The sequence below is a fragment of the Lithobates pipiens genome, unplaced genomic scaffold, assembly GCF_037356315.1.
Source record: "Lithobates pipiens isolate NorthernLeopardFrog02 unplaced genomic scaffold, aLitPip1_a1.2 Scaffold_1, whole genome shotgun sequence".
Classification (NCBI taxonomy): Eukaryota; Metazoa; Chordata; class Amphibia; order Anura; family Ranidae; genus Lithobates; species Lithobates pipiens.
Window position 1 is genome coordinate 102,375,621 of NW_027507685.1, and position 144,179 is coordinate 102,519,799.

Consider the following 144,179-nt stretch of genomic DNA (forward strand, 5'->3'; position numbering starts at 1 on the left):
ACACAGTATATATACTGGTTTCCAGGAAGGTGACTCCTTTCTAATCCACAGAGGATCTCCATGATCTCCTTGGTTGTAATGTAACAAACCAATGTTTACACACCAGAGGAACTCCACAATCTCTTTGGCTTGAAATGTAACAAGCCAATGTTTACACCCCAGAGGCTCCATGATCTCCTTGGCTTGTATTGTAACAAGCCAATGCCTACCCCCCAGAGGAGCTACACAATCTCCTTGGCTTGTAATGTAAGTAGCCAATGTCTTCCCCCCAGAGGATCTCCATCATCTTCTAGGCTTGCAATGTAACAAGCCAATGTCTACCCCCAGGGGATCTCCACATTCTCCCTGGTGTGTAATGTAGCAAGCCAAAGTCTACCCCTCAGGAGATTTCCCTAATTTCCTTTGCTTGTAATGTAACAAGCCAATGTCTACACCCCAGTGGATCTCTATGGTCTCCTTGATTTGTATTGTAGCAAGCCAATGTCTACCCCACTCAGAGGATCTCCACCATTTCCTTGGCCTCAAATGTAACACACCAATGTCTATCCCCTAGAGGATCTCCAGTGTCTCCTTGGCTTGTAATGTAACAAGCGAATGTCTAACCCTCAGCCCTTGTACACACGGTCGGAGATTCCGACAACCAAATCCGTCTGAGTTATTCCGACTGATTAATTCCGGAAGAGGTCTGGAAGTGATGTTGCATACACACGGTCAGACTCAGTTGTCGGAATTTCCGGTTGCCAAGAACGCGGTGACGTAAGCCATGTACGGCGGCACTAGAAAAAGGAAGTTCAGCACCACGTCCGGCACCCTTTGGACTCCTTCTGCTGATCTCGTGTCTATCGCGTGTTAGTAGAAGTTTGGTGAGAGACGATTCGCGCTTTTCAGATTTGTGATTCAGTTCGCTACTGCTCTTTAGTTTCTGCTTGTCTTTGCGTATCTGATAATCAGTGCATGTAGTCAGTAAGCATTAGTTTCTCATTGTGGACTATATCTTGGTATAGTACGCTTTGATTTGCATTGCTTATTGTCTGCTTGTTTCTGCTATTCAGGTTGTTCATTCAGGCATTGCTGTTTATCAGTGCTTTCTGTTGTCCGTTCTGACCAGCCAACCGTTTTCAAACCATGTTTCGTCTACGTACTCGTTGTAGAGTTTGTGCTGTGCAGGGGCTTTGTGTTGGGGTTCTTACTTTGACACAAGCCCGGTCCATGAACAGGGAGGAGAGGCGTTTGTGGACCAAGAATTGGTTGCACCAGCGTGACCAGTTCTCGCACATGCCTTTGCTCCGTGAGATCCGGGAGAATAATCCTGATGATTTTAGGAATTATCTCCAGATGACGGACCCCGTTTTTCACCATCTGCTGGCTTTGCTGTCCCCTTATATCAGCAGGCAGGATACCTGCATGCGGCAAGCCATCACTCTGGAGCAGAGGCTCATCGCCACGTTGCGCTACTTGGCGACAGGGAGAAGCCTTCAGGACCTCAAGTTCTCTACAGGCATCTCCCCCCAGGCTCTGGGGATCATTATTCCAGAGACCTGTTCTGCCATCATTCAGGTCCTGCAGAAGGACTATATGAAGGTAAGTTTTATCCTTTAACATCACATTCTATGTATTTAATGATTGCTAATGTCTTGCATTTCTTTCCTCATTCCCTAATTACCATGATTGCAATATGCTCTAATTCATATGCTCTGCCCCTTTGTCCTCATGCATATTTGCCTCACTAACTTCCCCACCATGCTCTTCTTGGCCCATAAAACTATAGTCTAGTCATTTACCAATGTCTTTTGTCAGCTCCATAGTATTGCTTTCCCCTAAACACCCCCTAAAATGTCTACAAATGTTATGTGTGTGCTTCAATTCATGCAGAGTGACTTTTTTTTTGGGTTATGCCAAACTCATTAGGAACCCCCCCTCCCCCAACTGCTAGGTCAGCTGATAGCAATCCTCTATCTGCTGACTTTACCAAACCCAATACACACTGTACCTACCTTTTTGATGGTCACATTTATGGAGGAGTTCACCAAAACATGTAGTGCAAGGGCCTGCCTCAATACTTTCAAATGCTATAATTTTTTTATTTTTTACCCTATTATTATCTTGATATGTAATAGCAGAATGTCAAAATGTGCTTCCATTTTTTTTAATTTTTGGTATTATGACACTTTTTACCTGTCCGGTGGGCTGCCAATAGTGTAAGTAAGGAGGGGCTTCCCAAAATATCACACATTATTTATGCATTCAGCTTCTCAATCAAGTGGAGAGGGTTACCTGTCCAAAACATCCCCCCCCCCCCCTCATTTTTTGCAAGTGCCCATCAGATGGGGGGATGGGGGGCTGATGACTCTGATAAGGGGACCTTATACTTTAGGCTTTAAATACTAATTTCCCAAAATGTTATAATGATCTTGGCCAAAAATGTTGGTGTCTAATCTGCTTGCAATGTTGATGTGCAAAATTAGAATTTTTTTGTCTTGTTTCACTCCACAGTTTCCTTCAACGCCACAGGAATTGCAGACTGTGGCCTCCCACTTTGCCAGTCGTTGGGACTTTCCCAATTGTGGAGGTGCAATTGATGGGAAGCACGTCCGCATCGTCCCACCCCCTAGCTCGGGTTCGTACTATTATAATTACAAGGGGTTTAATAGTATCGTGATGTTGGCGGTGGTGTCTGCGACCTATGACTTCTTGTATGTGGACGTGGGGCAAAATGGCCGGATGTTGGATGGTGGAGTGTTCGCACGGACGGAATTCTACTGGCATCAGGAAGGACTCCCGTTTGTCTTTGTCGTGGATGAGGCGTTTGCCCTGGCAAACCATCTGATGCGGCCTTTCCCGATGAGGACCCTCACCCCGGACTAGAGGATTTTTAATTTCCGGCTGCCCAGAGCCAGAAGAGTGGTGGAGAACACTTTTGGAATACTGGCCAGCCGGTTCCGCCTTTTTTTAACGCCTATCCACATGGCGGAATATAAAATCAATCACATAGTGCTTGCCTGCTGTGTTCTGCAAAATTTCTTAAAAAGACATTCAGCAAACTATGTGGTCTCAGTTGGCCAAGATGCAGACTTACTTGAAAATGAGAACCTCCCGTCCCTTGAAACTGCTCGTCCTGGCTTGCCCCCCCAAAGTGCCTGTGAGGTCCGAAACCCAATACATGGAGTACTTTGTGGGTAGGGGGGCCATTGATATGCCAGACAATATCTGAGAGGCATTTTTTTAATAAATTTTTCTTTGAAACTACAATAATCTTTGTTTTCATTTACTGATTGGCTTGGTTTTAGGTGTCTCCTAGGTAAATGTAAGATTTTTGTTGTGCCTTTTTCTAAAACAGTGCAAACCCAAGTTCTGACGGGATGAGGTGACAGTCTCTTCTTCAGATAATCTTATTATGTTGTGGGTCTGCTACACACACACCTTGTTTTTGTTAACTAATGTATGTAGTGCATTACTGACCAAAATCTTGCTCATTTTCAGCACCATGACAGAAATATGTGGGGTCATGAAAATGGCATGATTTTGAAAATTAACACATCACTGTGGGTGTTATTTACTAAAGGCACATCCACTATGCACTACAACTGCACTGCAAAAGTGTACCTGAAACTGCACTTGGAGTGCAAAGTGGAGTTGCCTTTAGTAAATAACAACCATTGTCACCGAAAACAACAATTGTACTCCAAATACTGCTTTTGCGCATTGAAAAAGGAAGCCACACATTGTTGATAATTTCACTTTTTAATCAAAGCACATTCACATGTGCATTTAGAAAAGGGATTTACAACAAACCAACTTATTGGGTGTATCAAAAACATTATTTAAGGTCATTTTTGGGTAACTTGGTGTAAACAGGCATGTATCAAAGCGTAACATTCAGAACACAGGAACTTACAAAGTTCAACTTTGAAAAGTGAAGACAATATCAGACATGAGTATGTACAAACTGGGCTGATATTGCATTCATTACATGGGGTGTCACCCCTGGAAAAGCCAAATTTGGAAGATGCACACAGTGTGTCAACATGTGCTATCTCCCATCATGGGGGATCAATGTACATGTTTTGGGGCTGCAACCCCTTCAACTCAGCCACTTTCCACAAAACACGTACATTGATCCCCCATGATGGGAGATTGCGCATGTTGACACACTCTGTGCATCTTCCAAATTTGGCTTTTTGTAAAATACAAAAGTTGTTGTTTCAAAACAAAAAAAGAAAACACTAGCTAGTTTGGGGTGTTTCACACTCTCCCCAAAACATCAATGATGTTCTTCATTTTATTTTGAACATCATTGATGTTTTGCTGTATATTTTCTAAATCCCAATTGCACCCCATTATCTCCCCAATCAGGATCTGGGCACTTTCACTGGTAAAATGTGATTCTTCTTCCACATTACCTACGAAAAAAAAGCAAAAAAACACACCATGTATTATAAATATGCCGACATTCATTGATGAGCTTACCGGAAGCTGTGGTCTCCGACACTCACCTGTTATGGTTACAATTTGTCCAACTTCAACGATCTCTCCTTCCTCCTCCTCCTGCTCCTCTGCTTCTGGTGTTGGAATTTCGCCTTCTTTGGGAGGGGTGGGGTCCCTGGTGTCCTCAGACTTCCCGAGTCTTCTCTCCCCTATCAGAATGTAAAAAAGGAATGCTTAGCACACAGAGGGCAGAAATAGGAATATGAAACATTGCTTGGAAGTGTGGTACAATTGTGTAGTTTGCCAAGTTCCAAGGTGAGAACATTATTGTAGACACTTTGTTAAGCTGGAATACTTACCTGCAGAACGATGTTTCTTACGAACGATTGAACCCATGAACTTGAAAGTGGCCATTTTAAACTGTACAACATGAAATCAAAGCACATGGAGCAGTATGCAAGCAAGAATAATCATATGAACACACGACAACTACTTACTTTTTTGAAGAACATGCTTGATCCTTCTGTACTGATCGTGCTCCCTCAGTTTCAGGTCTGACCAGCGTTTTCTCAGTTGATCCTTGGATCGGCGTACCCCAAAATTCTTCAGAAGACTCTTAACAACTTTAGTCATGATCTTGGCCTTTCTGATATTTGGGTTTGGGTAAGGTCCATACTTCCCATCATAGTCGGTCCTCTTCATTATGTCCACCATCTCCAACATCTCTCCAAAAGACATATTTGAAGCCTTAAATCTTCTCTTCCTGGATCGGGACGTTTCAGGCTCCAGGCTTTCCTCGCCCTCCTCCTCGTTAGTGGAACTTTGATTGCGCACCTGCGTTCTTTCCGCCATGTACTCTCCCCACTACGCCGAAAGCGAAGGGGCGGGGAATAGTCTAGAAAGAATGTCAGGGGCGGGCGGAGTTTCACTCATGCGCACTGTATATAAAACGCAACACTCCGATCGTTCAAACAAAGGTACAATTTTAACTTGGTACATCACTAAATAATACAAAAGGTGCAGCGCAAAATGTAAAAAAATTATGTGTAGCCCCCCAGATGCACACTGTGTTCTGGGCCATGTGCCAGTCTCTGCACACCTACCAATTTCAGATATGTGGTTTCTCCTGGATTTTTCATGTGTACCTACATCTGCCCATCTATACCTGGAGTGAAGTTGCTGGGCTTGTATTTGGAGTCGGCTGCACCTGACCAAGCGACCTAGAAAATTGCCTGGTAACAAAGCAATAAGGCTCCTGCACACCCTGAGTGTGAATATGCACATTTGACCATCTGAGATATCCGAGGTCCATCAGAGCTGGTAAGAATTTATTCCTACTAGTGGAAGGAGGGTCACATACAAGCAATACAGCTGTCTTCCCACGTGGTGTCTCCTCTCTACAGGCTCTCCTGCTGTCATATTTGACCAATCCGTGTGGACTTTTTTATATATTTTTTTATAATTTTTTTTACATTTTGCGCTGCACCTTTTGTATTATTTAGTGTGTTATTAAGGTGTTTGTGTATTGCCCTTTTTGGTGTTCAGCTTGCAATAATTTGTTTGATATATGTGAGCGCTGATTGTCTTTTTCTTGATTTAAATATTTGGTACATCACTAGCCTATACTGCTGCTAGATTGAGGCCTATATTGGCACAAGATTATAGAGAGTTTAGCCTGAAATTATTAGGTTTTGTCTTGTGTTGTGTCTTGCAGACAAGATGGATCCCTTCAAGGAACCTCATTTTCTAGAAATGATCATTGACATGCTCAGGGAGCTGCCCTGCCTGTGGCAAATGAAAAACCCCCTTTCTAAGGACCTAAGAAAGAGGAAGGCAGAGCTGGAGAAAGTGCTTGGTTTGGTTAAGATCATGGTCCCCACGGCAGACATGACCTATGTGATGGCCAAAATTGGTGCCCTGAGGTGTACTTATCTCAGGGAGCGCAAGAAGTTCCAGGATTCCCTGAGATCAGGAGATCCAGATGCCATTTATATCCCCAGGATGATGTACTTCCTTCGAGGCTTCCTTCACCCCCAGCTGAGGCTTCCGATGTCCAACCTGGGCCTTCCAGGCAACAACATGTGGAGGGGCCCAGTTTGAGACAGGTATAGTGATGTTAACTAGATGTTATTATTGATTAGTAAGTTGTGATTTAACAAAGTGGTTTACATCTCAATAGACAGTAGTGACCAAAAAGGATTGGTACAAGAATGAAAAATGCTGGGCTCAGAATGATAGTCTGTTCTATTTATAACATTCAATTTGCAACAGTCATGAGCACAAAATGGTGTGATTGATGAGCAAAAAACTAAAACTATGTCCCATTTTCATACACAGGAAGACCTCAGCCGGGGGGAGGCTGTGGCAAGTGGCAGCCAGGAGGTCGACCATCGCCCTCCTCCTCCTCTTGCCACAACTACAGGAGCCCAGCCACAGCCTGGAAGGAAGCCTGGCAGGAAGTGCCTAAGGAAGACGAGGGAGTGATGGCCTGGGTTCAGTCTGGTCTGACAGAAGATGCAGCCTCTTGAAGAACCACATCCTGGGGACCAGTGGCATAACTAGAACCTTCAGAGCCCCAGTGCCAGAAACCATGGAGGGCCCCCCTGACCTCCAGCCAGGGCTCTTCCCACTGATCCCGGGGGCAGCAGGACCTGGATAGGAGGGGGAACAAATCCCCTCCATTTTCCTCCTGCAGTCACTTAATGCCTATCAGAGGGACAGGAGGAGAAGCAGACTTTTAGTGGCTACAGAAGAAAAATTGAGGGGATTTGTTCCTCTAAATGCACCCCTCCCCCATCCAGGTGTTCAGGGGCAATTGTGACCCCTGTAGTTACGCCCCTGGGATGAGTGCCAGTGGTGGTGGTGGAGGATGGAATTATTGGCAGCAGTGGTGGTTGAGGAGGGATAGGATCAGTGGCATCCATGGTGGGGGATGGGATGAGTGGCAGTGGTGAGGGAGAGATGGGATGAGTGGCAGCAGTGGTGGTTGGGTAGGGATGGGATCAGTAGTAGCGGTGGTGGTGGGGGAATGGGATGAGTGGCAGTGGTGAGGGGGGATGGGATCAGTGGCAAGGGTTGTGGTTGAGGGGTGGGATCAGTGATAGAGGGGGTTGAATGGGATGAGTGGCATATGTGGTGGTGGGAATGGGATCAGTGGAAAGGGTGATGGTTGGAGGGGGAGGGAATGGGATGAGTGGCAGTGGTGGTGGGAGGATGGGATCTGTGGTGAGGGTGGTGGTTGGGGGGGTGGGAGGGGATGAGTGGTGGGGAGGGGAATGGTATCAGTGGCAAGGATGGTGGTTGCATGATGGGATCAGTGACAGCAGCGGTCATGGTGGGGTGGATAAGTGGCAGTAGTGGTCACCGTGGGGTGGATCAGTGGTTGTGGTGGTGTGGGGGGTATTAGTGGTGGTGGTGTGGGGGAGGGGGAATCAGTGGCAGTAGTGGTGGTGTGTGGGGGGTATCAGTGGCAGTAGCGGTGGTGTGGGGGTATCAGTGGCAGTAGTGGTGGTGTGTGGGGGATATCAGTGGCAGTAGCGGTGGTGTGGGGGGTATCAGTGGCAGTAGCGGTGGTGTGGGAGGTATCAGTGGCAGTTGTGGTGGTGTGGGGGTATCAGTGGCAGTTGTGGTGGTGTGGTGGTATCAGTGGCCGTAGTGGTGGTGTGTGGGGGGTATCAGTGACAGTAGCGGTGGTGTGGGGGTATCAGTGGCAGTTTTTGTGGTGTGGAGGTATCAGTGGCAGTTGTAGTGGTGTGGGGGGTATCAGTGGTGGTGTGGGGGGTATCAGTGGGGGGTATCAGTGGCAGCAGTGGAGGGGGTAACAGTGGCAGTGTTGTTATTAGGCGATAGGTGCCACTCACTTGCAGATCACTTTGTTCCTCCTCCGTGCTTGGTCTTGTTTGGGCGAGCAGAGAGGCTGGGCAGAGCCTGTGAGTGAAGGTGTGGCCTGAGAAGATGGGCGGAGCGGGTGGTGGTGTGGGGGGTGTCAGTGGCAGTTATGGTGGTGTGGGGGTATCAGTGGCAGTAGTGGTGGTGTGTGGGGGGGTATCAGTGGCAGTAGTGGTGGTGTGTGGGGGGTATCAGTGGCAGTAGTGGTGGTGTGTGGGGGGTATCAGTGGCAGTAGTGGTGGTGTGTGGGGGTATCAGTGGCAGTAGTGGTGGTGGTGTGGGGGGAGGGGTAATCAGTGGCAGTAGTGGTGGTGTGTGGGAGGGTATCAGTGGCAGTAGTGGTGGTGTGTGGGGGGGGTATCAGTGGCAGTAATGGTGATGTGGGGGGTATCAGTGGCAGTAGAGGTGGTGTGTGGGGGTACCAATGGCAGTAGCCGGGGCATTTAGGGGTATCAGTGGCAGTAGTGGTGGTGTGTGTGGGGTATCAGTGGCAGTAGTGGTGGTGTGGGGGGTGTCAGTGGCAGTTGTGGTTGTGTGGGGGTGTCAATGGCAGTTGTGGTGGTGTGGGGGGTATCAGTGGCAGTTGTGGTGGTGTGGGGGGTATCAGTGGCAGTAATGGTGGTGTGTGTGGGGGTATCCGTGGCAGTTGTGGTGGTGTGTGGGGGTATCAGTGGCAGTTGTGTTGGTGTGGGGGGTATCAGTGGCAGTAATGGTGGTGTGTGGGGGGGTATCAGTGGCAGTTGTGGTGGTGTGTGGGGGTATCAGTGGCAGTTGTGGTGGTGTGGGGTATCAGTGGCAGTTGTGGTGGTGTGGGGGGTATCAGTGGCAGTAGTGGTGGTGTGTGGGGGTATCAGTGGCAGTAGTGGTGGTGTGTGGGGGGGTATCAGTGGCAGTTGGGGTGGTGTGTTGGGGGTATCAGTGGCCGTAGCGGTGGTGTGGGGGGTATCAGTGGCAGTAGCGGTGGTGTGGGGGGTATCAGTGACAGTAGCGGTGGTGTGGGGGTATCAGTGGCAGTTTTGGTGGTGTGGAGGTATCAGTGGCAGTTGTGGTGTGTGGGGGGTATCAGTGGCAGTAGCGGTTGTGTGGGGGTATCAGTGGCAGTTTTGGTGGTGTGGAGGTATCAGTGGCAGTTGTGGTGGTGTGTGGGGGTATCAGTGGCAGTAGTGGTGGTGTGTGGGGGGGTATCAGTGGCAGTTGGGGTGGTGTGTTGGGGGTATCAGTGGCAGTAGCGGTGGTGTGGGGGGTATCAGTGGCAGTAGCGGTGGTGTGGGGGGGTATGAGTGACAGTAGTGGTGGTGTGTGGGGGTATCAGTGGCAGTAGTGGTGGTGTGTGGGGGGGGTATCAGTGGCAGTTGGGGTGGTGTGTTGGGGGAATCAGTGGCAGTAGCGGTGGTGTGGGGGGTATAAGTGGCAGTAGCGGTGGTGTGGGGGGTATCAGTGACAGTAGCGGTGGTGTGGGGGTATCAGTGGCAGTTTTGGTGGTGTGGAGGTATCAGTGACAGTTGTGGTGTGTGGGGGGTATCAGTGGCAGTAGCGGTGGTGTGGGGGTATCAGTGGCAGTTTTAGTGGTGTGGAAGTATCAGTGGCAGTAGCGGTGGTGTGGGGGGTATCAGTGGCAGTAGCGGTGGTGTGGGGGGTATCAGTGACAGTAGCGGTGGTGTGGGGGTATCAGTGGCAGTTTTGGTGGTGTGGAGGTATCAGTGGCAGTTGTGGTGTGTGGGGGGTATCAGTGGCAGTAGCGGTGGTGTGGGGGTATCAGTGGCAGTTTTGGTGGTGTGGAGGTATCATTGACAGTTGTGGTGTGTGGGGGGTATCAGTGGCAGTAGCGGTGGTGTGCGGGTATCAGTGGCAGTTTTGGTGGTGTGGAGGTATCATTGGCAGTTGTGGTGGTGTGGGGGGTATCAGTGGCAGTTGTGGTGGTGTGGGGGGTATCAGTGGTGGTGTGGGGGGTATCAGTGGCAGCAGTGGAGGTGCCACTCACTTGCAGATCACTTTGTTCCTCCTCCGTGTTTGGTCTTGTTTGGGCGAGCAGAGAGGCTGGGCAGAGCCTGTGAGTGAAGGTGTGGCCTGAGAAGATGGGCGGAGCGGGTGGGGACAGAGAAGATGGGCGGAGACTGTGAGGGCAGAGGAGATGGGCGAAGCGGGCGGGGACTGTCCCCGTAAATGCAGGAGCAGAGGATGGGTGGAGAGGATGGGCGGGGAGGATGGGCGGTGCAGCCGGAAAGGATGGGCGGAGCTTACAGGACTCTCCGTGTAAATGACTATATCCCGGGCGGCGGCAGGCCACCCTACAGTGGCGGAACTCAAGGGCCCAGTCGCAAATGCGACTGGTGCGACCCTGATAATTCCGCCACTGCTGGGGACATAGATGGCATCTGCTCTTCATGATCTCTAGGACTTCTGGACCAGACTTCTCTCCCTGAGATATGTACTCCTCAGGCCACCAATTTAGCATTTTCGAATTAGTTCATGTCTGCCCTGGGGGCCAAAGGCTTTGCCAAATTGACAAGTTTCTCCAGCGCTGCCTTCCTCTTTTTAGTTATTTGACACCTAAATAAAGTTTTTTTTTGTTTGAAGAAATACTTGCATATGTGTTTTACTTCAAAAGGGAGAGGTTATTTGTAAGCAGGCAGGTATATTTCAAAAATACAAAGTGAAATGAATAACAAGGGGCACCGACACTAAACAACCCCCTGTAGATTAAAAAAGAAAGAGAAAATACACAAAAGATAATAATGGTGTTGTGGTAAGTTGACACACAAAACACACCCCAAAAAATGCAAAGATGAGCAAACTGTCAAAAAAAGGAGATGTTGATGAAAAAACAAAACACAAAATCCCCCCCCCCCCCAAAAAAATAAAATAAAAAAACACTATGTGTAGATGTGACGATTTAAAATATTGTATTGCTGAAATGAGTAAAAAAGACTGAAGAAATCCGTTCGGGAGAAGTGTGTGTGACTATGAGCATCAAAAGAAGTTCCTTCTTGCAGCATTGTAAAGAACAAGAGAATGCGCTTGATGAGTGAATTTTTAACATTACAGCTTGACGAATGTGCTATATCGATTACGAGCAGTAGTTTTACCTGAACGAGCGCTTCCGTGTCCGAATTGGATTGTGAGCATGCGAGGGAACAGCAGATTTACACTGTTATACAAGCTGTACACTCACTACTTTACATTGTGGACAGGTGTCATTTCTTCAGTGTTGTCACATGAAAAGATAGAAGAAAATATTTACAAAAATGTGAGGGGTGTACTGACTTTTGTGAGATACTGTATGACCAGAGCTGTGTGCCCCCAAAAGTAAGGCAAAATACTAGGACACTATGCATGTGGGCCGTGAAGAAACCAAAAATCTCTTTGAAAACAGGTCTAATATCATTCAGCATCTTGGGCGATCTCTTGCAGTCCTCCTGTCTGGAGTCTTGCAGTTAACCACATGTGGGAATGATATGAAAGTTTTTGTATATTGTGCAACTGGGCTATGTCATTCTAAAATCGGTCTCCTTATAAAGTAGATCATTGGTCTAAGAAATGCGTAAAGCAGGGGTCTCTGAACTTTAAAAAAAAAGGGCCAGTATACTGTCCTTCAGACTCTGTGGGGGCCGGATTGAGACCAGTGGAAGTAGAAAATGTCCTGGCATCATAGTAAACTATGCCTCATCGTTGGTGTCAGTGGGAGGAATAGTGCCCCATCATTGGTGTCATTAGGATGCCCCTTCATATCAGAGGGAGGACATATGCCCAGGGGCGGGCTGGGCCGGGGGGCAGGGTGGAAATTTCCCCCCAGGCCGGCACCTACATTATGTTTAAAACGGCCGCTGGCCGTTTGTTAATTTCTTTTTTTTTTTTTACGCTGTGACGGGCAGCCGGGACCCGGTTCAATAACCCTCTTCTCTCTGTGGTCACGTCGCACCATTCTGATCAGTCCCGGCAGCGGCTGTCACTTACAGCCAAGCAGAGTGAAGCCGCCTCCCCCTCCTCCATGCACAGCACTGTGTAGACATGAAGGAGGAGGGGGAGGCGGCTTCACTCTGCTCGGCTGTGAGTGACAGCCGCTGCCGGGACTGATCAGAATGGCGCGACGTGAGTCACGTGACCACAGAGAAGGGGATTATTGCGCCGGGTCCCGGATCACTGAGCCGACAGATGTCACTCCACTCGGGTGCTGCCCACACCTCCCCCCTGCAATGCCACTGCCTTGGGCTCGAGGTACATTATGGGTCCTTAGGGGGGTTCTTTACTGTGGGGGGTCCTGTACTGTAGAGGGGGTCCTGCACTGTAGAGGGGGTCTGCACTGTAGAAGGGGTCCTGCACTGTAGAGGGTGTCTGCACTGTAGGGGGGGGGTCCTGCACTGTAGAGGGGTCCTGCACTGTAGAGGGGGTCTGCACTGTAGAGGGGGTCCTGCACTGTAGAGGGGGTCTGCACTGTAGAGGGGGTCTGCACTGTAGAGGGGGGGTCCTGCACTGTAGGGGGTCCTGCACTGTAGAGGGGGTCCTGCACTGTAGAAGGGGTCCTGCACTGTAGGAGGGGTCCTGCACTGTAGGGGGGTCTGCACTGTAGGGGGAGGGGTCTGTACTGTAGGGGAAGATTCGGCACTGTAGGGGGGTCTGTACTGTAGGGGAGTCTGTACTGTAGGGGGGTCTGCGCTGTAGGGTGGAGGGGTCTGTACTGTAGGAGGGTCTGCACTGTAGATGGGGGTCTGTATGGTAGGGAGGGGGGTCTGCACTGTAGGGGGTCTGTGTAACATGCAGGGGGTCCAGAGCTGTGAGGGGCTGTGTAATGTAAAGGGGTCCAGAGGTTCAGGGTGCTGTGTAATGTAAAGGGGTCCAGAGGTACAAGGACTGTGTAATGTAAAGGGGTCAGGAGGTAAGGGGTCCAGAGGTACAAGAGCTGTGTAATGTAAAGGGGTCCAGGGGTGCAGGCTGCTGTGTAATGTAAAGGGGTCCAGAGGTGCAGGCTGCTGTGTAATGTAAAGGGGTCCTTAGGTGCAAGGTCCTGTGTAATGTAAAGGGGTCCTTAGGTGCAAGGTCCTGTGTAATGTAAAGGGGTCCAGAGGTGCAGGGTCCTGTGTAATGTAAAGGGGTCCTTAGGTGCAAGGTTCTGTGTAATGTAAAGGGGTCCAGAGGTGCAGGCTGCTGTGTAATGTAAAGAGGTCCTTAGGTGCAAGGTCCTGTGTAATGTAAAGGGGTCCGGAGGTGCAGGGTGCTGTGTAATGTAAAGGGGTCCAGAGATGCAGGGTGCAGTGTAATTTAAAGGGGTCCAGAGGTGCAGTTGTGGAGAGGGGGGTACACAGTAGTGACAAAAAGATATTGAAGGATGCAGAGGTATGCAGGGGACACAGTGGGTGTTTTTACATTTTATGGTGGGGGGGGGGGTGCCAGATATAGGATCCGCCCCAGGTGCCAAATGCTCTAGGTACGCCCCTGGTGTGAGCACAGCAGACTACAACTCCTACCTCCCAGGAGTCTCAGAGGCAGGCCAGGTGTGTGGCACGTCAGGGGAGGGGACGCCCGGCTTCAAGAACGTCACGTCGCACGTGACCTGCTGGGCTTATGGGGAGCAGTGGCTAGCTGCAGTCTGCAGAGAAGATGAGACCTGCTTCAGGATCATCACCCCACCCCCCCCCCCCCGAAGAGTGGCAAGGACCTGGCTCAGTGTCTTCAGTCCTCACTGAATCAACACTCCCCAGCCTGAAGTAAGGCATCTGTGATAACCTTCACAAATTGGAATAGAATGGGAAAACCCGCTTCAGTTGTAAATTTAATTAATAATGCATAGTCATCAAGACAATTTAAAATTTTGGCAGTGGCAGCGTGTTTTTTTTCTAGCACCCCCCCCCCCCACCAGCGGACTTAACACCCTCCCCCCCACCAGCGGACTTATCACCCTCCCCCCCACCAGCAGACTTATCTAACACCCTCCCCCCCAACCAGCGGACTTATCTAACACCCTCCCCCCAACCAGCAGACTTATCTAACACCCTCCCCCCCAACCAGTGGACTTATCTAACATGCTCCCCCCACCCACCAGTGGACTTATCTAACACCGTCCCCCCACCCACCAGCGGACTTACCTGACACCCTCCCCCCACCAGCGGACTTATCTAACACCCTCCCCCACCAGCGGACTTATCTAACACCCTCCCCCCACCAGTGGACTTATCTAACATGCTCCCCCCACCCACCAGCGGACTTATCTAACACCCTCCCCCCACCAGCGGACTTATCTAACACCCTCCCCCCACCAGTGGACTTATCTAACACCCCCCCAACCAGTGGACTCACCTAGCTGATTAAGTGGTTCAATGGGCCACTTGACTGGACTTGCCCCCCAGGCCTAAGGCTGCCAGCCCTCCCCTGCATATGCCCCACTGTTGGTGTCAATAGCTGGTGTCAATAGGAGGACACGTGCCCAATTTTTGGTGTCAGTGGGAGAAATAGTGCCCCAAGGGCTGGACAAAATCAAGTAAAGGGCCACATTCTGCCCCCCAGGCCGCAGTTAGGAGACCTCTTCCTATCAAGGATCTTCCAACTGATGTTGTGATAACAGGAAGGATAAATATGACGGTGTGGGTGGGATAGTGTATATTTACGGTGTATGAGCCCACCTGTCCTGCTGCCACATATCTGAGTATAGCTGTTGAAGGGGTTAAAATCTTAGTTTACTGTGTGAATTTTTAAAAGGTAAATTAAAAACATATGCCATTTATGAAATCTTTTTTTCATAAAAACGCACATATGCTAAACTTGTTGATCTATCCTGCCTCCAAATCAGCCCATTCATACTGTATACAGTACCCCACCCACACCATCATTTTTAACCTTGTTGTCATCACAACATCAATTGGGAGGTCCCTGATGGAAAGACATTCCTCTACGCATTTCTTAGACCAAAGGTCTATTTTATCTGGACTCTCTGGAGGAGTAGAAGGACGTAGATATTAAAAAAAAATGTATAATACTGTTGCATAATACACATAAATCTTTGATATTGTTCCCATGTGGAGTTAACTCCAAGACTCTAGACAGGAAGACTGCAAGGGGTCATGCAACATTCTGAATGATATTAGACCTGTTTTCCAAAAAGAATGTGAATTTCTTTGTCGCCCACTTGTACAGTGTGCTAGTATTTGCTTTTCCCTTTGGGGCCCCACACAGCTCTGGTCTCATATATGGTCTCTGCATTTAAAGCTCAACCCATGCGATGGAGGTGTCATGTATTCTGCTTGTCCCACCACTAATATTCAGGTCTATCTGTTAAATGATCAAGGGCCCAAGGAAGCCTCATCAAATAAATGCATAGAGAAGCCTTTCTCAACCTTTTGAACACAAAAGAACCTTTGAAATAACTTTTTGGCCTCAGGGAACCTCTGCTAAAATTTACTATATGTACATTGCCTTGCAAAAGTATTCACCCCCTTTGCTTTTTACCTATTTTGTTACAATACAGCCTTTATTTCAGTGTTTTTTTTTTTATACGTGATGGGTCAGAACACAATAGTCTAAGTTGGCGAAGTAAAATTAGAAAAATATATACATAAAACTATTTTTCAGAAATAAAAAACTGATAGTTGGCATGTGCGTATTTTTTCACCCCCTTTGTTATTAAGCCCATAAAAAGCTCTGGTGGAACCAATTACCTTCAGAAGTCACATAATTAGTGAAATTATGTCCACCTGTATGCAATCTAAGTGTCACATGATCTGTCATTACATATACACACCTTTTTGAAACGCCCCAGAGGCTGCAACACCTAAGCAAGAGGCACCACTAACCAAACACTGCCATGAAGACCAAGGAATTCTCCAAACAAGTAAGGGACAATGTTTTTGAGAAGTACAAGTCAGGGTTAGGTTATAAAAAAGTATCCAAATCTTTGATGATCCCTAGGAGCGCCATCAAATCTATCATAACCAAATGGAAAGAACATGGCCCAACAGAGACAGCCGCACACCAAAACTCACGGACCGGGCAAGGAGGGCATTAATCAGAGAGGCAGCACAGAGACCTAAGGTAACCCTTGGAGGAGCTGCAGAGTTCCACTGCAGAGACTGGAGTATCTGTACATAGGACGACAATAAGCCATACGCTCCACAGAGTTGGGTTTTATGGCAAAGTGGCCAGAAGAATTACTGGAATTAAGGATTACCTTCAGCAAAAAACAAAATGGCACGTTTTGAGTTTGCGAAAAGGCATGTGGGAGACTCCCAAAATGTATGGAGGAAGGTGCTCTGGTCTGATGAGACTAAAATTGAACTTTTTGGCCATCAAAGAAAACACTATGGAGGGGCGTGGCCGGCTATCCTCCGCTGTGGATCATCCTGCTCAGATAAAAAGTGGTTAGACCTGTTCCTCGGGCTCTCGTCTACAGCCCCATACTGTTTTGGCTGCACGTTGATATCCGCGGGCCGCACAATCCGGCCCGTTCGCGGTCCCTATTAGACGCTCATTGGCCACCATCTTGCGGCCTACTAGGCCTCCAGGAACACCGCGCTCGCCTGCGGAGCCCGCCGGGAGCCGATCCGACGGTGGAGGGAGGACATCAAGAGTGGATCTGACCGATTACAAGGCCCCTGTGGCCGAGGACTGCCTCATTGATCCCGCACGGACATCCGGCCTGGTGAGTCCCATCAGGGGTTATTCCTGGAACCCCCTCTCAGTCTCCCCCCGCCGGACGGGCACCCCCCCTGGGATTTCTAGGGGGGCAGAATCCTGTACAGGCCTGGATAATCCGACCTGAAATTGATCCTGGTGTCCTCTGGCTGCAGCTTCAACTAGGCAAGGTCCTGGCTCTGGCCTACTCTGGAAGTAGTCGGCCATCTTGTTACACCCAGCATTTTACAACTCCTGATTTCACAGGCTGCTAGTGTGAGGGAGGAGTGGATTCTCCTGAAACCATCATCAGCTATTGATATGTTTCTCACTACCACTTGCCAACATGACTTTTAAATGAGTTAAAGGGCCTGTCTGCTCCCCGTGACCCCCACATCGCCACATTAGCTACTAATAGCTCCGGGGGTAAGCATTCCTCTTCATTGCAGTGCTAAAGCGCCCCATGGGAAAAATTGGTCAGCAACAGGAATATTACAAACACATCCCTGATCAGCAGTCGGGGCCTATTATGGACCGCTTTGTTACCAGATCTCAGCCGCCCCCCTCACATTCCCCGCCGGACCCCTTCTCCAATATAGACCTGCCCCTGGGAATGGAGGGCCCTGGCACCCCCCCAGTTATTGCCCCCCAAGCCTCTGACTCGGGTCTGGCAACCCCGCAGGGGATCCTTACCCCCGATATACTGGATGCCAAGCTGGATGCCAAATTACATCTCCTGCTTCAACAGATCACAATGTCTCGGCCGAGGTAAATAAACTTGCGGTGGAACTGCAAAAGGAAATTAACCAGATTGGTGATCGCACGGACACGCTTGAAAACAAGTTTGATGAGATGGTCAGCTACGTTCAGGCTGTTGAGGAGGACAACCACAATCTACACCTCTCAGTGTCTCAACTACAGCTCCAACAGGAGGATCTTGAAAATAGAGAGAGAGACACCAGAATCTGCGCTTTAGAGGTATCCCGGAGACTGTGGAAGATTCTTACTTACGTGCTTATCTGCTAGGCCTCTTTAACACCCTGGCCCTCACAGCAGTGGACATAGACTGGCACCTGGACAGGGCTCATCGTTCTCTGGCCCCCAAGCCTCCTGCAGGGGCTAGACCCAGAGATGTTATCGTCAGGTTCCACTTCTATGAAAGCAAAGAGGCACTGATCCAATCCACGCGCAACAAACCTCAAATTCTCTACAAGGGAGTGAAGTTGCAGATCTTCAGTGACCTCTCCCCCATCACCCTGGCTAAACGCAGGAACCTTCGGCCAATTACCTCTTACTTGCAGCATCACAAGGTCCCATATTATTGGGGCTTTCCCTTTTGCCTGCTTGTGTCCAAAAATGGAACCCAGTACACCCTTTGTGATCTTCCAGAGAGTGAATCTTTTCTAAAGAGCCTCGGACTCCCTCCCCTGCCTGAGGAAGACATGCATCCAGCTGATGTCCAGACTCGCCCACTTCCCAACACACCAAGCCGCATCTGGACACCCGTGAGGAGCAAGTCCAGGAGGCATCTCTCTACACCTCAACGCCCACAGTTCTCCAAACAACCCCCCTAACTCCCCCCCTGCCATACCCCACATGGGTCAGTTATGTATGTTGCTCATACCCCCCCATCTTTTCCTGTCCTCTGTGAATTGAAAGGAAAAGATCCTGTTGCAATGCTCATTTCATGTTTGTCCTTTGCCTTGAATGTTCAAGCTGGGACTATTTTTCCCCCTCCCATGGGGTTTTGTTCTTATAAAATGACTTTATGTTGTTAATGCACTTTGTTAATTTTCCAAATTCATAAGGAGAGTAGATGGCCCTCCCATTTTTACGTAAGTCCTCCTCCGGTGGTCGTCCGGCCAAGACCCTCTTGGCCCAGGTTGCTGCCCTGGGTCCCCTGCGGAACATGTTTTCCCCAGGCTCTCAAGATGTTTTGTTCTTTTTTGTTTTTGTTCTCTTTTTTATTTTTCTGACGCTTCTGTTAATGTTTTCTTTTAATGTTTTTTGTTCTACGATGTCCATTCCTATAGATCAGTTTAGTTGTTTACCTACGCACTGCATAGGCTGGTTTGGCCTCAGGTTATCCTGGCTTTGGGTGTACCTAATCTATTCCCATCGCCTAGGCATAACTGACGCTAACGATACCTTATATCAACTAGAGTTCTGGCTCATTGTTACTTATTGTCAGCTGTATTATAACTTCCAGATACTTACATATGCTTTCTTACCTAGATTGCCCTTATGGCTTTAAAGCTCATGTTATATAATGTAAAGGGCTTTGGCTCTATACTTAAGCGCTGGGTGGCCCTGAAGGAATTCAGGTCCTCTGGTGCAGACGTGATTATGTTACAAGAAACTAATTTTAAAGCAGGTGGCTCCCTTAAGTTTGCCTCCAAACATTTCCCCTCCTCCTTCCTAGCCTCTCACCCCACAGGCAGGGCAGGTGTTGCGATTTTGATCAAGAAATCTTGCCCCATTAAGGTTAAAAACTCCCATGTAGACCCCCATGGTAGATACCTGATCCTAGACTGCCAATACTTTAACACCTCTCTGACCCTCGTTAACCTGTATGCCCCTAATGTTGGTCAGATTGACTTCCTTAATGTCCTGTTTGATTCTCCCGATTATCCTTCACAGCCCTTTATGATTGTTGGCGGGGACTTTAATTTGGTTATGTCTCCCACTAGAGATAGACAAACACTGTTCTCTTCAACACCCTCCAAGAAGCTAGCCTCTCAAGCTACCTCCTTTCGACAACTTATTAGATCCCACCGCCTTTTCGACTCATGGAGGATTAAACACCCCTTAGATCAGCAATTTACCTTCTATTCCCCAGCTCATAAAATGTATTCACGGCTCGATCACTTCTTTATATCTGCCCCTCTCATCCCACATGTGGTTGACTCTGAGGTGATGCCGATTACCTGGTCTGATCATGCCCCTATCACACTAGATCTCCTGCTCACCCAGGCCTACCCCAGAGCTTGTCACTGGCGACTTAATAATCATCTCTTACAATCTGAAAGTTACCGCTCTGTCCTTGCGCAGAACCTTGTAGAATTCTTCCAACTAAACAGTGGGTCGGTTTCTGATTCTTCCACCCTGTGGGAGGCCCATAAGGCTGTTTTTAGAGGTGCTTGCATTGCAGAGAGCTCCAGACTGAAGAGAGACAGAACCGAATATATTCGTTCTCTAACTTCTGCTCTTCTCTCGGCGGAGCAGAGGCTTTTGGGCTCCCCCACGGTGGAGAGATTGCGGAAAGTTACCCTACTCAGGGAACAGATTAAAACAGCCCAACTCGATCGGGCAGCTAAATCACTGCTCTGGATGAAACAGAAATTTCAATTTCAATTCCTTCCCTGAGTTTCTCTCCCATCCAGACGGAACTAAGACTCACTGCCCTCGTGAAATCTCCAACATCTTTGGCGAATTTTACCGCAAACTGTATAATTGCTTATCCCCAGAAAACCATTTTCACTTTACAGAAGAGAAATTTAAATCCTTTTTCTCCGACTTGAAACTTCCCAAGTTGTCGTCTACTGATTTAGAGGCCCTAAATAAAGCAGTAAGGGCAGATGAGCTCTCGGCTATTATACAGGAGCTCCCTTCGCATAAATCACCTGGCCCTGATGGCCTCCCCTACTTCTACTATAAAACCTATCTGGATATCTTGGGACCGCACATGCTCACTTTATTCGATTCTTTACTAGAGGGCACACCCCCCACCCCCAATTTTCACACTCTTACATCTCAGTGATCCCTAAACCGGGTAAGGACCCCTCCATCCCAGATAATTATAGGCCCATAGCCCTTTTAAATTCGGATTACAAGATATTTACGAAAATTCTTGCTTCTAGATTGTCAGTTCTTGCCCCCAAACTTATTCACAGAGACCAGGTGGGGTTTGTCCCTGGCAGACACGCCAAAGACAATACCCGACGCACTATTAACCTAGTGGACCTTCTGGATAGGACCAGCAAAACAGCACTGCTACTTAGTTTAGATGCACAGAAGGCCTTTGATAGGCTATGCTGGCCTTATATGTTTGCCACGCTTAAAGTCTATGGTCTCACGGGCCCCTTTTTAAAAGCACTTGAGGCTCTATACTCAACTGTTACTGCTCAGGTACAGATGTCGTCCTTCATGTCGCCTTGCTTCCCCTTGATGAATGGAACTCGGCAGGGGTGCCCTTTATCACCGTTGCTATTTATTTTATGTCTTGAACCCCTAGCCGAATCCATACGCTCTCATCCAGACATAGGTGGGGTGGTGATGTGAAAGGGGGAGTATAAATTATCACTCTTCGCGGACGACATCTTGCTTACTATTACCAACCCACTGGTCTCTCTCCCTTCACTGCACAAACTACTCTCATCCTTTGGGGGGATCTCTGGTTACAAAGTTAACACCTCAAAGACTGAGGCTCTACCCATACACATACCCGCTACTCAACTCTCTAGTCTTAAAGAAACTTATCCTTATAGATGGTGCGCTGACTCACTCAAATAACTGGGTATTTTTTTGACTCCGTCGTATTCCCATCTGTTCCATGCAAGCTTTCCTCCCCTATTCCAAGACATTAATAACTCCCTATTGACCTGGTCCAAATATCCTCTGTCACTCTTGGGCAGGATCAACGTTCCCAAAATGTCAGTTTTGCCCAGACTGCTCTATCATTTTGAGACACTACCAGTAGCCATTCCAATTCCGCAGCTCAAACTTCTCCAAAGACGGTTTTTAAAATTCATATGGGCTGATAGATCTCACCGCCTTGCCAGTTCAGTGGTGTTTGCGCCCCGGGGTCGGGGTGGTCTGGGTGCTCCGGATGTTGTGAAATATTACCATGCTTCTCATTTACAAATTGTTACCTCTTGGTCCTCTCTCTACGCCACGAGTCAGTGGGCTGCTATTGAGAAGGGGGTCCTATATCCGGTGCACCCATGCTCCTTGATCTGGGGTGCCTCGTCCCCTCTTCACCCTAATCTTAGGTGTCAATGTACAGCCCCAATGTCCTTTACCCTGGACTTATGGCAAAAGTGCAATAAAAAGTACTCATTCTCCTCGCCCTGCCCCCCCCCCCCCCCCCTTACGAATGTGTTGTTTAACCCTAGTATCCCTGATGGTTTGTCTTTGGGTAGGGCCTTCATGTGGCTAGACCCCCCCTTTCCCAACTTAGAAATCTGGTGCACCCCATCTCGCATAGGCTTCATGCTTTCGAAACCTTATGTGACAAAAATAATATCCCTAAGCATTCGTTTTACTTCTACCTACAGGTTAGACACCTTTTCAGCTCCAAGTCTCCGACCCTAACCCTTGATAATCCCACGGCCTTTGAACACCTATGCACTCAGGGTCCCCACCAATTACATCTAATCTCCTCTATCCACCGAATCCTCCATGAGTCGACCCCCTTAAATGAATCTACACATCTATATATGAGCAAATGGTCCCAGTTGCTGGATAAACCTATCCCCCTACAGACTTGGGATAAGATTTGGGCTTCTACTTTTAAATCCTCTAAGTGTGTTACGCAAAGGGAAACAGCAATAAAAATTCTCATGTTCTGGTATAGGACCCCCGATGTCATCCACAAATTCGATCCCTTAGTTTTGCCGCGCTGCTGGCGTTGTGGGCTTGACGTTGGGTCACTGTTCCACATCTTCTGGAAGTGCACCCTGATACGTCCTTTTTGGTTGGAGGTGGGATCGTTGGGGATGGAGGTGACGATCGATCCCCTACATTGCTTATTAGGTCTCCCTATCTCGGGCCTACCCAGAAATACAAACCGTCTGATCTCCTATATTCTATTAGCTGCTAAGAGGCTTATCCCGCTATGCTGGTTGTCTGGCGCAACTCCCCCCTGGCCTAGATTTCTCCAACTGGTGTCCAAGATACGGAGAATGGAGTACCTGATGGCCTCGGTTCATGACTTGGTTTCCCAGTTTGATAAAGTCTGGGAACCCTGGGAGCGGTCGGAATACGGGGATCCCCCGCCTGTACACCCTTAACGGCCGCTGCTGCTGGTAGGCGCTCCTTCTTTCTGGCCTCTGCTCCCGTCCTTCCCTCTCTCATTAAACCTCGGTATGTGTTTATGCGGGTGACCCACTCCCCTCCTCTGAGATTCACCATTACGATCCTATGGAGGTTTTAGTGCTTTGTCTTTCTCTGGCCTCCGGCCTATTGTCCTTCGAATTCTTTTTTTGTCATTCATAAACTGTTTGTTATTTATTTTAATTGTTATAGTTATGCAGTTCACTTTTGTGCCTGCATTTGTGGACATTAATATCTAACTTCTCTAGTTAACATCTATGTTGTACGTTATGTTTATTTCTGCTTTTCGAGTATGTCATTGCTCGATTATATTGTACTTGCTTTGAAATTTAATAAAAATACAATTATAAAAAAAAAAAAGAAAGCACTATGTCTGGCGCAAACCCAACACATCACATAGTTACATAGTTAGTCAGGTTGAAAAAAGACACATGTCCATCAAGTTCAACCACAAAAAAAAAAAAATTAATAATAATATCATACAATTCCATATACCCAATTCTATACCCACAGTTGATCCAGAGGAAGGCAAAAAACCCCAGCAGAGCATGATCCAATTTGCTAAAGCAGGGGAAAAAATTCCTTCCTGATCCCCCGAGAGGCAATCGGATTTTCCCCAGATCAACTTTACCTATAAATGTTAGAACCCAGTTATATTATGTACACTTAGGAAATAATCCAGGCCCTTCTTAAAGCAATCCACTGAGCTGGCCAGAACCACCTCTGCAGGGAGTCTATTCCACATTTTCACAGCTCTTACTGTGAAGAAACCTTTCTGTATTTGGAGATGAAATCTCTTTTCCTCTAGACGTAAAGAGTGCCCCCTTGTCCTCTTTGTTGACTGTAAAGTGAATAACTCAACACCAAGTTCACTATATGGACCCCTTATATATTTGTACATGTTGATCATATCCCCCCTTAATCTCCTCTTATCAAGAGTGAATAAATTCAGTTCCTCTAATCGTTCCTCCATGCCTCTTATCAGTTTGGTTGCCCTTCTCTGCACTTTCTCGAGTATCTCCGATATCCTTTTTGAGAACTGGTGCCCAAAACTGAACTGCATATTCCAGATGAGGTCTTATTAATGATTTGAACAGGGGCAAAATGATATCTCTCTCTCTGGAGTCCATACCTCTCTTAATACAGGAAAGGACTTTGCTTGCTTTGGAAACCGCAGCTTGGCATTGCATGCTATTATTGAGCTTATGATCTACCAAAACCCCCAGATCCTTCTCCACTATGGATTCCCCCAGTTGTACCCCCCCTAGCATGTATGATGCATGCATAGTCTTAGCCCCCAAGTGCATAACTTTACATTTCTCAACATAAAACCTCATCTGCCACATAGTCGCCCAATTAGACAGAGCATTGAGGTCGGCTTGTAAATTGGAGACATCCTGTAAGGACGTTATTCCACTGCATAGCTTGGTGTCATCTGCAAACACGTAAATGTTACTTTTGATCCCAGACCCTATATAATTTATAAAGATATTAAAAAGTAAGGGTCCCAGCACTGAACCTTGGGGTACACCACTGATAACCTTAGACCATTCAGAGTAAGAATCATTAACCATTACTCTCTGAATTCTGTCTTTTAGCCAGTTTTCTATCCATTTACAAATTGATAATTCCAAACCTGTAGACTTTACCTTACACATGAGCCGTGTGTGCGGAACTGTATCGAACGCTTTCGCAAAATCCAAGTATACCACGTCCACCGCCACCCCTCTGTCCAAGGTTTTACTTGCCACCTCAGCAAAAGAAATCAGGTTTGTCTGACAACTTCTGTCTTTCATGAATCCATGCTGTCTGTTGCTTAAAATATTTTTTTCCTGCAAGAACTCGTCTATGTGGTCTTTTATTAATCCCTCCAGTATCTTCCCAACTATAGAAGTTAAGCTAACAGGTCTATAGTTACTTGGTAAAGACTTTGTTCCCTTTTTAAATATAGGTACCACATTGGCCCTGCGCCAATCTAGTGGTACTATTCCTGTCATTAATGAGTCCCTAAAAATTAGATACAATGGCTTTGAAATTACAGAGCTCAATTCTTTTAGGATCCGTGGGTGGATGCCATCAGGTCCAGGTGCTTTATCCACCTTTATTCTGCCCAAATATTTCTGGACCATATCACTTTTGAGCCATTGTGGATTTGGGGCTGCATCACTACCACCCCCATTATAGACATGAGCTCCCCCGTGCTCCTTTGTATACACAGAGCTGAAGAAAGTATTTAATAAGTCAGCCTTCTCTTTGTCCCCAGTCACCCACTCCAGATTATTTTGTAAAGGGCCTACATGCTCGGACTTGACCTTTTTACTATTAATATATTTGAAGAATTTTTTGGGGTTTGTCCTACTGACTTTTGCTCTTTTTTTATAGCTTATAGCTTTTTTAACTTTGGCCGTGAGCCACATCGGCTTTATTTTTTGCCTTTTAAGCTTATTGCCCCTGGGAATATACTTTGCCGTGAGATCACAAACAGTCTTTTTGAAGATTTCCCATTTCTGTTCTGTGTCCATTGATGCCAGTATTCCCTCCCAGTCTAAGTCCTGGAGAGCAGCCCTCATCCTTGTCAAATTTGCTCTCTTGAAATTAAGTGTTTTTATCTTCCCCGTATGTGATTTTTGCTTACAGCTAACATCAAATGAAATCATGTTATAGTCACTGCTACCCAGGTGTTCCTTTATCTGAACATGACCCAAAGAACACCATCCTCACTGTGAAACATGGTGGTGGCAGCAAACACACTGCTAAAGCAACAAGTGGTCTAAGGGGAAACATATAAATGTGTTGGAATGGCCTAGTCAAAGCCCAGACCTCAATCCAATAGAAAATCTGTGGTCAGGCTTAAAAATTGTCGTTCACAAGCACAAATCATCCAACTTGAAGGAGCTGGAGCAGTTTTGCAAGGAGGAATGGACAAAAATCCCAGTGGTAAGATGTGGCAAGTTCATAGACTTATCCAAAGCGACTTGAAGTTGTGATAGGCGCAAAAGGTGGCTCTACAAAGTATTGACTTTAGAGGGTGAATAGTTATGCACATTGACTTTTTTGTTTGCTTCACAATAATAATAAAAAAAAATCTTCAAAGTTGTGGGCATGTTCTGTAAATTAAATGATGCAAATCCTCAAACTATCCATGTTAATTCCAGGTTGCAAGGCACTGTACTACTCATGACACATTAGTGTGGTGGTCAGTGGGAAGAATGCTCCTTACTCTTACCTCTTAGCCCTTGTACACACGGTTAGATATTCCGATGGTAAATGTCCGATCGGATCGTGTTTTAGGATAATCCGACAGTGTGTGGGCTCCATCGGACTGTTTCCATCGGAATATCCGACAGACCAAGTTTGAGAGCTGGGCTATAAAACTTTAAGACAACATGATCCGATCACGTCAGTTCCGATTGTGTGTATCCTAGTCCGACAGACAAGGTGCCATGCATGCTCACAGTAAAATTCTGAGACGGAAGCGCTCGGTCAGGTCAAACTACCGCTCGTAATCGATATAGCACATTCATCACGCTGCAATGTCAAAAATTCTTTAATGCAGCGCATTCCCTTTTTCTTTATAATGCTACAAGAATGAAGTTGTTTTGCTGCTCATATTCACACACACTTCTCCCAAACGTATTTCTTTATTCTTTTTCCTTGTTTCATGAATGCAATATTTTAATTTGTCACATCTCAACAATCATTTTTTTGTTTTCTGTTTTTAAATTTTGTGGTTGTTTTTTTTAATCAAGATCTCCTTTTTTGACCGTTTGCTTATCTTTGTAATTTTTTTGGTGTGATTTGTGTGTCAACTTACCACAACATTATTATCTTTTTATTTTATTGTTTTGTTGCCCCTTGTTATTAATTTGACTTTGTATTTTTGAAATGTACCTGCCTACTCACAAATAAACTGTCCTTTTTGAAGTAAAACACATAGGCAAGTATTTCTTCAACCAAAAAAAAAACGTTATTTAGGTGTCAGTAACAAATAAAGAGGGAGACAGCGCTGGAGAAACTGGGGGAGATTAGCAAAGCCTTTAGCCCCCAGGACACACATCAACTATGTAAATGCAAAAATCGGTGGCCTGAGGAGCACATATTTGAGGTAGAGCAGTCTGGTCCTGAAGTCCAAGAAACCCGGAACAGCAGCAGATGACATCTATGTTCCCAGGCTGTGGTCCTACAAGAGGCTGCATCTTCTGTCAGACCAGACTGAACCCAGGTTATCACACTTGGGTCTTCCTTCCACGCTTCCTTCCAGGCTGTGGCTGTGGTGCTGGAGGTGTGTCAGAAGGAGGAGGAGGAGCATGGTCCAAATCACACAAGTGTGTTGCTTGTGTGATTTGACCCAACAACCCCTTGTTGAGGGTGTGGATGATGAGCTCCTCACACAAGATCTGTTGCCTCTCCTCCATTTGCTGGAGTTTGCAGGCAGCCAAGGCGGAAAACGCCTCTTGATATGTGGGGGTGGCTTTGAGGGCCGCTGAAGCATCCCTGATGAGCTTCAGAGCCGACTCCTCCACATTCCTCCCCTTTCTGGCCCTTTTGTGTTGAAGGCGGAGGGGAGGGACCTGGGATTCAGTCAGGCTCCACCGCCCACTCACCGCTTGGCTGCCGCTTACCCCTGCCTCCTCCTGGCTCCCACTTTCCACAGCCACCTCCTGGCTGCTGCATTCCACACCCACCTCCTGGCTGAGGTCTTCCTGTGTATGAAAAAGGGACATAGTTTTAGTTTTTGGTTCATCAAACACACACACAATTTTCAGCTCAAGGCTGTTGCAAATTGTTAACAAAAAGAAAACACTTTCATTCTGAGCCCAGCATTTTTCATTCTTGGCCCAAAGGTTTTGGCCACTACTGTCTATTGATATGTGAAACACTTTCTAATATCAGCAATTAGTGAGCAAAAATCAAGTTAACATCATTAATTTTTACTCCCAAAATATGTAGAACAATACTATACCTGGCTCAAGCTGGGCTTACCCCCAGTTCTTCCTGAGTGGAAGGCCCAGGTTGGGCGTCGGAAGACTCAGCAGGGGTGGAATGTAGCATAGAAGGATGTGTGGAAGGAAGGGTAGAGACGGATTCCCTGACATCAGCCTGGTCTGACAAAAAATGCATCCTCTTGTAGTACCACAGCCTGGGGACATAAACGTCATTTGCTGCAGCTCCAGTTTGCATGGACTTAAGCACCTTCTTTCGCTCCCTCAAATATGTACTCCTCAGGCCACCAATTTTATTTTTTAAATAGGTGATGTCTGCCCTGGGGACCACCGGCTTCACAAACTCCAGCAGTTTCTCAATCGCTGCCTGCCTCTTTAATTTGTTACTGTAGTGTGGATGCGTAGCTTGCAACAGACAGGGCAGCTCCCTGTACTTATCGATGAACAGAGGGAGGAAACTATGGTCATTAAACCCATCCACATTCTCTGTAAGACACAACACAAGACAAACCCTAATGTCAGGCTAAACTCGACTAAATCTTGTCCCAATGCAAGCTAGACATGTGCGATTCGTTTCATACGAATCTCAAATTCGTACGAATTTTGAGAAATTCGTATGTTCGGGAGGATCCGAAATACGAATTGCCGTGCGTCTGAATTCTGTACGGAATACGAACTTTTGTTTACGAATTCCGGATCTCAGTCATTATGCTTATTATGACTTGCAGAAGACTTCTGTAATAGAAGTCAATGTAAATTGCCTGAAGACATCAGTGAAGGACTTTCATCCTCTCTGGGCAGGCTGCCAAGAAAAGAACAAAATGATACAATGTTTCTTCTTCAATGAGCTGAACTCCATGTGTAGAAGTTTTCAGTTTAACCATTTCAAGACTAAATCTTTTCTGACACTTGTTGCTTACAAGTAAAAATCCAGTATTTTTTGCTAGAAAATCACTCAGAAGCCACAAAAATTATATATATTTTTTTAGCAGAGACCCTAGGGAATAAAATAGCGGTTGTTGCAATATTCTATGTGACGCGGTATTTGCGCAGAGGTCTTTCAAACGCAAGTTTTGCACATCAATATTGCAAGCAGATTAGATACAAACATTCTTGGACAATATCAGTATAACATTTTGGGAAATTAGTATTTAAAGCCTAAAGGTCCCCTTATCAGATTCATCACCCCCCCATCTGATGGGCCATTGCAAAAAATGAGGGGGGGGGATGTTTTGGACAGGTAACCCTCTCCACTTCATTGAGCTGAATGCATAAATAATATGTGATACTTTAGCCAGCCCCTCCTTACTTTTCCAGGAGTAGGAGGAACGTCCCTCCCTCCCGCCCTGGTGAAGGTGTCTGGTTAAAGTTCAAAAAGAAGATGGTCACTGGCGGTTTAGGTCCTTGATGAGGGTATAAAACATTAGGTATATTGTCGAAACGGTGGGATCCATCTCAGGTATGGAGTCCTCCGGTTGGTCTGGTTTAGTCTCGACCAGGGGTAGGCAACCTTGGCCCTCCAGCTGTGGTGAAACTGCAAGTCCCATGAGACATTCCAAGACCCTGACAATCACAGGCATGACTCCTAGAGGCAGAGGCATGATGGGATTTGTATTTTCACCACAGCTGGAGGGCCAAGGTTACCTAACCCTGGTCTACTGGGTAGTTAAGGTTTTAAGGGTCTGTGGTCAGTTATCGTAGTCCCTCAAGGCGGTGTTCGGTGGCTGGGGACAGAACCCAACTTAATGGTATCACAGATTCCAAAGTTGCAGGAGATGGTGTCGTCAAGGATCTGCAATAATTTTTTTGTCTTTGAGCTGGAGTATTTATAAATGTTTTATGTTCAATTATGTTTTTTGGTTTAATAAAAAGCTGAACCGGCCTTTAATCTCCAACGCAGTTTCGGTGTCATTATTGAAGATAAAGGGGGTGGTAGGGTAGAGGTTTGAGTAATAGGGTAGCAAGTGTTAGCTGAACTACCCTAGCCATGTACACGTACAGGTTGATATGAAGTCAGGATAGAACAACAGTCATCAACAAATGCAGCATATGTACGGTTTTATGTAGAATGGGATTTTATGAGTGGCATATGTTTGCACTTTACCTTTTAAAAATCCAACCAATAAACAAAAAATTTTAATATGTACCTGGATTCCAAGAATATATGGTTGGGTAAGATTTCCAAAAGAATAGAGTCATTTGCTAATCATAGCTAAACACGTTGCACCTCCAAAATGGAGAAGAACCACATGAGATTGCATCACATGAAGACAGTTTAGATATACTGTATAAACATTTGTTAAGCGCAATGGAACGGGTATAGTTGTAAGAGGGAAAATGACAATTTTCAAAAGTCACCCAAAATGAATTGTACTTTCAATCAATTTTTTCAGACGAAAAATCACAAGGGACAACAATACAGTAACTTCCACCAGTTCAGCAAGAATTGAATTACAAATAGTGTTGAGCGAACCCGAACTGTAAAGTTCGGGTTCGTACCAAACTTTTGGCTTTTTGGGTCCCGAACCCAAACCCAAACAATTGACTGTATGTTCGGGTTTGGGTCCGGTGTTCGGCAACGTAATGGCGCATTTTAAAAAGCCCTGCAGCAGCCAATCAACATTCGTTTAACTGGTGTGCCCTTAGAAGCCATCACAGGCATGCCTACTAATGGCATGGCTGTGATTGGCCAGTGCAGCATGTGACTCAGCCTCTATTTAAGCTAAAGACACACAGCATAACACATCACTCTGCTTTAGACAGTGTAGGGAAAGGTTCCTGGCTGCTGCTACTGTTAGGGAGAGAATAACATAAGAGTCCTGATTCTGAAATCTATTCTAATTAGTCAGCGATTTTACACTGCACTGAGAGAAAAGATAGACAGTGTAGGACAAGGTTCCTGTTGCTGCTTTGAGGGAGAGAGAATTATGTAGGACTCCAGATTCAGAAATCTATTCTAATAACTCAGCGATCTACACGATCTACATAGATTTACCTGGTTGGGTTGCAGTGCAGTCTTTTTACACTGCCATGAGCCCAGTGCCAGAGAAAATATAACTTTTATCTGCAAGCTCAGTGCCTATGTTACTGTGAGATACACCTTGTACATACTGTGGGTATATTCTGCTCTTCCAAAAACACCCATTTAGTGCAAAAAAACACTTTGCAGTGTTTTCTGCATATGTGGAGGTGTGCGTTACACAATTTATATATTTTTCTTATATTGTGCCATTCAAAAAATTTTTTTTAGGGCAAAAACATTTTTTTTGAATAGCATTTTCGCCATTTCTGCAGCTCTAAGATATACATTTACATACTCTGGGTGTATGCTGCTAATGCAAAAAAAAAAAAAAAAACTTTGCAGTGTTTTCTGCATATGTGGAGGTGTATGTTACACAATTTATATATTTTTCTTCTATTGTGCTATTCCAAATTTTTTTTAGGGCAAAGACATTTTTTTTTTATTGCATTTTCGCCACTTCTGCAGCTCTAAGATACACGTTTACATACTATGTCTGTATTCTGCTATTGCAAAAACAGCCATTTAGGGCAAGATCCTAAATTTGGAAAATATGAGGAGAATGTCAAAGAAGGGACGTGGCTCCGGTCGTGGTGCTGCTGGTGGAGCTCCTGTTGCAGGGAGAGTATTTGTTTGGGCCTAATGCAGCTGTACGAATGTTGAGGCCAGGACAAGTACAGGCAATGGTAGATTGGATTGCTGACAGTGCCTCCGGTTCCTGGACATTGTCTCCCATCCAGTCTCCTGATGAAAGATCAGAGTTGGCACCTGCAGCCGATGTCCATCAGTCTTTCACATCACCCCCTTGCAAATCAGCCAAGCAGTCTGAGCCCCAAATCATGCAGCAGTCTCTTCTGCTTTTTGATGACTCTGTTAGCAGGGTTTCCCAGGGCCATCCACCTAGCCCTGCCACAGAAGTGGAAGAGATTGTGTGCACCGATGCCCAACCACTTCTGTTTCATAATGAGTACATGGGAGGACCATCGCAGCACGTCTCGGATGATGACGAAACACAGGTGCCAACTGCTGCTGCTTTCGCAATTGTGCAGACCGACAAGGAGAGCAGGGGTGAAGACTGGGTGGAAGATGATGTGGAGGACGATGAGGTCCTGGACCCCACGTGGAATCAACGTCATGCAGGTGACCAGCACAGCAGAAGAGGGAGCAGGGTGCAAAAGCAGAGCGTCCGTCCCCTAGACAGTATGCCTGCTACTGCCCAACACAACAAGGGACCGAGCAGACCAAAGCCAAGTCCAAAGAGTTCCCTAGCATGGCAGTTCTTCAGACAATGTGCTGTTGACAAGACACGAATGGTTTGCACACTGTGCAATCAGAGCCTGAAGCGAGGCATAAACGTTCTCAACCTGAGCACAACCTGCATGACCAGGCATCTAAGTGCAAAGCAGAAGCTGCAGTGGAGTAGACACCTCAAAAACCAAGAAAGGTCTCTAGCTCCTCCTGCTTCCTCTTCTGCTGCAGTCTTGGCCTCTTCATCCACCTCTGTAGTGACAGTGGTACCTGCCAACCCGCAAACAGAGGATCTGCCAGCAACACTACCACCTGGGTCACCAAACATCTCCACAATGTCCCATGGAAGCGTTCAGCTCTCTATCTCCCAAACACTGGAGCGGAAGAGGAAGTACCCCACTAGCTACCCGCGATCCTTGGCCCTGAATGCCAGCATTTCAAAATTTCTTGCTTTCGAAATGCTGTCATTCCGTCTGGTAGAGACGCAGAGTTTTAAAAGCCTGATGGCATTGGCTGTCCCACAGTACATCATACCCAGCCGCCAATACTTTTCCAGTTGAGCCATCCCTTCCCTGCAGTGGGGGACAAAATCAGGTGTGCACTGCGCAACTCCATCTGTGGCAAGGTCCACCTAACTACAGATGCGTGGACCAGTAAGCACGGTCAGGGCCATTATATATCTCCCTAACAGCACACTGGGTAAATGCAGTGGTGGCTGGGCCTGAGGCGGATACCAGTTTGGCGCATGTCCTTCCACTACCGAGGATTGCAGGGCGCTTCAGTATGCCTCCTGTTGCTAACTCCTCCTACTCCGCTTCCTCATCCTGTACCATCTCCTCATCCAGTCAGCGTAACACCTTCACCACCAACTTCAGCACAGCCAGGGATAAAAACAACAGCAGGCAGTTTTAAAACTTTCCTGTTTGGGGGAAAAACCCCACACTGCGCAGGAGTTGTGGAGGGACATGGAACAACAGACCAAAGAGTGGTTAGTGGCAGTGAGCCTTAAGCCTGGCCTGGTGGTGTGCGATAATGGGCGAAATATCATAGCAGCTCTGGGCCTAGCCGGTTTGATGCACATCCCTTGCCTGGCGCTGAACTTGGTGGTCCAGAGGTTCCTTAAAAATTACCCCCATATGCCAGAGCTGCTGCAGAAAGTGTGGGCCGTCTGTGCACACTTTCGGCGTTCTCACCCTGCTGCTGCTCGCCTGTCAGCGCTGCAGTGCAACTTCAGCCTTCCTGCTCACCGCCTCATACGTGCCCACAAGGTGGAACTCCACCTTGCACATGCGAGTCACTCTGCGGAACAGCACCACTTCACCACCAATAACTGGGCCTCCATGCGAGACCTGTGTACCTTGTTGCGCTGTTTCGAAGTACTCCACCAACATGGCCAGTGCCAATGACGCCGTTCTCATCGTTACTATTAGGGATGAGCCGAACACCCCCCGGTTCGGTTCGCACCAGAACATTTGAACGGACCCCAAATTCGTACGAACGCTAGAACCCCATTGAAGTCTATGGGACTCGAACGTTCGAAATTAAAAGTGCTAATTTTAACGGCTAATATGCAAGATACTGTCCTAAAAAGGGTTTGGGGACATGGCTTCTGCCCCAGGGGACATGGGTCAATGCAAAAAAAAAGTTTTAAAAATGTCCGTTTTGGCGGGAGCACTGATTTTAATGACGATTAAAGTGAAAAAAAAGAAATATTCCTTTAAACATCGTGCCTGGGGGTTGTCTATAGTATGCCTGTGAAGTGCCACGTGCTTCCCGTGTTTAGAACAGTCCCTGCACAAAATGACATTTAACGGAAATAACGTCATTTCAAACTGCTTGCGGTTTTAATGTTATATCTGGTTCCTGCAATATGGTTGAAAATCATTGAGAAAAATGGCATGGGTAGCCCTCCCTGCCCATTACCAGCCCCTTTGGGTCTTGTACGGATATTAAGGGGAACCCCGTACCCATATTAAAAAAAGGAAATACGTGTGGCCCCCAGGCCCTATATACTCAGAACAGCAGTATACAGGCGGTGCAAACAAGACAGGGACTGTGTAGATTTGTTGTGTTAAGTTGAATCTGTTTGTAATTTTCAACTGGTACATTTTTAACCACTTGCTTACTGGGCACTTAAACCCCCCTCAGTCCCAGACCAATTTTCAGCTTTCAGCGCTGATGCACTTTGAATGACAATTGCGCGGGCATACAACACTGTACCCAAATGAAATTTTTATCATTTTTTTCCCACAAATAGAGCTTTCTTTTGGTGGTATTTAGTTACAGCTCGGAGTTTTATTTTTTGCTAAACAAACAAAAAAAGATGCAAAAAAAAAAAAAAAAAAAATCATGTTTTAATAGTTTGTTATAAAATTTTGCAAACGGGTCATTTTTCTCCTTCATTGAAGTGCGCTGATTAGGCGGCACTGATGGCTGCATTGGTGGGCACTGATGGGCTGCATTGGTGGGCACTGATGGGCTGCATTGGTGGGCACTGATAGGCTGCACTGGTGGGCACTGATAGGCATAGTTAAGGCGGCACTAATAGGCACAGATAAGGCGGCACCGATGGGCACAGATAAGACGGCACTGATGGGCAAAGGTGGGCACAGATAAGATGGCACGGATGGGTGGCACGGATAAGTGGCACGGATGGGTGGCACGGATGGGCACTGATAGGTACCACAGATAGATGGGACTGATGGGCACTGATAGGTGGCACTGATAGGTGGCTCTGATAGGTGGCACTGCTGGGCACTGATGGGCGGCACTGCTGGGCACTGATGGGCGGCACTGCTGGGCACTGATGGGCGGCACTGGGGTGCAGCACCTTTGAGGCAGATTTTGGGTGGCACTGTGGGTGGCACTGTGGGTGGCACTGTGGGCACTGCTGGGTGGCACTGTGGGCACTGCTGGGTGGCACTGTGGGCACTATGGGCACTGCTGGGTGGCACTGACAGGGGGGCACTTACTTTATTTCAGGAATGCACTGCGGGTGGCAGGTGGGCACTGGCAGGGGGCAGGTGTCCGCTTGAATTGTTGGCCGTGATCGGGACTGATGTCCCGAACACGGCCGCCGGCGATCGGCTTTTTTTTTTTCTCCTCGCGCTGTCAGCGCGAGGAGGAATACTAGCCGATTACCGGCTCCGTTTTATCACATGATCAGCTGTCATTGGCTGACAGCTGATCACGTGATAAGGGGTCGGGATCGACCCCTTACACGGATCGGTGATCAGGCGAGTCTCACGGACTCGCCGATCACAGAGCGCGCCACGCGCGCCCCTCAGGGGGCGCGCAAGCCGCTCGTAACCGGGACGACGTCAATAGACGTAGTCCCGGCAATCTAGGTCCGCGCTAATGCCGTCATTCGGCAATAGCGCGGTACCCAAGTGGTTAAAGTGTAGCTCCAGTCAAAAGAAATATTTTTAAGCTTTTTGGAAAACATAGGGAAGGGTTATCACCCCTGTATAATTTGTTTTGCCGTCCGTCTTTTTTCATCTCACTTGCTGTTGTCTCCTTCCGTTTGCAGTAGGAGATGTTTGTAAGTTGGATGTTTGAAAGTAGGGGCCTGCCCTATATGCTCTGCAGAAATGGCGGAACAAGGTGTTGGTTTTGCCACAACATTGTAAGCCCTCAAAGTGACTCTTGGTGGGCGCTGGAGCGCCCTGCTGTGAACGATTATCAAGAATTGTAATTACATGCCATTGTTGAACAGTGGTAGAAAAATTGACCTTTGGTGGTTGTGGTGCTGGTGCCACAACACTATAAGTCCTCACAGTTACTCTGGGTGGGCACAGGAACAGGCCCTCCTGTGAAATATTATATCAAGAATTGTAATTACATGTCCCTGTTAAACAGGGGCAGAAAAATTGGGCCTTAGGCACTGGTGCTGGTGCCATGACACTGCAACCTCTCCCATATACTTTAGTTTTAGTGCAGGAATTAGCCCTGCCACAAAGCATTGCATCAAAAATTGTAATTAAACGCCCTGTTAAACAGGGGTAGAAAAATTGGGCCTTAGGCACTGGTGCTGCTGCCATGACACTGCAACCTCTCCCATATACTCTAGTTTTAGTGCAGGAATTAGCCCTGCTGCAAAGCATTGCATCAAAAATTTTGTTAAACAGGGGCAGAAAAATTGGGCTGGTGGCATCACCCAGAACCAAAAATGTTCTTCCAACATATCAGCGGAGGAGGAAGAGGATAGACAATCAACATAACAGAACAGTCACACAGCATCAGCATAGGCAGTCTTGAAGGGATGTGATATTTCTAAAAAAATATATTCGGTTACATCAGCTTCAGGTGCTTGGTAGCTGTGGGTGATCCAAGACTGATTCATCTTGATGAAGGTCAGTCGATCAACTGATTCAGTGGACAGGCGCACCCTGTGATCGGTAACAAAGCCACCAGCAGCACTGAAGCTGCGTTCCGAAAGAACGCTGGATGCAGGACAGGCCAGTAGCTCAATTGCGTACTGTGCAAGCTCTGGCCAGTGATACATCCTCAAGACCCAGTAAGCCAGAGGATTTTCGGTGGGAAAGGTGTCCAAGTCTGACCTTGCCCCTAGGTATTACTGCACCATGTAAATCAGACGCTGGCGATGGTTGCTGGAACCGATCATACCTTGGGGCTGCGGACTAAAAAATTGCCTGAAAGCATCGGTCAGATGGCCACCTTCTCCACCGCTCCTTCTGACCGATGCCTCAGCAACACGTTGTCCAGGACCAGGAGTTTGTAACCTCCCAGTCTCTGGAAACGCGTTGCACAGACCTTTCTGCAAGGCCTCCTGGAGATGTCTCATCCTCTGCTCCCTCTGCGACGGCAAGATAAGGTCAGCAACCTTACCCTTGGATAAAGGAGAGTGGCCAGCCAGTAATGGTCCCTCTCCTTGATCCGAAGAATACGAGGATCCTTCCGCAGGCTTTGCAGGATCAGGGAGGCCATGCTGCGTAGGTTAGCTGAGGCATTCGGTCCGGAGTCCTCTGGGTCACTAAGGACAACATGATCCGCAGCTACCTCCTCCCAGCCACGTACAAGTCCACGGGTTTCTTGGGACTGTAAATCATCCCTACAAGACTGCTGCTGCTGCTGATGCTAAGTGCCAGACTCCACCTCCATGCTGACACAATCATCCTCCTCCTCCTCCTCCTCCTCCTCATCCTCTTCCTGTGTGATGGGTGGCACAGCAGGAACATTGTCTGGATAAAGGGGGCCTTGAGAGGCAAGGAAGTCCTCCTCTTCCTGCCTCTGTTCTGCCTCAAGTGCCCTGTCCATTATTCCACGCAGCGTTTGCTCCAAGAGGTGGACAAGAGGTACAGTGTCACTGATGCATGCACTGACACTGCTCACCATCCTTGTGGCCTCCTCAAACGGTGACAGGACAGTGCATGCATCCCTGATCATGCCCCACTGGCGTGGTGAGAAAAAACCGAGCTCCCCTGACCCTGTCCTGGTGCTGTAGTCGCACAGGTACTCATTGATGTGTGTGCAGCCGCTGCAGCATGGTCAACGTTGAGTTCCACCTGGTGGACATGTCACATATAAGGCGGTTCTTGGGCAGGTTCAACTCCTTTTGGAGCTCAGCCAGCCGAGCACAGGCATTAAATGATCGGCGGAAATGCACACAGACTTTCCTGGCCTGCTTCAGGACATCCTGTAAGCCGGGGTACCTGCCCAAGAACCGCTGCACCACCAGGTTAAGGACGTGAGCTACACAGGGCACATGGGTCAGTTGTCCCTGTCGGAGGGCGGAGAGGAGGTTGGTGCCATTGTCGCAAACCACCATTTTCTGGCTTGAGCTGGCGTGGCGTCAACCACCTCTCGGCCTGCCCCTGCAGAGCTGACAAAACATCCGCCCCAGTGTGGCTCCTGTCCCCCAAACAAACCAGCGCAAGCACGGCATGGCATCGTTTTGCCTGCGTACTTGCGTAGCCCCTGGAATGCCTACGGAGCACCGCTGGTTCTGAGGACAGAGCACTGGAAGAGGCCATGGAGGAAGAAGAAGAGGAGGGGGTGGAGGAGAGAGGTGTGTCACAACCAATAGTAGCATTTTGGAGGCATGGTGGCGGAACAACCTCCAACACTACTGCACCTTGTCCTGCATCCTTCCCAGCTGCCAGGAGAGTGACCCAATGGGCCGTGAAAGACAGGCAACATCCCTGTCCATGCCTGCTGGACCATGAGTCAGCGATAATATGCACCTTAACGCTGACCGCCCTGTCCAGCAAGGCAAGGACATTGCCTTCCACATGCCGGTAGAGAGCCGGAATCACCTTCCGTGAGAAAAAGTGGCGTTTGGGGACCTGCCACTGAGGAACCGCACATTGTACAAACTCACGGAAAGGGGCCGAGTCTACCAACTGAAAAGGCAGCAGTTGAAGTGCTAGCAATTTAGCCAATCTAGCATTCAACCGCTGGGCATGTGGATGGCTGGGAGTTAACTTCTGTTGCCGGTCCAGCAGCTGGGGCAGGGACATTTGCCTGCTATAATCGGACGTGGGTGTACTGCTAGCAGAGTGCCCGGAAGCACTTGGCTGTGACACACCTAATTGTACACCTTCATTCCTCTCAGAGCAGGTTTCAGAGAGGACTGAAGGTCTAGTGGGGTTGGAGATCCCAGCTGATGAGGAGCAAGGAGAGGTACGCTTGCCAACGAGCTGCATGGCAGGTCAACATATGTCTGGTCAAGCATGTGGTGCTCAAGCGGCTGATGTTTTGGCCACGCGAGATACGCTTGAGACATATGTTGCAAATAGCAGCAGTGCGATCTGATGCACTGGTCTCAAAAAAGGCACACACCAAAGAACTTTTAGAATAACACGCAGAGGCAGCGCCCTGCACAGGCGGAGCTCTGCGGTGTGATTCAGTCGGTGTGCTGCCCCTAAGCTGGCCCCCGGAGGGCATCCTGCCTCATTGGACATGTGCCTCCTCCTCCTCCTCCTCTCTCCTACCAGGCACCCACGTGGAGTCAGTGCCCTCATCATCCCCTCCCTCTTCATCGCTGGAGCAAACCTGGCAGTATGCTGCAGCTTGTGGAAAATGACTGACAGATTGCTGTCCTTCTTGAGCATCCCCTCTCTCTGCATTCACGCTACTGCCTTCCTCTAGCTGAGTATCATCATCAGAGCCTACAAAACACTGGGCATCCTCCTGGAGCATGTACCCAACACTGTGCTCAAAGAATTCAGGAGACTCCTCAGGAGGACGTGGTGGGTCTAGGGAAGGAGTCACTGATGATGACATTGAGAGGAGGGAAGACGATGTGTTGGCAGCTGCTTTTCTAGTACCCTGAGCCTGGGTGAGAGACGATGAGGAGGATGAAGAGGGCTTGGTCATCCACTCTACCAAGTCATTGGCATGTTGCGGCTCAACATGTCCAGCTGCCGAAAAGAAGGACAAGCGTGTCCCATGGCCACGTGCTGATGATGACGATGCACCGCGTCCAATGACCAGCACTGTTGTCTCTAGACACAGAGCCTGCTTGCCCTCTTTTATCGGCTCGTGCCTGTCTGCCTCTCCTTGCTGGCCTTCCAGACATGGTAATGGCCTGAAGGGAGTTGGGAAAACCAGCAATTGGGTAGTGTATATTGTGCTGGAGGCACACACAACTTCCACTAACTCCTGCAGATGGCAGATGGCTCAAATAGAGAAGAGCTATGTAGGTGGATATAGCGGTGTATACTGGGTTCAGAGCACACAGACAGCACGCACAATCTCCTACCACTGACTGCAAGCTCTATTTAAAACGAGCAAGATAGTTAGCTATATAAGTGGATATAGCGGTGTATACTGGGTTCAGAGCACGCAGACAGCACGCACAATCTCCTACCACTGACTGCAAGCTCTATTTAAAACGAGCAAGATAGTTAGCTATATAGGTGGATATAGCGGTGTATACTGGGTTCAGAGTACGCAAACAGCACGCACAATCTCCTACCACTGACTGCAAGCTCTATTTAAAACGAGCAAGATAGTTAGCTATATAGGTGGATATAGCGGTGTATACTGGGTTCAGAGCACGCAGACAGCACGCACAATCTCCTACCACTGACTGCAAGCTCTATTTAAAACGAGTAAGATAGTTAGCTATATAGGTGGATATAGCGGTGTATACTGGGTTCAGAGAACGCAGACAGCACGCACAATCTCCTACCACTGACTGCAAGCTCTATTTAAAACGAGCAAGATAGTTAGCTATATAGGTGGATATAGCGGTGTATACTGGGTCCAGAGCACGCAGACAGCACGCACAATCTCCTACCACTGACTGCAAGCTCTATTTAAAACGAGCAAGATAGTTAGCTATATAGGTGGATATAGCGGTGTATACTGGGTTCAGAGCACGCAGACAGCACGCACAATCTCCTACCACGTACTGCAAGCTCTATTTAAAACAATCAAGATAGTTAGCTATATAGGTGGATATAGCGGTGTATACTGGGTTCAGAGCACGCAGACAGCACGCACAATCTCCTACCACTGACTGTAAGCTCTATTTAAAACAAGCAATATAGTTAGCTATATAGGTGGATATAGCGGTGTATACTGGGTAGAGAGCACGCAGAATCTCCTAACACTGACTGCAAGCTCTATTAAAAAAGAGAAATATAGCTAGCTATATAGGTGAATATAGCGGTGTATACTGCGGTCAGGGCACGCAGACAACAACCACTACAGAAGAGCAAGAACGAAAAATCGTCCGATAACGATCGGTGTATACTGTGTTGAAGGTACACAGAACACCCACTAACTATTACAGACGCCAACACACTACACAAGGGCGCCGCGCTGGCGGCCTTATATAGTGTGGGGCCTGTACTACACAGCTTGAGCTATGATTGGCCACAGGCATCCTGCCTGTGGCCAATCATGGCTCTCCTCGCTGCCGGCGCTGTGATTGGCCAAGCATGCGGGGTCACAGTGCATGCTTGGCCAATCATGAGCCAGCAATGCACTGCGCCATCGCAGTGCATTGTGGGCCGTGAGCGCCACACGAATTTGGCGCGAACGGCCCATAACGTCCGGAATTCGCCAAACGGGCGAACAGCCGATGTTCGAGTCGAACGTATGTTCGACTCGAACATGAAGCTCATCCCTATTTACTATCCCAGTTCTGTGCCTCCTTGAAAAAACGCTTCGGGCGATGATGGAAGAGGATGTGGTACAGGAGGAGGAGGATGAGGAGGAAGAGGGATCATTTGCAAGGCTTTCAGGGCAGTCATTCACAAGTGGCTATGAGGGTGGGTTCCTGCACCAACAAACGCCAGGAACACAATTGTCCGGCAGCAAGGGCACAGTTCTGGAGGATGACGAGGTGGAGAATGAGGAGGAGGAGATGGAGGAGGAGGAACCATGTTCATAGCAGGGTGGCACCTAGACCAGCTCATGACCATCACTAGTGCGTGGCTGGGGGGATACAGAGGACACAGACAATACACCTCCCACAGAGGACAGCTTTTCGTTGCCTCTGGGCAGCCTGGCACACATGAGCGATTACATGCTGCAGTGTCTCCGCAACGACCGCCGAGTTGCCCACATTCTAACTGGTGCTGATTACTGATTACTGGGTGGCCACCCTGCTGTATCCCTGTTACAAGGACAACATACCGTCCTTAATTCCCTCACTGGAGCGTGATCGTAAGATACGCGAGTACAAGCGCACACTGGTAGACGCGCTGCTGGTGGCATTCCCACCTGACAGCGGGGGTATGGTAGAAGCACAAGGCAAAGGCAGAGGAGGAGGAAGAGGTCGCCAACGCAGCCGGGGCACCACCAGAACCTCAGAAGGCTGGGTTAGCATGGCCGAAATGTGGAAAAGCTTTGTCAGCATGCCACAAGAACCAGCACCACCAGCTGAGATGGAACGTCTTTGCAGGAAGCAGCATTTCACCAACATGGTGGAGCAGTATGTGTGCACAACCTGTGTGCACCATTTTTCATACGGCGTGACCTTCCGGATGCAAAAAGTGGCCAATTTGTAAAAAGCAAAACTGTTCTGAAGGGGCCATTTCAAGGGATTCTTCACAATATCATAGAGTACAAAGGACCCTATATGTGTGAAGAAGTGACCGATTCTATACAACTCCTTGTCAAACCACCACCATCGAGACCTGGCGGAAAAGAGTGGTTTGATTAAAAATATGAGCCACAGGGCAAAAGGAGGATACTAGATTGCAATCATATCTGAGTTTTTCTCACAATGCAAATGAGTGCCACAGAGAAGGAACAAGTATCAGGGGGTGTTGTTGGGGGACATTTACTGATGGTAATTTGGTGAGTTTAGTCCCTGTGTAATATTTGTAAAAATATTAATGGTCGAGAGCCCCACCATCTTTATCTTTAGAGAAGTAAGGTCTTTAGAACTTCTAGATAAAGTCAAATATAGCATGTTGAAGAGCTTGCGTCTCCTCCTTGGTGTCTACTGGTCGGCGTCTCTTCCTTGGTGTCTCCTGCTCGGTGTCTCCTCCTTGGCGGCTTCCCCTGTGTATAAATGGGCCACCACTGAGCCTTACTCAAATTTATCATTTATAAAACAAAAATTTTAAAAATGAAATATTAATTAAATTTTAAATATTAACCACATGCCGACCAGCGCATATATGCCAGCACAATGGCATGGCTGGACAAATGGGCGTACAGGTATGTCCCCTTTAAATTGCTGCATTGTGGGCACGCGCCCGCTTGACGCGTACTCCGTGACCGCACACGTGGGTCCCGTGGACTCAATGTCCGCCAGGGACCCACGATCGTGTCACGGAGCCGCAGAATGGGAGGTGCCTATGTAAACAAGGCATTTCCCTGTTCTGCCTAGCAACATGTAAGAGCTCTACTGCTCCTTGTCATCGGGAGCAGTGATCTCTGTCATGTTGTAGTGAGCCCATCCCCCCTACAGTTAGAATCACTCCCTAGGACACACTTAACCCCTTGATCATCCCCTAGTGTTTAATCCCTTCCCTGCCAGTGTCATTTACACAGTAATCAGTATTTTTATAGCCCTAACCGCTGTATAAATGACAATGGTCCCAAAATAGTGTCAAAAGTGTCCAATGTGTCCGCCATAATTATCGCAATCACAATAAAAATCGCAGATCGCAGCCATTACTACTAAAAAAAAATTAATAATAAAAATGCCATAAATCTATCCCCTGTTTTGTAGATGCTATAACTTTTGGGCAAATCAATCAATATACGCTTATTGCGATTTTTTTCTACTAAAAATATCTAGAAGAATACAAGAATACATATCAACCTAAACTGAGAAATAAATTCGTTTTTTTATATATATTTTGGGGCATATTTATTATAGCAAAAAATAAAAAAAGCAGAGGTGATCAAATACCACCAAAAGAAAGCTCTATTTGTGGGGGGGAAAAAAAGTACAATTTTGTTTGGGTGCAATATCGCACGACCGCGCAATTGTCAGTTAAAGTGGTGCCATTTCGCAAAAAAGTACTCTGGTCAGGAAGGGGGTAAATCCTTCTGGGGCTGAAGTGGTTAATTAAGAATTTATTAAACAATTAATGTTAAAAATTTTAATTAAAAAATAACATTTTAATTAAAAATAAGTCCAATATTTTAAATGGTTCAACAAGGAGATATAAAACACGAGCTCATGTGGGGATTGGTTAGTTTTATATCCAATGTCTCTTTAGATTAGAAGAATAGCTTACATTAAGGTTTTTTTTCCATCGCACTTTTGTTTAGTGGGGATTTAGTTTTGAAATCAGAACAGTAAATAATGAAATGCAATTTGCACAAAAAATAAAAATAAATGTTTATTATCAGCAATAAAAAAATCAAATTTAACCTTTTGCAATGTCAGGGGGTATTTAATTGGTTTGGTAAATGCAACACTCTCTGTGATTTCTTGTAATTGATTGCAGTTAGGAATTGGGGCCTGAAGCGTTGTCCAAATGTAATTGTTAATGAATTGTTTCTGTTGAGACCTACTCAATCTTGCCCAATTAGTTTAGGCAGAGAAAATGGTTGAAAAATTTGGTGGGTCTTTTCAGGCTGAGATATAATGACGGCCATGATTAAATATTTCTGGGACACTAACCTAAAGAGCAACTGTGCTTTTGCGTTAATGTTATTAAATATTACCTTTCCTTTGAAGGTCTCATGCACACTGGACATTTTTTTCTTCCCGCTGATGTCTAAATCCCTGTTTTGCCTAGAGATTCTGTCAAGAGTACCCATAGCACAGGTGGTCAGGCACTATACCTGGCTTTTGCGTTCTTCACTTATAGCAGCTCCCTTTCCCATAATTGCAAGCAGATCTACCGGTACAAGGTTGCCCCCAGGTCTTATATACAATGCTATAGTGCCTGGCCACCACACTGGGGCATGCACAAGCTAAGAACAACAAACAGGTGCTTGCGGTTGGCAGACAGACAGAGTGATCTAATGCCCTGTATACACGACCGGACATTCCGTCAGAAAAGGTGAGACGGAATCATTATGTCGAACATTCTGATCGTGTGTGGGCTTCATCTGACTTTTTCTTTCTAAAATTCTGAAGGACCTAAAAATAGAACATGTTTCAAGTCTTTCCGCCGGAACCAGTTCCTATCGAGAAAACCACTTTACTGTATGCTGTTCCAACAGGGCAGCTATTGGCTACTGGCTATTGAACTTCCTTTTTTAGTCCCGTCGTACATAATCACGTTTTAAACTATCGGACTTTGGTGTGATCATGTGAAGGCAAGTCCGTTTCGGTGGAACTCCGTTGGAACTCCTTTGAAAAGTCCTTTGGAGTTCAGTCTGACGAGAAGTCCGCTCGTGTGTACGCGGCATTAAGGAAGTCCAAGTTCAAAGCAGGCAACATTCAGAGAATAGTCAGGGTCAAATCCATGGTCAAAAGGCAGACTGAGTTTAGAGAGTGGTCCAAAGTCCAATCCAAGGTCAATAACCAGGGAATCCAAACTTAGCTGGCAGGGCGGGGATTGGGGGAAGGTAAAGGTCAAGGCAGAGGAACAAGGCAGGTAAACAGGGAGCTTGAAGCATGTGCTGCAAACGCTATAGCAAGCATGACACTTAAGGCTTAGCAGGCTTAAAACAGATTTGGACTCCACCCAGAGGCTTTGTCTACACAATTCGCCCTGCAGGTGCACAGTCAGACAGACAAAGTGCAGCTCAGCCAAAACTGAGATGCAGGAATGAGACCAGCAGCTCCTATGGAACAGAAGCATACATGCTCCTGACAGGTTCCTCATGTATATTCCAGTGCGTTGAGTTAATATCTATAACTCCAACAGAGTCCAAGGTACACATCCATGGGAGTTTGTATTCAGAATCTCAGCAGAGGTAACTCCTAGGGTTTTCTCACAATCACCAGTTGTATTCCACTCATATCTCATGGAAGTCTAAAGCCCCATACACACTCAGATCAGATTGTCTGCTTATTTTTGTCATCAGATTTACCAAAACCATGTAGTAGAAGGGCCTGCCTCATTGCATACAAATTGAAACTCCTAATGTTTGACCTCATATTAGATGGTTTACATGGTAATTCTGAAGGAAAAACTCAGCAGAAAATCTGATAGTGTGTATGGGGCTTAAGGGTCACCAAGCACTCCTATGTTTCGCTTTGTCCTTCTCCTGGGTTTATCCCATAACCTCATGGTTTCAGTACCCTGTCACCCAGTTGCTCTTCTGTGTTGTCACCCTGCCAAGTGGCCATCCAATGGAGACTTCAAGTGACCATATCAACGTACATTGCACAGACATGGTCAACTGTTGTCACCATTATGAAACAAACCCTAGGAAATGCCATGCAGCCATCACCAGAGTATTTTTAGGCAGGAAGTGTCTGCAAAGAGGCTAAAAAGATTGACTGCACAAATGCTGAAAAAATGGCCATTATGTTTGATACTCAAATGTCCATTAAATGGGGTTTACATTTTCATCTCTAAAGAGAATTAAATATTTGGTGCCAAATACAATGTTAACTTACATTTTCCTATACAGTTATTGGAGCTTCATTCATATGCTTCTCTTGCCATTCTCCATAGGAAAGAAAAACTAGAAATGTATGTTTTCCTGTCTCCTTTGAAGAAACCTGCATTTATATATATATATATATATATATATATATATTTATTTTTTAACAATTAATGGAATTAGGTTCCTCTATACTCTTATTTGGACAGCAAGTGGCGCAACAATTCCTCCACAAACTTTTCTGCATGCTGTGACTTGATTTATCCTCAAATCCTCAGTTCTTTCTCTCGAGGAAGTGAAGATACTGTATTTTATTTATTTTGTGGGATAACAGTGGCAAACTCAACTGGGCTAAGCAAATTAATGATTAGTTAAGTGATTTCCACCAGTATTGACTATCTATTGAAAAGCATCTATTTAGATAAATGGATTCTTGAAAAGGTTAATTTTGCTAAATATTCGTTCTGTTTTCTTGTCACAGACTTACGACTTGCCAACCACAGTTGGAGAGAACCTACCCTTACCACGGCTGGGTTCACTGAGGAACAGAGTCTAAGGAATGGGCAGTCTTCTCAAGAGCTCTAGATGGTGGAGATGGACTTCTTAGGTTGTTCTGCTAGTTACTACTAGCCAAGGAAAGTTGAGCAAGAGGCTCTAGTGGAGTACCAGTCACTGGAATGATGAACGTTGGATCAGTAACAGATGGGCAACAAGAGACTTAATGTAACACCATGTACAGGGATCCCAGGGGACTGGGGACTGTATGGCATACAGCTGCTGGCCAGGTTCACCAAGGAGCAGAGTCTGAGGAAAGGGTGGTCTTCTCCAGAGCTCCACCTGTTGATGTAGATGGGTTGGCTGCTTCTTACTCCAAGGTTGCTATTACAGTTACTACTACCCAAGGCAAGCTGAGCTAGAGGCTCAAGCTGGCTGGTGGATGCTGGAATAATCAGCAGTGGATTAATACCAGGTGGGCTATGAGGGACTGAGAACAGCACAGTGTACAGGAATCCCAGGGGACTGGAGACTTTTACGATGTACAGGACTTCCAGTTATTGGTTATGGCTCAACATTTAGATAAATAGAAGTTTGGCAATTTTGTGCTTACCATACATGGGTAAAATTTTGTTTAAAAAAGTTCAGTTACAAAAGATTTGCTCAATTTTCTTTTCGCAGACTCACCGACAACAATTAGAGAGAACCTACCCTTACCACTGTTGGGTTCAACAAGGTGCTGAGTCTAAGGATTCCCCAACAGAGCCCCTACATACATCAGCGTCCCCATCGGAAGCTGAGACCCACTGATCATAGTATTCTTTCTGAGAATACACCACCGACCTTAGCTGCAGGCTGGATAAAATCTCATAGTTGACCGCATGTGGCCATAGTTTGGGGGTCCCTGGTCTAGATGGTACGGAATGTAATAACTTTGGTTAATACATCTGGGAATCCATTCTAGTAGCAGTTGTGGAAGAACTTCTTAAGGGCCTTTTAAACAAAATGAGTTGACTCAATGATGGCATCATTGACAAAGGATTTTTCGAGACAAACGAGAGTCCAACCATGTAGGGCCAGCTTTATTTCCAAACTGTTGCATGAATAAAGAATAAAATGATATGACCCAATCTTATACGACCCAATCTTTGGTTTGATTATTTGATGTGGTAAGTGTCATTCAAAATCTTTGCTGGAGCGGGGTGGGGTCACTGCTGAAATAATATCTTGCTTTGCTTGTCGTGGTGAATTTGAGTTAATCCCATTAGAACGCGGGTTGCAGTGGATACATTATCCCATATGGAAGTGAACAAAGAGTTTACATACAAATTCCGAGAACTGTTTATTTGAAATCATTTTACTTTCTGTCTTATTTATTTCTCTGAATCCAACGTATCACCTACTTGCATAAAACACTTGGACCATGTCATAGGGCCCCTCATCACCTCACAGTCACCCCCATATCAAATTTCCCCCATCACATCAGAACCTCAACCCATTACATTAGAGTCCCCCCCAATCACACTGTTCCTCCATCATTGAACCCCCCAGTTGCACAGCCCCCCCCCCGTCATAATATCCTCCAATCATACAGCCCTTCTTTACATGAAAGTCCTACTTTTTGGCTCCAGCAGTGCGGGAGAGGGCAGGAGGTGAAGGAGGTCTGGAGGAGGTTGGCTTACGTCTTCTGCTGAATGCTGAGGGCAGCCCTGCATATGGCCAGCCCTGGATCAGAGTCATGTGTTGTCATGGTGCAGGCAACTTGGCCATCATCATCATCAATAAATAAATGATGCCATGGGTCCTGGCCCTAGGGCCCATATGCCAAACACAAGGCCTGAATCTGGCCCACCAGGCCATTTGATGTGGCCCTCGCCCCTCTCCTGCAGCTGCGGCACCTCCAGCTTCTTCACCCTCACTCCGTCTCAGCAGTCGGCAGCAGAGAGGAAGACAGAACTCTTTCTACAGATCCTGAACCTCTCTGTGTAGCCGCAACACCCCCTCGAGTCTGCCCTCGCCCCAATCTGTCTCAGTGGTCGGCAGCAGAGAGAAGGACAAAACTCCTCCTATAGATCCCACACCTCTCTATGCAGCTTCAGCACCCCCTCTTCTCCGTCATGCCTGGTCTTCAGAATTCATCGGACTCTGGCAGAAGACTCCAGCCCCCTGGTCCTTCTGCAGACCCTGCACTTTCTGCTTCCCAACTCCATCCCCAAGCTTCTACCCATCAGCAGCACAAGATAGGGGGTTGCACTGTAATGTATGGGAGGGTGGGGGACACGACTTCTGATAATGGGGGGGACTCTTGACATCTGATGTAAGGTGGGTTGGGGTGCTCTGCAAATCTAGTCCGGCCCTTTGAGGGCAACGATAATGCTAATGCAGCCCGAAAAGAAATTGAGTTTGACACCCCTGCCATAGGGCGTCATTTATTGGTATGGTGCTGGTGGCCACCCTGCCCAAACCATGGCAACTCGTGATGCTGATCCAGGGCAAACTGGGTTTCATGGTTGTGGCAACTTGGGGAAACCAAACTGCACTCTGGTTGACATTGAAACTGTTGCTGTAGAGTCACTGGCAGAACCCAACAATAATATACTCGTGCATAGTCCACTGTTGTCACCATCAGGAATCCCACCAGAAGAAATTTCATACAGCCTACCTGAATTTTTTTTTTTTACTGCCACGTTGGAGGTGGGGTTTTAGTGAAATATCAGGGGTCTAAACCCCTGATATCTCACTTTAGAACATAGATTCATTGACCCCTTTCTCTGCAGCTTCAGCTGTACTAAAGATTAATGAACAGGAGGCACTCAGTACCGATGCTTCTTGTTCAATCACAAACTGAAACACAGTTTACTATGCTTTAGTTATGAATGAACACAGGAACTGGGGGGAGGGGGGGCACAGATACTGGAACCTATTCCCCTGTGGCTCCCCCTGCAGCATCTGAAAGCTGGCATGAGGGAGGGAAGGAAAATCTGGCTGCACTGCAGAGGGAGCCACAGGGGGATTGGTTTTAGATTAGGCAGTACAACTGGCCCTCCTGCTCATCGGGTGTACTGATGGAGCCTGGGCCCCATATAGTTGGGCTGTACTGCCCTATCAGCAGCCCTGGATACCAGCATTGCCACATACACTCTATTAGCAAAAATATTGGGGCGCCTGCCTTTACACTCACATGAACTTTAATGGCACCCCATTCTTAGTCCAATGGGTTCAATATTGAGTTGCCCCACCCTTTGCAGCTATAACAGCTTCAACTCTCATGGGAAGGCTTTCCACAAGGTCTATGAGTGTGTCCATGGGAATGTTTGACCATTCTTCCAGAAGCCCAAGTCAGGCACTGCTATGGACAATAAGGCCTCTAATTCATCCCAGCCAGTCAAGTTCCTCTACCAAAAACTCGCTCAACCATGTTTTTATGGACCTTGCTTTGTGCACTGGTATGTAGTCATGTTGGAACAGGAAGGGGCCATCCCCAAACTGTTCCCACAAATTTGGGAGCATGAAATTGTCCAAAACGTCTTGGTATGCTGACACCTTAAAAGTTCCCTTCATTGGAACTAAGGGGCCAAGCCCAACCCCTGAAAAACAAACTCACACCATAATCCTCCACCAGCCAGTCCACAAAGCAAGGTCCATAAAGACCAACATAAAGTCCAACATCAGTGTCTGACCTCACAAATGCTCTTCTGGAAGAATGGTCAAACATTCCCATAGACATGCTCCTAAACCTTGTAGACAGCCTTCCCAGAAGGGTATAGAACCCTACAGACTAAGACTAGGATGCCATTAAAGTTCATCTGCGTGTAAAGGCAGGTGTCTCAATACTTTTGGTAATATAGTGTAAGTCTCTAACCTCAAACCTAGAATAATGCTGACATATTTTTGGCAAATAAATACATATAGGTATGTGAGCTACTATAATATTCCAACCCACAAATTCAACCGACTAATTTCTATGAATTGTAGAGGTAAAGGAGCAACAGAATCATTTTTAAAGCTTTTTAAAAACTAAGCAGTAATACATCTCAGTTTTTTAGGATACTTTCCAAGGAGGTCCTCTTTATGACTTAGAATTGCCCATTAGCACTGCATTAATTAAAACAAAATGTACTGTGGGAACATCTTGTCAGTATGATCTTGGAATTGGTGATGAGCCCTACTTATTTTCGCTGGGATACAAAGCATTCTCTTGTCTTGTAAATAGGCGGTTTATTTTGTATTCTTAAGTGTATAAAATGTCAAAGTCCTTTGAAATGTCTGGAACATTGAAGGACATCCAAGGATTAAGACTTCATAAATGCTGACTGCTAACTTTTATTTCATTAAATTGGCTTGGCCTAAGGACTTCATATTCAGCTTCTTTATGCAGAAAATCACCCCCCCCCCCCACCCCACTATTCACATTAGATACCCATTATCTAATATCTATGTAGAGATGTGTTCCCTAAGCTCCGTTCTGTTTTGGTGTTTTGCAAGGCCTTTCATGCAGCTGTGTTACACCATCTGCCAGACTCTGTTGAGTAGGTTTTAGAGCGCTGTGCCTTTTTCTTAGCTCCACATTCACTGCTAAATTTGTTGTCAGGAGATTTGACCAAGCTTTATCCAATTGGGTGAACACTGTTATGAAAGGATCCCTTTCCTAGCTTGGTTCCGTCCCCCTGTTAGCATGCTACATGCCTGATTGGAGACTCCTGGATTTGGAGCTCAGGGTGTAGGCAGGTGCAGTCTACATTCTCCACTGCGGGTGGCGCTCATCTGCAGCGGAAATGCCGATGAGAGAGAAAGTTAAGAGAAGCTCTGTTTCTCTGGTTTCCTCAATCACTCGGGCAATGATCCGACTGGATGCACATGCCCCATGTGACCCTGATGAACATCTTAGGTCAGGCAGAGTCTATTTAAGACTCTGACTCTTGGATTTGGTGCTTCGCTTTATGTGAGTAGACAGGTTTCCCATCTGACAGGGACAGTGACAGCAATTGGGAAAGGTTCTGATGGAGTAGAGACAGAGACAGAGAGAGAGAGAGAGAGAGAGAGAGAGAGAGAGAGAGAGCAGGTGCTACATCAAGCTCCTCAGGAAGCCTCCCTTTTGGGTTGGAGAGGCCAAGGTTGCACTTCACTCCTCGGGGCAGACGCTGTCGCCCACTGTCAATTTGCTGCATAGTTGTAAGTGGCGCCTGACGAGTAAGCATTAAAATTAAAATAAATAAATAATAAAAATGCAGCGCTTAAGCTCCATACACACCATCAGATTTTCTGCTGATTTTGTCTTCAAATTTACCAAAACCATATAATATGAGGTCAAACCTTAGGAGTTTCAATTTGTATGCAATTAGGCAGGCCCTTGCACTACATGGTTTTGGAAAATCTGAAGACAAAAACCAGCAGAAAATCTGATTGTGGGTATGGGGCTTCATACTAGTAGAGGCAAAATTCCCCAGGTGAATAGTGTATTGATTAAATATAAAAATGTTAATATAAATGTAGTCTATGATATCATAAATCAATAATTCCATACAGATCCAGCAATGATAGCCCAAAACAGTAGATGTCGCAAAAAAAAAAGAACCACCACCGATTAGAAGGACACACAGCAAAATGTCCAACCGCCAGGCGTGGCGATGTCACGTAGCTCAGCCCCTCCCTCCGCGTTTTGTCATCATAGACAGTATCGGGGTCGCCTCTGATGACGTCCAGGATGACGAAGCGTATAGGGAGGAGCTGAGCTAGATGTTATCAGGGGCGCCTCTGATGACGTCCTTGATGATGAAACATATAGGGAGGAGCTGAGCTACACGATGTCACCATGCCTGATGGTGGGCCATTTTGCTGGTTCTTATCTCCTTGTTGCCTGATGAAAATAAAAATAAATAAATAATAAAAATGCAGTGCTTATACTAGTAGAGGCAAAATTCCCCAGGTGAATAGTGTATTGATTAAATATAAAAAAATGTAATATAAATGTAGTCTATGATGTCATAAATCAATAATTCCATACAGATACAGTTATGATAGTCCAAAACAGTAGGTATCGCAATAAAGAACCACCATCAATTAAAAGGACACACAGCAAAATGTCCGTCAGGTGTGGTGATGTCACGTAGCTCAGCTCCTCCCTCAGCGTTTTGTCATCATAGATATTATCAGGGGCGCCTATGACGTCCATGATGATGAAACGTGTAGGGAGGAGCTGAGCTACATGATGTCTCTATGCCTGACAATGGGCCATTTTGCTGGTTCTTATCTCCTTGTTGCCTGATGAACACAAATGCAATTTTACATATGATGTTTGTAAGTACCTTGGCATTTTTTTATTAAAAGCAATGAAGAGTTTATGTTTTGCCTTCATGTGAGACTCGATTAACATTCTGGAAGGAGACATAGCCTGATGATTGCAGTCAGAGTGGAATCTGAGGAGCTTGAGGGCTTGGAACCCATTATTTCAAATAATGCTTTTTTGACTACTTTATTTGGGTAGTCCAACATTTAGGGTAAGGGTCAGTGTGTGTCCTTTTCATCAGTGGTGGTTCTTTATTGCGACACCTACTGTTTTGGAACTCTATGGAAATATTGATTTATGACATTATGAACTTAATTTATATTTAAAATTTATATTTAATCAATGCACGATTCCCCTGGTGGATTTTGCCTCTACTAGTAGGAAATTAGTGATTTCTTCTGTTTGTTCTGTTGACCTATTATTCCAATACATCATTCTTTGCAAATCAGGACTCAGGAGTGTTTATTGCCTACCACACCACTGCTGCAGTAAGGACCTAGAGAGACAATGTGCCTATGAAGAAAAGCTGTGTGCATAAAGCAGCATCTCAAAATTTTTACCCCAGAGGAACTCCTAAAATAATTTTCAGATCTCGGGGATCAATGGGAATAATGCCCTCTTTATTGATGATAATTAGGAAGACTGCAACCCTTACAGAGGTGATCAAAAAGCCACCCCAATAGACAACTATTTAGTATTGTGTTATGCTGATGGCTTTGCCAAATGCCTTTGCCCTGGAACTATGCAGGCACACTCAAATGGAAGAATCAATGAACCACGGGTCAAGGAATTCCTAGCAATGCCTGGTTGAGAATGGTTGGCCTAGAACAGTGGTCTTCAAACTGTGGCCCAGGGGCCAGATCCAGCCCTTGCGACACTTTTCTTCCAACCGACACCAATGATGCTGCACTATTTCTTCCATTGACACCATCGATGGGGCATTATTCCTCTCACTTATAGCAAGAATGAGGCTCCATTTCTCCCACTAAAACCAATGATGGGGCTATTGTGTACTCTTACTGACAACAGGGCTTTTTTTACTCTCACTGTCCACAACTGGCCCCCTCAGAGACTGAAGGACAATAACTGGCCCTTTGTTTAAAGCATTTGGAGAACCCTGATTTAGAGGATCAGGCGTGGTATGAGCAGAAATTAGTGTTTTAAATCTGTAATTAGAGAACTATAAATGGGTCACTCCTAAAACCTTCAGTGGTAGCTGAGTGTTTCTGAACTTGAACCCCATCCAGCGAAGCTTAACATGAGAAACTGTAGGAGTTAGAAATGGATTATTGGGTATTCCACCTTGTCACTGATGCACCTTGAGTTCTAATATAGCATTTGGCAAAGATACCTTAGGACTAGACCTAAATTACTGCAAGACTGAAGTTACATAGTAGGTGAGGTTGAACAAAGAGTCCATCAAGTCAAACCTATGTGTGATTATATGTCAGTGTTACATTGTATAGCCCTGCATGTTGCGGTCATTCAGGTGATTATCTAATAGTTTTTGAAACTATCGATGCTCCTTGCTGAGACCACCGCCTGTGGAAGGGAATTCCACATCCTTGCCAGTAAACAAACTGTCTGGAGTCTGGGCACCCTCATTAGCTGCCTGCTTAAGTGAGTTAAAGGGCTGCGACCTGGGATCCATCATCAGCACCTTGCTGGATGCTCCTCTTAACACTGGGTGGCTCCCTGCACCTAAGAGCCCTCACTGTTACCAACCATGTTGGCACTCTGAGTCCTATTCCTTTAGTGTTCACTGGGTACCTTGCTTCTTCAAGACTCCACTGGGGCTCTGTGTCTCCTCCAAGTCCTACACCTAGCGTAGCCCTGGCTGCTCTAACTAAATACTGGATAGCCAGTCTGCACCCTAGTTGGTATGGGTTCCCATTCATGACACAATGGGGTTGAGTTACTAAAACTGAAGAGTGCAAAATCTGGTGCAGCTGTGCATGGTAGCTTCGAACTTCATCTTGCTTTGACAACAGCTTTCAATTAGGCTTCTATTTAAAGTGGACCTTCCTTGAGGTACCAGGGACATTACCGTGGGCCGGTAACCCTTTCACATTCCAAAAGATTACCAGATCAACATGAATTCGATATTAAAAATTACAAAATAATCTTGACTTTTACTAAAAGCCAGGTGTTGCCCCCCCTCCCGAGGCCCTGATTGGTCAATATTTTTTCCTATAACATTAAAGAATCAATAGGGAAGCTCTATTGGTGTTGGGCAGAGTAGAGCTTGATCCATTTTTGGAAAAGGCTGAAAATTTGTATTGATCTGTGGAGCTTTGTGACATCTTGTTGATACCAGAAGGGAACTTTGACTTAGGACGGCCATCGATGGAGCAAATTTCTCTCCTGCAACCATGGGTATTGATGAGGAATCCCTCCCGCGGAGCCATTGTATTCTCCCAGTGGGGGGAGGGGGAGGCAGGGGAAAACACAGTGATTATTGCTAGTGGCTATACCATATGCATGTAATATCTGGCAGGCTGGTTGTACCCAAGTTGGTCAATTGACCAACTTGGGTGCATTCGGCCAGCCAATGCATGGTTCGAACCTCAACCAGTTTCCACTGAACGGGCCGAGATTTGAACCGTCTATGACCAGCCTTACGTATTTTTTTCAAGATATGCTCAGTTTGAAGTGCCTAGATTTGTGAAAGAATCAATTTAACATAGCAAATGTTGTGTACTTTACTACTGGCAGTGAGTATAACCATTTACGTTCTTGTTTATTTTATGGGTTTTTCTTTTTTTTTTTTTCATTTTTCAGAGCTCTGTGGTTCTGTTCTTGTCAAATCTCCGTGAACAAGAAAAGTGAACCATGAAATTACAGCACATAAAAAAAGGTTACAGAATAGGACCAACTCCCGAAGAGGAACGGCCTGCAACCTTGAACCCCTAGGGGCAAGGTACTTTTGGTCTATCGAGGCCAAAGCCAAGTGGACAACGCTCTTTAGGGACCTGCTGAAGCTGGTCCTCCAAGTACTTTGTGAGTTCTCTCCTAAAGAGAGACACTCAGATTGGGAAGGGAAAAAGACCCAAAGCTCATAGATCCTGATCTCAACATCAGGGAAAAACCTGCACCCTCCATCTTTGTGAAATAGAAATAAAAACACACATGCAGCGTGAGTACCCATGATAAATACATACATAAATAAAAATAAAAAATAATCCCATATGCAGTACACAAGAAAGACCTTCCAGCTGGTAAAGAAAATGTTCTGAGGTAGCCAAACAGCCCACCCAAGAGGCATGTGCAAGAAAAGCAAAATTATGTGACCAAGTGCCAATGAAACTCTGTCGGTTCCAAACCTATGTGGTTTTTATGGCACCTCTGGGCCGTCACTCCCAGCAGGAACATCATTGGGAGCTCCTTGTGCCTTCTAGTTCCTGACCAGTTAAATGCAGCAGACATCCCTATCGGAAAGGTATTAGCACTTGGGAAGATCCTGCCAACTCTGGGGACAAACCTTGTCAATCAAGCCAAATATAACCCTGGAGGAATAGGATCACCCCCCAAGTACCCACCTTGTTAAATCAGGAATTACTAACCAACACCCCAACACTCAAGGGAACACCAGTATTTTATTACTGAGAACTAATAAGAAAATATAGTACACACAATCTTAGCCAAGGCCTATAAGCAACATTCTTGCTTTATTTTTGACTTGTTGAACACAGGAGGGAGTATTAGATTCTGTGGATGGGTAAAAAGTACAGGCCTTGGATCTTTAGCAGGGTGCTCTAGCATGGTCTGCTTCGTCCGCGGCCACAGCAGGCAGCCAGAGCACCCCTAACAAAGATTTATCTTCCTGGCATTCAGACCTTGCTGTACCTCTCACTCTCTCTCTCTCTATGTTCTATCAGTGGCCGGTGACCAGATCCTCTCTCCACCCTCCTGGTTGCGCGGCTGTACCCCCTCACTCCCAGGGGTAGCCAGATGCTGGGCCAACTTTTATCAGAGCTCGACAGCCAGGTGACATCACTGATAACTCTTGCTCTCTCGCCACATCTACTGTGAAACCAGAATAACTTCACACAGAGACCGCATGTAGATAATTTTTTTTTTACTGGCTAAAGGAACGCAGAAATATAGCCATTCGGGTCTCAGACCCCAACTCAGCCTAACATTCATCTCTCTAACCAAATCACTGTTAAACGTCTCTTGGAGGTCAGTGGTGCTAAGCTGTGCTCATCTGGAGGAACCACCTCCTGGGGGAATAAGGATAAAGTGCATTCCATTAGGAGAACATCCTCCACACGGCAACCCTTCCCATGGTCAGGGCATTCCTGCTCCATCATAGCTGCTGGTTCCAGTATCCTGGTTTTAGCTGTGATGCCTTTTTCCCTGTCTGTCTGTCCACCTGCAAGCTGATTGATGTAGCCAATCTCTGGGTGGAGACCAAACCTGATTTAAGCCGGCCAAGCCTGTATTCTCATGCTTTTGATAAAGACGTGCTCCAAGTTCTCTGTTAGTCTACCCTGCTCTGCTGTTTGGATTCCCTCGTTGACCCATATAGACTACTCGGATTGGATATAGGAAAACTCTACCTGCCTTTTAACTATGGATTTGACTTTGGTTCTTCTGAACCTTGCCTGCCTTGTACCTGGACTGGACTAAACCACTCTGCCTATCTGCCAACCGCAAATACCTGTTTACTGTGCTCAGTTCACGCCTGTCCCAGCATGGTAGACAGACAATGTAGGGCAACTGAAAACCGGCAGGCCTGCCTGCATTACGGGAAAGGGGCTGCAATAGGTAAAGGATACAGAAGCCATATTTAGTGCCTGACTACCTGCACTAGGAGTAAGTGTGACACTTACGGGAAGAAAGTGATCTCCCATGCCTTCTCGGAAGGTTTTAAAAGAGCCACACTCCTAATTGGGCCACCTAGTGGGCCCAACCTCCACCTGCCTACACTCTTACTGATGGAGAAATAGAAAAAGACAGCTTTGTTTGTGGTTCACAAGAGTCCATCCATAATACCAAAAAGAAGCAATATGTCCCTTTAACATGTTTTTCTTTTTCCTATACCAAGGCTGCTGTCGTTTGCGCAAGCAAACCATCTGAAAAATAACTGCTAGCTAACAGTTTGACAGCCGTTCCATGTATTATTCAAACATTATTAACCATGCGAAGTGTTCTGTAGAAAATATGAAAAAATTTAATGAAAAAAAAAAGTAAAATACATTGAATTTAACATCCATATTGGGGTGTTTATCCCAGGTTGACCCTGTCATCTGGTGTGTATAGAGAGTTTTGGACCTTAAACACATTGACCTCCATTGGATTATGCTGGTTCGTCAGCGAGCAAAGAAATGATATGGGGTTAAATTAGAATAAAGGGGCCTCATAGTGTATGCACGAAGGACTTGCCTGGGCCAAAAATGCAACGAGCATATAGGGAGGGGGGGGGGGGGCAGCCAGCACAGCCTAAGTTTGGACAGATGTGCATTGGCGGTACACTAGAGTCATTTGGGGTGGAGGGAAGTCTGTCTTCAGCAAGAGCACTTCTTGCAGAGAACAACCACTAATCAATAATATTGTACCCTTTCTGGACCTCAAAGACGAGAGGCATCCCAGAGGCACTTTGGTCAGAAACTTGAGAGAGAGAGAGAGAAAGAGAGAAACAAAAAGAAAAAGACTGAGTTAGAAATGATGGTCTCAAGTGTTCTTCACTGTTAATTCAGAGCATATTTCAGGCTTGCATAAGAGAGAAAAGGAAAAGTACGTTGAAATCTGCTAGGAACAAAACAAGCATACAGTCTACAGAAAATAGGATGATTTAAACAGGATGTACAAACTGCGCAACATTGTCACCCTCGTGTTCTTAAAGTGGAACGAAACTCACAATGTAAAAGAATTGCTAGGAGGTCGAGTTTTAAGGCAGAGATCTTCTACCAAAAAAAGAAAAAAAAATATTAATAATATTTCTGCTAGCAATTTTTTTTTTCTTTTGTTTTCTTAAATGTACATTGCACCGTTGTTCAGTGTACAAATGCAAATTAAGAGGCCAGTACCAAAGTAATGCAAAAGGGGCATATCTTTTTTTTATTAACTTACATAGGTCTCTCAAATGTCACATGTTGGTAGAGTAACTCTTCCTTTATAGCAGCCTTTTTCAACCTTTTTACCCAAGAGGAACCCTTGAAATATTTTTCAGGTCTTGGGGAACCCCTGCTAAAATGTATTTATTAGGAGTCAATAAAAATAATGCCCCTTGCAATGAAGAATGCTCCCTTTACATTGGTGGTCAGAATGCCAAATCTCGCAGACAGATAAAAAGATCCTTGGTGTTCTGTCACTGACTCTGCCAAGTGGATGTGGGCCCAAAATTCTGCAGGCATCTTCAGATTGGAGGCCAATCAGCCACAGGGCAAGGAGCCCCTAGCAATCTTTGGAGGAACCCTGGTTGAGCATGGTTGCTCTATAGTATCTCTTCTTCTTTTTCATTGCAGGTAAATAATGTATTTTAAGCAGAAGCAATGTGTCATCAATGAGTTCTTGATGAAGGAGGGGGTGCAGGCTGTCCAACATCCACAAAAGGTTACAGGATGTTTACAGAGATTACACCATTGACAAGAGTCCCCAATGACAAGACATTTCTCTTCTCAATGGTGTCATCTCCGTACACATTCTGTAGCCTTCTGTGGATGTCAGACAGCCTCACCCCCTCCTTCATCAACAACTCTTGCTTCGGCTTGAAATCCAATATTTACCTGCAATGAAAAAAAAAGTAGAACTTCTATAGCAGAGGAGTTACTCTAGGAATGTGAAATTTGATTGACCTATGTAAGTTAATAAAAATGTTTATGACTACTTTTACATTACCTTTCGTATAGGCCTAATGCTTTTGTAGTACAGGGCAGTGTGCAAATCACAGATGGGTGCTAGGACATTGTAGCTCCCAAAAGCATACATGGGAGTTACATCAATGATGACCAACCAATGGCTCAAGAAAGAGGATGCCAAACCCAGAAGAAACCAAGGAGAAGATGGCAGCGACTGTCATGCAGTTGGGTTTATGCAATGCAACCAGCTTCAGACATAGTCTTGCCCTAAGCCAGCCCATCTATGCGTTTCAACCCAGTTGGGCTTATTCATAGAGAGTTAGAGGGACCTCTACGAATAAGCCCAATCGGGGTGAAAGGCATCAGAGGGCATAGCTTAAGGCAGGACTATGTCATTGAAGCTGGTTGCATTGAATAAACCAACTATGTGACATATATAGATTGTGGCTTCATTTTATGCCTTGCTAAAAATATTGAATGGGAGGAACTCTTAGAACCTGGCACCTGAGGCAGTGAAGGACCTGAGAATTATGCACGTAACTTTGAACTATTTTACATTGAATGTCTACTGCATCTAGCTCAAGGGTTATGGTCTGCAGGTATGACACATGGGGAAGGAATAGGGGGATGGTGAAGCTAACTAGATGGACTTTTGCCTTTTTTCAACCTAACTATGTAACTATTGTATCACCCTCCTAGTTAGGTTGCTAATAGGTTTAGGTAAATTTTGTTTTTTTGGCTCCTCTGTAGCCAGTGAAGCAGGATTTGATTACTGCATTTGATTGCTGTTCTGGGTTCTGCTGTCTGCAGATCTGGCTGCATCCCCCTGCATTCCAGTAAGTTCTGGAATATAGTAGGTTGCGGGAGACCAACCTTGGGCAGAATGTTCATGCAGATTTAGCCAATCCCTGGTCAAGAGGATGGCCAGCAGGGGGCTGTGGTGTGCATAAGCAGTCTGAAGCCTAGAGTAGCAGGGTCTTTGCCCTGGTAGAGAGAGATCCAGCCTGGAGAGGCTGTCTGCCCTCCTAGGACTTCTAGCTGATGTCTGCACGAGGTCCTTCACAGTCCGAGCGAAGGGAGAGCTGGGAGACCAACTTTTGAAGCTGTGGGTACAGTCTGGAGCAAAGGCTGCTGAGGATCTGGCTGGGAGGATCATGGTACAAGGTCTGGTTAATACTAGGAGGCATCCATGTATACAGGGACACAATGAGTAAAGGCCTGAGAGAGATCCTGTAGAGACTGTTGCTGTTTTTTTACTTCTTTTGTGAAGAGAATGTTCCAGATTTTCTGGGTCAGGGCTGTTTCCAGTGTGGGAGCCCCCTGAGCTGTATGTCCACAACCACTGACCCTAGAGGCATACGTTAAAGAAGTTAACCCTTACTAGAGAGCATCCTCTCTAAAGTTAAGGTTGCACTGGTTCTGGAGTACCCCAAGGCTCACCCTAGCCTCATTCAAGTTTTTCAAACAAATAAAATAAAAAATTGCCAAAAAAAAAGAAAATTCTGCCTGGTGTGTGGAGAGAATGAAAAATGATGCGTGCCTGACTGCTGTGCTCCCTACAGGGAATAGAATCTGGGACAAACAGCAAGACTGGCCTTATGGTCTACCCAAGGCTTTTTTTTCAAAAAGATGGTGCAGGAACTCAATCATGACCCACCAAAAGCCCCACCTACGCACACACCCTCCAAACCGCATCAAATATTGGGTGTGTTAAAATTTTATTAACAGTGGGAGGGTCTTAAAGGGGAATTAAATACCAGGAGTGCATAGTACATAGTGAGTACAGAGTGCAGAGTTTGGGGTTGTGCTACGTACATAGTGCAGAGTTCAGGAGGCCATTGCATACAGAATGCAGAATTCAGGGGTGTGCTACAGTACAGAGTTCAGCTTTCTTCCACAGCTGCCTACTTCTGCATCCCCCATTCACATCTCACTTTCATGCCTCTTCTTCTCTAGTACCTCCCCACACACTGTAGCTGTCTCTACCTCTCTCACTTGCAGGGAGATCATCCAGTGGGGGGTGTCAGTATCCACACTGGAACCCTGGGCACCTGCATCTCCCTTATTCCCATCCTGCACTCAGTGGGAGCTGTTCAGAAGATCAGATCTGCGGGAGTCATTGAAAGACAAGCTGTCACATGTAAACACATAAGCTGGACTTCTGTGTTTACAAGTGATAGTGGTGAGCAGAGGGGTTGAGCCAGAGGTGGTGGAACTGAGTGCCACCAAATTCCAGCTGGAAAAAAAGCCCTGGTCTAACTGTATGACAGATGGGGAAGGGTAAGGGGAATGGTGGAGCTTTGGCTTTATGGGTGAAATGAACGTGAGGTTATGGTGATGCAAAATTCTTCAGGAAGCCTGCCCTCAGACAGGCCTTGTAGTCACCCCTGAAGTACATGTAGAAAGGAAGTGGCTGACGAGAGGCTGCAGAAGATCAGTGGAACTGAGATGCAATAAAGGATGGGAAAGAAAGGTGAAGATCAGCTTTTTTTTTAAATGGCCATTATTGATGATACAAAAGGAAGTTAGGGCATATATCTACTTAAAAAGTTACTTTAAGTTTAGGTAGGGTGGGTTATAAGCAAAGGGCAAGTCCGGGACAAAGTGTTGTGTACCTGAGTTGAGACCGAAGTAGTGGGGAGGCCTCCCTTGCACCGGGGGTCCTTGAAGCCTCTGGAGATGGAGACAGAGACTCAGTGGACACTGAGTGGCACCGGTACCAGGGGTGCGGAGCACCATTCAAGCCTTAGTCCGAGATCCGAGCCGAGGTCAAGTCCAGTTTGGCAACGAAGTATAAAAGGGTTAATCAGAAGAAGAATGGTCGAGATCCAAGCCGGGGTCAGTTCCAATCTGGCAGTTGAGTACAAAAGGGGCAAAGAAGTAGAATGGTCAAGGTACAAATCCGAGATCAATGGCAAGCAGCCAACAAGAGTAGTCAAATAGGTTTCCAGGTTACAACAAGTTCAAACAGATCACACACTAGCACAGGAACAAGGGGGGCTGAAGATAATCCAGCCATTTGGCAGTGTCGGGGCTGGGCTTATATAGGGAAGCTTAAGGTCACTTCCTGTGCAACTCCTGGACATTTTCCCGCCTTTTTCCATCGGGCTGAGGTAATTTCCTGTGCACCTCCTGGGCATTTTCCCACCTTTTCCCATAAGGTTGAGGTCACTTCCTGTGCACCTCCTGGGCTTTTTCCTGCCTTTTTCCATCAGGTCTTCTGCACAGGTGAAGGTTGGCGCACTGAGGCGTCTTTGGCGCATGCTCAGTTGGCGTAGATTTTCTCTTGCCATTGGTACATGCGTAGTAAGCCCTGGACTCTTACACAAGGGGTGGACAGGGGGAGCAGCTGCCCTGGGAGCAATGGTTTATTGCAGGGATGGGGGTGCCCTGTGCCAGTTTCTTCTGTTACATGGATGACAGGAGCAATGTCAGCAACATCACTGCTAGCCCTAAGGGAAGGGATGGGCCCAATTTGGCATCTTTGCCCTCGGCACTGGGTGACCTTGTCTCAGCACTGGCAAAGGGTGCCACTTTTTATTCATGCCTACTAAAAAAAATGATATCATAGCTTCTACCAGTCAAATCCCAGTTTAGTTTTAGATTACATGAAGACGCTTTGCCTTTGTTTGTGTGGGTTTTTACATACTTTGTTCCTTGTCCGTTGCTTTATAATAGGTGCAGGAAAAGGTGCATGAGCATTTTATTTTTATTAGTTAGCAGAAGGTAGGAGAATTATTTGAACAATGTTTCATATTTCTCAGTTTATTACGCTTGGTCGTCCTTATGCTAACTTATGTCTGGACAAACTGAAAATCCAACAAATCTTCCGACCACAAAGCGAGTTCGGCTGCCCAGTCTAGGACTAGGGAGCTTGTCTGGGGAGTTTTCTTCCATCTTGCTCTGCTATCTAAAGATAGACCTGTGGTTTTGATGACCTCGATTTAGATGTTCTGCAAATAAGGGAAACACCAACTTCGAGCTGAAGGGATGTGGGAAGGATAGCCTTACTGGATGGAAATACTTCAGTAGCCTGTTATTGGGACCTTTATTTAGGCGGTTCTCCCTACCGGTTATATTTCGGAACAACAGTTGACATCACACTCAAAACATTTCTTAAATAAATTGGAAAGTATAGGCGGATATGAGGAAGAATCATTTACATAAGCAAATATAAATACGGTACATTCGTCCAAACCATGTGCCGAAAAAACAAATGTACCCGTATGTTTACTTCTTGACTTTTCGGGTGGACCTATTCATTGGAAATGTTTAATTTAAAATTTGTGTGGAAGGCAAGGAAGGAAAGTCATTATTGAGCTACAGCCAATGGCCAAAAATTTGGAGAATGACACAAATAATTATTTTCACAAAGTCTGCTGCCTCAGTTTTTATGATGGTAATTTGCATATACTCCAGAATGTTATGAAGAGTGATCGGATAAATTGCAAATAATTGCAAAGTCCCTCTTTGCCATTAAAATTAATTGAATCCCATAAAAAGCATTTCCACTGCATTTGTGAAGAATGCTTCAGGGAGCCCAAGAAAGTCCAGCAAGCACCAGGACCGTCTCCTACAGTCTATTCAGCTTCAGGCCCGGGGCACCACCAGTGCAGAACTTGCTCAGAAATAGCAGCATGCAGGTGTGAGGGAATCGGCACACACGGTAAGGAGAGGACTTTTGGAGGATGGCCTGGTGTCAAGAAGGGCAGCAAAGAAGCCACTTCTCTCCAGGAAAAACATCAAGGACAGACTGATATTCTGCAAAAGGTGCAGGGATTGGACTGCTGAGGACTGGGGTAATGTAATTTTTTCTGATGAAGCCCCTCTCAGATTTTTTAGGGTATCTGGAAAAAACCTTGCCTGGAAAAGAAAAGGTGAGCGCTACCATCAGTGCTCATTTCTACCATCAGTGCTACCATCCGTCATGCCAACAGTAAAGCATCCTGAGACCATTCATTCTTGGGGTTGCTTCTCAGCCAAGGGAGTGGGCTCACTCACAATTTTGCCTAAGAACACAGCCATGAATAAAGAATGGTACAAAAACATCCTCCGAGAACAACTTCTCCCAACCATCCAAGAACAGTTTGGTGACAAACAATGCATTTTCCAGCATGATGGAGCACCTTGCCAAAGGGAAAAAATGATAACAAAGTGACTTGGGGAGTAAAGCATTAAAATGTCTGGTCCATGGCCAGGAAACTCCCTAGACCTTAATCTCATTGAGAACTTGTGACCAATTCTCAAGAGGTGGGTCTTTTGTCCACGGTTGTAGTTTGCCATTGACTTGCTTGTTCTAAAATTAATATTTCAATGCCTTTTTCCTTTGCAGTAGCCATATGGTTTAAACTACATACGTCAAGCATTCTTCTAAATCAGATAGATTTTTTTTTTCCTTCAATCAATTTGAAAATACTTTGGAGGACTTCAACAGGTTTTCCAGGTGTTCATACAGTCCAATTCCAGCTTGGGCAAATGTCACAAGAATGGATCCACTAACAACCTATTCCCCAACAGCCCAAATGCCGTTGCGGGTACCTGCTAATGCATGGACCAAACTCCCTGCCGCCCCCTGCTGAACCAGCAGAATTTCGATCCATGTGTGGCCAGATTTACCCTATCTCCAGCGTTGCTCCTTTCCTCCAGGCTCAACAATCAAATTGTTGCTACTCTTCAAGTTTGAATGGCCCCCAATATCATTCCAGAACTTATAAGAAAAAGTTACACATCTAATGCACCATTGGTTCTGATTACTGCTGCCAGGTGCTGTTGCCCCCATTAAACACATCTGGCCAGGGCCTGTGCAAGGAGGGATGGCTGCCCTGAACACTGGGGTATAACGGTTGGGGGTGGCCACAAGGAGATGTGGGGGGAGGTGGTTTATGTTGGAAGGGGGAATTTGGGGTGGCAGGGGGTGAGGTATTGTTCTAGGAGGGGAAATTTGGAGGGGGTGCTAAGAGTGGTGATTTAGTAATTTGTTTTGGGAGGGGGTGGGGTGGGAAGAAGATGATTTGTGCTAGAAGGGGGGGGGGGTTTGTGGATTTGTGGGGAATTTTTGCTGGGAGGGGGGATTTGAAGTGGGGGAGAAGATGTTTCCTGGGAGGGGAAATTTTAGGGGTAGAGGATTTGTGCTAGAAATGGTGAATCATTTTTGTTGGGGGGAGGCATTTGAGCAGGGGGGATTTGGGGGATGGAGGGCGCAAATATTTGTGCTGAGAGGGGGAATTTCAGCAGGGGGGGTGGATTTTTACTGGGAGGAGTGCATTTGTGGGGTCAGGCACTGATGTGGACAAAAAGGTCTGGCTCACAGTCTCCACTCTAGGTGTTCTATCGACTTGAGGTCAGGACTCTGTGTAGGCCAGTCAAGTTCCTCCACCCCAAACTCCCTCATCCATGTCTTTATGGACCTTGCTTTGTGCACGGGTGCGCAGTCATGCTGGAACAGGAAGGGGCCGTCCCCAAACTGTTCCCACAAAGTAGGGACCATGAAATTGTTCAAAATGTCTTGGTATGCTGATGCCTTAAGTGTTCCCTTCACTGGAACTAAGGGGCCAAGCCCAACCCCCAAAAAAACAGACCCACGTCATAATCTCCCCTTCACCAAATGATTTGGACCAGTGCATAAAGCAAGGTCAAACCTTGCCATAGAAACACTCCTAAACCTTGTGGGTGGCCTTCCCAGAAGAATTGAAGCTATTATAGCTGCAAAGGGTGGGCCAACTCAATACTGAACACTACGGACTAAGACTCATGTGTTTGTAAAGACAGGCATCCCAGTACTTTTAGTAATATAGTGTAGTGTTCAAAGCCATTGTATATCATTTTTAGGGACTCATTAATGACAGGAATAGTACCACTGGATTGGCGCAGGGCCAATGTGGTGCCTATATTTAAAAAGGGAAGTAGTCTTTACCAAGTAACTATAGACCTGTTAGTTTAACATCTATAGTTGGGAAGATACTGGAGGGATTAATAAAAGACCACATAGATGAGTTCTTGCAGGAAAAAAATATTTTAAGCAACAGACAGCATGGATTCATGAAAGACAGAAGTTGTCAGACAAACCTGATTTCTTTTTATGAGGTGGTAAGTAAAACCTTGGACAGAGGGGTGGCGGTGGACGTGGTATAGTTTGCAAATTTGCAAAAGTGTTCGATACAGTTCCGTACACACGGTTCATGTGTAAGGTAAAGTCTACAGGTTTGGAAATATCAGTTTGTAAATGGATAGAAAACTGGCTAAAAGACAGAATTCAGAGAGTAGGGGTTAATGATTCTTACTCTGAATGGTCTAAGGTCATCAGTGGTGTACCCCAAGGTTCAGTGCTGGGACCCTTACTTTTTAATATCTTTATAAATGATATTGGGTCTGGGATCAAAAGTAACATTTCTGTCTTTGCAGATGACACCAAGCTATGCAGTAGAATAACGTCCTTACAGGATGGCTCCAATTTACAAGCCAACCTCAATGCTCTGTCTAATTGGGCGACTATGTGGCAGATGAGGTTTAATGTTGAGAAATGTAAAGTTATGCACTTGGGAGCTAAAAATATGCATGCATCATACATACTAGAGGGAGTACAACTGGGGGAATCCATAGTGGAGAAATATCTCGGGGTTTTGGTAGATCATAAGTAGAGATGGACGAACTTCTGATGGGACGTTTCGCAAACGCGACCAAAAGTTCACGAACCGCAAAGTTTGCGGCGGGCCCCATTGACTTCAATGACAGGTGAACTTTAAAAACCTACAGGTCATCTTTTCAGCCACAAAATACTTACTAGCTGTGCACACACAGTCCCACCACATGTCCACTGACATAACACATGTATGAAGTGAATCTGGGATCGACAACTACAAGCATTCCTTTTTTATCTGTGAAATTTTGACAATTCAGGACTCAGGAGAGCATGAAGGCAATGGAGGAGAGGAAAGGTCAGGGTAGGCTATGAAGAGGGTGCAGGAGATGATCACCAGCACCGAGATAGAGTGCACTGTTACCAGCACCAAGATAGAGTGCACTGACACCAGCACCGTGATATAGAGCACTAACACCAGCACCATGATAGAGAGCACTGACACCAGCACCGTGATAGAGAGCACTGACACCAGCACCGTGATAGAGAGCACGGACACCGCTGAATGTCAACAAGGCGAGCCATGGCCGTGTAAGATCTTCTGAAATGGGCCTAGATTTTCCTTGCCTGCCGCAAGATGTCCTGGACCCCAGGGTATTTGACAAGGAATCGCTGCACAACCAAGTTTGAGCCCTTGTACACACGGTCGGAGATTCCGACGGAATCTTTCCTATTGGACTGTTTTGTTGGATATTCCGACTGTGTGTGGTCTGCATCGGACTGTTTCCGTCTGAATATCCGACGGACCAACTTTTCCAACTTGCCGGAAAAAATTTCCCACAAAATGCTCCGATCGGACATACTCCGATCATGTGTAGCCTGCTCCAACAGGCAAGGTGCCACGCATGCTCACAATCAAATTTGGGACACGGAAGCGCTCGCTCAGGTAAAACTACTGTTCATAATAGATATAGCACATTCGTCATGCTGCAATGTTAAAAATTCTTTCATGAAGCGCATTCTCTTGTTCTTTACAATGCTGCAAGAAGGAACTTCTTTTGATGCTCATAGTCACACACTTCTCCCGAACGTATTTCTTCAGTCTTTTTTACTCATTTCAGCAATACAATATTTTAAATCGTCACATCTACACATTTTGTTTTAGTTTTTTTGGGAATTTTGTGGTTGTTTTTTTCATCAACATCTCCTTTTTTGTCAGTTTGCTCATCTTTGCATTTTTTGGGGTGTGTTTTGTGTGTCAACTTACCACAACACCATTATTATCTTTTTTGTATTTTCTTTTTCTTTTTTAATCTACAGGATGTTGTTTAGTGTTGGTGCCCCTTGTTATTCATTTCACTTGGTATTTTTGAAATGTACCTGCCTGCTTCCAAATAAACTGTCCTTTTTGAAGTAAAACACATACGTAAGTATTTCTTCAAACAAAAAAAAAACGTTATTTAGGTGTCAATAACAAATAAAGAGGGAGGCAGCGCTGGAGAAACTGGGGAGATTAGCGAAGCCTTTGGCCCCCAGGGCACACATCAACTATTTAAACGCAAAAATTGGTGGCCTGAGGAGTACATGTCTGAGGGAGAGAAGTCTGGTCCTGAAGTCCATGAAACCCGGAACAGCAGCAGATGACATCTATGTTCCCAGGCTGTGGTCCTACAAGAGGCTGCATCTTCTGTCAGACCAGACTGAACCCAGGTAATCACACTCTGGTCTTCCTTCCATGCTTCCTTCCAGGCTGTGGCTGTGGTGCTGGAGGTGTGGCAGAAGGAGGAGGAGGGGCATGGGCCAAATCACACAAGTGTGTTGCTTGGGTGATTTGGCCCAACAGACCCTTGTTGAGGGTGTGGAGAATTAGCTCCTCGCACAAGAGCTTTTGCCCCTCCTCCATTTGCTCGAGTTTGCACGCAACCAAGGTGGCAAACGCCTCTTGATAGGTGGGGGTGGCTTGGAGGGCCTTTCTGGCCCTTTTGTGTGGAAGGCAGAGGGGAGGCACCTGGCATTCTGTCAGGCTCCTCCGCCCGCCCACCGCCTGGCTGCGCTTACCGCTTAAAGGGACAGTTTTAGTTTTTGGTTCATCAAACACACACAATTTTCACATCAAGTCTGTTGCAAATTGTTAACCAATAGAAAAGACTATCATTCTGAGCCCAGCATTTTTCATTGTTGGCCCAAAGGTTTTGGCCACGACTGTCTATTGATATGTGAAATGCTTTCTAAAATCAGAAATTAGTGATCAAAAATCAAGTTAACATGATTCATTTTTACTCCCAAAATTCTATACCTGGCTCAAGCTGGGCTCCTCCAGTTCTTCCTGAGTGGAAGGCCCAGGTTGGGCGTCGGAAGACTCAGCGGGTGTGGAATGTAGCATAGGACGCATGGAAGGAAGGGTAGAGAGGGATTCTCTGACCTCAGCCTGGTCTGACAGAAACTGCATCCTGTCATAATACCACAGCCTGGGGACATAAACATCATCTGCTGCAGCTCCAGATTGCATGGACTTCAGCACCTTCTTCCTCTCCTTCAGATATGTACTCCTCAGGCCATAGATTTTCACTTTTAAATAGTTGATGTCTGCCCTGGGGACAACCGGCTTCACAAACTCAACCAGTTTCTCCATCGCTGCCTGCCTCTTTCGTTTGTTTTTGTATTGAGGGTGCGTTGATTGCCACAGGCAGGGCAGCTCCCTGTATTGATCGATGAACAGAGGGAGGGAACTGTGATCGTTGAAAACGTCCATAATGTCTGCAAGACACAACACAACACAAGACAAACCCTAATGTCAGGCTAAACTCCACTAATTTAGCCCTCAATATAGAAGCAGTATAGGCTAGTGATGTACCAAGTTCAAAATGTTACCTTTGTTTGCACGATCGTCGCGTCAGCTTCTCCCTCTGTTCACAGATCGTACGTACGACACACGCGTGTTGCGTTTTATATAAAGTGCGCATGCGTGAAACTCCGCCCGCCCCTGACGTTCTTTCTAGACTATTCCCCGCCCCTTCGCTTTCGGCGCAGTGGGGAGAGCATATGGCGGAGAGAACGCAGGTGCGTAATCAGAGTTCCACTAACGAGGAGGAGGGCGAGGAAAGCCCGGAGCCTGAAACGTCCCGATCCAGGAAGAAAAGATTTAAGGCCTCAAATATGTCTTTTGGAGAGATGTTGGAGATGGTGGACATATTGAACAGGACCAACTATGATGGGAAGTATGGACCTTACCCAAACCCAAATATCAGAAAGGCCAAGATTATGACTAAAGTTGTGAAGAGTCTTCTGAAGAATTTTGGGGTACGACGATTCAAGGATCAACTGAGAAAACGCTGGTCAGACCTGAAACTGAGGGAGCACGATTAGTACAGGAGGATCAAGTGAGTTCATCAAAAAAGTAAGTAGTTGTGGTGTGTTCATATGATTATTCTTGCTTGCATACTGCTCCATGTGCTTTGATTTCATGTTGTACAGTTTAAAATGGCCACTTTCAAGTCCATGGTTTCATTTGTTCGTAAGAAACATCGTTCTGCAGGTATTCCAGCTTAACAAAGTGTCCACAATAATGTTCTCACCTTTGAACTCGGCCAAAAAACACAATTGTACCACACTTCCAAGCAATGTTTCATATTCCTATTTCTGCCCTCTGTGTGCTAAGTATTCCTTTTTTACATTTTCCTAGGGGAGAGAAGACTCGGGAAGTCTGAGGACACCAGGGACCCCATCCCTCCCAAAGAAGGCGAAAATTCCAACACCAGAGGAGCAGGAGGAGGAGGAAGGAGAGATTGTTGAAGTTGGACAAATTGTCACCACAACAGGTGAGTGTCGGAGACCACAGCTTCCAGTAAGCTCATCAATGTATGTCGGCATATTTATAATACATGGTGTTTTTTTATGTTTTTTTTTGTAGGGGATGTGGAAGAAGAATCACATTTTACCAGTGAAAGTGCCCAGATCCTGATTGGGGAGATAATGGGGTGCAATCGGGATTTATAAAATATACAGAAAAACATCAATGATGTTCAAAATAAAATGAAGAGGATCATTAATGTTTTGGGGAGAGTGTGAAACACCCCAAACTAGCTAGGGTTTTATTTTTGTGTTTTAAAAAAACAACTTTTGTATTTTACAAAAAGCCAAATTTGGAAGGTGCACACAGTATGTCAACATGCGCTATCTCCCTTCATGGGGGATCAATGTACGTGTTTTGTGTAAAGTGTCTGAGATGAAGGGGTTGCAGCCCCAAAGCATGTACATTGATCCCCCATGATGGGAGATAGCACATGTTGACACACTGTGTGCATCTTCCAAATTCGGCTTTTCCAGGGGTGACACCCCATCTGATGAAGGCAATATCAGCCCAGTTTGTTCATACTCATGTCTGATATTGTCTTCACTTTTCAATGTTGAACTTTGTAAGTTCATGTGTTCTGTATGTTACGCTTTGATACATGCCTGTTTACACAAAAACACCAAGTTACCAAAAAATGACCTTGTGCCATGCATGGCATGTGCGTAATTTTGCCCTGTTTCAATGTGCTAAGCAGATTGGCACTGTTGTCACACACCACTTTACCAACTGTCAAATTGAGCGTAGTTAGCCACTGATCTGCCTGTGAACGCAAAGCTGAAAGGAGTGCAGGGCCAGTGGGGCTCTTGGCTTCCAGGCACAACAGACGCAGCACAGCATGGCAATGTCTCACTTGGCATGTTGAATAGGTTCTGGGGAGCTTGGGCGGTGCAGCGGAAGAGACGCTAGCAGCGGAAAAGGAGGAGTCAGCCGAGGAGGAGAGGGAGGAGGATGGAGTAGGAGGAGGAGAAGAAGAGGCAGGCCTGCATGCAATCCGTGGCGGTAAAACCAAATCTATACGGGTGCCACGGGTTACATGCTTGGCGGTCGTCAGAAGGTTCACCCAGTGGGCAGTAAAAGTGATATACCTTCCCTGCCCGTGTTTGCTAGACCACGTGTCTGTGGTCAGATGCATCTTGGCACCGACACTGTGTGCCAGAGATACATTCACTTGCTGCTGAATATGGCCATATAGCTCTGGGATGCCCTTCTGTGAGAAATATTTCCTTCCTGGGACCTTCCATTGTGGTGTTCCAATGGCAATACATTTTCGAAAGGCCTCCGAGTCCACCAGTTTATATAGCAGTAGTTGGCGGGCTATCAGTTCTGACAAGCCAGCCGTCAACCGTTGGGCAAGAGGGTTATCCGGCGTCATCATTTTTTTTAAGCTCGAACATTTGGCCCACTGAAGCCTGCCTTTTTGCAGAAAAACATGAGGATGGTGTGATGGAAGGTGGAGTGGTGGACAATTGTGAGGAGAGAGGAGAAGCAGAAGTAGAAGACGAGGCTGGACAGTGAGAGCCTGGAGTGTGGCTTTGTGGGTTCCGTTGCTCCCACTGGGCTCGGTGATGACAGCTCATGTGCCTTCTTAAGTTGGTAGTCCCTAGGTGAATGTTGGGCTTACCGCGACTTATGCGTTGACTGCAAAGATTGCAGATGGCAACACTATTGTCAGCAGCGGACACGTTAAAAAAAGCCCTCACTGCGGAGCCATGTGCCGGCATCCTGGGAGCGCCAGATGTGACCGTACATGGTTGATGCCTCGCTCCTGATACATTCGCAGCCTGCTTTGTCCCTCCTGTGCAATCTAAGTTCTTCCTGCTTCTCCTCCCTATCTGCTGGTCCATATCTCCCTCTGAACTCACCTCCTCTACCTCTCTTGTGGGCACCCACGTGACATCACTAGACACGTCATCATCAATGTCACCTTCCCCACCGCTATAATTAGAGATCTCGGAGTACGTAGCAACACCGGGGACCAACCTCCTCCTTGGGCTGATCTGGGTACTGTTGTCAGACTCCAGAGTGGCAGTTGTTGCTACCTCCTCTTCCTGATCCAATGCCAAGAGTGGCTGCGCATCGGAAATGTCTTGATATGGATCGGAAAATAATTCCTGTGACTCAAGCGAAAGGTATATGGTGGTGGTGGTGTTGGTGGTAGTGTCTTTGGGGGTGCACATAGCAGAGGGTGAAGAAGAGGGTACAGATCGAGAGGATGAGGAGGGTGCAGAAGAATAAGGCTGAGTGAGCCACTCAGTCAAGTCTGGTGCATCCTTTGACGTAATCGCACGCACCTTCTGCAATTTGCCACTTTGGCTCAAGCCTGTTGCTCCTGCCCTACCCCTACCACCCATGTGGAAGGGCCTGCCTCTTCCTCTGCCTGTCATTTTTTAAATGACCTTGTGACAAAAGTCTCTAGAGAAGTGCAGTATGTATGTGGAAGAAGGTATATAAACACCTCGTTTCAGTCTGTCGTCTTTGGGGGCCACTGGTCTATCACACCAGTTATAATACTTTTTTTTATTGCGTTTGTCACTCTTTGTAGTATCGCTGCAGAACCGCTCAGCAGTCACAATGCTGCACAGTGGAAATGCACTATACTATGCTTTATATGTGCAAGTATTTTATACGTGTATTACACACCTATATGCTGCACACCAAATAGTACACCTATACCAGTCCTTAAAAGGACCTTTGTGGACCTAGTAGCTAGTGATTTGCAGACTGTCCCTCAGTCCCTACACTGATAAAGGACTGCTGCAGAATAGGGCAGTAATCTGCAGCACAGCCCTGCACCAGCACCCTATTGTCAGGAACCATGAAACAGACAGAGACAGAAGTGCAATCAAATCACACTTGTTTATTAATAAAAATAAAAAGGTAAATAGGAAAAAGGGAAGTCAAGCAAGCCAGAGTCCAGTAGCCAGATCGGGTAGTCAGCCAGTCCAAAGTTCATAAACCAGATCCGGTAATAAGCCACTCCAGACGTCAGGGATCCAAGGAGAGCAACTGCAAGCAGGATGGAAGCCAGGAGGGATGTTAGCAAGCCAGTCTTGAAACAACAGCAGGAGAAGGTTCCTAGTGATGTGACCAAACGTGAAGGCAATGGAGAAATGAGCTGGAAGACTTTATATAGGCAGGCCAGAAGAGCATCATGGGGAACAGCTGGTAACTGTGGAGAGAGAAGAGAGCTGGCAATTAGCCGACAGCTGAGCAGCCAGCCCAGAGGAGGAAGGGCTAAGCCAGCCCTGACAGTACCCCCCCCCCCTCAATGACCCCTCTCCCTCAGAGGACCACCGGGCTTGAGGGGAAACCATCTATGGAACTCGCGGAGGAGGACAGGGGCATGTACATCAGAAGATGTAACCCAGGAGCGTTCCTCCGGACCGTACCCCTTCCAATGCACCAGGTACTGTATGTGCCCACAGAACCTACGGGAGTCAACAATGGATTGTACCTCATACTCCTCATGGTTCTCAACCTGAATAGGGTGAGGACGTGGTACCGAGGTGGTAAATCGGTTACAGACCAAAGGTTTCAATAAGGAGACATGAAACACATTTGAGATGCGCATACTAAGAGGAAGTTCCAACGCGTAAGCTACTGGGTTAATCCTGCGAAGGATATGGAAAGGCCCAATAAACCGAGGTACAAACTTCAGTGAGGGAACACGAAGCTGGAGGTTGCGAGATGACAGCCAGACCCTGTCCCCAACCTGGTAGGAAGGCACTGGCAGGCGTCTGCGGTCAGCATGGAGTCTGTACCTATCATTAGCATGACGCAAAGCCTCCTGGACTTGTACCCAAGTGGAACAAAGAACACGGAGATGCTCCTCTAGTGCAGGAATACTCTGCGGAACAAACGAGTCAGGCAACATGGAAGGTTGGAAACCATAATTCGCCATAAATGGAGACAATCGGGAGGCAGAATTTAAGGCACTGTTGTGAGCAAACTCTGCCCAAGGTAATAGGTCAGACCAGTTGTTATGATGGTCAGAAATATAGCAACGTGGGATCAGGATGTGCCACAGGAGCAGAAACAAAGGCAGCCTTTAGAGTCTCAAAGGCCTTAATGGACTCCGGAAACCAACTCTGTGGGTTACCGTCCTCTCTGGTCATATCAGTCAGAGGCTTGACCAAAGACGAGAAGTTACGAATAAACTTCCGATAGTAGTTGGCAAAGCCCAGGAAACGCTGCAGAGGATGTAAACCCACGGGTCGAGGCCACCGTAGGACTGCCAAAAGTTTCTCTGGGTCCATTGAAAAACCAGCAGTGGAAATGACATAGCCCAGGAATGTAACCTGTTCACGATGGAACTCGCACTTCTCCAGTTTACAATAGAGATTGTTCTCTCTTAGTTTCTGAAGTACACGACAGACATCTGTGTGGTGGCTCTCCAGGGACTTGGAAATATGAGGACATCATCGAGATAAACCACCACACACAACTGCAACAAATCTCGGAGGACATCGTTAATAAATTCCTGGAAAACTGCCGGGGCGTTACAAAGGCCAAAAGGCATTACCAGGTATTCATAATGGCCTGTTCTGGTATTAAACGCAGTCTTCCACTCGTCGCCCTCCTTAATGCGCATGAGATTGTATGCCCCTCTCAGGTCAAGCTTCGTGAAAACCGTTGCTCCCTTGAGACGGTCAAATAATTCAGCAATCAATGGAATCGGGTAGGCATTCTTAATCGTGACACGATTGAGACCCCTATAATCTATACAAGGTCTCAGTTCACCGCTCTTCTTTTTCACAAAGAAGAAACCAGCACCAGCAGGAGACGAGGATTTGCGGATGAAACCTCGAGAAAGTGCGTCAGCAACATACTCCTCCATGGCCGTATCCTCCAAGACCGACAAAGGGTAAACCCGGCCACAAGGAGGTATGGCACCAGGTTGAAGGTCAATTGCGCAATCATAAGGCCGGTGTGGAGGCAAACTACCGGCTTGACCTTTATCAAAGACATTGCTAAAATCATAGTACTCCTCCAGCAGGGAGGGGAGTGAAGAGGTGCACAGGACCTTGGATACCTTCAGGAAGCATGTCTCACTGCATTGTGGTGACCAGGAGAGAACCTCAGCACGGAGCCAATCAAAAGAGGGGTTGTGCCTCTGTAACCAAGGATAACCAATAACCAGCAGAAGTCTGGGTGAGGAAATAACTTGGAATTGGATTATCTCATGGTGAAGAGCCCCTACGGCCATGGACAACGGAACCGTCTCATGAGTCACATGGGCAGGCTGTAAAGGTCTCCCGTCAAGAGCCTTAATCACAAGTGGAGTGTCACGCAGCTGCAGCGGAATCGAGTGCTGTGAAACAAATGCAGCATCAATGAACAGGCCTGCAGCCCCAGAGTCGATTAGAGCCTGGATCTCGATGGACGACTCAGCCCAAGAAAGGGTGACCAAAACCAGGGGCTTATCCTTCTGGATAACTGGGGACGAAACAACGCCACTTAAGGTCTGTCCATGACAGGACCTCAAGGTTCGGGCGTTCCCTGGATGGGTAGGACAAGACATCAAAAAGTGACCTGCCTGTCCACAATAAAGGCACAATCTCTCCCTCCTCCTAAAGGCTCTCTCATCCGCAGAGAAATGCGTGAAGCCCAGGTGCATGGGTTCATCTTCACTGACCAACTCGGTACCAGGAGGCATGGGAGGTGAGGGAGGCACAGGTGGGACTACAAAGCTCGGAGGCAAACGTACAGGAGGCTTCCGCAAGCACTCCTTAAGAGAATGTCTTTCTCTGAGTCTGGAATCAATGAGGATGGCAAACGAGATCAAGCTCTCCAGCTCAGTGGGTATATCTCGGGCTGCTATCTCATCTTTGATGGAATCCGAGAGACCATGAGAAAAAGCAGCCACAAGGGCCTCATTGTTCCAAACCTCTGCTGCCAGAGTACGAAATTCAATGGCGTAGTCGGCAACAGTTCTTGTACTCTGTTTGATGGACATGAGGCACTTGGCAGCAGAAGCGGAGCGTGCGGGGACGTCAAAAACCCTTTTAAAGGAGGCCACAAACTGAGGGTAACTCAAGACAACAGGTTTTTGCGTCTCCCATAGAGCCCAGGCCAAGGCTCTCTCAGAAAGCAAAGATATCACTAAACCTACTTTGCTTCTGTCCGTGTGAAACGCCTGGGGCAGCATTTCGAAGTATATCTCAACCTGATTGAAAAACCCTTTGCATTGAACTGGATCGCCCCCAAATCACTGGGGAAGCGGAGCAGAACCAGACATACCTCTTATAGAGGTAATACTCGAGGCGGGTGCCTGCACAGAGACTGTCGCAGCAGCAGGGACGGCCTGCGACTCTGGTTGTACTGGAGCAGCCACCGTGGGGGATTCCAGGTGAGCCGTGTGATTCAGGAGCGTTTGTAACACCAAGGCAAACTGATCCATGCAGTGATCTTGCTCATCCAATCTGCAAAAAATATTACCAACAAGTGGATAGACTGTATTTTCTGAATTCATGGCCTTCACGTACTGTCAGGAACCATGAAACAAACAGAGACAGAAGTACAATCAAATCACACTTGTTTATTAATAAAAATAAAAAGGTAAATAGGAAAAAGCGTAGTCAAGCAAGCCAGAGTCCAGTAGCCAAATCGGTCAGCCAGTCCAAAGTTCATAAACCAGATCGGGTAATCAGCCAGTCCAGACGTCAGGGATCCAAGGAGAGCAACTGCAAGCAGGATGGAAGCCAGGAGAGATGTTAGCAGGCCAGTCTTGAAACAACAGCAGGAGAAGGTTCCTAGTGATGTGACCAAACGTGAAGGCAATGGAGAAATGAGCTGGAAGACTTTATATAGGCAGGCCAGACGAGCATCATCTGGAACAGCTGGTAACTGTGGAGAGAGAAGAGAGCTGGCAATTAGCCGACAGCTGAGCGGCCAGCCCAGAGGAGGAGGAAGGGCTAAGCCAGCCCTGACACCTATATATTGTACACCTATACCAGTCCTTACAAGGACCTTTGTGGACCTAGTAGCTAGTAATTTGCAGACTGTCCCTCAGTCCCTACACTGATAAAAGACAGCTGCAGAATCGGGCAGCAGTCAAGTATAATATTCTTTCTATGTTTGGAAGAAAGTATTTTACAGTCCTATATACTGTACACCTATACCAGTCCTTAAAAGGACCTAATAGTAATAGCTAGTGATTAAACTGACTGTCCCTGCTCCACACAGCGTCCTGTCCCTACACTGACAAAAGACAGCTGCAGAATCAGTCAGCAGTGCACTCAGCAACCACCAGCACAGCAGTGCACCAGAACCCTATATACTGTACACCTATACCAGTCCTTAAAAGGACCTTTCTGGACCTAATAGTAATAGCTAGCTAGTGATTAAACTGACTGTCCCTGCTGCACACAGCGTCCTGTCCCTACACTGACAAAAGACAGGCTGCTACAATCACCAGCACAGCAGTGCACTGAACCCTATATACTGTACTACACCTATACCAGTCCTTAACCACTTCAGCCCCGGACCAGTTGTCAGCCTAAGGACCAGAGGTCTTTTTACAATTTCACACTGCACTGCTTTAACTGGTAATTGCGCGGTCATGCAATGTTGTACTCAAACGAAATTTGCGTCCTTTTCTTCCCACAAATAGAGCTTTCTTTTGATGGTATTTGATTGCCTCTGCGATTTAAATTTTTTGTGATATAAATGGAAAAAGACCAAAAATTTTGAGAAAAAAATATATTTTCTACTTTTTGTTATAAGAAAAATCGAATAAACTCAATTTTAGTCATACATTTAGGGCAAAATTTATTCAGCCACATGTCTTTAGTAAAAAAAAAATGTCAATAAGCGTATATTTATTGGTTTGCGCAAAAGTTATAGCGTCTACAAACTAGAATACATTTTTTGGAATTTACACAGCTTTTAATTTATGACTACCTATCTCATAAATAGTGGCAGGGCAGTACAAACCCCCCCAAATGACCCCATTTTGGAAAGTAGACACCCCAAGGAAATTGATGAGGGGCATGTTGAGCCCATTGAATATTTTTTTTTGTCCCAAGTGATTGAATAATGACACAAAAAAAAAAAAAAAAGTTTACAAAAAGTTGTCACTAAATGATATATTGCTCACACATGCATAGTTATATGTGGAATTGCACCCCAAAATATATTTTGCTGCTTCTCCTGAGTACGGGGATACCACATATGTGGGACTTTTTGGGAGTCTAGCCGCGTATGGGACCCCGAAAACCAATCACTGCCTTCAGGATTTCTAAGGGTGCAAATTTTTGATTTCACTCCTCACTACCTATCACAGTTTCGAAGGCCATAAAATGCCAAAATAGCACAACCCCCCCCCCAAATGACCCCATTTTTGAAAGTAGACACCCCAAGCTATTTACTGAGAGGCATGTTGAGTCCATGAAATATTTTATATTTTGCCACAAGTTGCAGGAATATTACAATTTTATTTATTTTTTTGCACAAAGTTGTCACTAAATGATATATTGCTCACACATGCTATAGGCATAAGTGAAATTACACCCCAAAATAAATTCTGCTGCTTCTCCTGAATTACGGGGATACCACATGTGGGGGACTTTTTGGGAGCCTAGCCACGTACGGGACCCCGAAAACCAAGTACTGCCTTCCGGATTTAAATATAAAACGCTACCAAAAAAAACTGTTAGCGATCGCAGGGATCAGGGCTGACTCTGCAAACCCTGCAGTTATGTGTTTAGTGTTTTGTAAGGGACAGTGATCGATCGATACTGCACTTGGGTGGGCTGGGCGGAGGGGCAAAACGCAGGTGCCAGCAGGTATCTGGGCTGATCCCGCTAACAATGCATTTTTTTGTAACCCTAAACTGCTGGGGACGCTAGTATAGATCTGATCAGATCAGATATTGATCTGTTCAGATTCTATACCACTACGGGAGGTTTATGCTTTGCGCGTGGGTGTTAGCGGTACTGGCACAAACCTAGTGCTGCCTGGGGCGACGCAGACCCTGACCCTAAAACATAATTGATATCACCCGCAGGGTGATCAGGGGGTTAAACCTTTATTGGGTAATAAATGGTGGGTGCCCTGATGCTATAAAAAGCAAACTAACTAACCAGAGTCACCCGTAACACTTATACGGTGATCACTGGTGAAAGGGTTAACTAGGGGCAATCAGAGGGTTAAAATCTTTATTAGGTAGTATATGGGGGTCCCTGGCGCTATATAAAAACCAGACGGGGAACCTAAATAACTAACTGGCTAACCAGCATCACCAGTGGCACTTATACGGTGATCGGTGGTGAAGGGGTTAACTAGGGGCAATCAGGGGGTTAAAACCATTATTGGGTAGTATATGGGGGTACCTAGCACTATAAAAACCTGGCGGTGAACCTAAAAAAATAACTAGCTACCTAGCGGCACTAGTGACACTAATGCAGCGATCAGAAAAATGATCGCTTAGTGACACTGGCAAAAGGGGTGAAAGGGTTAACTAGGGGCAATCAGGGGGTTAAAACCATTATTGGGTAGTATATGGGGTACCTAGCGCTATAAAAACCTGGCAGTGAACCTAAAAAAATAACTAGCTACCTAGCGGCACAAGTGACACTAATGCAGCGATCAGAAAAATGATCGCTTAGTGACACTGGCAAAAGGGGGTGAAAGGGTTAACTCTAGGGGTAATCAGGGGGTTAAACCTTTATTGGGGGGGGGTAGGGGGCTACCCTGGACCTAACACTAACTGACCTGACAGTTTTTACTGTCACAACTGACACTAAATGCAGTGATCAGTAAATAAATGATCACTGCAATCAGTGACACTGTGACTGGGGGGGGGGGTTGTGTGCCTATGTGTACCTACATGTCAGTGTAGTGTTGGTGCACTTACTGTCTCTGTTCTCCTCGCAGTCCGGTCAAAAAGACCGCCCCGAGGAGAATGACATCACTTCCTCCCTGCCTGTGTTTACTATACACAGAGGGAAAGCTTCTCATTCGCCAGGAGCGATCGAGAGGGGATGGCGAAAAACCAACGGCCATCCCCTCATCCCGGATCGCTCCTGAAGCGTAACGGACCGCCGCATCCAGCGGGAAGGGTTGGATTGGACCCCCCATCCGCTGGAAGGCGAGCACGTACATGTATGTGTTTGTGCCTGTCGGTGCCATTGCGCCGACGTACATTGCCATGCAGCGGTCCTTAAGTGGTTAAAAGGACTTTTGTGGACCTAATAGCTAGCGATTTGTGTTACTACAATCTCTCCCTGCTCCACACAGCGTCCTGTGCCTAAACTGACATAAGACAGAATGTAAAATGGCCGCCAGATCAGGTCTATTTATAAATTAGGGGTAGGGTTGCCACCTTTTCTTCAAGTGGGGGGACTTAAAGGGGCATGATTAAATAAAACAAAAAGCATTTAGTGTACCCATAAAATATGATTCAATTAATAAAAGAAATGTCAGTGAAAATAGCCTACCTTAAAAGTGGACACTGTCAGCCAGTAGAGCAGTAAACGTTGTCAGTAGGGCAGAAAATGGTGTCAGTAGGGCAGTAAATGGTGTCAGTAGACCAGAGGAGGGTGTCAGCAGAGCAGTAAATGGTGTCAGTAGAGCAGTGGACGGTGTCAGTAGAGCAGTGGACGGTGTCTGTAGAGCAGTACATGATGTCAGTAGGGCAGAAAACGGTGTCAGTAGACCAGAGGACTGTGTCAGTAGACCAGAGGACGGTGTCAGTAGAGCAGCGGACAGTGTCAGTAGAGCAGCGGACAGTGTCAGTAGGGCAGGCAGTAGACAGTGTCAGTAGGGCAATGGACAGTGTCAGTAGGGCAGTGGACAGTGTCAGTAGGGTGGGCAGTGGACAGTGTCAGTAAGGCAGTAGAGCAGCAGACAGTGTCAGTAAAGCAGCGGACAGTGTCAGTAGGGCAGGCAGTGGACAGTGTCAGTACGGCAGTGGACAGTGTCAGTAGGGCAGTAAATGGTGTCAGTAGAGCAGTGGACGGTGTCAGTAGGGCAGTAAATAGTGTCAGTAGAGCAGCAGACAGTGTCAATAGGGCAGGCAGTAGACAGTGTCAGTAGGGCAGTAAATTGTGTCAGTAGAGCAGTGGACGGTGTCAGTAGAGCAGTAAATGGTGTCAGTAGAGCAGTGGACGGTGTCAGTAGAGCAGTAAATAGTGTCAGTAGATCAGTGGACGGTGTCAATAGAGCAGTGGACGGTGTCAATAGAGCAGTAAATGGTGGCAGTAGAGCAGTGGACAGTGTCAGTAGAGCAGTGGACAGTGTCAGTAGGGCAGTGGACAGTGTCAGTAGGTCAGGCAGTAGACAACGTCAGTAAGGCAGTAAATGGTGTCAGTAGAGCAGTGGACGGTGTCAGTAGGGCAGTAAATGGTGTCAGTAGAGCAGTGGACGCTGTCAGTAGAGCAGTGGAGCAGTAATTGGTGTCAGTGGAGCAGTAAATGGTGTCAGTAGAGCAGCGGACAGTGTCAATAGGGCAGGCAGTAGACAGTGTCAGTAGGGCAGTAAATTGTGTTAGTAGAGCAGTGGACAGTGTCAGTAGAGCAGTAAATGGTGTCAGTAGAGCAGTGGACGGTGTCAGTAGAGCAGTAAATGGTGTCAGTAGATCAGTGGACGGTGTCAATAGAGCAGTGGACGGTGTCAATAGAGCAGTAAATGGTGGCAGTAGACCAGTGGGCAGTGTCAGTAGAGCAATGGACAGTGTCAGTAGGGCAGTGGACAGTAGTGATGGACGAACTTCCGACGGGACGTTTCGCGAACGCGAAACGCGAACGGGCACAAACGTTCGCGAAAACGACCGTTCGCCGCGGGCTCCATTGACTTCAATGGGAGGCGAATTTCGCAAACCTTTAGGTCGAATTTGCGGCCACGGGGTAATTATTAGGGGGTAGCACGTAGTCCCACCACCTGGACAATAGCATAATACATGTATGAGGTGAATTTGGGATCGATAACTACAAGCATTTTTTTTTTATTTGGGAAATTGTTCTGACAATTCAGGACTATGGAGCTAATGAAGGCAATGGAGGAGAGGGAAGGTCAGGGACCAGGGTAGGCAAACAAGAGGGTGCAGGAGATACAGAGCACTGACAGCAGCACCGTAATACAGAGCACTGACATCAGCACCGTGACATACAGCGCTGACAGCAGCTCCGTGACATACAGCGCTGACAGCAGCTCCGTGACATACAGCGCTGACAGCAGCTCCGTGACATACAGCGCTGACAGCAGCTCCGTGACATACAGCGCTGACAGCAGCTCCGTGACATACAGCGCTGACAGCAGCACCGTGACATACAGCGCTGACAGCAGCTCCGTGACATACAGCGCTGACAGCAGCTCCGTGACATACAGCGCTGACAGCAGCTCCGTGACATACAGCGCTGACAGCAGCTCCGTGACATACAGCGCTGACAGCAGCTCCGTGACATACAGCGCTGACAGCAGCACCGTGACATACAGCGCTGACAGCAGCTCCGTGACATACAGCGCTGACAGCAGCTCCGTGACATACAGCGCTGACAGCAGCTCCGTGACATACAGCGCTGACAGCAGCTCCGTGACATACAGCGCTGACAGCAGCTCCGTGACATACAGCGCTGACAGCAGCTCCGTGACATACAGCGCTGACAGCAGCTCCGTGACATACAGCGCTGACAGCAGCTCCGTGACATACAGCGCTGACAGCAGCTCCGTGACATACAGCGCTGACAGCAGCACCGTAAGCAGCCCCAGGAGGAAGTCAGCACAGCACAGGGATGGTGTGATCCCCTCATAATAAGAACCCCCAGGAGGAAGTCAGCACAGCACAGGGATGGTGGGAGCCCCTCATAATAAGAACACCCAGGAGGAAGTCAGCACAGCACAGGGATGGTGGGAACCCCTCATAATAAGCAGCCCCAGTAGAAATATGACACCGCTCAACCTCTTCAAAGAGGAGGGTAGGGGCATATAGTACGGTGTGCTTTTTTGGGTCAGGGAAGTGAGCCAAATGAATTAAGAAGGTCTGTGTGCTTGATTCCAAAAATTGTTTATAGACATATACATGGTCTACTGATCACATGTGTTGAATTCCTCCGAGATCCATGCCTCATTCATTTTTAGAAATGTGAGGTAGTTAACACTGTGGTGAGCTAGGCGAGTACGCTTATCGGTCACAATCCCCCCTGCTGCGCTGAACGTCCTTTCGGACAGGACACTGGATGAGGGGCAAGCCAACAGTTCGATTGCAAATTGGGCAAGCTCTGGCCAGAGGTCAAGCCTGCCCACCCAGTAGTCTAGGGGTTCATCACTCCTCAGAGCGTCCACATCGGCCGTTAACCCAATGTAGTCGGACACCTGACGGTCTAGGCGTTCCCTGATGCTGGATCCGGATGACACCTGTCGATGGGTCGGCTGAAAGAATGACCTCATATCCGAAGTCACCAACACATCTTCAAACCGGCCTCTTCTTGCAGGCGCTGTTGGATTGGTACCCGCAAATCCTTCTCTGGGAGTGGGAATTGCTCCTCTGCCAGCGCACGCAAAAGCAGAATGCAGCATTTCTCGAAGCAAGGCCTGGAAGTGCTGCATTCTGACAGCCCTCTGCGACGGCGGTAACATTTCCGCCATTTTGTGTTTGTACCGGGGGTCTAAGTACGTTGCCACCCAGTACTGGTCCTTGACCCTCATGCTTTTTATACGGGGGTCCCTATTAAAACACTGGAGCATGAAGGCCCCCATTTGCACTAAAGTGGAAGCGGTGTGGTGGCCTGGCTCCTGCTCATCATCCAGGATAATGTCGTCCTCTTCATTCTCCTCTCCCCATCCTCGCACAACAGGGATCCCAGAAAGGTTTAAAGCATGCTCTTCTTGCTCCTGCTCATCCGCCCCGGCACCATCCTCCTCTGACTCCTCATCAGACTCCTGTTGTTGACTTGTCTCAGATAGAGTAGCCCCCCCTGGGAATTCATCCAGCATTGCGACTTCCTCATCTTCCCGCTCCTGCTCCTCCACAGCCTGATCAATGACACGACGCAATGCACGCTCCAGAAAGAAGGCATAAGGTACCATGTCACTGATGGCGCCATGGCTGCGACTGACCAGTTTGGTGATCTCCTCAAATGGCCGCAGAAGTCTGCATGTGTCGCGCATGAGCAGCCACTGGCGCGGTGAAAAAAAACCCAGCTCCCCAGAACCGTTTCTTTCGCAGAGTTCATACAGGTAGACGTTAACTGCACGTTTCTGCTGGAGCAGCCTATCAAGCATATAGAAGGTTGAGTTCCATCGCGTCGGGCAATCGCAAATAAGACGTCTGACCGGCAGATGGTGTCGCCGCTGAATGTCAGCAAGGCGAGCCATGGCCGTGTAAGATCTTCTGAAATGGGCCGAGATTTTCCTTGCCTGCCGCAAGATGTCCTGGACCCCAGGGTATTTGACAAGGAATCGCTGCACGACCAAGTTTAAGACGTGTGCCATGCACGGCACGTGCGTGATTTTGCCCTGTTTCAATGCGCTAAGCAGATTGGCACCGTTGTCACACACCACTTTACCAACTGTCAAATTGAGCGGTGTTAGCCACTCATCTGCCTGTGAACGCAAAGCTGAAAGGAGTGCCGGGCCAGTGTGGCTCTTTGCTTCCAGGCACAACAGACGCAGCACGGCATGGCAACGTCTCACCTGGCATGTGGAATAGGTTCTGGGGAGCTTGGGCGGTGCAGTGGAAGAGACGCTAGCAGCGGAAAAGGAGGAGGCAGCTGAGGAGGAGAGGGAGGAGGATGGAGTAGGAGGAGGAGAAGAAGAGTCAGGCCTGCATGCAATCCGTGGCGGTAAAACCAAATCTACACGGGTGCCACGGGTTACATGCTTGACGGCCGTCAGAAGGTTCACCCAGTGGGCAGTAAAACTGATATACCTTCCCTGCCCGTGTTTGCTAGACCACGTGTCTGTGGTCAGATGTATCTTGGCACCGACACTGTGTGCCAGAGATACATTCACTTGCCGCTGAACATGGCCATATAGCTCTGGGATGCCCTTCTCTGAGAAATACTTCCTTCCTGGGACCTTCCATTGTGGTGTTCCAATGGCCACAAATTTGCGAAAGGCCTCCGAGTCCACCAGTTTATATGGCAGTAGTTGGCGGGCTATGAGTTCTGACAAGCCAGCCGCCAACCGTTGGGCAAGAGGGTTATCTGGCGTCATCATTTTTTTACGCTCAAACATTAGGCCCACGGAAGCCTGCCTTTTTGCAGAAAAATGTGAGCTTGGCGTGATGGAAGGTGGAGTGGAGGACAATTGTGAGGAGAGAGGAGAAGGAGAAGTAGAAGACGAGGCTGGACGGTGAGAGCCTGCAGTGTGGCTTTGTGTGTTCCGTTGCTCCCACTGGGCTCGGTGATGGCTGCTCATGTGCCTTCTTAAGGCGGTCGTCCCTAGGTGAGTATTGGGCTTACCGCGACTAACGCGTTGACTGCAAAGATTGCAGATGGCAACGCTATTGTCAGCAGCGGACACGTTAAAAAAAGCCCACACTGCGGAGCCATGTGCCGGTGTCCTGGGAGCGCCAGATGTGACCGTACATGGTCGATGACTCGCTCCTGATACATTTGCAGTCTGCTTTGTCCCTGCTGTGCAATGTAAGTCATTGCTGCTTCTCCTCCCTATCTGCTGGTCCATATCTCCCTCTGAACTCCCCTCCTCTTCCTCTCTTGTGGGCACCCACGTGACATCACTAGACACGTCATCATCAACGTCACCTTCCCCACCGCTATAAGTAGAGTAGGCAGCAACACCGGGGACCAACCTCCTCCTTGGGCTGATCTGGGTACTGGCGTCAGACTGCTGAGTAGCGCTTGTTGCTACCTCCTCTTCCTGATCCAATACCAAGAGTGGCTGCGCATCAGAAATGTCCTCTTGATATGGATCGGAAAATAATTCCAGTGACTCAAGCGGAAGGTATGTGGTGGTGGTGGTGGTGGTCGTGTTGTTGGTGGTAGTGTCTTTGGGGGTGCACATAGCAGAGAGTGAAGAAGAGGGTGCAGATCGAGAGGATGAGGAGGGTGCAGAAGAGTAAGGCTGAGCGAGCCACTCAACCAAGTCTGGTGCATCCTTTAAAGTAATTGAACGCACCTTCTGCAACTTCCCACTTTGGCTCAAGCCTGTTGCTCCTGCCCTACCCCTACCACCCCTGCGGAAGGGCCTGCCTCTTCCTCTGCATGTCATTTTTTAAATGACCCTGTGACAAAACTCTTAGTCCCTATACCGCTGAAGGACTGCTGCAGTATAGGTGAGCGGTCAGCAGTGGTGCACGTCAACCCTATCTATTGTGGACCTATAGCGGTCCTTACAGAACAGCAGACTGTACCGCACTCAAGCCTATGTACCGTAGCACCCTATACCAAGTTACCAGTCCTTATAAGAACTTTTGTGGACCAAGCAGGTTGTGTATTAGTGTTTAGCAGACTGTACGTCAGTCCCTATACCGCTGAAGGACTGCTGCAGTATAGGGCAGCGGTCAGCAGTGGTGCACGTCAACCCTATCTATTGTGGACCTATAGCGGTCCTTACAGAACAGCAGACTGTACCGCACTCAAGCCTATGTACCGTAGCACCCTATACCAAGTTACCAGTCCTTATAAGAACTTTTGTGGACCAAGCAGGTTGTGTATTAGTGTTTAGCAGACTGTACGTCAGTCCCTATACCGCTGAAGGACTGCTGCAGTATAGGGCAGCGGTCAGCAGTGGTGCACGTCAACCCTATCTATTGTGGACCGATAGCGGTCCTTACAGAACAGCAGACTGTACCGCACTCAAGCCTATGTACCGTAGCACCCTATACCAAGTTACCAGTCCTTATAAGAACTTTTGTGGAACAAGCAGGTTGTGTGTTAGTGATTAGCAGACTGTACGTCAGTCCCTATACCAATGAAGGACTGCTGCAGTATAGGGCAGCGGTCAGCAGTAGTGCACGGCAACCCTATGTATTGTGGACCGATAGCGGTCCTTACAGAACAGCAGACTGTAACGCACTCAGGCCTATGTACCGTAGCACCCTATACCAAGTTACCAGTCCTTATAAGAACTTTTGTGGAACAAGCAGGTTGTGTGTTAGTGATTAGCAGACTGTACGTCAGTCCCTATACCAATGAAGGACTGCTGCAGTATAGGGCAGCGGTCAGCAGTAGTGCACGGCAACCCTATGTATTGTGGACCGATAGCGGTCCTTACAGAACAGCAGACTGTAACGCACTCAGGCCTATGTACCGTAGCACCCTATACCAAGTTACCAGTCCTTATAAGAACTTTTGTGGACCAAGCAGGTTGTGTGTTAGTGATTAGCAGACTGTACGTCAGTCCCTATACCAATGAAGGACTGCTGCAGTATAGGGCAGCGGTCAGCAGTAGTGCACGGCAACCCTATGTATTGTGGACCGATAGCGGTCCTTACAGAACAGCAGACTGTAACGCACTCAGGCCTATGTACCGTAGCACCCTATACCAAGTTACCAGTCCTTATAAGAACTTTTGTGGACCAAGCAGGTTGTGTGTTAGTGATTAGCAGACTGTACGTCAGTCCCTATACCAATGAAGGACTGCTGCAGTATAGGGCAGCGGTCAGCAGTAGTGCACGGCAACCCTATGTATTGTGGACCGATAGCGGTCCTTACAGAACAGCAGACTGTACTGCACTCAGGCCTATGTACCGTAGCACCCTATACCAAGTTACCAGTCCTTATAAAAACTTTTGTGGACCAAGCAGGTTGTGTGTTAGTGTTTAGCAGACTGTGCGTCAGTCCCTATACCGCTGAAGGACTGCTGCAGTATAGGGCAGCGGTCAGCAGTAGTGCACGGCAACCCTATGTATTGTGGACCGATAGCGGTCCTTACAGAACAGCAGACTGTAACGCACTCAGGCCTATGTACCGTAGCACCCTATACCAAGTTACCAGTCCTTATAAGAACTTTTGTGGACCAAGCAGGTTGTGTGTTAGTGATTAGCAGACTGTACGTCAGTCCCTATACCAATGAAGGACTGCTGCAGTATAGGGCAGCGGTCAGCAGTAGTGCACGGCAACCCTATGTATTGTGGACCGATAGCGGTCCTTACAGAACAGCAGACTGTAACGCACTCAGGCCTATGTACCGTAGCACCCTATACCAAGTTACCAGTCCTTATAAGAACTTTTGTGGAACAAGCAGGTTGTGTGTTAGTGATTAGCAGACTGTACGTCAGTCCCTATACCAATGAAGGACTGCTGCAGTATAGGGCAGCGGTCAGCAGTAGTGCACGGCAACCCTATGTATTGTGGACCGATAGCGGTCCTTACAGAACAGCAGACTGTAACGCACTCAGGCCTATGTACCGTAGCACCCTATACCAAGTTACCAGTCCTTATAAGAACTTTTGTGGACCAAGCAGGTTGTGTGTTAGTGATTAGCAGACTGTACGTCAGTCCCTATACCAATGAAGGACTGCTGCAGTATAGGGCAGCGGTCAGCAGTAGTGCACGGCAACCCTATGTATTGTGGACCGATAGCGGTCCTTACAGAACAGCAGACTGTAACGCACTCAGGCCTATGTACCGTAGCACCCTATACCAAGTTACCAGTCCTTATAAGAACTTTTGTGGACCAAGCAGGTTGTGTGTTAGTGATTAGCAGACTGTACGTCAGTCCCTATACCAATGAAGGACTGCTGCAGTATAGGGCAGCGGTCAGCAGTAGTGCACGGCAACCCTATGTATTGTGGACCGATAGCGGTCCTTACAGAACAGCAGACTGTACTGCACTCAGGCCTATGTACCGTAGCACCCTATACCAAGTTACCAGTCCTTATAAAAACTTTTGTGGACCAAGCAGGTTGTGTGTTAGTGTTTAGCAGACTGTGCGTCAGTCCCTATACCGCTGAAGGACTGCTGCAGTATAGGGCAGCGGTCAGCAGTAGTGCACGGCAACCCTATGTATTGTGGACCGATAGCGGTCCTTACAGAACAGCAGACTGTAACGCACTCAGGCCTATGTACCGTAGCACCCTATACCAAGTTACCAGTCCTTATAAGAACTTTTGTGGACCAAGCAGGTTGTGTGTTAGTGATTAGCAGACTGTACGTCAGTCCCTATACCAATGAAGGACTGCTGCAGTATAGGGCAGCGGTCAGCAGTAGTGCACGGCAACCCTATGTATTGTGGACCGATAGCGGTCCTTACAGAACAGCAGACTGTAACGCACTCAGGCCTATGTACCGTAGCACCCTATACCAAGTTACCAGTCCTTATAAGAACTTTTGTGGACCAAGCAGGTTGTGTGTTAGTGATTAGCAGACTGTACGTCAGTCCCTATACCAATGAAGGACTGCTGCAGTATAGGGCAGCGGTCAGCAGTAGTGCACGGCAACCCTATGTATTGTGGACCGATAGCGGTCCTTACAGAACAGCAGACTGTAACGCACTCAGGCCTATGTACCGTAGCACCCTATACCAAGTTACCAGTCCTTATAAGAACTTTTGTGGACCAAGCAGGTTGTGTGTTAGTGATTAGCAGACTGTACGTCAGTCCCTATACCAATGAAGGACTGCTGCAGTATAGGGCAGCGGTCAGCAGTAGTGCACGGCAACCCTATGTATTGTGGACCGATAGCGGTCCTTACAGAACAGCAGACTGTACTGCACTCAGGCCTATGTACCGTAGCACCCTATACCAAGTTACCAGTCCTTATAAAAACTTTTGTGGACCAAGCAGGTTGTGTGTTAGTGTTTAGCAGACTGTGCGTCAGTCCCTATACCGCTGAAGGACTGCTGCAGTATAGGGCAGCGGTCAGCAGTAGTGCACGGCAACCCTATGTATTGTGGACCGATAGCGGTCCTTACAGAACAGCAGACTGTAACGCACTCAGGCCTATGTACCGTAGCACCCTATACCAAGTTACCAGTCCTTATAAGAACTTTTGTGGACCAAGCAGGTTGTGTGTTAGTGATTAGCAGACTGTACGTCAGTCCCTATACCAATGAAGGACTGCTGCAGTATAGGGCAGCGGTCAGCAGTAGTGCACGGCAACCCTATGTATTGTGGACCGATAGCGGTCCTTACAGAACAGCAGACTGTAACGCACTCAGGCCTATGTACCGTAGCACCCTATACCAAGTTACCAGTCCTTATAAGAACTTTTGTGGACCAAGCAGGTTGTGTGTTAGTGATTAGCAGACTGTACGTCAGTCCCTATACCAATGAAGGACTGCTGCAGTATAGGGCAGCGGTCAGCAGTAGTGCACGGCAACCCTATGTATTGTGGACCGATAGCGGTCCTTACAGAACAGCAGACTGTACTGCACTCAGGCCTATGTACCGTAGCACCCTATACCAAGTTACCAGTCCTTATAAAAACTTTTGTGGACCAAGCAGGTTGTGTGTTAGTGTTTAGCAGACTGTGCGTCAGTCCCTATACCGCTGAAGGACTGCTGCAGTATAGGGCAGCGGTCAGCAGTAGTGCACGGCAACCCTATGTATTGTGGACCGATAGCGGTCCTTACAGAACAGCAGACTGTAACGCACTCAGGCCTATGTACCGTAGCACCCTATACCAAGTTACCAGTCCTTATAAGAACTTTTGTGGACCAAGCAGGTTGTGTGTTAGTGATTAGCAGACTGTACGTCAGTCCCTATACCAATGAAGGACTGCTGCAGTATAGGGCAGCGGTCAGCAGTAGTGCACGGCAACCCTATGTATTGTGGACCGATAGCGGTCCTTACAGAACAGCAGACTGTAACGCACTCAGGCCTATGTACCGTAGCACCCTATACCAAGTTACCAGTCCTTATAAGAACTTTTGTGGACCAAGCAGGTTGTGTGTTAGTGATTAGCAGACTGTACGTCAGTCCCTATACCAATGAAGGACTGCTGCAGTATAGGGCAGCGGTCAGCAGTAGTGCACGGCAACCCTATGTATTGTGGACCGATAGCGGTCCTTACAGAACAGCAGACTGTACCGCACCCAAGCCTATGTACCGTAGCACCCTAGACAGACCAAGTTACCAGTCCTGATAAAGAGCTTTGTGGAACAAGTGAGTTGTGAATGATTAGCAGACTGCAGCAGAAGGGCAGCAGTCAAGTATAATATTCTTTCTATATTTGGAAGAAAGAATATTATACGTGTACAAGCCTATTACCGTACCACTGATACCAGTCCTGAAAAGAACCTTTGTGGAACTAATAGTAACAGCAAGTCTTTAAAATTATCCTCACTGCCTGACACACTGCTTCCTGCCTGTCCCTATACAAATTGGCAAAAAAGAGTAGGCTGGAACGATTAGCTGGAACAGCTCTTTTGTGGACCTGATAGTAACAGCTAATGATGATGATGATGATGATGATGAAGAAAGACTAATCTGGCTGAGCTGTCCCTAAAATAGCAGCATACAGCGCTCTGTCCCTTTATCTAAACTGACAAAAGAAACTCAGGCTGCTGACCTAACACCTATACCAGTCCTGAAAAGAACTTTTGTGTACCAAATAGCTAGCGTTTTCTCTGTCCCTACTCCACACAGGATCCTTTCCCTACAGTGACAGAAGAAAGAATGTAAAATGGCCACCGGATCGGGTGTATTTATAGGTTAGGGGGAATGTCCAAGTGTCCATGAGCTGTCATGTCTCAATTGGTTGTCCTGTAACACATGATAAACGTGTCACGAAAGGTTAAAGTTCTTGTATACATTAAACACGTAAGTCCGCCGGGGCGAACGACGGAAAAAGGCGTTCGAACCCGCGGACGGCGAAAGTCGGAAATTCGCCGCGAAACGACCGCCGGGCGAACCGTTCGGCCATCACTAGTGGACAGTGTCAGTAGGTCAGGCAGTAGACAATGTCAGTAAGGCAGTAAATGGTGTCAGTAGAGCAGTGGACGGTGTCAGTAGGGCAGTAAATGGTGTCAGTAGAGCAGTGGACGCTGTCAGTAGAGCAGTGGAGCAGTAATTGGTGTCAGTGGAGCAGTAAATGGTTTCAATAGAGCAGAGGACGGTGTCAGTAGAGCAGTGGACGGTGTCAGTAGAGCAGTGGACGGTGTCAGTAGAGCAGAGGACGGTGTCAGTAGAGCAGAGGACGGTGTCAGTAGAGAAGTAAATGGTGTCAGTAGAGCAGTAAATGGTGTCAGTAGAGCAGTGGACGGTGTCAGTAGAGCAGTAAACGGTGTCAGTAGGGCAGTAAACTGTGTCAGTAGGGCAGAGGACGGTGTCAGTAGAGCAGTAAATGGTGTCAGTAGGACAGTGGACGGTGTCAGTAGGGCAGAGGACGGTGTCAGTAGGGCAGAAGACGGTGTCAGTAGGGGAGAGGACGGTGTCACCCGGTGAGAACTGTATATATGGATGCGGTCTGGGGAGTGGAGAACAGTATATATGGGGGGGGGACTGTATACATGGATAGTGTATGGAGGGGGGTGTATGTATAGTGTATGATGGGGAGAGGGGGGTGTATGGTGGGGGGAGGGGTGTGTGTAAATGGTGTCAGTAGAGCAGTGGAAGGTGTCAGTAGAGCAATGGACGGTGTCAGTAGGGCAGTAAACAGTGTCAGTAGGGCAGAGGACGGTGTCAGTAGGGCAGAGGACGGTGTCAGTAGAGCAGAGGACAGTGTCAGTAGAGCAGAGGACGGTGTCAGTAGAGCAGAGGACGGTGTCAGTAGGGCAGAGGACGCTGTCAGTAGGGCAGTAAATGGTGTCAGTAGGGCAGTAAATGGGGGCAGTAGAGCAGCGGACAGTGTCAGTAGAGCAGCGGAGAGTGTCAGTAGGGCAGGCAGTAGACAGTGTCAGTGGGGCAGTAAATGGTGTCAGTAGGACAGTGGACGGTGTCAGTAGGGCAGAGGACGGTGTCAGTAAGGCAGAGGACGGTGTCACCCAGTGAGAACTGTATATATGGATGCGGTCTGGGGAGTGGAGAACAGTATATATGGGGGGACTGTATATATGGATAGTGTATGGAGGGGGGTGTATGTATAGTGTATGATGGGGGGAGGGGGGTGTATGGTGGGGGGAGGGGTGTGTGTAAATGGTGTCAGTAGAGCAGTGGACGGTGTCAGAGCAGTGGAGCAGTAAATGGTGTCAGTGGAGCAGTAAATGGTGTCAGTAGAGCAGAGGACGTTGTCAGTAGAGCAGTGGACGGTGTCAGTAAAGCAGTGGATGGTGTCAGTAGAGCAGAGGACGGTGTCAGTAGAGCAGTAAATGGTGTCAGTAGAGCAGTAAATGGTGTCAGTAGAGCAGTAAATGGTGTCAGTAGAGCAGTGGACGGTGTCAGTAGGGCAATGGACGATGTCAGTAGAGCAGAGGACGGTGTCAGTAGAGCAGAGGACGGTGTCAGTAGAGCAGTAAATGGTGTCAGTGGAGCAGTAAATGGTGTCAGTAGAGCAGAGGACGGTGTCAGTAGAGCAGTGGACAGTGTCAGTAGAGCAGAGGACGGTGTCAGTAGAGCAGAGGACGGTGTCAGTGGAGAAGAAAATGGTGTCAGTAGAGCAGTAAATGGTGTCAGTAGAGCAGTAAATGGTGTCAGTAGAGCAGTGGACTTTGTCAGTAGGGCAGTAAATGGTGTCAGTAGAGCAGTGGACGGTGTCAGAGCAGTGGAGCAGTAAATGGTGTCAGTGGAGCAGTAAATGGTGTCAGTAGAGCAGAGGACGGTGTCAGTAGAGCAGTGGACGGTGTCAGTAGAGCAGACGGCGGTGTCAGTAGAGAAGTAAATGGTGTCAGTAGAGCAGTAAATGGTGTCAGTAGAGCAGTGGACGGTGTCAGTAGGGCAGTAAATGGTGTCAGTAGAGCAGAGGACGGTGTCAGTAGAGCAGTGGACGGTGTCAGTAGAGCAGTGGACAGTGTCAGTAGAGCAGAGGACGGTGTCAGTAGAGCAGAGGACAGTGTCAGTAGAGCAGTAAATGGTGTCAGTAGAGCAGTGGACGGTGTCAGTAGGGCAGTAAATGGTGTCAGTAGAGCAGTAGAGCAGTAAATGGTGTCAGTAGGGCAGTAAATGGTGTCAGTAGACCAGAAGAGGGTGTCAGCAGAGCAGTAAATGGTGTCAGTAGAGCAGTGGACGGTGTCAGTAGAGCAGTGGACGGTGTCTGTAGAGCAGTACATGATGTCAGTAAGGCAGAAATGGTGTCAGTGGAGCAGTAAATGGTGTCAGTAGAGCAGTGGACGCTGTCAGTAAAGCAGTGGATGGTGTCAGTAGAGCAGAGGACGGTGTCAGTAGAGCAGTAAATGGTAAATGGTGTCAGTAGAGCAGTAAATGGTGTCAGTAGAGCAGTAAATGGTGTCAGTAGAGCAGTGGACGGTGTCAGTAGGGCAATGGACGGTGTCAGTAGAGCAGAGGACGGTGTCAGTAGAGCAGAGGACGGTGTCAGTAGAGCAGTAAATGGTGTCAGTGGAGCAGTAAATGGTGTCAGTAGAGCAGAGGACGGTGTCAGTAGAGCAGTGGACGGTGTCAGTAGAGCAGAGGACGGTGTCAGTAGAGCAGAGGATGGTGTCAGTGGAGAAGTAAATGGTGTCAGTAGAGCAGTAAATGGTGTCAGTAGAGCAGTAAATGGTGTCAGTAGAGCAGTGGACTTTGTCAGTAGGGCAGTAAATGGTGTCAGTAGAGCAGTGGACGGTGTCAGAGCAGTGGAGCAGTAAATGGTGTCAGTAGGGCAGTAAATGGTGTCAGTAGAGCAGCGGAGAGTGTCAGTAGAGCAGCGGACAGTGTCAGTAGGGCAGGCAGTAGACAGTGTAAGTAGGGCAGTAAATGGTGTCAGTAGGACAGTGGACGGTGTCAGTAGGGCAGAGGACGGTGTCAGTAGGGCAGAGGACGGTGTCACCCGGTGAGAACTGTATATATGGATGCCGGCTGGGGAGTGGAGAACAGTATATATGGGGGGACTGTATATATGGATAGTGTATGGAGGGGGGTGTATGTATAGTGTATGATGGGGGAGGGGGGTGTATGGTGGGGGAGGGGTGTGTGTAAATGGTGTCAGTAGAGCAGTGGACGGTGTCAGAGCAGTGGAGCAGTAAATGGTGTCAGTGGAGCAGTAAATGGTGTCAGTAGAGCAGAGGACGTTGTCAGTAGAGCAGTGGACGGTGTCAGTAGAGCAGTGGACGGTGTCAGTAGAGCAGTGGACGGTGTCAGTAGAGCAGTGGTCGGTGTCAGTAGAGCAGAGGACGGTGTCAGTAGAGCAGAGGACGGTGTCAGTAGAGCAGTAAATGGTGTCAGTAGAGCAGTGGACGGTGTCAGTAGGGCAGTGGACGGTGTCAGTAGAGCAGAGGACGGTGTCAGTAGAGAAGAGGACGGTGTCAGTAGAGCAGTAAATGGTGTCAGTGGAGCAGTAAATGGTGTCAGTAGAGCAGAGGACGGTGTCAGTAGAGCAGTGGACGGTGTCAGTAGAGCAGAGGACGGTGTCAGTAGAGCAGTAAATGGTGTCAGTAGAGCAGTAAATGGTGTCAGTAGAGCAGTGGACGGTGTCAGTAGGGCAGTAAATGGTGTCAGTAGAGCAGTGGACGGTGTCAGAGCAGTGGAGCAGTAAATGGTGTCAGTAGAGCAGTGGACGGTGTCAGTAGAGCAGTGGACGGTGTCAGTAGAGCAGAGGGCGGTGTCAGTAGAGCAGAGGGCGGTGTCAGTAGAGAAGTAAATGGTGTCAGTAGAGCAGTAAATGGTGTCAGTAGAGCAGTGGACGGTGTCCGTAGGGCAGTAAATGGTGTCAGTAGAGCAGAGGACGGTGTCAGTAGAGCAGTGGACGGTGTCAGTAGAGCAGTGGACGGTGTCTGTAAAGCAGTGGATGGTGTCAGAGCAGTGGAGCAGTAAATGGTGTCAGTAGAGCAGAGGACGGTGTCAGTAGAGCAGAGGACGGTGTCAGTAGAGCAGTGGACGGTGTCAGTAGAGCAGAGGACGGTGTCAGTAGAGCAGGGGACAGTGTCAGTAGAGCAGTAAGTGGTGTCAGTAGAGCAGTGGACGGTGTCAGTAGGGCAGTAAATGGTGTCAATAGAGCAGTAGAGCAGTAAATGGTGTCAGTGGAGCAGTAAATGGTGTCAGTAGAGCAGAGGACGGTGTCAGTAGAGCAGTGGACGGTGTCAGTAGAGCAGTGGACGGTGTCAGTAGAGCAGAGGATGGTGTCAGTAGAGCAGAGGATGGTGTCAGTAGAGAAGTAAATGGTGTCAGTAGAGCAGTAAATGGTGTCAGTAGAGCAGTAAATGGTGTCAGTAGAGCAGTGGACGGTGTCAGTAGTGCAGTGGATGGTGTCAGTAGAGCAGTGGACGGTGTCAGTAGAGCAGTGGACGGTGTCAGTAGGGCAGAGGATGGTGTCAGTAGAGCAGTAAATGGTGTCAGTAGAGCAGTGGACGGTGTCAGTAGAGCAGTAAAGGGTGTCAGTAGAGCAGTGGACGGTGTCAGTAGGGCAGTAAATGGTGTCAGTAGAGCAGTGGATGGTGTCAGTAGAGCAGTGGAGCAGTAAATGGTGTCAGTGGAGCAGAGGACGGTGTCAGTAGAGCAGTGGACGGTGTCAGTAGAGCAGTGGACGGTGTCTGTAGAGCAGTGGACGGTGTCTGTAGAGCAGAGGACGGTGTCAGTAGAGCAGAGGACGGTGTCAGTAGAGCAGTAAATGGTGTCAGTAGAGCAGTGGACGGTGTCAGTAGGGCAGTGGACGGTGTCAGTAGAGCAGAGGACGGTGTCAGTAGAGCAGAGGACGGTGTCAGTAGAGCAGTAAATGGTGTCAGTGGAGCAGTAAATGGTGTCAGTAGAGCAGAGGACGGTGTCAGTAGAGCAGTGGACGGTGTCAGTAGAGTAGAGGACGGTGTCAGTAGAGCAGTAAATGGTGTCAGAAGAGCAGTAAATGGTGTCAGTAGAGCAGTGGACGGTGTCAGTAGGGCAGTAAATGGTGTCAGTAGAGCAGTGGACGGTGTCAGAGCAGTGGAGCAGTAAATGGTGTCAGTGGAGCAGTAAATGGTGTCAGTAGAGCAGTGGACGGTGTCAGTAGAGCAGTGGACGGTGTCAGTAGAGCAGTGGATGGTGTCAGTAGAGCAGAGGGCGGTGTCAGTAGAGCAGAGGGCGGTGTCAGTAGAGAAGTAAATGGTGTCAGTAGAGCAGTAAATGGTGTCAGTAGAGCAGTGGACGGTGTCCGTAGGGCAGTAAATGGTGTCAGTAGAGCAGAGGACGGTGTCAGTAGAGCAGTGGACGGTGTCAGTAGAGCAGTGGACGGTGTCTGTAAAGCAGTGGATGGTGTCAGAGCAGTGGAGCAGTAAATGGTGTCAGTAGAGCAGAGGACGGTGTCAGTAGAGCAGAGGACGGTGTCAGTAGAGCAGTGGACGGTGTCAGTAGAGCAGAGGACGGTGTCAGTAGAACAGAGGGCAGTGTCAGTAGAGCAGTAAGTGGTGTCAGTAGAGCAGTGGACGGTGTCAGTAGGGCAGTAAATGGTGTCAGTGGAGCAGTAAATGGTGTCAGTAGAGCAAAGGACGGTGTCAGTAGAGCAGTGGACGGTGTCAGTAGAGCAGTGGACGGTGTCAGTAGAGCAGAGGATGGTGTCAGTAGAGCAGAGGATGGTGTCAGCAGAGAAGTAAATGGTGTCAGTAGAGCAGTAAATGGTGTCAGTAGAGCAGTAAATGGTGTCAGTAGAGCAGTGGACGGTTTCAGTAGAGCAGTAAATGGTGTCAGTAGAGCAGTGGACGGTGTCAGTAGTGCAGTGGACGGTGTCAGTAGAGCAGTGGACGGTGTCAGTAGGGCAGAGGATGGTGTCAGTAGAGCAGTAAATGGTGTCAGTAGAGCAGTGGACGGTGTCAGTAGAGCAGTAAATGGTGTCAGTATAGCAGTGGATGGTGTCAGTAGAGCAGTGGAGCAGTAAATGGTGTCAGTGGAGCAGAGGACGGTGTCAGTAGAGCAGTGGACGGTGTCAGTAGAGCAGTGGACGGTGTCAGTAGAGCAGTGGACGGTGTCTGTAGAGCAGTGGACGGTGTCTGTAGAGCAGAGGACGGTGTCAGTAGAGCAGAGGACGGTGTCATTAGAGCAGTAAATGGTGTCAGTAGAGCAGTGGACGGTGTCAGTAGGGCAGTGGACGGTGTCAGTAGAGCAGAGGACGGTGTCAGTAGAGCAGAGGACGGTGTCAGTAGAGCAGTAAATGGTGTCAGTGGAGCAGTAAATGGTGTCAGTAGAGCAGAGGACGGTGTCAGTAGAGCAGTGGACGGTGTCAGTAGAGCAGAGGACGGTGTCAGTAGAGCAGTAAATGGTGTCAGAAGAGCAGTAAATGGTGTCAGTAGAGCAGTGGACGGTGTCAGTAGGGCAGTAAATGGTGTCAGTAGAGCAGTGGACGGTGTCAGAGCAGTGGAGCAGTAAATGGTGTCAGTGGAGCAGTAAATGGTGTCAGTAGAGCAGTGGACGGTGTCAGTAGAGCAGTGGACGGTGTCAGTAGAGCAGTGGACGGTGTCAGTAGAGCAGAGGGCGGTGTCAGTAGAGCAGAGGGCGGTGTCAGTAGAGAAGTAAATGGTGTCAGTAGAGCAGTAAATGGTGTCAGTAGAGCAGTGGACGGTGTCCGTAGGGCAGTAAATGGTGTCAGTAGAGCAGAGGACGGTGTCAGTAGAGCAGTGGACGGTGTCAGTAGAGCAGTGGACGGTGTCTGTAGAGCAGTGGATGGTGTCAGAGCAGTGGAGCAGTAAATGGTGTCAGTAGAGCAGAGGACGGTGTCAGTAGAGCAGAGGACGGTGTCAGTAGAGCAGAGGACGGTGTCAGTAGAGCAGTGGACGGTGTCAGTAGGGCAGTGGACGGTGTCAGTAGAGCAGAGGACGGTGTCAGTAGAGCAGAGGACGGTGTCAGTAGAGCAGTAAATGGTGTCAGTGGAGCAGTAAATGGTGTCAGTAGAGCAGAGGACGGTGTCAGTAGAGCAGTGGACGGTGTCAGTAGAGTAGAGGACGGTGTCAGTAGAGCAGTAAATGGTGTCAGAAGAGCAGTAAATGGTGTCAGTAGAGCAGTGGACGGTGTCAGTAGGGCAGTAAATGGTGTCAGTAGAGCAGTGGACGGTGTCAGAGCAGTGGAGCAGTAAATGGTGTCAGTGGAGCAGTAAATGGTGTCAGTAGAGCAGTGGACGGTGTCAGTAGAGCAGTGGACGGTGTCAGTAGAGCAGTGGACGGTGTCAGTAGAGCAGAGGGCGGTGTCAGTAGAGCAGAGGGCGGTGTCAGTAGAGAAGTAAATGGTGTCAGTAGAGCAGTAAATGGTGTCAGTAGAGCAGTGGACGGTGTCCGTAGGGCAGTAAATGGTGTCAGTAGAGCAGAGGACGGTGTCAGTAGAGCAGTGGACGGTGTCAGTAGAGCAGTGGACGGTGTCTGTAAAGCAGTGGATGGTGTCAGAGCAGTGGAGCAGTAAATGGTGTCAGTAGAGCAGAGGACGGTGTCAGTAGAGCAGAGGACGGTGTCAGTAGAGCAGTGGACGGTGTTAGTAGAGCAGAGGACGGTGTCAGTAGAGCAGAGGACAGTGTCAGTAGAGCAGTAAGTGGTGTCAGTAGAGCAGTGGACGGTGTCAGTAGGGCAGTAAATGGTGTCAGTGGAGCAGTAAATGGTGTCAGTAGAGCAAAGGACGGTGTCAGTAGAGCAGTGGACGGTGTCAGTAGAGCAGTGGACGGTGTCAGTAGAGCAGAGGATGGTGTCAGTAGAGCAGAGGATGGTGTCAGTAGAGAAGTAAATGGTGTCAGTAGAGCAGTAAATGGTGTCAGTAGAGCAGTAAATGGTGTCAGTAGAGCAGTGGACGGTGTCAGTAGAGCAGTAAATGGTGTCAGTAGAGCAGTGGACGGTGTCAGTAGTGCAGTGGACGGTGTCAGTAGAGCAGTGGACGGTGTCAGTAGGGCAGAGGATGGTGTCAGTAGAGCAGTAAATGGTGTCAGTAGAGCAGTGGACGGTGTCAGTAGAGCAGTAAATGGTGTCAGTAGAGCAGTGGACGGTGTCAGTAGGGCAGTAAATGGTGTCAGTAGAGCAGTGGATGGTGTCAGTAGAGCAGTGGAGCAGTAAATGGTGTCAGTGGAGCAGAGGACGGTGTCAGTAGAGCAGTGGACGGTGTCAGTAGAGCAGTGGACGGTGTCAGTAGAGCAGTGGACGGTGTCTGTAGAGCAGTGGACGGTGTCTGTAGAGCAGAGGACGGTGTCAGTAGAGCAGAGGACGGTGTCTGTAGAGCAGTGGACGGTGTCTGTAGAGCAGAGGACGGTGTCAGTAGAGCAGAGGACGGTGTCAGTAGAGCAGTAAATGGTGTCAGTAGAGCAGTGGACGGTGTCAGTAGGGCAGTGGACGGTGTCAGTAGAGCAGAGGACGGTGTCAGTAGAGCAGAGGACGGTGTCAGTAGAGCAGTAAATGGTGTCAGTGGAGCAGTAAATGGTGTCAGTAGAGCAGAGGACGGTGTCAGTAGAGCAGTGGACGGTGTCAGTAGAGCAGAGGACGGTGTCAGTAGAGCAGTAAATGGTGTCAGAAGAGCAGTAAATGGTGTCAGTAGAGCAGTGGACGGTGTCAGTAGGGCAGTAAATGGTGTCAGTAGAGCAGTGGACGGTGTCAGAGCAGTGGAGCAGTAAATGGTGTCAGTGGAGCAGTAAATGGTGTCAGTAGAGCAGTGGACGGTGTCAGTAGAGCAGTGGACGGTGTCAGTAGAGCAGTGGACGGTGTCAGTAGAGCAGAGGGCGGTGTCAGTAGAGCATAGGGCGGTGTCAGTAGAGAAGTAAATGGTGTCAGTAGAGCAGTAAATGGTGTCAGTAGAGCAGTGGACGGTGTCCGTAGGGCAGTAAATGGTGTCAGTAGAGCAGAGGACGGTGTCAGTAGAGCAGTGGACGGTGTCAGTAGAGCAGTGGACGGTGTCTGTAGAGCAGTGGATGGTGTCAGAGCAGTGGAGCAGTAAATGGTGTCAGTAGAGCAGAGGACGGTGTCAGTAGAGCAGAGGACGGTGTCAGTAGAGCAGTGGACGGTGTCAGTAGAGCAGAGGACGGTGTCAGTAGAGCAGAGGACAGTGTCAGTAGAGCAGTAAGTGGTGTCAGTAGAGCAGTGGACGGTGTCAGTAGGGCAGTAAATGGTGTCAATAGAGCAGTAGAGCAGTAAATGGTGTCAGTGGAGCAGTAAATGGTGTCAGTAGAGCAGAGGACGGTGTCAGTAGAGCAGTGGACGGTGTCAGTAGAGCAGTGGACTTTGTCAGTAGAGCAGAGGATGGTGTCAGTAGAGCAGAGGATGGTGTCAGTAGAGAAGTAAATGGTGTCAGTAGAGCAGTAAATGGTGTCAGTATAGCAGTAAATGGTGTCAGTAGAGCAGTGGACGGTGTCAGCAGAGCAGTAAATGGTGTCAGTAGAGCAGTGGACGGTGTCAGTAGAGCAGTGGACGGTGTCAGTAGGGCAGAGGATGGTGTCAGTAGAGCAGTAAATGGTGTCAGTAGAGCAGTGGACGGTGTCAGTAGAGCAGTAAATGGTGTCAGTAGAGCAGTGGACGGTGTCAGTAGGGCAGTAAATGGTGTCAGTAGAGCAGTGGATGGTGTCAGTAGAGCAGTGGAGCAGTAAATGGTGTCAGTGGAGCATAGGACGATGTCAGTAGAGCAGTGGACGGTGTCAGTAGAGCAGTGGACGGTGTCAGTAGAGCAGTGGACGTTGTCTGTAGAGCAGTGGACGGTGTCTGTAGAGCAGTGGACGGTGTCTGTAGAGCAGTGGACGGTGTCTGTAGAGCAGAGGACGGTGTCAGTAGAGCAGAGGACGGTGTCAGCAGAGCAGAGGGCGGTGTCAGTAGGGCAGAGGACGGTGTCAGTAGGGCAGAGGACGGTGTCAGTAGGGCAGAGGACAGTGTCAGTAGGGCAGAGGGGTGTGTGTATAGTGTATGGTGGGGGGAGGGGGGGTGTATGTATAATGTATGGTGGGGGGAGGGGGGGTGTATGGTGGGGGAGGGGTGTATGTATAGTGTATGGTGGGGGGAGGGGGTGTATGGTGGGGGGAGGATAGGTGAGAGTACTTTGAAAACCTGACAATGAAAAAGCTTACCTTACAAGCTTGGCTGCAGTCCCAGCGCGATCTCTGCACACATTCCAGAGCAGCAGGGAATGGAGAGGCTCCGCCCACCTCCTTGTCCCTTCTACAGCCAGCCAGAGGATTGGAGGAGAGTACCATGGAGGCTCCGCCCACCTCCTTGTCCCTTCTGCAGCCAGCCAGGGGATTGGAGGAGAGCACCATGGAGGCTCCGCCTCTGCCTCTGTGTCCCGACTCCCGTCCAGTACTCAGAGTCTCAGACAGCTAAACAGGAGCAGAAATTAATAAGCGCTACGCCTCTGCTGACCCAAAATTGAGGAGACACGGCCGCACAGGAAGGGAGCCACTGACGGGTCTGAAATGAATAATGTGCCCGGGTCTCAGGTGGTCAGAGACCCGGGCACATGTTTCAAAACCCGTACTGTCCGGGTGAATCCCGGACAGGTGGCAACCTTAGGTAGGGGGAATGTCCAATTGTCCATGTGCTGAAATGTCTCAATTGGCTGTCCTGTACCCCATGACGGATGTGTCATCATGGGTCAAAGTTCTTTCACACTGTAAACACATATGTCCGCCGGGCGAACAGCGGCAATAGTCCGCCGATCGGGCGAATCATGAACGCGCAAAATTCGCCGCGAACCGACCGGCGGGCGAACAGTTCGGCCATCCCTAATCATAAGCTCAATAATAGCATGCAATGCCAAGCTGCGGTTTCCAAAGCGAGCAAAAAAAATCCTTTCCTTTATTAAGAGAGGTATGGACTCCAGAGAGAGAGAGAGAATTTTTCCCCTGTTCAAATCAATAGTAAGACCTCATCTGGAATATGCCATTCAGTTTTGGGCACCAGTTCTCAAAAAGGATATCGGGGAACTTGAGAAAGGGCAGAGAAGGGCAACCAAACTGATAAGAGGCATGGAGGAACTCAGCTATGAGGAACTGAATTTATTCAATTTTGATAAGAGGAGATTAAGTGGGGATTAGATCAACATGTATGAATATATAAGGGGTCCATATAGTGAACTTGGTGTCGAGTTATTCACTTTACAGTCAACAAAGAAGACAAGGGGGCACTCTTTACGTCTAGAGGAAAAGAGATTTCATCTCCAAATACGGAAAGGTTTCTTCACAGTAAGAGCTGTGAAAATGTTTCCTAAGTGTACATAATATAACTGGGTACTGACATTTATAGGGAAAGTTGATCCGGGGAAAATCCGATTGCCTCTCGGGGGAACAGGAAGGAATTTTTTCCCCTGCTTTAGCAAATTGGATCATGCTCTGCTGGGGTTTTTGCCTTCCTCTGGATCAACTGTGGGTATAGAATTGGGTATATGGGATTGTATGATATATATATATATATATATATATATATATATATATATATATATATATATATATATTTTTTTTTTTGTGGTTGAACTGGATGGACTTGTGTCTTTTTTCAACCTGACTAACTATGTAACTATGTAAGTGTATGTGTAGCGTGTGGGTGCTAATGCACCCCTTTTTTTGCTGCTTCACATATGTGTCAGATAACTTCTGGTGGAAAGAGGGCGTCACCATTTTTTTTTTAAATCAAAGCTGTTAATATCAAAGTATTGAAATTGTCCTCCAAAATCTCATCAAGATATTAAAGTTCATATGAGACTTTAGCGATTGAGTTTTTACGTTGGGTTTAAGCTGCCATTTTGTGGCCACTATATGCCTTAAATGTCAGTTGTCCCTGTGCTGGCCTTTCCATGGTGTGTTGGACTTCAGTTGCTGGACTCTACATTCCCATATTCCTTTCCCTTTGATTTGTAGTACCCTCCTAGAGAGGCTGCTTCACACCACAACCCCCCTTTACAGCACAGCCCCCCCCCCATATCAGTGTCCTTCGTTCCAGTTCACTGTAATGTAAAGGGGGGCTGTGATGTAAAGAGGGCGCTGTAATGTAAAGGGTGCTCTGTAATGTAAAAGGGACCTGTGATGTAAAGGGGGTACTGTAATGTAAAGGGGGGCTGTGATGTAAAGGGGACTGCTCAAAAGGTGAGTGGCCACCATGGTCTGTTATAGGCCTGTTCAGGCCGCGGTCACCACTCAGGGGACCCCTGCCCTAGACTTTCCAATGCGCCAAAGAAGAGTAACTGCTGCTACACTAACCTGGGAAAAGAACCTGGGGAAAATCAGTGGGACCTTTCAGGGGTGAGCGCTGCGTATTCCTGTCCATGCGAGCTCCCAAACAGCAAATTCTCTACCCTATTCCCTTTGCCCATTGAGCTGCCTTTCTGCACCCCCAGGACTCATGTCCTCCTTAGACTAGACCACGTAGTCCTCAGTGTCTCAAGTTGCTGCTCTACAGACTTCTAGGTACTGGTCTGTGTGTGTTCTTTTCCCCTTCTCCACCCCCCACCCCTGGCATGCACACACGCACTCTATTACACAAACAGAAGATCATTCGATTTACTTCATTTATAAAAAAAAAAAAAAAAAAGACTCTAACCGCCAACTAATGCGATTACTGGCATTTATACAGTATATAGAATTTTGTAGCCGTCTGTAGTATTGATAGTTGACCTCCCTGGGAGATCAATGAGGACGTTGTTACGTCTTTAATAACTCCTCAAACATTATTACACGTTATTAAACATATTTAGATGTATTTATGTTCCTCGCTTGATTGTCAGGAGATACGTGTGGAAAGATTTCCACTCGGTAGGCTGTTTCCTTTCATCCCGAACCTAATCATTCTAAAGCGCTTCTGTTTGGTCTCTGCTATTTTCTGTATGTGAACAATTTAAGAAATGGAAAAACCAAGATAGGCAAATGTCCATTTAATCTCTTACAGATATGATCTAGGTTATTGCGTGGTCTTCAACAGGAAACAATTTTGTCTCCCAAAAATAAGTCTTTATGCTACGAAACGATTTCCAAATTTTGCTGGAAAATATCAGATTTTTAATTTTTTTATTTTTTTTAGATTCCTTGACAAGATCAGGTGTCGTTTGATGGGTCAAGGATGGTTGGGAATTGAGGGACCCAGGGGGCTTAGAAGGCAGTTCCTCAAAGACTGTGGGGGGTTTGAGGAAGGAGATGATTTTGGGGGGGGGGGGGGGGGGGGTTGAAGGATGAGGTGAACATATTCAGGGAGGTTGGAACAGTACGTGAGATACATTCATCTGCTTGCCAACGTCTTGCTTGGAAGTCAAGTTCCTAAACAATCTGAGGACCCATGGGATTTACCCCCAGCTGAGTTTCTATTATAAAGTTTCCTATGTTAAGAAGAGAGATGCACGCACAGTTCAGGTGTCACTGCCAATACACAGAGCAGAAGCTACTTCCTAGTTGGCCAATCTGTCAACCTCCAGCAATGCAGTTGGCAACCGATGAAACTTGAAACACTGCCATGAAATGACAAGTTGAGCTTGTTTGTCCTCTTTTATTACCTTCTTGCAGGATTATTCTAACGACCAAAAACCAGGACAGCCAAGTGATAATAATCCTTCCACACACAGCCAATGCTAAGATAAATGCTACTATGATGTAGAGGATCAGCCAGAAGGTGAGAAAGCTGTTGACATGCTAGTACGGCCTTTCTCAACCTTTACAACACAGAGGAACCCTTGAAACAGTTCTCCAGTCTCAGGGAACCACTGTTAAAAATTAGAAATCTACAACTCATGATGCATTAGTGTGATGGTCAGTGAGAAGAATGGTCCTTACACTTGTGGTCAGTGGGAAGAATTACCTCCTTACAAATAGTTAAAAAGATCAATGGTATCAGTGGGAACTTATCTGAAAGGCAGAAATTGCCCAATTCTAAAGGAACCCCAAGCAAACTCTGGAGGAACCCTAGGGTTCCACAGAACCCTGGTTGAGAATCACTGTGCTAGTAAATTGGTTTCTGGCTTGTCCCCTCTCCACCCCCAATTGGGAAACATGAATATCATTGACAGGAACTTTATGCTCTGCTCATGTAATAGACGAGGAATACATTTCTCAATGACTACCCAGGCCTGCAGTTTTAGTTTGCTCTTACCATGTTTCTCCATCATTCAAATTGCCACCATTGGCCTTCAAAACTGCTACTGACTGCCACTGCATCATCCTACTGGACCAAATAATACTGTTTTCTGGTCAAGAGTCACCAGTGATATGACATTGCTCTTGTCAATGGTGTCATTCTGAAAAATGTTCTGTAGCCTTCTGTGGACGTCAGACAGCCTGTACCCCGCCTTCATCAAGAACCCAATGACGGCACGTTGCTTCTGCTTGGAATCCATTATTTACCTGCAATGAAAAAAAAGAAGAAAAGTTATCATAGTTAGCGGTGCAAACTCAATTCCATCCCGGGCCGCATCAGCGTTATGGTTGCCCTCAAAGGGTTGAGTGTGCCTGTAAGATTATGTATATATACCTAGGACTACCTAGGAGTATGTGGCTTAAAGAGTGCAGAGTTCAGAGGTGCGCTATGTACAGAGTGCAGAGTTCAGGGGTGCGCTATGTACTGAGTGCAGAGTTCAGGGGTGCACTATGTACAGAGTGCAGAGTTCAGGGGTGCGCTATGTACAGAGTGCAGAGTTCAGGGGTGCGCTATGTACAGAGTGCAGAGTTCAGGGTTCAGCTCTCTCTCACAGGCTGTCCACATCTCACTTGCACCTCTCCTCCTTAACTTTGACCTCTGCACACTCCTCCTTCCACAGCCCTCACCTTTTCCTGGTTCCCTTTGCCAGCCAACTGATACCAACAAGACACCTATTCCTCCCAGGGATACCAATGATGGGGCACTATTCCTCCCAGTGATACCAATGATGGGGCACTATTCCTCCCAGTGATACCAATGATGGGGCACTATTCCTTCCACTGATACCAATGTTGGGCACTATACCTCCAACTGATACCAATGATGGGGCACTATACCTCCAACTGATACCAATGATGGGGCACTAGTCCTCCCACTGATACCAATGATTGGGCACTATGCTTCCACTGACACCAATGTTGGGCACTATACCTCCCACTGATACCAATGATGGGGCACTATTCCTCCCACTGATACCAATGATGGGGCACTATTCCTCCCACTGATACCAATGATGGGGCCAGTGGCGGCTGGTGAAGTTTAAGATGGGGGGGCGCTAGACCACGCCCACCCTTTTGACCCATCCCACTTCTCATAAGCCCCACCCATTATAGAATCCACCAACTCCGTCCCCTGTAGTACATCAGATACAAGGCTGTACATTATACACAGGGCTCTATACTTCATATACCAGGCTCTACATTATAGACAGGGCTCTGTACATCATATAGCAGGCTTTACATTATACACTGAGCTCTGTACATCATATACCAGGCTCTACATTATACACCGGGCTCTGTACATCATATACCAGGCTCTACATTATACACAGGGCTCTATACTTCATATACGAGGCTCTACATTATAGACAGGGCTCTGTACATCATATACCAGGCTCTACATTATACACCAGGTTCTAATGACACATCAATATGTCTGACAGCCCAGCCACACTCCTCGTTCACCAGAGAAAAAAAACAGGAAACACAAACAAGGTGCTCGGGAAACAGCAATAGGCAAAGGTCACCGCAGACAATGAAGTACAAGAAAGCCTAATAAAATAAAACAAATACAGTCATCACATTTAGTGACTGCAATAATGCAATATCTTACATGTTTGCCTTTGGTGGTGGGATCAGAGGGATGGTGATGATCAGAGACAGAGGGATGGAGGTGGGGTGGGGAGTTGGATCAGTGGTGGGTGGGATGGGATTAGGGACAGAGGGATGGATCAGGGACAGAGGGGTGGTGGGATGGATCAGGGACAGGGGGATGGTGGGTGGCATGGATCATGGACAGAGGTATGAGTGGGTGGGATGGATCAGGGACAGAGGGATGGGTGGATGGATCAGGGACAGAAGGATGGTGGGATGGATCAGGGACAGAGGGATGGGTGGGTGGGATGGATCAGGGACAGAGGGATGGGTGGATGGATCAGGGACAGAGATATGGTGGGTGGGATGGATCAGGGACAGAGATATGGTTGGTGGGATGGATCAGGGACAGATAGATGGTGGGATGGATGGATCAGGGACAGAGATATGGTTGGTGGGATGGACCAGGGACAGAGAGATGGTGGGTGAGATGGACCAGGGACAGAGAGATGGTGGGTGGGATGGACCAGGGACAGAGAGATGGTGGGTGAGATGGACCAGGGACAGAGAGATGGTAGGTGGGATGGATCAGGGACATAAGGATGGTGGGATGGATCAGGGACAGAGAGATGGTGGGTGGGATGGATCAGGGACAGAGATATGGTTGGTGGGATGGATCAGGGACAGAGAGATGGTGGGTGGGATGGATCAGGGACAGAGATATGGTTGGTGGGATGGATCAGGGACAGAGAGATGGTGGGTGGGATGGATCAGGGACAGAAGGATGGTGGGATGGATCAGGGACAGAGAGATGGTGGGTGGTATGGATCAGGGACAGAGATATGGTTGGTGGGATAGATCAGGGACAGAGAGATGGTGGGTGGGATAGATCAGGGACAGAGATATGGTTGGTGGGATGGATCAGGGACAGAGAGATGGTGGGTGGAATGGACCAGGGACAGAGAGATGGTAGGTGGGATGGATCAGGGACAGAAGGATGGTGGGATGGATCAGGGACAGAGAGACGGTGGGTGAGATGGATCAGGGACAGAAGGATGGTGGGTGGGATGGATCAGGGACAGAAGGATGGTGGGATGGATCAGGGACAGAGAGATGGTGGGTGGGATGGACCAGGGACAGAGAGATGGTAGGTGGGATGGATCAGGGACAGAAGGATGGTGGGATGGATCAGGGACAGAGAGATGGTGGGTGGGATGGATCAGGGACAGAAGGATGGTGGGATGGATCAGGGACAGAGAGATGGTGGGGGGGTGGGATGGATCAGGGATCAGGGACAGAGAGCTGGTGGGTGGGATGAATCAGAGACAGAGAGATGGTGGGTGGGATGAATCAGAGACAGAGGGATGGGTGGGTGGGGGGAGGCTTCATATGGGCTGTGTGTTTAACAAGTGCCTCCACTGACACTGCCAAACCAAGACACAGCAACACCATTGGAGATAATAGAAGCACTGACGATCAGCACTTGTTAAACACACAGCCCGTGTGAAGCCTCCCCATCCATCCATCCTGTAGAAATAAGGAGACCAGTCTTGTGTTGATCGTCAGTGATTCTAATATCTCCACTAGTGTTGCTGTGTCTCATTTGGCTGTCAGTGGAATCATTGAGCTCTGCCCCCCTCCTGCGTATTTCCAGCATCTACCTTGTTGTTGAGTTTCATAGCGGCAAGTGCGGGAGTTCACTCCTCCGCTCGGCGCACTGGTCTGACACAGGGAAAACCGGAAGTGACAGACTAACTAGTCTGTCACTCAAAGCACATACTATAGTAAACCTATGGGCGCCGGGCGGATGCAGATCGGCACTTTTCATTGCGCCACAAGGCGGGTTAAAACCCCGCAAATGAAGCGCCGCGTCTGCAATCTTGTGATTGCGTTGACGTGGCGCTTCACATAGTGCACTGTGTCCGGCGCTGCACTGTGTCCGGCGCTCGTACACAGTGCACTTAAGGACTTTTTTTCAAATTTTTTTTTTAAAGGGCCATTTGAAAAAAATATATATATATTTTTTTTGTGACTGCCTGGAGGGGGGGGGGAGGGGGGGATGGCGCCCGGGCACCCCCTATGGGCGGGCCGCCACTGGATGGGGCACTATTCCTCCCACTAATACCAATGATGGGCACTATTCCTCCCACTGATACCAACTGGACGGACAGACATGCAAATCCTTTGGCAGGTAAAACATATATACATCAGTAATTGTTTAATCACATTATTTTACTAGGATCACCAGGAAAAGACCAGCATCCTGCCATAGAACAGGCTCTAGCAGGTCGCTTTTCCTTTTTTTTCCTTATGGCTGCAGTCCATTAGAAGGTTCTTGGCAACTGTTAGATAATATAATTATATGCTAAAAACATAGTATGATGTAATGCATGGTGGCAGGCTCGTGTTATCTTTAACTGTAAAAGGATTATATAACTTTCTATCCTGAGATTTATGTTTTTCCCAATAACGGATTTGACGTATTTATGTTTGTGTCCTGAAACGGAGATAAATATTGTAGTGAAGCCCGCAACACTCATTAGAATAGATTGACTGGAATACAGTAGACCAAAGACAAACAGTTTGTGCTACTTAAAATTAGACGTATTTTTAATGTGTAATGCGATAATATCATAAGATATCTATGGCAGGAATTGTATGATATATACCAAGGTTCTTCAACCAGGGTTCAATGGAAAAGTAAAGTTCCTTCAGAGGTTGCTAGGGGATTTCTTGAGCAGTGAGCAAGTTCCTCTGAGAAGTTCCTACTGACACCTGTGATCTTTTTATTTATCTGTAAGGGGGGAATTCTTCCCAATTTTTCTTTATTAAAAGTCTTGCAATCAATAAGCATAAAATCACTATGTATAAAATATACATAAATATATACATATTTACATAAATGAAAATAAATATAGCAATTCTGCTCTTAAACAAAAAAAATACTTTACAGCAAAAACATAAATCCTATTACAACTCACACCACTACACCAGACATCAAACTTGTGAGGTTAAGAAACAAACCGTACCCATTATGCATGCAGTCCTTCTTCAAAAAGAAGATACTAACCAACAAAAAACTAAGGGAGTGAAAGAAACAGAAAAAGAAAAGAGCTCCTCACCCAGAGATGGGCAGTTCACCAAAAGCAGGTCTGATATTCCTCCCGCCCTTATCCAGACTGCCCGAGGCTCCCTGCCCTTCTCAAGACCCCCCACCCCAAAGCATCTTGTCCCCATGTTGATGAGGACAAGGGCCTCTTCCCGACAACCCTGGCCATTGGTTGTCGGGGTCTGCGGGTGGGGGGCTTATCGGAATCCAGGAGCCCCCTTTCATAAGGGGGCCCCCGGATACCGGCCCCCCACCCTATGTGAATGAGTATGGGATACAATGTACCCTTACCCATTCACCTGTGTAAAAAAGTAAAAAAAAAAAAACACAACACACAAGGGTTAAAATAGTTTATTGCACAGCTCCGGGGTCTTCCGTCTTCGGGGGTCTTCTCGCCGGACTCCTCCGCTATCTTCTGCTAGCTCTTTTGCTAGCGGAGGAGCCCGGCTTTCTTCTTCGCCGCCGCCACTCTCTTCTTCCGGCTTCGGGGGACCAACCCTGGCCGTTGGTTGTCGGGAAGAGGCCCGTGTCCTCATCAACATGGGGACAAGGTGCTTTGGGGTGGGGGGCCGTGCCGCTCCCCCTTCCCCAAGGCACCCCTCCATGTTGAGGGCACGCGGCCTGGTATGGCTCAAGAGGGGGGGCGCTCGCTCGTCCCCCCCCTTTCCAGGCTGGCCGGGTAGCATGCTTGGACAAGGGTCTGATGTGGACTTTAAGTCCATACCAGGTGACGGGGCCAGCGACGCCTCCTTCGCTGGCCCCGGCTACCTGGAGACGTGCTCAAAATGAGCGGACTTTTCTCCGGGCGGGAAAAGTTTGTTCATTTCAAAAGTACGGCAGACTTGCACACGCACGGCCGGATTGTCCGCCGAAATGCGAGTCCGGCGGGAAGATTGGAGTGCAAAAATACTTTCTAATGCCCCGTACACACGAGCGGACTTTTCGACATCCAAACTCCGACGGACTGAGTCCGGCGGACTATCCGATCGTGTGTGGGCTGCAACGGACTTTAGCGAAGCTAAAGTCTGACGGACTTTAGAAATGAAGCATGCTTTAAATTTTCCCGACGGAACTCCGCCGGACCCGGTCCCCTTTGAAAAATCCGCTCGTGTGTGTGCTACTCCGACGGACTAAAACCGACGCTAGGGCAGCTATTGGCTACTGTCTATGAACTTCCTACGTCGAATCCAGTCGTACGTCATCACGTTCGACTCCGTCGGAGTTTGGTGTGATGGTGTGTGGTCAAGTCCGTTCGGTCGAAAAGTCCGCCAGAACTCCGTCGGAACTCCAGCGGAACTCCGGCGGAACTCCTTTGGAGGTCTGTCAGACTTAATTCCTCTCGTGTGTACTTTGCCGGACTTTTCCACCGGATTGTTTGATCGTGTGCATTAGAAAAACGCTATTATATGCCAGCCTGTCTATGGAGCCTCTCCTGTCTTCAGGCCTAATTATGGTGTTGAAAATCACCTCCAAAGACAACCTGCTGGGACGTAAAAAGGAAGGGCTTGATCTCTGTGATTTTGACTGCGGTCCATAGATATTGATCAGGCGCAGGTCCTGCCCTCTATCACAGACGTCCAAGACCATGCATCTCCCCATTTCTACCTCAATTACCCGCCAGCACGTTACCATATCGGTTTTAAAAAGGACCGCAACTCCGCTGCAGGGCTCAGCCGCAAGAGACCAAAAGGAGGGACCGCATCTCCACTCCCTTTTTGCTAGATGGACATCCGCCAATGTATTGAGCGAGGTCTCTTGCAAAAATAAAATCTCAGCATCAAACTCGCTGAGCAAAAATAATACAATATCACGAGCTCTTGCAGATTTAATGCTGGCGACATTAATGGTCACCCCCTTTATCAGAGTGGGAACTGCCATCAGGATGATTGGGGTAGTCGTTTCTTAACCTTTGCCACACTCTCATCACCAGAAACAGCTCTCTTCAGACTGTGCGACTCCCCCTCATCCATGGATGATAAAGAGAGGGATAGATCAGACATTCCATCACCTGAAAAAACTGAAAAAGTATTACCAAGAGGAACCCCTCCTGGGTCCGACTCTGAGGAAGAAATAACCACTTTATTTGTCTTCCTCTTCTTCTTTTTCTTCCTCCTAAACTTCTCCCACCCCTCATCATCCGAATCCCCCTCAACAGAGGGTGAGACATGGGATATGGACACCCTTCCATCAGCCCCACCCCCATCTAGCACCCCCACATTCCACTGACCACGTTTGCGCTGCTGAGGGACAGGGACTGGAGGCTGAGTGTGAAGATCCACTAAACCTGCCCCCCCAGCAGCTTACGCTAGTCTGGAGGATCTACGTACAGCAGGACCAGGGACCACCACATGGGGGACAGACTTAGGGAACACATTACTAGGGGAAACAGAATCTGAAACAGATGTAACAGACAGAGGAGGGACAGACTCAGAGGCCACATTACCAGAGGAAACAGAATTCGAAACAACAGATATAACAGACACAGGAGGGACAACAACAGTTTCAGCGGCCTCATCCTCTTTATCTAGCCTTTGCAGCTCAGCCTCCAATCCTGGCAAGTTATGTAAAGCCTCTGGGCACTGACTCTAAGGATGACCGAGCTTTTGGCACAAATTGCACCGAATTTCGGTACAATCCATAGCCAAATGGTCAAGATCCTGGCATAGTGAACACTTCTTACAGGTGCAGGTAGATGCAAAATGGCCTTTTTCACCACATTTATTACAGACTTTAGGCTAACCCTGGTAGAATATTGTCAGCCTATCTCTCTCCAGAAAAGCTGAACAGGGCAGATGTTGAACTACATTTCCCAGCATCCCCAATTTTAGTGACACTGTCCAGGCCCCTGTCCATATCCCATGTTCGTCCAGGACCTTCCGCAGTGGAGTGAGGACCTCACCATATCGGCATAGCCATACTGGTATGGATTCATTACGCACCAGGACCTTTGGCACTAAACCACTCCACCGCGGAAAGCCCTTGCACCTCCTATATCGCTCCCAGAATAAATCCAGACCCTCAGGTTTTACAAAGGATAAATCAAATTCATAACTCCCCACTGGGTAAATCAAAGCAAATATATCCAAGGCTTTAAACCCCATTTCCAAAACCAACTCAGCCACCCTCCCCCTCACTGGTGGGGTCCCCTCCCCCTCCCACTTCAACTGCACCACATTTCTCCTCCTGTACCCACTAACCATCCCACCACCAAACCTCTCCAAATTGTGACCACTAACATTTACAACATTCCCTCCACCTCCTTGGTGCGACTCCCCAAAACTGACGCATAACTTCCCACTTTCTTCCCAGCAGAAAAAACATTTGTGTTTTGAACCATCTGAGACACTTCTAGCAGATATCGATTGTAGAGATTTGGTCTGCGCAATCGATGAGTCTTTCCTCTGAGCAGAGAGAGAAATGTCCCCTCTCAGGGGGGACTCCATCCGCTGGATGAAGGTCAGGGTGCCATGCTCACTCTCAACCCCCTGGCTGGTTGCCACTGGCAATTCCAAGGCCTTACATGGGGGGAGAGGAGCAGAGGCAGATGGACCTAGGTCATCCATTTCTTGAGGCTGATCCACTGAACATGCTGAGGACTGGCTGACAAATCTTCTCTTGTTGTCAAATTTTCTTTTTTTTAGTCAGATCCTCCACCTCCTCCTTAATGGGCCCCACGTCATCAGGGGGATCCTTCCCAGGGCCTCCCCCAGGATCAGTCATTATTCCTGGGCCAAGCTAGCAGGCAAGGCCCAGGCTTGAAAAAAGGGTGGTTCTTACAGAGAGCTCTTTGGGTCTGTCCTCCTCCTCCTCCTTCCCAATGACCACCAATGTAAGGAACCTTCTTCCCACTGATCACCAATGTAAGAAACATTCTTCCCACTGATTACCAATGTAAGGAACATTCTTCTCACTGATCACCAATGTAAGGAACATTCTTCTCACTGATCACCAATGTAAGGAACATTCTTCTCACTGATTAGTGATGGACGAACTTCCGACGGGACGTTTCACGAACGCGGCCAAAAGTTTGCAAACCGCAAAGTTTGTGGTGGGCCCCGTTGACTTTAATGGCAGGCGAACCTTAAAAACCTACAGGCCATATTTTCAGCCACAAAATACTTACTAGCTGTGCACACATAGTCCCACCACATGGACACTGACATAATAAAAGTATTAAGTGAATCTGGGATCGACAACAACAAGCATTCTTTTTTTATCTGTGAAATTTTGACAATTCAGGAGCGCATGAAGGCCATAGAGGAGAGGCAAGGTCAGGGCAGGCTATGAAGGGGGTGCAGGAGATGATCAGTGCCACAGTCAGGGCAGCGCAGTCCTGTGCCAGTGTGCCAACCTGTGCTTGAGCCCCTCCCTCTGCCCGGCCCTTACCCCCACCTATGCAGGGCTCCACTGCAGTGGTCCGGAGGTGCCAGTCCAGTGCTGATCCTCAGCCATGGTGCTGGCACTGCCTGCTGATTGGCTTCTCCGCTGCTATCTCCCTCACTGACACCAGCACTGAGATAGAGACTGAACACTGGCACTAGCACAGAGATAGAGAGCACTGACACCAGCACCGAGATAGAGAGCACTGACACCAGCACCGAGATAGAGAGCACTGACACCAGCACCGTGATAGAGAGCACTGAGACCACACCAGCACCGAGATAGAGAGCACTGACACCACTCCAGCAGCAAGATAGAGAGCACTGACACCAGCACCATGATAGAGAGCACTGAGACCACACCAGCACTGAGATAGAGAGCACTGACACCACACGAGCACCGAGATAGAGAGCACTGACACCACACCAGCAGCGTGATAGAGAGCACTGAAACCAAACCAGCACCAAGATAGAGAACACTGACACCACACCAGCTCTGTGATAGAAAGCACTGACACCAGCACCGTGATAGAGAACACTGACACCAGCACCAAGATAGAGAGCACTGAGACCAGCACCGTGACAGAGAGCACTGAGACCAGCACTCGAGATAGAGAGCACTGTCACCAGCACCGAGATAGAGAGCACTGACACCAGCACCAAGATAGAGAGCACTGACACCAGCACCGTGATAGAGAGCACTGACACCACACCAGCACCGAGATAGAGAGCACTAACACCACACCAGCACCGAGATAGAGAGCACTGACACCACACCAGTACCGAGATAGAGAGCATTGACACCACACCAGCACCGAGATAGAGAGCACTGACACCAGCACCGAGATAGAGAGCACTGACACCAGCACCGTGATAGAGAGCACTGAGACCACACCAGCACCGAGATAGAGAGCACTGACACCACACCAGCACCATGATAGAGAGCACTGAAACCACACCAGTACCGAGATAGAGAACACTGACACTACACCAGCACTGTGATAGAGAGCACTGACACCAGCACCGTGATAGAGAGCACTGACACCAGCACCGAGATAGAGAGCACTGAGACCACACCAGCACTGTGATAGAGAGCACTGACACCAGCACCGAGATAGAGAGCACTGACATCAGCACAGAGATAGAGAGCATTGACACCAGCACCATGATAGAGAGCACTGAGACCACACCAGCACAGAGATAGAGAGCACTGACAGCACACCCGCACAGGGATAGAGAGCACTGACACCAGCACTGAGATAGAGAGCACTGACACCACACCAGCACCGTGATAGAGAGCACTGAAACCACACCAGCACCGAGATAGAGAACACTGACACCACACCAGCACTGTGATAGAGAGCACTGAGACCACACCAGCACCGAGATAGAGAGCACTGACACCACACCAGCACCGAGATAGAGAGCACTGACACCACACCAGCACCAAGATAGAGAGCATTGACACCAGCAGCGAGATAGAGAGCACTGACACCAGCAGCGAGATAGAGAGCACTGACACCACACCAGCACCGTGATAGAGAGCACTGAGACCACACCAGCACTGAGATAGGGAGAGAGAGCACTGACACCAGCACCGAGATAGAGAGCACTGACAGCAGCACTGATACCAGCAACTTGATGCGGGACCCAAAAATATGACACCAAACAATCAAACAGGAGGGTACGGGCATTTAGTATGGTGGGCTTTTTTTGTACAAGGAAGTGAGCCAAAGGTAGAAAAAAGGTCTGTGTGCTCGATTAAATAAATAGTTTATAGAGTTATGCATATACATGGTCTACTGGTCACATGTGTTGAATTCCTCTGAGATCCATGCCTCATTCATTTTTATAAATGTCAGGTAGTCAACACTGTCGTGAGCTAGGCGAGTACGCTTATCGGTCATGATCCCCCCTGCTGCGCTGAACGTCCTTTCGGACAGGACACTGGACAAGGGGCAAGCCAACAGTTCCATTGCAAATTGGGCAAGCTCTGGCCAGAGATCAAGCCTGCCCACCCAGTAGTCCAGGGGTTCATCACTCCTCAGAGCTTCCACATCGGCCATTAACCTGATGTAGTCGGACACCTGTCGGTCTAGGCATTCCCCGATGCTGGATTCAGATGACACCTGTCGGGTCGGCTGAAAGAATGACCTCATATCAGAAGTCACCAACACATCTTCAAACCGCCCTCTTCTTGCAGGCGCTGTTGGATTGGTACCTGCAACTCTTTCTCTGGGAGTGGGAATTCCTCCTCTGCTAGCGCACGCAAAAGCAGAATGCAGCATTTCTCAAAGCAAGGCCTGGAAGTGCTCCATTCTGACAGCCCTCTGTGATGGTGGTAACATTTCCACCATTTTGTGTTTGTACCGGGGGTCTAAGTACGTTGCCACCCAGTACTGGTCCTTGACCCTTATGCTTTTTATACGGGGGTCCCTGTTAAAACACTAGAGCATGAAGGCCCCCATTTGCACTAAACTGGAAGTGGTGTGGTGGCCTGGCTCCTGCTCATCATCCAGGATAATGTCATCCTCCTCGTTCTCCTTTCCCCATCCACGCACAACAACAGGGATCCCAGAATGGTTTAAAGCATGCTATTCTTGCTCCTCCTCATCCGCCCTGGCACCATCCTCCTCTGACTCCTCTTCAGACTCCGGTTGTTGACTTGTCTCAGATAGAGTAGCCCCCCCTGGGAATTCATCCGGCATTGCAACTTCCTCATCTTCCCGCTCCTGCTCCTCCACGGCTTGATCAATGACACAACGCAATGCACGCTCCATAAAGAAGGCATAAGGTACCATGTCACTGATGGCGCCATGGCTGCGACTGACCAGTTTGGTGATCTCATCAAATGGCCGCAGAAGTCTGCATGCGTCGCGCATGCGTCGTGCATGAACAAAAAACCCAGCTCCCCAGGACCTGTTCTGCTGCAGAGTTCATACAGGTAGACGTTAACTGCACGTTTCTGCTGGAGCAGCCTATCAAGCATATAGAAGGTTGAGTTCCATCGCGTCGGGCAATTGCGAATAAGACGTCTGACCGGCAGATTGTGTCGCCGCTGAATGTCAGCAAGGCGAGCCATGGCCGTGTAAGATCTTCTGAAATGGGCCGAGATTTTCCTTGCCTGCCGCAAGATGTCCTGGACCCCAGGGTATTGGACAACGACTCGCTGCACTTGGCATGTCAAATAGGTTCTGGGGAGCTTGGGCGACGCAGCGGAAGAGACGCTAGCAGCGGAAAAGAAGGAGTCATCAGAGGAAGAGAGGGAGGAGGATGGAGTAGGAGGAGGAGAAGAAGAGGCTGGCCTGCATGCAATCCGTGGCGGTAAAACCAAATCTACACGGGTGCCACGGGTTACATGCTTGGCGGTCGTCAGAAGGTTCACCCAGTGGGCAGTAAAAGTGATTCCCTGCCTTCCCTGCCCGTGTTTGCTAGACCACGTGTCTGTGGTCAGATGTATCTTGGCACCGACACTGTGTGCCAGAGATACATTCACTTGCCGCTGAACATGGCCATATAGCTCTGGGATGCCCTTCTGGGAGAAATACTTCCTTCCTGGGACCTTCCATTGTGGTGTTCCAATGGCCACAAATTTTCAAAAGGCCTCCAAGTCCACCAGTTTATATGGCAGTAGTTAGCGGGCTATCAGTTCTGACAAGCCAGCCGTCAACCGTTGGGCAAGAGGGTTATCGGGCGTCATCATTTTTTTACGCCCGAACATTTGGCCCACGGAAGCCTGCCTTTTTGCAGAAAAACGTGAGGACGGCATGATGGAAGGTGGAGTGGAGGACAATTGTGAGGAGAGAGGAGAAGGAAAAGTAGAAGACGAGGCTGGATGGTGGGAGCCTGGAGTGTGGCTTTGTGGGTTCCATTGCTCCCACTGGGCTCAGTGATGGCAGCTCATGTGCCTTCTTAAGGCGGTCGTCCCTAAGTGAGTGTTGGGCTTACCGCGGCTGCAAAGATTGCAGATGGCAACACTATTGTCAGCAGCGGACACATTAAAAAAAGTCCACACTGCGGAGCCATGTGCTGGCGTCCTGGGAGCGCCAGATGTGACCGTACATGGTTGATGCCTCGCTCCTGATACATTAGCAGTCTGCTTTGTCCCTCCTGTGCAATGTAAGTTCCGCCTGCTTCTCCTCCCTATCTGCTGGTCCATATCTCCCTCTGAACTCCCCTCCTCTTCCTCTCTTGTGGGCACCCACGTGACATCACTAGACACATCATCATCGACGTCACCTTCCCCACCGCTATAATTAGAGATCTCAGAGTAGGCAGCAACAGCGGGGACCAACCTACTTGGGCTGATCTGGGTACTGCCGTCAGACTGCTGAGTGGCAGTTGTTGCTACCTCCTCTTCCTGATCCAATGTCAAGAGTGGCTGCGCATTGGCAATGTCTTGTGATGGATCAGAAAATAGTTCCTGTGACTCAAGCGGAAGGTATATGGTGGTGGTGGTGTTGGTGGTAGTGTCTTTGGGGTTGCATACAGCAGAGAGTGAAGAAGAGGGTGCAGATCGAGAGGATGAGGAGGGTGGAGAAGAGTAAGGCTGAGTGATCCACTCAACCAAGTCTGGTGCATCCGTTAACGTAATCGCACGCACCGCCTGTAATTTGCCACTTTAGCTCAAGCCTGTTGCTCCTGCCCTACCCCTACCACCCCTGCGGAAGGGCCTGCCTCTTCCTCTGCTTGTCATTTTTTAAATGACCCTGTGACAAAAGTCTCTAGAGAAGTGCAGTATGTATGTGGAAAAAGGTATATAACACCCTGCTTCAATCTGTCAATTTTGGGGGCTACTGGTCTATCATACCAGTTATAATACTTTTTTTTTATTGTGTTTGTCACTCTTTGTAGTATCGCTGCAGAACCGCTCATCAGCAGTCACAATGCTGCACAGCGGAAATGCACTATACTATGCTTTCTATATGTGCAAGTATTTAATACGTATATTACACACCTATATACTGCACACCAAATAGTACACCTATACCAGTCCTTAAAAAGACCTTTGTGGACCTAGCAGCTAGTGATTTGCAGACTGTCCCTCAATCCCTACACTGATAAAAGACAGCTGCAGAATCGGTCAGCAGTCAAGTATAATAGGCTTTCTATATTTGAAAGAAAGTATATTATACGTGTACAACCCTATATACTGTAATAGTAATAGCTAGTGATTAAACTGACTGTCTCTGCTCCACACAGCGTCCTGTCCCTACACTGACAAAAGACAGCTGCAGAATCGGTCAGCACAGCAGTGCACCAGAACCCTATATACTGTACACCTATACCAGTCCTTAAAAGGACCTTTGTGGACCTAGTAGCTAGTGATTTGCAGACTGTCCCTCAGTCCCTACACTGATAAAAGACAGCCGCAGAATCGGTCAGCAGTCAAGTTTAACCCTTTCATGACTAAGCCTATTTTCGGCATTTCCAAGTTAAAATCCATATTTTTTGCTAGAAAATTACTTGGAACCCCCAAACATTATATATATATATATATTTTAGCAGAGACTCTAGAGAATAAAACGGCGATTGTTGCAATATTTTATGTCACACGGTATTTGCGCAGCGGTGTTTTAAACGCAACTTTTTGGGAAAAGGGACACTTTCATGAATAAAAAAAAAAAAACAGAAAAATTAGCCCAATTTTTTTGCATAATGTGAAAGATAATGTTACGCCGAGTAAATAGATACCAAACATGTCACACTTTATAATCACACGCACTTGTGGATGGACGACAAAGTACGGTACCTAAAAATCTCAATAGGTGACACTTTAAAAAATGTTTACGGTTACCAGGTTAGCGTTACAGAGGAGGTCTAGTGCTAGAATTATTGCTCTCGCTCTGACGATCGCGGTGATACCTCACATGTGTGATTTGAACACCGTTTACATACGCGGGCGCGACTTCCATATGCGTTTTCTTTGCTTCGCGAGCTCGCGGGGACGGCAGGCGCTTTAAAAAAAATTTTTTTATTTTTTTATTTATTTTATTTATTTTAAAATGACTAAATTGTTTTAAAAAAAAAATAAAAATTTTGATCACTTTTATTGCTGTCACAAGGAATGTAAACATCCCTTGTGACAGTAATAGGTGGTGACAGGTACTCTTTATGGAGGGATCGGGGGTCTAAAAGACCCCCCACCCCTCCTTTACACTTCAATGTATTCAGATCGCCGAAAACGGCGATTCTGAATACCATATATTTTTTTAAAACCGACGCCATTGGCAGCCGAGTAAACGGGAAGTGATGTCATGACGTCGCTTCCGTGTTTACTATGAGGAGACTGGAACGAAGCCGATTACGGCTTCGTTCCAGTTCCTCCCCAGTGGCCGGAGGCAGCGCAACTTGAATCGATCGAACGGGAGCACCGGTAACAGCGGCGGGAGGCGGCGGGAGGCGGCGGGAGGCGGCGGGAGGGGGGGATGTCCCCTCCCGCTCCTCCGGCATAACAGCCGAGCGGCTTTTAGCCGCATCGGTTGTTATGGCTGGAAAGCCAATCGCCTGCTGAAGAAAACGGTACCGGGATGATGCCTGCAGGTGCGGGCATCATCCCGGTATACCCCCTGGAAGCCGAGTACGCAGATATGCGTACGCTCGGCGGGAAAGGGATAATATTCTTTCTATATTTGAAAGAAAATATATTATACGTGTACAACCCTATATACTGTACACCTATACCAGTCCTTAAAAGGACCTTGTGGACCTAATAGTAATAGCTAGTGATTAATCTGACTGTCACTGCTCCACACAGCATCCTGTCCCTACACTGACAAAAGACAGCTGCAGAATCGGTCAGCAGTGCACTCAGCAATCACCAGCACAGCAGTCAGCAGTAGTGCACCAGAACCCTATATACTGTACACCTATACCAGTCCTTAAAAGGACTTTTGTGGACCTAATAGCTAGTGATTTGTGTCACTGCAGTCTCTCCCTGCTCCACACAGCAACCTCTCCCTACACTGACACATAAGACAGAATGTAAAATGGCCGCCAGATCAGGTCTATTTATAAGGTAGGGGGAATGTCCAATTGTCCATGTGCTGAAATGTCTCAATTGGCTGTCCTGTACCCCATGATGGATGTGTCATCATGGGTCAAAGTTCTTTCACAATGTAAACGCATATGTCCGCCGGGCAAACAGCGGCAGAAGTCCGCCGGTTTGGCAAATCGCGAACACGCAAAATTCACCGGGAAACCGACCACCGGGCGAACCGCAAGGCCATCTCTATCACTGATCACCAATGTAAGGAACATTCTTCCCACTGATCGCCAATGTAAGGAACATTCTTCCCAATTTTTCTTTATTAAAAGTCTTTCAATCAATAAGCATAAAATCACTATATATAATATACATAAATATATACATATTTACATAAATGAAAATAAATATAAATATGACCATAGTCACCAGAACCAAATTTGATGCCCAACACTTTAATTTCCTGCTGGGGCTCTGGGAAGGCATCCCGAAGTTCGAAGCTTTCACCCTCCTCACCCATCCAGAAAACTTCGCTCTTTTCATGGTTGACTTTAAAACCAGAAGCCTCCGTGTACTGCTCTATCATAGAGACTACTTCCTGGACAATAACAATAGAGACAATAACAGACACATCATCGGCATAGGCCATGACTTTCAAAGGCGGCACACCAGCAATGCCCAAAGGCACCCTGCACAAAGATCCACTCTCTAGCCTTCTTATGAAGGGGTCGATTGCGAATACATATAACAGGGGGCTCAGAGGAAATCCCTGGCGCACACCAGAGCCAACCTCAAAAGACCGTCCAACCCAAGCATTAACCAGTGGGAAGCTCTCAGCCCCTCTATATAATGTCTTCAGCCAATCTATAAACCTCCCCTGCAGGCCGTATCTACCAAGTAGCAAATACAGGTACCCGTGATTGACTTTAAAGCCTTCACCTGATCTAATGCCAGCAAGTACTTTCTCCATCCAGCAGCCCTGCATCGTTCCAAAGCCTCCTGGACAGCTAAAACCGTTGAAAAGGTACTTCTACCTTGGACCGAGCAGTGCTGATGACTGGACAACAAATCGCCTGCCACTGACGACAAGTGCCAAAAAAGAATCTTCGCCAAGATCTTTCTATCAACATTGAGAAGACTGATGGGGCACCAGTTCTCAATCATTGAAGGGTCTTTACCTTTTGATAGAAGAATCACAGCGGATTGCCTCATGGAGGGAGGGAACAAACCCTCTTCTAGACAGCTGTTATAAACCTCTGCTAAAAAAGGAGTCAGAATGGACTTAAAACACTTGTAGAATTCAGCTGTCAACCCATCTGGCCCAGGTGATTTTTTGGTAGCCAGCTTCTCTATAGCATGAACTACCTCATCCATTAAAATTGGTTCTGTCAAATCCATCAAAGACAATGTACCACTTCCAAATCCAGGGAGTAGAATCCAGAAAGCTTTGCATCTTGTCCCGACAAAGGTCCTTTCTTCCCAGAAGGTCTGCGTAATATGATCTGAAGATCTCCAGGATCCCTGATCTGGACTTCACCAGGGAACCCATACTATCCCTCAGGCCTATGACCGTCTTAACTGCTATGCCTTACAGTTCTGATAAGGATCAGGCGAGTGATATTTTCCATAATCCCTCTCCAGAACCAAGGAGGCATGCCGGTCGTATTGACACTTTCTAAGAAGAAACTTCACCTCAGTGATCTCCCCTGGATCTCCTCCGCAAATGCTGGTAGGCAATGTACATACCAAGCTGCTTCTTCTTACTTATGGCCTTGAAAAGTCCAATCGCCCTTTGTTTCACAAGTTCCCACCACTCTGACTTACTGCTGCAAAAGTCCAGAGTAGAAACCTGTGCCTGAAAAAAATCCTCAAAGGATTGTCTTACCTCTATATCTTCCAGGAGAGCCGAATTCAGTTTCCAGGTACCCCTTCCCCTGGGTGGAGTGTCCGAGGCATTCAGAGTCACAGACAGCATACAGTGGTCAGAGAACTCCACCGCCCTCAACTCAGGAGCCAAGAAAGCAGAGTTCTCCTTTGCTGCCAGGGCAGTGCTTAATATGCACATCTACCATGCCTGCTTGTCTCACCTTATCTCTAAGAAAAACGCTATCTTAACCCAGTCTGTCTATGGAGCCTCTCCTGTCTTCAGGCCTAATTATGGTGTTAAAATCACCTCCAAAGACAACCTGCTGGGGCGTAAAAAGGAAGGGCTTGATCTCTGTGAGGAGGCATTTCTGGCCCCATTTTGACTGCGGTCCATAGATATTGATCAGGCACAGGTTCTGCCCCCTAACAGAGACGTCCAAGACCATGCATCTCCCAATCTCTACCTCAATTACCCGCTGGCACATTACCGTATCGATTTTAAAAAGGACAGTAACTCTGCTGCAGGGCTCAGCCACAAGAGGCCAAAAGGAGGGACCGCATCTCCACTCCCTTTTTGCTAGATGGACATCGGCAAAATTATTTAGCCAGGTCTCTTGCAAAAATAAAATCTCGGCATCAAACTTGCTGAGCAAAAATAAGGCAATATCACAAGCTCTTGCAGATTTAATGCTGGCGACATTAATGGTCGCCACCTTTATCGGAGTGGGAACTGCCATCTGAATGATTTGTGTAGTCGTTTCTTAACCTTTGCCACACTCTCATCACCAGAAACAGCTCTCTTCAAACTATGTGACTCCTCCTCATGCATGGTGGATGATAAAGAGAAGGATATATCAGATATTTCATCACCTGACAAAACTGAAAAAATATTATCAAGAGGAGCCCCTCCTGGGTCCGACTCTGAGGAAGAAATCTACTTTTCTTCCTCTTCTTCTTTTTCTTCCTCCTAAACTTCTCCCACCCCTCATCATCCGAATCCCCCTCAACAGAGGGTGAGACATGGGATATGGACACCCTTCCATCAGCCCCACCCCCATCTAGCACCCCCACATTCCACTGACCACGTTTGCGCTGCTGAGGGACAGGGACTGGAGGCTGAGTGTGAAGATCCACTAAACCTGCCCCCCCAGCAGCTTCCGCTAGTCTGGAGGATCTACGTACAGCAGGACCAGGGACCACCACATGGGGGACAGACTTAGGGAATACATTACTAGGGGAAACAGAATCTGAAACAGATGTAACAGACACAGGAGGGACAGACTCAGGGACCACATTACCAGGGGAAGCAGAATCTGAAACAACAGATATAACAGACACAAGAGGGACAGACTCAGGGACCACATTACTAGGGGAAACAGAATCCGAAACAAAAGATATAACAGACACAGGGGGGTCAACAACAGTTTCAGCGGCCTCATCCTCCTTATCTAGCCTCTGCAGCTCAGCCGCCAATCCTGGCAAGTTATGTAATGCTTCCGGGCACTGACTATAAGGATGACCGAGCTTTTGCCACAAATTGCACCAAATTTCGGTACAATCTTTAGCTAAATGGTCCAGATTCTGGCATAGAGAACACTTCTTATGGGTGCAGGTAGATGCAAAATGGCCTTTTTCACCACATTTATTACAGACTTTAGGCTGACTCTGGTAGAATATTGTCAGCCGATCCCTCCCCAGAAAGGCTGAACAGGGCAGATGTTGAACTACATTTCCCAGCACCCCCAATTTTAGTGACACTGTCCAGGCCCCTGTCCATATTCCATATTCATCCAGGACCACAAGCCGGGGGTGGGGATTGTGCCTCAGCAGACATTCCTGGCTAGGACAAGTACTGTCAGTGAGTAAAGCAGCGATGTGGTGGCTTTTTTTTGGGGGGCATCACATCGGTCCGTGGGGGGGGGGGGTGGCTACATCAGTTTAATTCCAGGACACTGTATTGTCCTAGAATAAAGGTGCCCGGGACAGTCCCGACAAAATGCGTGAGTGTCCCGGAGCAATCCGGGACACGTGGTCACCCTAGCCCGGGAGGGGGTGATCCTTTACCCAACTCAGTGATTCTGTTTTTATTTATTTCTTTTTCTTGACACATCGATGTTATCTCTTTTAACTGGCTCTTAGTAAAATACAACTGGATAAAACAAAAAAAAAAACAGAACCTGTCTTCATTACATGCTGCAAAGCAACAAAATGGTGATTTTTTTTTTAATGGGGTCTGGGGTTGATTCTTTTCTATAGCCACTGTATATATATTCACAATAAATATCCCCTCTACAGCCCAGATGTTTAAGAGATCATGGTGCCGCCTACAGAATGGTGGGCTTGGGGGTACCGGGGACCTGAGAAAATGGCGGCTCCATCATTCGAAGGTAAGCGTCACCTACGTTGCAGTTATTGGAAAGTGTTGATATTTTCCGAATTAAATTCCTGGTCTCTGGAACTTCTATAGAACACGTGAAAAGTGTTGACTTGCTATCTCGAGTGGTCTGCTCCTAGGATATTCTCCGACAATGATGGAATGCTTCTGTGATGTTCCCGGATAACCGGAGTATTGTTGGAATGTTGCTGGAATGCAGTATATGGTAACAGGAAGATATCTCTGTGAAATACAATGATGTTCCTGGGCTGAGGGGATCTTTTATCTTCCCATTATCATGTGCTGACCACCCGCAAACAGATCTGTATTATCTACCAATGGTATGCAAGGAGGCCCCTTCCATTGTATATCAAGCTGGATACTGGCTTGGCTTTCATTTTGAAAGCAAAGTAAAAATACTGTTTTTTTGTTTTTTTAGGGGATATTTTTTGCAAAGGGAATTTTCTTCATATTCAGTAAGCTAAGGGGAAATTCCTTTTCAAAGTTGAACAGCCTTGCCGTTAGTAAGTCGAGCCCATTCAAAGAGATCGGAGTATGAACTTACGTAACAAAAGCCAGCTGAACTTTCCGGTTACATAGTTAGTCTGGTTAAAAAAAAAAAGTCACAAGTCCATCTAGATCAGGGGTCTCCGAACCTTCCAAACAAAGGGCTTGTTTATTGTACTTCAGGCTTTAGAGGAGCTGGACTGTGGTAAATAGGAGTGTACATTTTCATGGCATATGTGGAATTAAACATCATGACATTTGGTTCAGTGGGAGGAATAGTGCCCCATCATTGGTATTAGTGGGAGGAATAGTGCCCCATCATTGGTGCCAGTGGGATGAATAGTGCCCCATCATTGGTGCCACTGAAGAAATAGTGTCCCATCATTGGTATCAGTGTGAGGAATAGTGCCCCATCATTGGTGTCAGTGGGAGGTATAGTGCCCCATCATTGGTATTAGTGGGAGAAATAGTGCCCCATCATTGGTATTAGTAGGAGGAATAGTGCCCCATCATTGGTATCAGTGGGGGGAATAGTTCCCCATCATTGGTATCAGTGGGAAGAATAATGCCTCATCATTGGTATCAGTGGAAGGAATAGTGTCCCATCATTGGTATCAGTGGGAGGAATAGTGCCCCTTCATTGGTGTCAGTGGGGGGAATAGTGCCCCATCATTGGTATCAGTGGGAGGAATAGTGTCCCATCATTGGTATCAGTGGAAGCAATAGTGCCCCATCATTGGTATCAGTGGGAGGAATAGTGTCCCATCATTGGTATCAGTGGGAGGAATAGTGCCCCATCATTGGTGTCAGTAGGCGGAATAGTGTCTTGTATCAGTGGGAGAATAAGTGCCCCGAGGGCCAGATAAAGGCAAGCAAAGGGCCGGATCTGGCCCCTGGGCCACAGTTTGGAGGCCACTTATCTAGTTCAACCAATAAAAGGAAGAAAAAAATAGGTTAAGGTTAAATTAGCTAAATACCTTTCAAATACATAGAAGCAGAAAGAGGTTTATTTAGTAAAGGCAAATAGCCTCTACAGTCTAGAGTTGGACTTTAACCCCCCCCCCCCCCCCCCACACACACACACACACGCACACAAAAGTTCGCTTTGCCTTTGTTCACTATACTTAACTTTTTGCAGTGTCTTCAGGATGGTCATATGGCTCAATGGGGTGGACCTTTGCAAAGGTATTTTCCCGAGAGCTTCACGATTGTGGTGAAGTTTCACTTTGCAAAGACCACCTAACCACGTGCGAGGAAATAAAAACAACAACAAAGAAACAGCATTTTTTTTGCTTGCATGTGATTGAATGATGGAAATCAGCAGTTTCCCATCATTCGCTAAGCTCTGGGGGAAAATTCCCTTTTCAAAGTGCAACTTCCCTTGTAAAGTAAACAGTCTATTGTAGTATGCTGTACGTGTAATTTTATGAAAAATACCGTATTTATTGGAGTATAACACGCGTCGGCGTATAACACGCACCCCAAGTTTAGGAGGGAATTTTAAGGAAAAAAACTTTTAGGAGGGAAATTTAAGGGAAAAAAAAACCTTACATTTAAATGCCCATCAATGCAGCCTTATCAGTGTCCATCTGAAGCCTTGTCAGTGTCATTTGCAGCCTTGTCATGCAGCCTGTCCATCATTGCAGGCTTGTCATTGCAGCCTTGTCATTGCAGCCTGTCCGTCATGCAGCCTGTCCGTCATGCAGCCTGTCTGTCATGCAGTTTGTCCGTCATTGCAGCCTTGTGCATCGTTGTCCCCTCAGCTTTTGTTTTTAAAAAAGGTACCGCCAAGATGTCCTTAGTATCTCGGCGGCTTTCGGCCGCCTCAGCCGTACTCGGAGGCTTTCGACTGCCTCGGCTGCACTCGGAGGCTTTCGGCCACCTCGGCCGTACTCGGAGGCTTTCGGCCACTCTCGCCGCTTCTCTGCGGTTTTTGCCCGCCTCGGCCGTACTCAGAGGCTTTCGGCCACCTCGGCTGTACTCGGGGGCTTTCGGCCGCTCTCGAAAAGTGCTGAGAAGGGCTGAAGGCGGCCGAAAGCCACGAGAAGGGCCGAAGGCAGCTGAAAGCCACCCAGAGCCCAAAAATCGCAAGGAAATCGCGACAGATTGGCGTATAACACGCACCCGTGATTTTCCCCTGATTTTAAGGGGAAAAGTGTGTGTTATACGCCAATAAATACGGTAATCACATAAATAAATATCTAAAAAAATATGACAAATAATTAAAACTTTAGTAATAATAATAACAATAGGTTGGACTTGATGAACTTGTGTCTTTTTTCGACCTCACCTGCTAACTTTGTAACAACAACAATTATATATAGATAGATATAGATAGATATATAACTTATATATCTTATATATATTTTAATCTGAGCAGATTTAGGCGAATAATGGGTCAGACCAAAGATGTGAAACTCTACTCTTACTGTTCTATCTAGTCTTACCACTGAAGGTCCATAAAGACATGGATGAGCGTGTTTGAGGTGGAGGAACTTGACTGGCCTCAACCCGATAGAACACCTACGGGATGAATTAGAGCGGAGACTGCAAGCCAGGTCTTCTCGTCCAATATCAGTGCCCGACCTCACAAATGCGCTTCTGGTCAAACATTCCCATAGACACACTCCTAAACCTTGTGGACGGCCTTCCCAGAAGAGTTGAAGCTGTTATAGCTGCAAAGGGTGGGCCAACTCAATATTGAACCCTACGGACTAAGACTGGGATGCCATTAAAGTTCATGTGCGTGTAAAGGCAGGTGACCCAATACTTTTGGTAATACAGTGTACATATGCAGTATATATTGTACATACACATCAGTCCCTGCCCTCGGGGGTCTTCCATTACAATCTAAGGCCCCAAACTCACATTCCTTTACTAGGGCTCTGATCTGATGGAGGCCTTCTGATGTGAAGTTATTTCTTGGAGCATGTTTATTCATTCAATTATGTTTAATCATTCATTTATAAAACTGATTTGATCTAAATATTTGTTAAAAGGCAACGTGGCCCTCATAGTGAAATTATCGGAGACCCCGGGTTTATCTGGTTATATCTGACATGGTTTACACGTTCCTGTTGTCCGTTTGCTAATTTACCATTACACCATGAATTCCATCTGACTTCGCCCTTCAGACACATCAAATTATCTTGTGTTTATTTAAAGTCAGCTAAAAAAAGTGAAGGTGAGAACATCGAGAGAGATGGAATACCTCCAAGAGCGCGATCCCACAAAACCAAGGCAAGGAAAACATTAGGGGGTCAGTGTATGATTAAATCCAGGCATTCCCCCGTGCTATGTAACCATCTGAGGTCCTCAGGAAAGTGGAGCATGGTGCCCATGTGGAATTAGTTGGAATAATAAAGAGTTGCTGTACTTTGTTATTATAAGAATTTTTAGCGTGCCCTTTCTTCCAAGGGGGCAGTAATTAACATTCAATGTTGACCAACTATTTTTACTTGCCTGGGGTTAGAACGCTAAGAGTAGAGTTTCACATCTTTGGTCTGACCCATTATTCACCTAAGTCTGCTCCGATTTAATTTATATATATATATTGTCTGTTGACCAATTACTTTAACTTGCCTGAGTTTACTATGGTAAAACTAGATAGAACGCTGAGGCTAGAGGTTCACATCTTTGGTCTGAACCACTATTTACCTAAATTTGCTTGGATTAAAATGGTATATATATATATATATATATATATATATATATATATATATATATATATATATATATATATTAATCTAGCTATATATAATTATTAGTATCAATATTATATTTTTTATTTGTCATATTTTTACTTTTTTTTATATATATCATTTGTTTATTTATTTTTTTGTCTGTTGTCTTACTTTAATTTGCCTGGGGTTAGAATGGTCAGACTAGATAGAACGGTAAGGCTAGAGTTTCACTATTTACCTAAATCTGGTTATACTAAAAGTCATATATATCTAAATCTGCCTATATATAATTGTTATTATTAATATTATATATATTTTTTTTACATATATTTATTTTTTTATAACTTTTTTTGGCTGTTAACCTATTATTCACCTAAGTCTATTCAGATTATATGTATCTTTTTTTTCCTTTTTTTTTTTTTTTTTGTCTGTTGACCAATTACTTTGACTTGTCTGGAGTAAAATCTAGCTCTATATAATTGTTTTTATTATTATAATTTAATTGTTGTTATTAATATTATATTCTTTATTATTTGTCATATTTTTACATTTTATATTTATTAAATTTATTTATAACTTTTTTTTGTCTGTTGACCAGACAGAATGACACATCGAGTAATGTATCTATATATATATATATATACTTTTTTTGTCTGTTAATCAATTACTTTTTTAACTTGCCTGGGGTAAAATATAGCTATATATAATAGTTATTATAATTGTTATTATGTTATTGATATTATTAATATTATATTCTTTATTATTTTTACTTTTTTTATTTATTTCATTTTTTCATTACTTTTTTTTGTTTGTTAACCAGAGAGAATGACACATTGAGTAATGGATTTGACCCATTATATAAATACATATATATATATATATATATATATATATATATATATATATAAATTGTTATTATTATTTACTATACTTTTAATTACTTAAATTGTTTTTATATATTTTTATATAGAGACAGGGGAATTACCAGCATACAAACCTCCATACTTAAACTTTTTTAAATTGACTTCCTTTGGCAAGATCCCTGGCCTATGTTTGAATATAGAACTTGGACGTCTTTGCAATTTTACAAACGGGTCGGCGACTTCTTTTCCTGCATTTCTCGCATGTAGGGCAGCCCAATTGAAAGGATGCCCTACATGTGGTGGGCATGTGCTCACTCGTGCACTCATCGGTGTGAACAAAGGGTAAGGGTCTGGAGCACTTTTCTATATTTTTTTGGTTTGAGACATAGCAGGCAGAGCAGGAGACCTCATTTTTCTCTGCAGTGGTTGGGTAACATTTAGAGGAATTGTCCCTCCCTCAGCCTGTGACTGGACAGTGAAAGGAGAAGCAGAAGAACTAATGAGCCCACCTTCCTTTCATTCTGCTCTTTCCTCCTATCAGCATGCTCCTTTCACATCACATGAACTGATTCAACCTACTTCTTCTGAACTTGAGTAATCCCGGACGAGCCCCCAACCTATATCCTGACAGTGAAAAGAGAGGAGCAGCACAGTGGTGGGCTCATCTCTCATTCACTCTGCTCTCTCCTACGATCAGCGTGCTCCTTTCACATCACATGAACTGATTCAATCTACTTCTTCTGAAACTGAGTCATCCCAGACGAGTCCCCAACCTATATCCCAACAGTGACGGGCTCATCCCTCTTTCACTCTGCTCTCTCCTCCTATCAGCATGCTCTTTGCTAGTTGATGATCAATGCAGTCAGTGCTGGGACAAGGCCATCTAGAGCCCAGGGTGAACATGTCCCCCCCAAAAAAGATGTATGAGTAATGGGTCAGCAAAAATCTCCTCCCTTCAAAAAAATTGAGCACTAATCTGCATGCTTAGCTAAAATCCTCTCATTCCACTTATGCTCCCAGCACAATCCCCCCTCCAAAAAATTTCCCCTTTCTAGCACAAGTTTCTCCTCTAGGAACAAATCCTCTCCCCCCCAACTCCAAATCTCCCCTCCCAGCACAAATTACCCTCGCCCAATCCCCATCCTAGCACAAATCCCCCCCAAAAATTCCCCTCCTAGTACAAAGTCCCCCCAATCATCCCTAGTAGCATAAATCCCCCATCCTACTATCCCAAATCTCCTCCCACCACAACCCCCAAATCCCCCATCCTAGTACAAATCCTCCTCCTCTATCTTCCCTCTCAATATAAATTCAAATCACCACTCATAGCACACCTCCCCAAGTTTCTCCTCCCGGAACAAATCTTACCCCACTTCAAATTACCCCTCTCAACACAAATCCCCCTCCCAAGTCTCCTTGTGGTGCCCCCTAAACCTCACATGATACCACAGTGCCCAAGGGGCAGCCTCCCCTCCTGCCCACCCCTTGTCCTGAAAACCTGAATACAGCACAACCGATTGGTTCCTAGAAGTGCTTCTACTCCTCCCAGTCCAAGCTCTGTTGTAAGTGGCTGATCTAAAGTAATAATGTATAATTAATAATGGAGAGGTTCCCTCATGGGTTTTTTTTTTAGCAGCCAAGAAATGATTCAAAGATTTTTAATTAAAATTCTTTATTGTATCAAAAAGCAACTTGACAGTTACAGTTGTAACAAATTGTGCTCTGGCATTCACATGAAAATGACAAAACCGCTGATCATGATGAAATTACATATTGTATGAAATTTTAATAAAATTGCATTTTATTGCACAAGAATAATCTTCCACATAGAATCTCCTACGCGTTTCAACCCTTCTAATTGTGGTCTTCTTCAAGGGGGTATTTTATTTAGAAAGAGAGGGAAATATTTTGCAAAGACATTGGTGTGTCATCTCCACCTCCTATGACATGGACCCTGCCCTCAAGGAACTTACAAGAGACCATTTGTTTGGACCCCCCGGAGGAGGAGATGGGGAGGGGAGCGAAAAGGCACCTGTAGTGTATCAAAGTAAACTTTTTAATTTCATATTGAATTCAATAAATGATAAAAAAAAAGATTTTTAAGCATGAGAGTTGTAAAAAAATTGTGCTCTGGCATTCACATGAAAATGACAAAACCACTGATCAAGATGAAATTTCATATTGTATGACATTTTAATAAAATTGCATTTTATTGCAAAATAATAATCTTCCACATAGAATCCCCTACGCGTTTCAACTCTTCTAATTGTGGTCTTCTGCAAGGGGGTAAGACATTGGTGTGTTGTCTCCACCTCCTATGACATGGACCCTGTCCTCAAGGAACTTACAAGAGACCATTTGTGTGGACCCCCAGAGCAGGAGATGGGGAGAGGAGCGAAAAGGCACCTGTAGTGTGTCAAAGTAAACTTATTTTCATATTGAATTCAATAAATTATTAAAAAAAGATTTTTAAGTATTAGATTGAATATTTGAATCATTAGTTGTATTGATATATAGATTATATTTTTTCCTTATTATTTATGGCAATAATGGAGGTCCATGACATAGGGCCAATGTATTTGGGGATTACTGGAATGAGCTGGTTTTAAAAGAAATCTCTGGCTATAGGACATGTTTTCCTCTCTTCCACTGTCTTGATTGGTAAATGTACATTCTTTTGTGTGATTAAATACATGGGCAAATAAATCAAATGATTATCAAAATGTTAAATATTTCCCTCTCTTTCTGCATAGAATAAAATACCCCCTTGAAGAAGACCACAATTAGAAGGGTCGACACGCGTAGGGGTTCTATGTGGAAGTTTATTAAAATTTCATACAATATGTAATTTCATCGTGATTGGTGGTTTTGTAATTTTCATGTGAATGCCAGAGCACAATTTTTTTACATCTCTCATGTAACTGTCAAATTGCTAAAGAATTATAATTTAAAATCTTTGAATAATTTCTGGCTGCTAAAAAAAAAAACATGAGGGAACCTCTCCAATATACTTCAGGGTGTGCAGCACCACTATCTCACATATATGTGTTTTTTCTATTCGATGTATAATTAATAATTACATAGTTGCATTCAAGAGGGTTTTGGAGATTTAGGAGAAATTTCGCCATTTTTGTCAAAGTGCATTGAAATCAAAAAGGGAGAAATAATGAAATAAATGGGTTTTCATAGGAAATGATAAAGGATATAATGGCCTTTAACTGGCTTTTGAAAGAATCTCCTTACAGCTATCCTGGATATCCTATTTTTGTGTAAAAAAAAAAGTCCCTCATTGGCATCATTATTTTATAGCTTTTTTTCACAGAAAAAAAAAAAAAGAGACAGCAAAAAAAATATAAAAATAAAAAAATAATAAAAAAATATATATTGAAGCAACACTACACAAATAAAGATCAAATACATAAAAAAGGGTATCAATTATTAATAAGAGACAGCAAAAAAAAAATATATATATATATATATATATATATATATATATGTATATATATGTATATATATATATATATATATATATATATATATATATATATATATATATATATGTATATATATATATATATATATATATATATTGAAGCAACACTACACAAATGATGATCAAATACACAAAAAAATGTATAAATTACAAATAAAATTAACACTAAATAAAATAAAATAAAATACCGTTAATTCCTCCCACTAAAAATTTTTTTTTAAATACTTTAAATAAGACCAAATAAAGTAAAAAAATAAAATTTTTTCAAACAAATATTGATGTTCAAGCAGTTCCTTGTCCAAAATTTGGTTTCCACCTATGTACACTCACCGGTCACTTTATTGGGTACACCTTGCTAGTAGCGGGTTGGACCCCCTTTTTTGCCTTCATTCTTCATGGCATAGATTCAACCAGGTGTTAGTAACGTTCCTCATAGATTTAAAGTTCCATAAATACTCAATTTATATGTGAGTAGAAACAAATGTCCAGCATCCCCGGTCTGCACGCAAGGCTCTATTAACATGTTATATAGTTCCTGGCTTAACTGATGTCATCACTCAAGGGTTTCCCTTTTTTTTTAACCTCTGCTGCCCACCGTGGTCACATTTTTTTTTTTTACCCAAAATATAATCAAAAACCTTAAATACTTCCATATTTTTTGGGAAAATATTACACTTTAATGAGTTTTAATGCACAAAAACACAATATAATACTCACCAGACACTTTATTAGGTATCGGGTTGGACCCCGTTTTGCCTTCAGAACTGCCTTCATTCTTCATGGCGTAGATTCAACAAGGTGTTGGAAACGTTCCTCAGAGATTTTGGTCCATAGTGACATGATAGCATCATGCAGTTGTTGCAGATTTGTCAGCTGCACATCCATGATGCCAATCTCCCGTTCCACCTAAGGTTGCCCCCTTGTTCCCTTTAAAACCGAACACATATTACTTACACAGGCTCTGTGGCTGATTAATGTGGTAATTAAACTCACTTGGTGCCTTATCTGCATTAAATTATCCTCAGAACCCCTGTAATTTGTTTTAATGTGTTCGGGTTTAAAGGGATGAGGTGGCAACCCTAGTTCCACCACATCCCAAAGGTGCTCTATTGGATGAGATGTGGTGACTGTGGAGGCCATTGAGATCTGGAGGTGACTGTGGAGACCATTGAGATCTGGTGGTGACTGTGGAGGCCATTGGAGTACAGTGACCTCATTGTCCAGTGGTGAGATGATTGGAGCTTTGTGACATGGTGCATTATCCTTCTGAAAGGAGCCATCAGAAGATGGGGACACTGTAGTCATGAAGGGATGGACATGGTCAGCAACAATACTCAGGTAGGCCGTGGCTTTTAAACCATGCTCAATTGGTACTAAGGGGGCCCAAAGTGTGCCAATAAAATACTCCCCACACCATTACACCACCACCACCAGTCTGAACCAGTGATACAAGGGATCCATGAACCAAATTCTGACCCTACCATCTGAATTTTGCAGCTGAAAGTGAGACTCGTCAGACCAGGCAACGTTTTCCGATCTTCTTTTGTCCAATTTTGGTAAGCCTGTGCCAATTGTAGCCTCAGTTTCCTGTTCTTAGCTGACAGGAGTGGCACCCAGTGTGGTCTTCTGCTGCTGTAGCCCATCTACTTGAAGGTTGGATATTTTGTGCATTCAGAGATGGTATGCTGCATACCCTGGATGTACCTTGGATGTAAGAGTGGTCAGTGCCTCATCAATGCCCATCAGTGCAGCTTCATCAGTTTCCATCAGTGCCCATTAGTGCTCATTAGTTCACCCTCATCAGTGCCTATCAGTGCCCATCAATACCTCATCAGTGCCCAGCAGTACCTCGTCAGTGAAAATGTTGTGATGGACTCAATAGGAGCCCCTAAAAGAATATAATATAAATTACACATTTGTGCAGGTAGGAAATAACATCCAGGTACTCCCCCACTTACAATAGTACCTCATCAGTGCACATCAGTGCCTATCAGTGCAGCCTCATCACCGCACATCCATGAAGAAGAAATATTCTGGATGACAAAGTGGTTCAATCCCCAGGAGTGGCATGTACTGCCACCGTTAATCATCGCGGCTGACCGCTTTATGTACAACAGGGAGGCGGTTACGCATTTCGAGGGTGTTCACTCTTTGTTAAAGTGGTTGTTTTCCTATAATTTCAATTGATGTAGGTACAGCCCCCAGAACTACACCTCCCATGAGCCCTTCCCCTATATAGGCAGCAGCATTCTTTTTCTGAGAAATACATCAATGTAGTGATTGGAGAGGGACAGAGAGGGTCGGGGGGATAGGCAGAGACAAAAAAAAATTTGTTGCAAAAAAAAAAAAAATTTTGTTGCAAAAAAAAAAAAAAAAAGTAAAATCTTTGGCGGACTCATCTGAAAGAGAAGAGGGAGATTTGAGAAAGGAAGAGAAAAAATAAATCCTATAGAATCCATTAAATAGAAATTACGTTGATAAGAACGTATTTCTGAGGGATTACCTGACGTGACCTCGCCTGGATACAGCTGGAAAAATGATTATTCTTCAGTCGCCGAAAATCTGTAATAATGGTAATCTGGAAGTAATTTGCCAATTGGGATGTGGGGGGGGGGGGAGGGAATTTGCATAGAGAATAATGAGGCATTGAGTTAGTGTGAAGAATGAACCAAAAAATTATTTGATAAGGTCAACTTCATTTCAACTTCATTCATTGTGTGATGCATCGGTAATGAATTTGTGTTCCACCAAGATATAGGAGGCTTGCTACGGCAAGTTTCAAATATTAGAAAGGATAATGCCATTATTGGGGCTAAAGAAGTATTAAAATGATATGTCTGAAGCGGGGGAGCCTCCAAACTTTTCAGTCCGAGAGCCACATTGTATATTTTGCAAAACATCAGAATCCCCATCAGATTCGCCCTTACATCAGGGACTCCTCATACATGAGAGTCTCCATCAGTGTCCCCCCACTTACATTAGGGCCTCACAGGCTTATGGCATGGCTGGGAGCCTTGAGGTCCCAGGAGCAGGGCTGCTGTTTGAAGCCACAGGGGGGCCTGGGCATCAGGGGGAAGCATATGTTGCTCAGGGAGGGTGATTGGTGTGGCAGGGGAGAAAATAATGGAACCAATCTCCTGTATGGCTCTCTCTGCAGCAGCTAAAAGCGAGTGGGGAGGAATGGAGAAGAAGCCAGCTTCCAGCTGCTAAAGAGAGAGCCATGCAGGGGATTGGTTCAAGTAATTGCCCCCCCGACCATGCCGATCACCATCCCTGCCCTCATCCAATTCACCCTGCTGCCTGGGCTCCCCTGCTGGCTCGGGCCCCATATAGGAGGACTTATCCACAGCCCTGGCCAGGGCATGTAGCACTTCATCATCACTGTGAGTTGTTAAGCTAGTTCCCATGTCAGGACCTACTGCACAATTTCCAGTAATGGAGAGTTTAGAAACCCGAGTCTACATTTCTAAGACCCAAGTCTACATGCCTCGGACATTGGGCCATGTCAGAACATACACTTTCATTTCCTTATGAGCAGCCCCTCAGATTCCATTGGTTGCAGGTCCAGTGCATCCATCTGGACTCAAAACTTACCAGGGTCATGGGATACAAAGCTTTTCGTCTTACCAGGGAATCCATCTCGTCGTGTTAGCCGACTCACCTTTACCAGGCCACCACATGCTTCTTGAATGAGTCGGTCTCAGGTCTTTGCTCCCCAGATATAGGCTTCTATAGTTACTGCAATTACCCCTCTGCCTTGCCGATCACCCTCCCTGCCCAATTTCGATTCGCCCTGATGCCTGGGCCCTCCTGCTGGTCCGGGCCCCATACAGGAGGACTGGTGGTACCCCCTTATCCACAGCCCTGGCCAGGAGCATGGCTGTTGCAGCAGTCAGAGCAGTTCTGGATGTCCCCCCATAAATTCTATGGCAAGCACGGGACTGTTCGTTGCTTGTAGGCAGATGGAGGCCATTGATGACTAGTTGTCTCCTGCTATGGAGGAGGACAGCAACCCTACTGAATAATTAAATCTTGTGAGATCTGCAACAGTCATCTTGACGGGAGCCTAATTTTTCTCAATAGAAGAAACTCTAGCCCAGCAAAGTTACAAAGAACCATGTAGTAAGGAGGAGCTTTCACAAGCTAGAACCACTTTATTGTGTCCAGCTGAATTACTTGAAGACGAAGATTTTTCTGACACTTTTCCAGTATTATTGACTAGAAAATAACTTATAACCCCAAACATTATAAAACATTTTTTTAGCAAAGACCCTAGGGAATAAAATGAAGGTTGTTGCAATTTTTTTTCTTATTTATTTTAACTTTTATTTTTACACTGTTCCTTTCATTCTTTGTTTTAACTGTTATTGCTGTTACAAGGAATGTAAAGATCCCTTGTAATAGAAATAAGGATGACAGGGGTGAAAAAGACCCAAAATTTCTTCTTTACTTTTAAAGCCAAAAGATCAAGAAAATGTTTACTTTCTGCCTGGACCAAATGTGATGTCATGATGTCGCTCCGGTCCTCCAAGGAAATAGAGACGATGAAAGAGGATCTACTTTGATCGCCTCTGGGACTAGCCGACCAAACTGTCAGTTAGTATCTCAAGTGAACCGGCGGACACGGTAAGCCCGAGAAACACTGGCGTCCCCTCCTCTCCTGCCGCTTCTGAAAGTGTTCCAGTGGCTCATGAACAGCTCAAAACGTTTTCCAGAGAAAGCCAGCCACTAGCTGTAAAAAACGATACAGGGTTAGGGCTGATAGCTTCAGCCATAATCTTGGTAAACCTGTTCAAAGACGCAAGATATACTGTATATACATATTGCGGTCTTGAAGTGGTTAAAAATAAATCTGAATGTATCAAAACAAGGATATTTTCAAACCAGTTTATATCTTTCTAGGAATAGAAATGTCCCACCAAGAATGTACCTTAGAGACCATGAGGCTCTTCAATCACATAAAATAAGATCTGTATGATATTTTCCAACCGATGTCTGGAAGTACACAAGGGCATCTTCATTTAATTAAACCATGTGGCTTCCATGACCATCCTCTCAGCTTCAAATTCCTTCAAAGGAATCAATGAATGCCAATATAGTAGTTTCATAGTTTCATAGTTTCATAGTTAGTTAGGTTGAATAAAGACACAAGTCCGTCCAGTTCAACCTGAGTGAGTGTCTACAATTGTCCCCATCCCTGTACATTGCACACTCATGTTGGTCCCTACCCTCAAGGAGCCCACAATCCAAGGTCCCCATTCATATCCTAGGGCCATTTTTTTTGAACAGAAGCCAATTTACCTACCTGCATGTCTTTGGATTGTATATCTATAAAGTATATCTATACTTTTGTGGAACCAGAAGCTGCTCCAGAAGTTTAAACTGAAATTGTTGCCTTCAACCAGCAGAACCTCTGTAGCCAATCTTGGCTCTCCCAATTATACATTTTCTAAATGGAAGAAACTAAATCAGATACTTCTTTAAATTGTACCCCTGATCTTTAAACGTTTTGCTGTCAGGTCCGTACGGGGTTTCACACACAATTCGGTGGGTACTCCACACACCCCCAGTACCGGGGGCCACCCCACGTTACCTCGCCCACCATATTTTGCCTATCTGTGGGCCTGGGCTTGAAGGGAGGGAGAAGAGTGGTTGTGGGACTTCTTCCAGGGCTCTAGGAAGTAAATTAAGTGTGCTTTGCTCCCCTGTTTGTCACTGAGTTGCAGGGAGAGCCCATGCTATGGATCTGCGGGGTGCCATGAGGAAGTCTGAGCAAGCAAACAAAGAGTTGCCTATGCCTGTGTGTCCTGGCTACACAACACAAACACTTGTAGCCTCCACCGGTGATGCATATGACATGGTGGCAAGTGGCAACACAGGACCACAACTGTTAAGACAGTGTCCGCCTCATAGTAGAAGTACCTGAACAAGAACCTTCATGGAAGGATCACCAGGGATTATGTCAAGAAAAGCTGCAGATTTATTAGAATGGAAGATGACTTTCAAAGTGGCGTTGACATACAGTATCAAAGCTTATATGAGATTTTAGTGATTAGGTATATATCTATATTATTTGTGAGATGTAGTAATTGATATTGCTGACTTGTTTACAAGCTTCAAAGCTGTCATTCTAATCTTAGCTTCGGTTTCCGAGGCAGTCAATGACCTGGAATGAAGCATGCGAGAGAAGAGTTAAGACTTTTTCAGCCTTCTGAAGCCACCTGTTATTTCCAGGTCAGTGATCTACTCTACTCGGTAGAAGCAAAGATCAGAGTAATAGCCCTAGTGCTGGCACTTAAAGTGACCCTGTCACCTTTTTAAAAAAAAGACAGTTTAGAAGCATATATCCCACCCCCGATCATGGAGTCATCACTCTCTTGCATTGCAACGCCTCTAGTAGAATCTTTATGTGTCAGTACAGTACACAGCAGTGAGGTAGGGGTTGTCGGTTGATGGATGGAATCACAAAAGTGGAGTGGACGACATAAGGACTACCTTCACACTTTGTTTTTGCTTTGCTTTGAGCAGGAAGCCTCAGAGCGCTTTCTATTTAATCATCTGTGCAGCTAAGGCTGCAGAGAAAGGGACTGATAAATCTATGTCCTCAGTCACTTTCAGCTAGGGTGACCACATTTCCAAACTGCCATTCAGGGACAGTTTTGCCAAGGACCAGGGAGGATGTTGAATGTAGTCTCTGAATTGACAGGGATTTCAGGGGTGAATGATTTGTCAGGTGAATGGCTGGTTTTAGCACTTATATCATCTCAACACCATGCTTGATTTGGTGTTAGGATGACCAAATCATATTATTTCTATTACTACATTAATACATTGTGATATATAATGAAATAGTTCAACTCACCATAATGCATAGTTGCCAATTGTCCCGAATTTCTCGGGACATTTCCAGGATTCAGACCCTTTTCCCAGTTTTCACGATTCCCAGGAAATGCTCCGGAAAAACCTTGTTTTACCATTTTTTGCCGCTGCCAGCCACGGTCACCTATGGCCGCCATTTTGCAGACCAGAAGGTGGCTGCCAATATAAATTGAGCTGCGGCGCCGCCCACCCCCCGCCCTGCTGCTGGTCTGACAGTCTGTGACTATCACTTGCCACCGTCACCTGCCACTAGATGCAGTGTGTCACTTGCCACCATGGCAGTGTGGCCTGGGGACCTGTTTTAGAGCATGCTGGAGTGGGCCCATAGAAGATAGAGGAGGTGGATGGCAGTGGCTTCGCTAGGGTTGGTGTCACCCCACCGGGGTGATAAAGATCCCCCTCCCTCAGTACAGACCCCCCTCCCTAAGTATAGATCACCCTCCCTCAGTAGAGACACCCCTCACTCAGTACAGAACACCCTCCCCAATAAGTACAGACCCCCTCACTAAGTAAAGACCCCCCTCCATCAGTATAGATCCCCCTCCCTCAGTACAGACTCCCCCCCAATATGTATAGACCCCCCTCAGTACAGACCCTCCTCCCTCAGTATAGATCCTCGCTCAATCAGTACAGACCTCCCCAATAAGTATAGATCCCCCAATAAGTACAGACCCCCCCTCAGCATAGACCCCCTCAGTACTGACCCCCCCCCGCTAAGTACAGACCCCCCTTACTCTCAGTATAGATCCCCCTCTTTCGGTACAGACCCCCCTCTCCACTTGTGCTAGACAGAACTAACTGATTGAGAAGTAGCACAGAAGGTAATTGTCAGCAGTAAAAATAGTCTCAGCTTGGCTGTGCTGGGGGGCTATCTCAGCGCCCCTTTGTTCGGGCAGGGGGGCGATCTCAGCTCCGCTCGGCTTTGCTGGGGCAGGGGAGCGGTCGCTGCTCCCCCGGCTCTGGTGAGCTCAGCTGTGCTCGGCCGGGGGCTGGGGGGAGCGTTCTCAGCTCCCCTCGGCTTGGGCGGGTTCGGTTGTGCTTGGGTGGGGGGGTCTCAGCTCCCCTCAGCTCGGGCGGGTTTGGCTGTGCTCGGGCGAGGGGGTGGTCTCAGCTCCCCTCAACTCGGGCAGGTTTGGCTGTGCTCAGGCGGGGGGGGGGGGAGTGGTCTCAGCTCTCCACTGCTCGGGCGAGCTTGTCTGTGCTCGGGTGGGGGGTGGTCTCAGCTTCCCACGGCTCCGGCGGGCTCGCTGTGCTCGGGTGGGGAGTGCGGTCTCAGCTCCCCTTGGCTCGGCTGTGCTCTGGCGGAGGGGCGGTCTCAGCTCCCCTCAGCTCAGCTGTGCTCAGGCGGAGGGGCAGTCT